Raw genomic sequence first — 143,733 nt, forward strand, 5'->3', positions numbered from 1 at the left:
GTTCAAACTAGGTTTTGGTAAAAGGGAAGCAAGCGTTGCATTCGTGCTCCCTGGCACCAGCTGGGTCCATCGAAAAGCGGTGTTCCGGTAACCTCTGAGTTTTATAGGTTTGGGGGAATCCAGTTGTAAAAGCGGAAGTGCAGCCTCGGCATCCATGGTCTCGTCCAATGAGAGCAGTGGTGCGTTTGGGGGCAGAAATTGAACACTGTAATGTGCGCTCCTTCAGATGGGGGGGGGGGGGGTTGGTCTTCTTCAAACTCGAAGCAGGATGAAACCTTTGCTTGCCAACGGGAAGGCCTGATTCTCTTTGTCTCAGACCACATATCGAAGGCACCTGGTCACATTCCAACACTTCCCATGAACCTCGGTGGTGTTTATGCACCCGTAACGGCCACCCTCTGATTCAAAACTGTTAGCTCCGTCAGCGCTGTTGCCGTTGTTTGCACTGTTAGCATCTTTAGCCGTGAGTCACCGGCTGGCATTCGCCATGTTGAGGCAATCGTAATGCTCCCAATCTCCTTACACCTTTAAAAGCATCAAGTACAGATACCCAGCCCTACTCAGAAGTAATGATTGAGAGGGATTACATTTGTATTGGCTTATACACTTTTTCAGGAAAATCCAGCATTGCATACATTTAAAATAAATAATTTTATTTGATCATATCTGAAAATGGTCACGTTTCTTTGCTCAACCCAACAAAAACAAGTAAATGGTCTTTCTTTTGGTGCATTTGGTGTAAGAAAAAAAAAAAGACAATCAGATTACCAAAAACATACAAGCTGTCTAATTTCACATAAAGTGCAGGTGATGTAGAAGCAAACATGTTAGCCCTATGAAACCATGTGGAACAGATTGTAATATCATATATATCCTGTGGAATAAAACTGAAAACATAAACCTCTATCAAGTGGTGTCAATGTTTATCAATGCATCCTCCCGCTGACCTGTGTGTCTCATGAGGTGGCGCGGGAGAAGAGCACACTGGCCCAGCAATAGTTACACCGTGATCGTGGAGTGATGGCAGCTTCATAGCTTCATTATTATTGGACAATTAAGTGTCATTTATCAATAATGATTCTCCTTTGACACCGAACTTATAGTGTCAGAATGTACTCTGCAGAAAACGTTTTGTAGATGCATTTTGGATGAACGGTCCCTGTCAGCACAATCTCTGGTGATTTTGAACTTGGGGATTTTTCATAGTGACACTCATGACCCTCCCCCAAACAGGTGTGTGTATGCAATCATAGAATATTGTATAACTGTACATTCAAGTGTGGAAATAACGGGTCCCACCCAGTGAGTGCTGCAGTTGTGGTGCTTTATTTGAAGCCGTGTCCGTGTGAACGATATTTTACAGGATCACATATCCACCACAGTCCACTACCTCTCTGACTGGCCTGTCCCCGACTCCACCCCCCTAACACAGAACTCAAACTCGGCTCAAGAACATCTCATCAGACACCAAACCAAAACCCACAGACGAGTTCAAAGGAAGTGCACACTGACGTTTAGAGAAGAACTCTGGATAGAAAGAAGCGGGCTCATTAAAAAAGGGTTGTTAAATGAAAGTGGAGACACGTCAGACCTGGAGGTGTGTCATTGTAAAAGGCTTCAGTGTGTGTGTGTGAGGCAGGGAGGCTGCAGAGCCCCTCCCTCCCTGTGTCAGTGCAATTCACCCCCCAACTAACAGTCTCTTATACACAAAATAGAGTTGCAAAGGCAGTTTGTTACATTTCACATTATCAGCTGTTATTCTTCATACTTCATACTTAATACAGTATGTACACTGGTTGATAGTATTGGTATGTAGCTCTATATACATACACGTCTATTCACAAACACACAGAACACCGGAGGATGTCTTCAGCAGTCGTATAGACAGAGGAACAGTGTTTTCTACATGAACACAGCCAAACTAACACTCCCTTGCATATGTTTTTATCTTGAGTGCATGTATGTGCTTTGCCAAACATCAGGTCATGTGACTAAACCAAGTGCACAGGTGTCTGACTATTCCCTTTACTGCAGTTTGTTAAAACTCAGAGGCCTACAAAAATCAACAAGTCGTCGCCTTCTCAGGATTTAAGAGAAGTTCCTTGAGAAATGTCATGTGATCAGGACTCGAGCAGCAAGCAGTCTTCGTTCTCACTGGCAGGCAGCATGAGCTGCTGCTCGTAGTACAGACTCTTAGCATAGTTGATTTCTTGAGAGATTTTGATGGCGAGGTTCTCACTCTTCACATGGACCTGTGGAGAGGATTGTTACACAGTGAGTAAGACTTGTTACTTCTGTAGGTTTGCTTAAAACAACCTGTACAACTGCAAACACCTCATTGGCACGAGTCATCACTTATGTCTGTGCGCATGTCATCTCTCTCTGTTTGACATTCAATGCTATGTCATGTGACTCAGGTCAGGTCTCCATGGTGGAGAAGAGGTCATGTGACTCAGGTCAGGTCTCCATGGTGAAGAAGAGGTCATGTGACTCAGGTCAGGTCTCCATGGTGGAGAAGAGGTCATGTGACTCAGGTCAGGTCTCCATGGTGGAGAAGAGGTCATGTGACTCAGGTCAGGTCTCCATGGTGGAGAGGAGGTCATGTGACTCAGGTCAGGTCTCCATGGTGGAGAAGATGTCATGTGACTCAGGTCAGGTCTCCATGGTGAAGAAGAGGTCATGTGACTCAGGTCAGGTCTCCATGGTGGAGAAGAGGTCATGTGACTCAGGTCAGGTCTCCATGGTGGAGAGGAGGTCATGTGACTCAGGTCAGGTCTCCATGGTGGAGAAGAGGTCATGTGACTCAGGTCAGGTCTCCATGGTGGAGAAGAGGTCATGTGACTCAGGTCAGGTCTCCATGGTGGAGAGGAGGTCATGTGACTCAGGTCAGGTCTCCATGGTGGAGAGGAGGTCATGTGACTCAGGTCAGGTCTCCATGGTGGAGAAGAGGTCATGTGACTCAGGTCAGGTCTCCATGGTGGAGAAGAGGTCATGTGACTCAGGTCTCCATGGTGGAGAAGAGGTCATGTGACTCAGGTCAGGTCTCCATGGTGGAAAAGCGGTCATGTGACTCAGGTCTCCATGGTGAAGAAGAGGTCATGTGACTCAGGTCAGGTCTCCATGGTGAAGAAGAGATCATGTGACTCAGGTCAGGTCTCCATGGTGAAGAGGAGGTCATGTGACTCAGGTCAGGTCTCCATGGTGAAGAAGAGATCATGTGACTCAGGTCAGGTCTCCATGGTGGAGAGGAGGTCATGTGACTCAGGTCAGGTCTCCATGGTGAAGAAGAGATCATGTGACTCAGGTCAGGTCTCCATGGTGGAGAAGAGGTCATGTGACTCAGGTCTCCATGGTGAAGAAGAGATCATGTGACTCAGGTCAGGTCTCCATGGTGAAGAAGAGATCATGTGACTCAGGTCAGGTCTCCATGGTGGAGAGGAGGTCAGGTCTCCATGGTGAAGAAGAGATCATGTGACTCAGGTCAGGTCTCCATGGTGGAGAGGAGGTCATGTGACTCAGGTCAGGTCTCCATGGTGGAGAGGAGGTCATGTGACTCAGGTCAGGTCTCCATAGTGGAGAAGAGGTCATGTGACTCAGGTCAGGTCTCCATGGTGAAGAAGAGATCATGTGACTCAGGTCAGGTCTCCATGGTGAAGACGAGATCATGTGACTCAGGTCAGGTCTCCATGGTGAAGACGAGATCATGTGACTCAGGTCAGGTCTCCATGGTGGAGAGGAGGTCATGTGACTCAGGTCAGGTCTCCATGGTGGAGAAGAGGTCATGTGACTCAGGTCAGGTCTCCATGGTGGAGAAGAGGTCATGTGACTCAGGTCTCCATGGTGAAGAAGAGGTCATGTGACTCAGGTCAGGTCTCCATAGTGAAGACGAGATCATGTGACTCAGGTCAGGTCTCCATGGTGGAGAGGAGGTCATGTGACTCAGGTCAGGTCTCCATGGTGGAGAGGAGGTCATGTGACTCAGGTCAGGTCTCCATGGTGGAGAAGAGGTCATGTGACTCAGGTCAGGTCTCCATGGTGGAGAGGAGGTCATGTGACTCAGGTCAGGTCACCATGGTGGAGAAGTCATGTGACTCAGGTCAGGTCTCCATGGTGGAGAAGAGGTCATGTGACTCAGGTCAGGTCTCCATGGTGGAGAGGAGGTCATGTGACTCAGGTCAGTCTAGCCACACCTGAAAGTTGCTTGCTTTTAGAATCATCTTCCTACCAGAGAGACAGTGTGTTGTTCTTATTATTATTATTCAGAGTAACAGTAGTTGTGTTTCCATTCAACTGTTTATATGCACATAAAAAAATAAACCTACGTGGAAATGGCAAAAAAAATAAATCATAAAGTAGTTTTTACACTTGGCTGAAATAGAAAAGTTGGTGTATTGATAAAAGCAAAACATGGAAAAGAAACATATTAAATGGCTAGCTGACATACATGAAGCATGCGACTTCAGTTCCACTCTCTTGAAATTTGGTTAGAATTTGAGATACATTTGGATGAAACTTGGTTTCTAGAGACACATCGCTGTTGAATTGAATTTCTCACTCTTTCAGCTTCATTGTAATGAGGTTGAGGCACAAATGAAAGCACAACTATATCCATGGAGAGATTTAATATGTGTGTGAGATTTGGTCGTACTATCCAGAGACCGTCAATGAAGGACAAGTCAGATGAGTGTCTCACCATGGGTTTCTGGTGGGAGGGGCCAGGCATGGCCACACCACTGCTCGTGCTCTCAGCCTTCTTGGTGAGCTGCACATATACCTTCCCATGATCCTTAGAGACCAGACAGTGGTAGAGGTCATCATACTTGACCTCCAGGAAGATGGCCTCGCGGTCCACATAGTCCCCCGGCCTCAGGAAGTAGACCACTTTGGAGGAGATGAGGACGCAGTAGCTGTCGATGGGCTCCACAGCGATGAAGCTGGAGGGAGACAGTGAAGAGTCAGTCTGATGGAACTGAAGGTAATCAGGGTATTAGACACACACTGTGTGTAAGAACGTAGAGAAGGAGTGAGACTCACAACTCAGAGTGGATGTTGTCAGTGAGGCGGAAGAGCTGCTCCTGACCGTCAGCCTGTGTGCTCGAGTGTCTCGGCAGCAGACCCTGAGGTCCTTTACAGCAGCGAGGCTTCCTGACCCGTTGCACACAGAGTCTGATCAACACAGAAACCACACAAACACTTTACCCGACAATCACAACTTTACCCGTTTTCCTCACAAGATTTGCTTCAGTATTTTTAAGGCATATAAAATTGTCATTATTTTACTTTTCAACTCTGCTCAGTAACATTTACGCTTCATGATATGTTACTACATGCTGCAGCAAATTCATCTCTCAACATTTGCTCCGTAGAGACCTAAAAACCTCTTTGACTCCGTAGAATACAGAAGGCGGAGTGACATAATACAGGTGATAGACTCAACCCACCTGTGGTTACTGAGACTAGCCATGTCCCGGACCGTCTGTGCTGTCTCCGAGGCAAAGTCCAGAGCCCCAGCCACCGGTTTGGTCACGGTGCCAACCAGACCTTTACCCAGGCCAGAGAAGAAGCCGCTGACTCCGCCCTCCGTCTTCACGCCCTCCACAGTGGAAGTGATGATGCTCGTCATGCCTCCGATGATACCTGGGGGTGGGGGAGGAGAACGACTGCGATCACTGAGGGGTTAAGCCGGAAAGAACTGGGGCAGCTTTAGAGCATCTGATTAATGGGTGAGTGCTGACACAGCTTGGACACAATGGGATAAGAGCCTTTCATGTATGATCCCATACAAACTGCAATTTCAATTTGTACTGATTGCTAACAGGACTGGTCTTCTTTTATATTTATATTGTTATATATATCTGGGCTAAGGAGCAATAACTTCATTTCATATTGTCCATTACAGAAGGCTCTAAAACCTTTTTCCCATGAATCACTGGGTCAGTCCAACCAATCGACAGATCCAATGAAACAATCAGGGATGCACACGAACAATCAGATCTAGAAGTCATATGGTCAATTTTTTGAGGGTCTCGGATTGTCAACAGACATCAAGGTTAACACTCCGACGGCCCGCCCACGGGCTGTCGGAGTGTTAAGTGTACACTTGTGTTATGTACACAACTGCTATGTATAGGTAGGTACTGATGCAACATATCTTTGGAAAGATAAGATTCTTGTGATTCGATTTATGCAAACCCTTTCAAGATACAATCACAACAGCAGGTACAATCAACATCTATGTCAGACGACCAACCAACAAACAATTACAAAATTGAGGCAACTCACTGATGAAGCTTCATAGAAATCTACCCATCGATAATATTCCAACAAAAACAGTCTTGTTACATTAGCAAAGGTCCAGACGGTCCAATCCAGTAAAATATTTAGTCCAAAACACATTATTACGTCCATAAATACCCACGGACTGCTGTTGCATCATTTCAAATTAGCCGGCAGATATGCCTAATTATTAATGTATTTTCCAACGTAACTCCAGTTCGCATGTAATCATTGCCGGCCTCTGGGTCTCAAAATGGCGGCTGCACTCTGACCTTTAGATTGACACCTCACTTGACCCAATAGGAGCTTCCATGTTCTGTCCACAGCCTACAATAGCCAACGAGAGTATGCGTTGAAGGAAAGTGCCTGCCCCTCTTCTTTCATGTAAAGGCCGAGCCATTTGCAACCGATCGTTGTGATGACTGATGTTTCGTATAGCCAATGAAATTTCGAAAATAACGATATACAGCTTCAGTGGGTAGATTTGGAGCCACAACCCGGAAGTAACTGCATTAACCGCGAGTCAGGTAAAATGCGTAAAATGCAAAGTGTGGTTTTTGAGAGTTTTGGAGACTTTAGGAAAGTGAATAATGGCGAAATAACTTAATTACTGTATATCGACATGAATAAGCTTTAGTTTGAATTATGAATACATATTTTTACACAGCCTAGGTATGGGACTATGGTTACCATGGGTCTCCAAATGGCCATTTTTGGAAAACGCCGAAACATGTGAAAAATATAAATTTTCTGTGGTATTGTTATCAAATTTGAACTTGGGTCTAGGTAAGGCTTCATGCTGTGGTCCCATTGTGTTTTCCTACTTCAGTATGTTCAAACTTCTGTTACTCAATGCCAGTAGCAGTTATAGTGATTCTGACTGTTGGGGAAAAAACTTCAGTGTTATCTTTCAAAAGAGACCAAAACCATGCATGTACTCCAAATGGTTCAAGAACAGCTTTTAATTTACTTTGGGTATGCCTTGGATAAGCATTTTAGGCTCATTTTACTGGAGTGGTATGGCACAGGAGCCCCCTTACACATGAACTGTGAGCAGGTTTGAACTTTCTGCTGTTTGCCATGCAATTATAACAAGGCACTAGTTCTATTTCATCCTCACTGACCGCCAGAGGCAGTGCTTAACACTGGATATCTTCTGTCTCGCGCATGTACAGGTCGAGTATTTATATCAACAAAGTCACCTGTGACCTCGGATGACCCCCGTTGTCTATAAGTTCCAGTGTCATCCTGAGATCAGTCCTTTTTCATCTTCTCGCTACGCAGGTTAACTACCATGGTAGTAGAAAATAAACAAGAATAAGAAATTCCTTTGTCTATGATCAAGACATGTTAGAGTTTGTCGCGGTAGCCTTGTGACCACCGGTCGGAGTTGCGGATCTTCGCCCTCCAAAGGCTGTGACAAGCTGTCACTCTTAGGAGGGAACGGCATGTTTCGCCGTGCGGACCATCGAGCCCCGCGCTCAGTCTGATAAGGGCCACCAAAATTGTGAAGACAGCAATCGGTGAGATCGATGAACATTGTTTTTCTATAAGCATTGTTCGTTTTCCACGGTTGGCAGAGAGCTTCCGCTCTAGCCAATCAAGTGGCGTGCTAACGGGAGCGTAGAGTTACGCTGTCGGGCCGTCCTTCACAGTTTACAGAGTGTTCCCGCTCAAGCTAACTTGGTGAGATACTAGTTGGACTAGATCGACGTTGACATTGTGTCCATTGATTCCTTATACCAGCGGTTCCCAAACTTTTTAGGCCACGCACCCCCTTCTACATCCAGACCGGGTTCACGCACCCCCAATCCCCCCCCCCCCCCCACACACACACACCTTTAAAAAAAAAAAAGCAACAGAGCCGCATAAAAATCGGACTAATAAACACAAAAACTATTCCTGCACCGTGCCTTTGAAAAGGTAACGGACGTACACCAGACGATTGGCCAGATTGGCCACATCTGTAGGCTCGTCTACTTGCAGAGAGTAAAACTCACTCTTCTTCACGCGACCGATTAATGTAGCCAGGATGTCTTCGGACAAAGCATCGATGCGCGCGACACAGTGTTGTTGGACGCGGGATCACGTCCAACTTGTTCGCTTCTCTCTCTCCAATCATACATTCCACCATCTCCTTAACATTTTTTTCCCTCTCCACCACCGCCTCTCCTTCTCCCTATTACGCAGTCAGAATACTACCACAACACGCCGCCTGTCTCCGGCAGAAATGCGCTCATACACACACGCACCTCCCCAGCAACGAGGCACATCACCCGGTCACAATACCTCCAGAATGTCCCCGGGTGAAATCCGGGACTTGGTTTTATGGTTCCGAGTGGCCGGCGCTCACCCGTTGGCGCCGGGACGCGAGGTCTCCAGCCGCCCCCGCCGCGAGGCACCCGATCGTCAGGTCTGTCAGCCCTCGGAACAGGCCGCGGGTCAATAACTCGTGGGTGGCGGGGCAGAGGCGAGGCAGATCACAGAAACATAAAGACTAGAGTACAGCAAAGATATGTTGATGAGAAACGGATTTGTAATATGTCAAACACAAACGTAATCAGGGAGAAAATACGTTTGTGGTCAAACGTAATTGAGAATGCATTTTAGTTTTGGGGGAACGTAATTTTTAGGAGACGGGACTGCACCGCCATTACATTTTTTCTCTCGCGCACCCCCTAGAGGCAGCTCGCGCACCCCCTTCGACCTCGGTTGAGTTAGGGAGCACGCAAACGCTCTCTTCGCCCGGACCCCCCGTCCAGGCCACAGACGATCCAGCTTTCCCCGCCAGCGCGACGCTGGCCACGAGGAAGCAACGGCCCTTCTCCCCTCCTCAAACCCTGACAGGTCACAAGCCATTTCGCTGGACGAAACAGCCGTGTTTCACGCTGAGTAAAGGCCCACTCCGCCCGCGATAACGAATCCGCTTCAGCGATCCGTTCTCCGCTTTTTGCTTCTTTTTCTTTTTGTGCACACTCCGGCAGGAAGACGTCTAATCCTCTCCTGACCGATGATTACCGGTAAGACGCACGGACCACGCCGTCAGCCGAAGTTAGATCACCCTCCCTGCAGCGAGGATAGATCATGTCTGCGTTTCGCTCCAGAGCGAGCTCACGCCACAACAACACAGCGCCGGCAAAGCCGCGTTGCAAGCAAGCTCCCCCTGCTCCCCCTTCCCGACGAGGAAACGGATCACTTTGCCACGAACACACTTCAACGTTGCAACGACGCATCGACAAGTAAGATTCTTGGCATCTGGGCGTAGCTTAGCTTAAATTAACTTGAGTTTAATTCAGGCCATTCATTTATATGTTGATATTCCCTTGTTTTTGTGTGTTTAAGTTACTGTCGCGTGATATTGAGATATTGCGCAATCATTACGGAGCAGAGAAGCTCCGCTGTATTAGTGTATTAACTGCTATGACTGTTTATTTGGGATTATTTTCATTCATTGTCTTCCACTCCGTGTGGGAGTTCTCTTTTCATTAACTCGACTCTGTGAGTGAGCTGAGGTGCGTGGCTTATCACGGCATATGTTACCGGCAGTTCAAAGACGACAGCGGTATACTTATGCGTGATAGAACCAGCAAACTCAGGCTCCCTACAACATCGCACGCCGAAGTGTGATGCACGTCGAGTTCTCGCTCCTTTTTCCCTTTCTTCCTCCTCTCACGTAACACGCACACACAGCTCCTATCTCTGCCCCTGGGGAAACCCCGTTCAAACGATCGCCTCACATCACGTGCTGCCCAGGCACACGTGATTACGTATAGCAGTCTCACCGCCATTTTGTCCGAGTCACTCGACTCCGCCATCTGGTGGTAGTTTAGCTGTAGTATCTTAAGGCCCCTCCCCTTTTGCCCGCGTCACTCGACGCCGCCATCTTTGTAGTCTTTAGCAATAGCTGTAAGACTCCTTCCTTTTCACCCACAGACCCACACACACACATACACACACACACACACACACACACACACACACACACACAGACATACCCCCTCATCCATTTTATTCATTCTTTAGTTTAGGCATATAAAATTGTATGATAACGTTTGTTGGTTGCAATATTAATTGATTTGATCATTTATTATTTTGATTTAATAAACTGTTATACTTTAAGGAGCAGTCGTCTGTGATTACTTGTGCATATGTATTTGATGAACCTGTATGTAGTAGCCTGTGCTCGAACTTAAAACCCTTCACTGTCACTGAATGTATAGTCATACGCAGACTATTGACATTATGAGTGACTACTAATTATGAGACTTAGTTATATCGTTTGGTTATTGGTCCCTGTTCGCAGGGTGGTGCCCCGTTGTTATTAATAATCCTTAATAATTGTTACATACATCAATAATTTTATTGATGTCAAGAATTCAGTTTCTTAAATGCTGATAACCCAAACACGCTCCTTTAGTTCCCAACAACAGTTAGCAGAGTTCCCTCGCTCAGGCTAACTGGTAAGACACCAAGAGTTACAGCAACTGTCCAAGTGAAGAGTGTCCTCGCTCCCCTCTCACTGTAAGGATTGTGTTCTTTTTTTGTGGCCGGTTTCCACAGTAGCAGAGTGCTCTCACTCAGGCTAACTGGTGGGACACCAATATCTGCAGCAACTATCCTAGTGAGGAACTATCCCAGTGAAGAGTGTACTCGCTCCCCTCTCACTGTAAGGACAGTTTTCTTGACCTGTTTCCACAGTAGCAGAGTGCTCTCGCTCAGGCTAACTGGCGGGACACCAATATCTGCAGCAAATATCCTAGTGAAGAGTGTCCTCACTCCCCTCTCACTGACTGTCCCCTGCCTGTTCTCACAACATTCAGCAGAGTGTTTCCGCTCAGACTGACCTAGCAGCCCGCATTAAGTAGTGGCAAGGGTTCCTCCAGAATCGCGGTCATGTTTAACTCTCCCGGCTGTAGGACCTGTATGGCTCCTCTTCAGCCTGAGGATGACCATGACCTCTGCTCCTCTTGCCTTGGCCTCGCGCATCTGAGGGAGGGCCTCTCGGAGAACCCATGCATGGACTGTGGCATCATGCCTTGAGCAGTAAGGGCTGCTAGGCTCGCCGAGGCAGAACACCTGATGGGTGTTGTCGACCTCCCCCTGTCAGGGCAGGTGAATCCAGCCCAACCTACCCATTCCAAATGCAGGACCACAGAAGCTGCAGGGGCTCCCTCCAAGAGGGTTAAGTCCAGCATGCTGTCTTCTAGAGTGGATCTGCTGACTGCCAAGCTAGCTCAAATGAAGTCGCTTCTCCTGACCTTCCACCCTAGTGGAGGGGGGGCTGAAGCATCAGATCCACCCGCGGCTGAGCTTGGCTCAGAAGAGGACGTTATCTCACTGGCAGCGTCAGCCAATCTCTTTACTGAGTACAGTGAAGAGCGGCCCTCCCATGCTTCTGGGCCTGGCTTCCGTTCCTCAGCTCAGGGTTCTTCGGAAGGGGCAGGTCTGTCATTCGCATGGAGTTCGATACACAGCAGCCGGAACCTCCGCCTGCGAGTGCCTTCTTCAGGCGCACTCCAGCCCCCAGCACCTTTTCTGTTCCTCCCTCCGAAGAATATCTGAGGGAGCTGCATGCATGCTGGAGAGACACCGGGATTCTGTCCCGTCTTACATCGGATGGATGAACCCTGGGGGCCATGCAGGACACGGCAAAATTTGGCTTTGCCCGTATGCCAGCCGTTGAGCAGACTATTGCATCCCTCATAGTTTCCCCTGAGGAGACCCTGAGGCCCGATGCCAGGTGCCCCAATGCAGAGTCACAGATAACCTGCTATACAGGGCTTATGACACAGCAGCGCGCACGGGCCATATTGGCAACTCTCTCTCCCACCTCATGCTTGCCCTCTCAGCTTCTCTGCAGGAGGCTACTTCCGACGCTTCCGCCACCAGCCTCAGTGATGCCTCACTGCAGGCGTTTGCGCTCATGTTGAGGGAACTTGGACGTCTGATGTCCAACCCTGGTCCAGACTTGCCGCCAGGTTTGGCTGGCGCAGTCACCCCTATCTGAGAAATGTAGGAGGACCCTCCATACTATCCCAGTGGAATCTGGTGAGCTGTTCGGGTCAGCTACTATACAGGCGCTTCAGCGGAGTGTTGAAGCTAGCCAGACCAGGCAGCAGTTCTCTGGTCTTTGCAGGAACATGCCCGCTCCCCACAGACCTAGGGATCCCACTTCGGCCCCTCGAAGCCGTTCTCAGCCCCCAGCTCACCCCAGTAGCCGCGACTGACCTTAGCGTCCTGCTGAGAGGCCAACCCGCTACCCATACAACCCTACTTACGTCCCCCCCACACAATCTCCGAACTTGGGGACTACCAGTCGCCCCCCCCAGAGCCTCAAGAGGCAGGGGGGCCAGGAGATGATGTCTCCGGGCCGGCCGGCAGTTATTTCTCCCAGCAGCACATCAGCTACTGGGCAGAGTATGCTTCGGACCCCTGGGTGGTGTCCACCCTAACCCAGGGGTACAAGCTTCAATTCCGACAGCGGCCCCCAGCCAGGTCAAAATGACCAGCATCATCGATTGCACGAGAGGGTGGACCCGCAGTCACAACCCGGGGGGTTTTACTTACTTTCTTGTAAAAAAGAAAGGCGATGGACTGTGCTCAGTCCTAGACCTGAGGGGACTCAACAAGTTCCTCAAGGTGTTACCATTTCACATGCTGAGCACAGCAGACGTCCTTCGGACTGTTTCCAGGGGAGAGTGGTTCACGTCTGTCGACCTGAAGGATGCCTATCTTCATGTTCCCATTGTGCCTCACCACAGGCAGTTTCTTCGCTTCACCTTTCAAGGCGGTCATTCCAGTTCAGGGTGCTCCCATTTGGACTCTCACTCTCCCCACGGGTGTTCACAAGGTGCGTGGCTGCAGCCCTTTCCCCCCCCGCAATCACAAGGCATGAAAATACTGCCGTACTTGTACGAGTCGCTGATCACCATCCCAGCTTCAGGCGGCACAGGACACTGCTCGCCTACTTGCTCACGTGGCCCGGTGGGGCCTCAGGGTGAACATGGAGAAGAGCTCCCTGAGCCCTTCTCAGAGGATACCCTTTATTGGTGTGGCTCTGGATACAGTCACTATGTATCCTCACTATCCTCAGCTGTCGTTCCCTTAGGTTTGCTGTCACTGCACCCCCTGCAGAGATGGCTGAACAGCCTTCACTTGGACGCCAATTGTGGCACAGACACAGGGCGATAGTAGTATCAGAACAGTACCTACTTGCTCTATCCCCATGGAGGGAGAGAGCATACCTTGCAAATGGTGTCCCCATGGGCTCGGTCCCATTCTGCCGGGAGGCGGTCACAACAGATGCCTGCCTCTCAGGATGGGCTGCAGTGTGGCAGAACAGGACTGTTCGGGGGCAGTGGTCTGCTCAAGACCGCACGGAGCATGTCAATGTTCTAGAGCTACGGGCCGTGCACCTAGCGCTCAGACATTTTCTGCCATACTTGAGCGGAAAACATGTGCTTGTCCGGTCGGACAACACCTCTGCTGTGTTTCACATAAACCATCAAGGGGGCACCAGATCGCCAGAGTTACTACGGGTGTCCCGTGTCTTTTTGACTTGGGCTGCCCCTCGCCTTACCAGCCTTTCGGGCAATGTACCTACCAGGAGAACGGAATCAGGTCACCTCCACCGGGGGAGTGGCAGCTTCATCCAGATGTAGTACAGAACATCTGGGGTCTCGTCGGCAGGGCAGAGGTGGATCTCTTGCCTCGGAGATGTCGACCCACTGGTGACGGAGAGGACCAGCCATCTGGGTGAGGATGCGCTGGCTCACACGTGGCCAGAAGGGCTTCTTTATGCCTTCCCACCGTTCCCTCTGATCTTGCCAACGCTTCTCAGAGTTCTTCAACAGTGCCACAGACTCTTGCTAGTGGCCTCCTTATGGCCAGCCAGGACTTGGTTCTCCCTACTGCACAGACTCTGCTGCAGGACACCCTGGCGCCTCCCCGACAGGCGGGACCTCCTGTTGCAACTAGGGGGTCGGATTTGGCATCCCGATCCCAGCCGCCTCCAACTATGGGTCTGGCCGCTGAAGGGCCCGACCGGCTGCTGACTGGCTGCATAGAACCAGTCAGAATAACTATCCTGAATGCCAGGGCACCATCTACCCGTCTGCAGTACGAAAACAGGTGGAGGCTGTTTTCCGACTGGTGTGCGGTTCGGAACAAGGACCCAGTGCAGTGCCCCATTCCTGTTGTACTTGACTTTCTGCAGTCCCTCCTAGAGAAGGGCTGGTCTCCCTCTACCCTGAGGGTATACGTGGCCGCTATTTCGTGGCACCATGCTAAGGTCGACAATGACACAGTAGGGAGCCACAGACTGGTGTCCCTCTTCCTAAGAGGGGCTCTGCGATTGCGCCCCCCGAACGCCCCTGCATGGGACCTACATTTGGTATTGGACACACTATGCTTGCCTCCTCCACTATGCTTGAACCTCTGGCACAGGCGGAGCAGAGATGGCTAGCGACCAAAACGTTTTTTCTCCTGCATGCCCTGTCGGTGAGTGAATCATGTCTGAGGTGGAACTCAGATGGCTCGGGTGCATTTGTGGCCTAATGCAGCGTTTCTCCAAAAGGTGCTGACACGCTCACATGTCAACCAGCCTATCCAGCTGGCAAAGTTTGACCCCCCATCGGAAGAGGAGAGGTCAAGGCTGCTGTGCCCAGTGCGGGCCCTCAGAGCTTATGTGGAAGCCACCGCGTGCATACGGCGGTCGGAGCAGCTCTTAATCAGTTATGGTGGGCCTAAGAAGGTCTTTGCCCTTTCAAAACAGCACCTGTTCCACTGGATAGTGGAGGCCATTGCCTATGCATACAAGGTGAGTGACCATGCTCTACCATCCGGAGTGAAGGGCCACTCTACCAGGAGTGTCTCCACATCATGGGCAGCCCTGAGAGGTGTGCCTGTGGAGGATATATGTGCTGCGGCCTCATGGGCATCACCGAGCACATTCGCCAGACACTATATAGTGAATGTTGCCACCCCTCACCCACTGGGGAGGGTTCTTTGGCCAAGTTCCTCTGCCAGAGCTATACGAGGTAGTTACTGCGATTCCTCGTGACTCTGTTGATATAAGCCATCCAGTGTTAAGCACTGCCTCTGGTGGTCAGTAAGGTTGAAATAGAACGAAAGTTACGCATGTAACTACGGTTCTATGAATCCTGGATTACCGCCAGAGTTCTTGGTCACTCGGAATCCCGTGAACTTGCGAGAAGATTCCGTAGGACTGATCTCAGGATGACACCGGAACTTAAACGATGGGGGTCATCCGAGGTCACAGGTGACTTTGTTGATATAAATACTCGACCTGCGCATGCACGAGGCACAAGATATCCAGTGTTAAGCACAACGATCCGGACAAAGAACTAATTTCTTAATATCGGGTGAGGAGTTGAAATTCCAAATTTAAAAGATTTAATTCTTAGGAGACGGAGTAAATCTATCAGAGGTCACTCCACAATTACGTTCAATAGTACGACAAAATTAAACACTAAAAACAAGGTGTTTAATAATATGGTCTTGTATGATAATTTGTCTTTTTCTACTTTTATGGGTTTTATTTGATTAAGGTCATGACAATTTAGAACAAAATATGTTCTGTTTATAACATCATTATGAGTCTTTGCTAACGAAGAAAGGAGTGATAATATGGTATAACGATTGCATTTGGATGAATATTGGGTTTATCTGAGAATCATATTGTTTTGCTCCTTGATACGGAAGATAGGAGTGGAAAAAAAAGAATTAACGCTTGAACTCAAATTAAATTGACTTTCGAGATGGGTTTGTTTTACGTCCTTGACCTCAGTAATACTGACGGATAACGATAGGATTTTCACTTGATTTTACCAGGAAAAAGAAATCTTAAGACTTACAGTGACGACTGTATTTGACATAAAATAAGTACTTATCACGCCTGAAAGAATGGGTGGAACAAACGACGCCTGAAAGACTGCGTGGAACAATGGGTAAAGACGAAGGTCCCTCGGGACCCATAGTGAACGTTATGAGACAGAAATATGGTGAAAGTTCTGTGGAACGGTAATCTATGTGGACAAAGGAGTTTGGATTTCCAAAAAAATGGCTCTTTCAGTAAGACGCAACTTACTAAACTTAGAGAAAACTTAAGAGAAAAACCTGAAATGTCTGCTTCAATGGGAAACGGAGAGTGAATGTTGGCAAAGAAAACAGAACATGAAACAAATGACGTGTGAAAGAAGAAGTGACTGATAAAAAGCAACATGATACTGATCCAAACAGGGGACAAAATCCCAATAACCCTTTTGTTTCTTCTCCCATGTATCAGAGTTTGACGGGAGCTGGGAGTCCTCTTCTCGACACATGCAGACCCCAATCTCCTTTGAATCTTCTGATGACTTCATATTGATTTGTGAACAAAAACTCTTCTCCTGATTATCCTAGAAATTTTCCACCAGTGTTCATTCAGACACCTACTAAATGTTTCTTTGGCCCACTAGCTGCACTGTAACAGTTGAAACCGAACACAGAAATAGAGCGAGGTTGTACCATGAGCCAGTCCGTGGATCCCTGCTACCAGGTGCTCTCCGCTGGTGGCTCCGTGGTATCTGATGTACTCTCGCTCGCTCTGGTGCCGGTTGTCCATGGTCTTCCCCAGGCCGTCTGATAGAGTCCCTGCAAACTGACACACAGAGAACAAGAAGATGTTCACACTACACGGCGTCTTCCACTTTTACAAGTCTCACATGCTTTACAGGTATATGCTCATGTGTATACTACACCTGTATAATATAATACAACAACACTACATTCAAGTAATACATTCCAAAAAAAAAGAGAAAAGGATGTTGTAAAATATATAGCACAGTAAATACAGAACAAATACAGAACAGAACAAAAGTATTCACACAGAAAAGCAGACTGTCATCTCGACTCAGCTATGCAGAGGAGTACCTTTGCAGCAGAGTTGGACACACCGTGGGTCACATTGCGTATGAGACCACCCACATTGCCGTACTTGATTAACTCAGACATGCCCTCAGTGACGTCGTTGACGAGGCCCATTGGGTTCCCCAAGAAGTCCACAGAGCCCAGGATCTGAGCTGCCTGGCTGATCAGCTCCTACAGACAGGAAACAGTCATGACCTAACAGGAGCCACACAGTGATCTGTCCATGTAGCAGCTAATAGGTGATGGAAATTATCTTTACTTTGCTGAAGTATAATGAAAGGTATGTAGACTTTTAATATGCACCCATCATTCCATATATTCCCACACGAGCCTGTGATTAGATGTACTGTATATGTTCGACTGATTGTAGCAAGAACAAATCTCTCTTATTGATTTTCTCACGAACAAACTTCGGACTCATTGTGGGTCAGACAGCTTCACTAAATATAAGTGAGCAAAATTAGTGCACATCTGGAAGTGTGTGGACATGTGTACATGTGGAAAAAGTATGAACAAGACCTATAGATATACACAGACCCAGATGACTGCATGTAAAGAAGTTTAAAATAAAAGATATGAGGACATAAATCTAGAATGTGCACAAGATAACAGAGGAAAAAAAGAGCAATAATGCCAATAGTGATAATTTGAGTCAATTTGATGACAAAAAAAAGAATATCAAGGAAGAAAAAACGCATTTATTTATAAAAGCTAAACAGTGTATGAGTGTAGAGGTAGATGCTGTTACTGTGTGGCCATTACTAGGGCTGTAACAATACGCGTATTCGCATTGAACCATTTGGTATGAGGCTTACGGTTCGGTACGCATTACAAACCGAACAATACGTTTCAATAAAACTATTGCGTTTGGAAAATGCAGAAGCTTAAATTGTGGGAAATATAATGTTCTCAACATGGCAAACCACAGACAACGTGCTGTCTGACACTCCCACCACGAAACAGACAACGTGCTGTCTGACACTCTACCACGTAACAGACAACATACACGTGTGTTCTGAGAGGCGCGCTACGCTAAACCAGCTTAGCAGGAAAACCGACAGCAGCACACAAACTCTCTCCGCAGCGTTTAGGTAGCCACGGCGATTGCTATATTTATAGCAGTGGATATGACACCCTACTCTGGAGTGGAAAACCAGGCTGTATGAACATGCTTAATGCTATTGAGCCCCGTGACACTACTCATTCACGAGCCCATTTATCCAGACCATAATTCTTGCTTTGTTGAAGAAAACAAAAGCCCAAACAGAGAATCAAATGTCCGAAGCTCCCGCTATTCCTCTGACAACAGACAGCCGGATATCACGGACTACACAAATCTACTTGACTGTGAGGACACATTACCTCACTGCTGAATGGAGATGAAGGCCATGTTCTTCAGACACAAAGCTACCTGACTGTGAGGACACATTACCTCACTGCTGAATGGAGATGAAGGCCATGTTCTTCAGACACAAAGCTACCTGACTGTGAGGACACATTACCTCACTGCTGAATGGAGATGAAGGCCATGTTCTTCAGACACAAAGCTACCTGACTGTGAGGACACATTACCTCACTGCTGAATGGAGATGAAGAGCCATGTTCTTCAGACACAAAGCTACCTGACTGTAAGGACACATTACCTCACTGCTGAATGGAGATGAAGAGCCATGTTCTTCAGACCTCCTTGAGAGTGTCACTCGTGAGGATTTGGCATTTCTGTTTTTTTGCCGTATTGAAAACATACCGAACCGTAGCACCACTGTATCGTATTGAACCGAACTGAGAATTTTGTGAACCGTTACACCCCTAACCATTACTCAGCAACAGTGAAGAGGAAGGACTGTCCACATTCAGCAGGTAAAGAGATGTTCGATGAGGATCCTTTCAATATTCCTCTGACACGTTCAAGCACAGTGGAAGATGTCTTTAATCCATAAAAATGGGTCATGAGCACAGGTGATTTCAGCACTATAAAGGCCTGTGTCCACATGGTGTCTTTTTCACATGGAGTACCCGCAGGGCTCTGGGAGCTCTTCATCCCAGCGTTTCATTGAAACAACAACATCTTGACAACTTATCACCATTCTAATCTCCATTGTATGATAGACTTTGCTTTTTATTATTTTTTTGGGCTACTATCTTTTTGGTTGACTTTGTTTTTTCACCATGAGCACCAACAGGAGGATGCTTGCTTCATACTTTGTATAGCTGAGCTTGTCATCGCACAACCGTAAGAGCAACGTGCACTAAAAGCAACACTCACCAGCAACATTTACTGTCTGCCCGGCCGATCTACTCCCACAAATGGGCGTTTCGGTCTTTGTCATGATAGAGTCTGTCTGAGATATAAAGTTCAGGATAGACAGACACGGCCAAAACAAGCATCTCCCCCATTTTTGACAGTAACGTCACTAGCACTTTCTGAAAAGTTCAGAGATTTTAAAGTCGAAGGGCTTAGAGTGGCCACACAAAAAAGGAGCAGCGCTCAGAAAAAGGACAGTAAGTGTAGCAGTTTTTCTCTTGGCTGCCGCATACATTCTCTCCTCATTGTGAACAATTGGTAAAAAAGACACTGCTACTCAGAAAAAGTCGCTATGTCGAAACAAATGCTACAACACGTAAAAAATTATTTGGAATGACTTGTGTAGAAGGAAGGATGCCAAACAGCTGCGGTGAATGTGCTTCGAGTCTTTAGAATCTCTGATAATGTAGAGAACTTTTCAGACGAGACTAACTTCCAAACCCTCTTACCTCTCTGAAGTGCTTGAGTATGTCGTTGATGATGATCTCCTGGGTTTCGTAGGGGTGCACTCTGGTGAATGGGTACATGTTGATGACCGCATCCTGGAAGCGAACCAGAGGAAAGCCCAGGGTGCCTTTCAGGGCCTACAGTGACAAGAAAACATCCACATGAGAAAACATTGGAAGGCAAGGCAGCTTTTTGTTTTTTTAATGTAGAAATCATCAATTATGATGTGTGATAATATGACAAAATAGAGAACATTTGGCAGCACACAAAAATACATATACCAAAACAGGCACGACTCCATTCCTACTAGGCTGACACATTTGGAAGTAACAGAGCAACATCATGCGGTAACAGGAAGTAACAGAGCGACATTATGCGGTGACAGGAAGTAACAGAGCGACATCATGCGCTGACAGGAAGTAACAGAGCGACATCATGCGTTGACAGGAAGTAACAGAGCGACATCATGCGCTGACAGGAAGTAACAGAGCGACATTATGCGCTGACAGGAAGTAACAGAGCGACATTATGCGCTGACAGGAAGTAACAGAGCGACATTATGCGCTGACAGGAAGTAACAGAGCGACATTATGCGCTGACAGGAAGTAACAGAGCGACATTATGCGCTGACATGAAGTAACAGAGCGACATTATGCGTTGACAGGAAGTAACAGAGCGACATTATGCGCTGACAGGAAGTAACAGAGCGACATTATGCGGTGACAGGAAGTAACAGAGCGACATTATGCGGTGACAGGAAGTAACAGAGCGACATCTTGCGGTGACAGGAAGTAACAGAGCGACATCTTGCGCTGACAGGAAGTAACAGAGCGACATTATGCGGTGACAGGAAGTAACAGAGCGACATCATGCGGTGACAGGAAGTAACAGAGCGACATCTTGCGGTGACAGGAAGTAACAGAGCGACATCTTGCGGTGACAGGAAGTAACAGAGCGACATCTTGCGGTGACAGGAAGTAACAGAGCGACATTATGCGGTGACAGGAAGTAACAGAGCGACATCTTGCGGTGACAGGAAGTAACAGAGCGACATCTTGCGCTGACAGGAAGTAACAGAGCGACATTATGCGGTGACAGGAAGTAACAGAGCGACATTATGCGGTGCCAGGAAGTAACAGAGCGACATCTTGCGGTGACAGGAAGTAACAGGCCCAATCCCAATGTCCTCCCTGAAGCCTCAAACCCTGAACCCTCAAGGACTTACTGATGTCACCTGGTAAGTGGGTGAGTGTGAGAGACTGTGAGGGCTTGAGATGGTGTAAATAGGAATGGGACAGCACTTTGCTGCAACATATCACGTTACCATGAAAACAACAACAAATATGATGTACAACTGTGGGTATTCATTGTATACTTTGTATACTTTGTACTCCCTGATTTGAACGTCTTCAGGCTCTTTCGTCACAAGATGAGGTAACTTCATATCATCTATTTACTAGTTTTTGTCAAAACGGCTTCAATGACAAAATCAAATATTTGATGAATAAAGAAATAAATATTCTCTGATTTTATGTTTATTTTTTGTTCCATTTTTAACCCTTAATGTTTCTGAGTAAATGTAATAGGCTGAACGGCTGAACACGCGTGAGCCGTCCTCTTTGATTACCTTTTTTTTTTTTACGTCTCCATGCGTCAACTGGTTACCCCGTGTTTAACGTCACATTGCAATGATTTGTGGGTCATTCCCTTTCCGTAAGTCAGCATACCATGCTGACTTACGGAAAGGGTTCATAAAGGGCTCAACATGTCTGCCAGAGAGCCTCAAACACTCAATGATTTGGCAGTGGGACATCCCTAAACCCTCACGGACTTCGCGGGAGCGTGCCTCAAAGTCTGTGAGTCCGAAAGGGGGGGACATTGGGAGTGGGCCACAGAGTGATATCATGTGGCAACAGGAATCAGTGACATCATGTGGCAACAGGAAGTAACAGAGTGACATCATGCGGCACAAGAAGTAACAGAGTGACATCATGTGGTGACATGTTTGCTTACCTTGAGATCAGGAGGCAGCTTGTGAGAGGTGAAGACACTCAGTTTGACCTGAGGAAGGCTGATCTTCAGGTTCTCAAAGTAGTAGCGTTTAGGAGGTCCTGCGTCCTCGTTGGGCCTCTCATAAATGTTTTCATCCAACTTCTCCAGCTCTGCATTAATTACAGTTTGTTGTATATGGAAGTGAAAACCACCTTCTTACTCACAGCATCACACAAATATGAACAATGACATTCAACTGATGACCCACCAGCTTCTGTCTGTCCGTAGCCAAAGAAGCTGAGCAGCTTGAGCAGCAGTTTCTCCTCTATGATGACCGTGAAGTGCCGGGCCGTCACCATGAGGTGCTGTGAACACATCATGGTTACATCATGAATCGCTTGATTTCAGGACCTCTGGCTCACTAGAAATGTCAAGTTTCAAGAAACCAGGAATTATCCGGTGAAGATCTGAAAGTTGTTCACCTTGAAGAGATCAGTGAGCATGAGGCTGCTAGGAACCTTGACCGAGTTGACCTGCAGGGCCGGGCCGCTGTCGCCACTGTCACTGGAGCTGGGAGTCACACACAGCATCACAGGCTGGGTGGTACCCAGCAGTTGGTTGTCCACCTGGTGACCAAAACACAAATGACCAAGTATTCACACAAAGCTCTTCACTAAAACACTGGATGGATGGTGTTGCTGTGTAAAAGAAGATGTGATGGTTATCGAGAATGGAGCTTTAATTAAACACCTTTTTGATCATGGTTTTTGCATTTCTGAATATTGTTTTGAAGCAGTGGATAAGAGGAGAAATCTACTAATGATAGATTAATCACTGTTTGTTATGGATTGTAGACTATTGCTCTATGAACTGGATCAAAGAGACAGAGTTTGTCACACAATGCATATATATTATGTCTTGTTTGTATCTGTGTATTGTGTCTTGTGCTTAGGAGCCTGTGTTTGTGTATTTGTTGTTTTTCCATTGTGGGAAATCTCCTAGTACAGTGGTTCTTAACCTTATTGGAGGTACTGAACCCTGCGAGCTTCATCAGTGCATTCACCGAACCCTTCGTCATTGGAAAAATAAAATATGATTTCTTCAAAACATAGGTATATATTTTATTAGTGCACAAAATGAACCATGCATCAGTTGCACACAAAATCACTGTGTGCAAAGAACAAAACCAACAAAACATGCGATCAGGTACGCAACTTTGTACGATGCTGTGAGGATCGGTTTGTCGACAAACAAAACATGAATTTCACACAAAAACATAACTCAGTGAATATTTATTGCAAATCAATGTGACTTTTGCTGTTGCCTTTCAGATACAAGTTCAGAAATGCACGGCTTCACCTTGGCAAGTGCCACTCTCATATCATTTTCGCAGCAAAGTCTGTTCCTTTGATTTCGTCGAGGCATTCATCGTTGACATCTGCTGTCGCAACACTAAACGTGAACGGCTGTCTCACCCATGCTGGATATGACTGTGTGGTGGGGAAGTATCCGTCGAGGGACTTTGCGAGCACATCTATGTGCATGGCAATCGCTTGCTTCAGCTCCCCAGGTACAGAAATGTCTCCAATTCCAGACACGTCTTCGATCTTACTTACGCAGTCGTCCAGCAGGGGAAAGTTTGCGAAGTTGTCATTCTCTGTTCGTCGTTTCCATAAAGGTAGCCTAAAAACAGTACCGTTCTGCCATCCACCATTGAACTAACCACTAGTTCTGCTTTATACTTCTTGTGTAAGTCCCTCAAACGTCGGACAATCAAACGCCCCCGTGTCTGGGTTCATAATATTTTCCGTAGTCGCACAACTGCGTCTGAATGACGGCCGCTTCCAGCGTCATTCGCGTAGCCCGGTGGAAATTCGTGTCATTCGCAATGTAATGTAGTTTACATGTAAACTACCTCGCAGTATGTGTCTGCAGAGGGGTTCGGCAGACACACACACATCAAGTGAGCCGCCACTTTAAAAATGAATGACGTCTATTCCTTAAGGTGCATTCACACCGAGCGCCCCGTTCGGTGTGAATGCTGCATAAGTTTTAGCTTTCTCCGTGCTTTTTGGGCTACCCAAGCCACCGTAGGGCTATCCAAGCCACCGTACCGTTATGCTGCGCTCGGTGTGAACGCACCTTAAGGAATAGACGTCATTCATTTTTAAAGTGGCGGCTCACTTGACCGCAGTGTGCGTCTGCCGAACCCCTGAGAGTGACTCATCGAACCCAGGTTAAGAACCACTGGTCTAGAGCGTTAATAGTGGGAGGTTTATGTTTGGTTGATATTTTTCCTTTTGTGCTGTTAGATGATGGTTGGTCAACATGCTGGAATATCTGGTTTGTTGGTGTGTCTGAATAATTCCGTACGGGATAGGTCATCTAAATGAAGGAAGCTTCTGCATCATACCAGCACAGTGGATATGGACTGCAGTAATGTAGCATCAGTGTCGATAACACTGTGTGTCATTTACAAACACTTTGATTCATTTGATCTGAATGATGAGTAGGACAGAGAAGGACATCGGTCAGCATTGTAAAGCAGCTGCTTTCACAAGTGATCAACACCAACTGTGTCCTGCTGATGAACTGAGAGGCTCTTTCTGACACTGTTCTTCAGTGGTCTGACCAAATATGGCATACTGTGTGGGGTCCCACAAAGACAATCAGTACTTATCATTTCACTGTCCTCGAATGACATCAACTGTAGGCTGCCTTTCACCATCTAAGACGGAGCTATTGGCAGAAATGGAATATAATGTAATTAAGTATATTTTCTTTAGTGTACAATCACCTGCATATAACAATTGTTGTGTTCCGCATTTGTTTTCATTACTAATTATCCCTAATTTGAACATCTTCATACAGGCTCCCTGTGCTTTAACCATGTATTAAACATTGTATTACCATCCACGTCTGGTCCCCATCACAGCAAAGTCAAGCAGAATTTAATCGAAGCCAAAATCTAAAATCTAAATCTCAAGAAGCTGGTGGGGCAGCGTGATAGTCACCATGGAGAATGGAGATCAAGACATGCTTTAGAGATGTGCTCCAGGAAATTGTGATCGGGACGGAGAACCTTTACAGTATTTGAGGTTCCGTTCTTCATTCCTTTTAAGAGCTATAAATACAGTCGATTTAAGACCATTTTACATTTTTTTTAGGCCTGAATTTCAAAGTAAAGGACCTGCTGAAACCCTGTATTATCATGAAATTATTACTGAGTGTTCCCACAGCTGTGGGGAGCTCACCTGGATGTTCTGAATGCTGAGCTCTAACACCTCGTTGACAGCAGTGCGAGTGAAGTGGACATCTATACCAGACAGCATAGTGAACACAAGCTCCTCAGGAACCTTGTTGACCAGAGACACACCCACCCCTTCCTCCAGGCTCACCAACACCTGTGGATGAAGACAGAGCAGATGTCAGAGGACACTTCTCTCATAGAGACAGTGGAGATTACTGTGGGACTGCTTCAGTACCTGGTACGAGCTACAGGTGTATTGTTGAACATTGGTATATGCTGAATGAATGAGTCATGTCATTTGCCAGACAGACATGAATGTCAGTGACGAGCTACGGTGCATGTAAAATAGTTGCTGGTACCTCCAGCTCCTGCTCAGGCTCTCTCTTATTTACATCCTCTTTGCATCTTTCCTGCTCAGTGGAGGATGAGCTCCGGATCATTCTCCTCTGGCTGAAGTCACTGATCTACAAACACATACAAGGCTGTGAGGTTCAGCATCACCATTAATGAAAAGCAGATAATATCAGATGTTATCTGACTTACAGCGTATGAAAACAAGCAGAGAAGAACTAAAGATAGAAAGTGCATTCAAACTTCGTAATATATAGAAGTATGTGTAAGCAATATGTACACATCTGCAGTAGTACTACTATAGTACCTAATGCTGGTAAATCCCAATATTTACTGAAATATTCAAAACCACAAATCAAACATGAAACGTCCGTAAGTTCATTATATTGTGTATTACTAAACTAAAGTTGTCAAGTGACTTGAGACGTAAGTAAGTTAGACTTGTATCTACAGAGGTGTTATTTTGTGTTGGTGGTGTTGCCATCATCTCTTATGAATGGTAATTGTTTCTATGTTGCTTATGCACGTAAACAAGGGCTGGGCCATAACTCTATTGGATCATTTGTCATCTTTCAATGGTATCATATCATGATGAAATCATATATCGAGATATTGTGATTCACAATGGCAGCTCAATTGAAACACGCACATACTAAGTTTTAATTAAATGAGAAAATACATTTTTATTTGTCAAGTTAACAAAACCATGTGGTTATTTCATATACCGTATATTAATTCATGGCATTACCATGAAATATGCTTTATCATGACATACATTGTTATTGAGAGACGACATGATCCATGTGGTGAAGAAGATTTTTAACTGAAACTTGATCATCTTTGAGTCCTAGTTCAGAAAGTGGGTTTGAAACACATCGTTTCATCTCAGGGATAAAAAGGTGCAAACATGGGAATACTGTAGAGCAGTGTGGGGGGTCTCCTTCATGTGTGATTCATCAACTTTAGCTGCTTTTTCTGTTACATCAAACGCTTCACAAAGTACATCACATGTACCTGCAACTTTCCGTTCACTCAAGACGTCAAATTCAACTAACTCTCATTGATTCACCAAAACAAAACACCTGCTGCTCAATGTCAATGCTACTACTGTTGAAAGATTATTAATCCAGTCATACAGCGTTTAACTGGCTTGTGTTTTCACCTGCAGGACACGTGTGGGTCCATCTGGCAGCACCTGGACCGACAGCACGCCAGAACCAGGTCTCATCTTCTGGTTAATGAACTGCTGCTCGGGGCCGGGCTCCTGCAGCCCCGAGTCCGGTCCCAGTACCACCTCTGCTCCATCATACAGACCTGTCGTCCCGCCCTTCACCTGACGAGCACAAGTCGTACATAATGAAACAAAACTGAAGAACATTCAATATGTGAGTGTCAACAGTACCAACATTCAGGACTCTGGAGTCCACAGCAGTGCATAGAGAAGAGGAGAGGTGCTCCTGTCAACATACATGAGCTTGGTGTACTCACCTGCACTACCAGCCGGGGCAGGCCACAGGTCAGCATGCCTGAGCTGAAATACCACGTCTGGGTGGTGCTGCGGCGTGAGTCCGGCCTCCTCAGCATCAACGGCTCAAAACTGGGAGAGACAGAGACACCTCTTACATTGAAATAGTCCATGATAGATGTCCACAACTGACTGTAGATGAGTCCTGAGAGAAGCATGTGTGTGTTGAGCTTAGACTCACCACAGCTGCACAAAGTACCAACCTGTTGTCACTGACAGCTGCTAGCCCGGCGATATCCAGCACTAGGGAGGAGTCCAGTGGGCGTGGCTGTGCCGACTTGCTCTGCGGTGGAGACGAGCCTTCGTGACACAGCATGCCGCTCCCAGTCATCCTCCACAGCTGGGAGCGCTTCCCCGGCTCCTGCACAATCATCAAAGGACAAGTTACACATCCATCAATGGGCTTTGTCTCAATGCTTTTTCCATCAATGCATGAATATTTTCACAATCATATACAGTGTCATATCATATGTTTCGACAATCAGTTCATCTTTGAGTCTATAAAATGTCAGACAATTGTAAAAACTTGTAGGATAATGACTATTTAAACAGTCCAGTTTTCATCACCTAAAAACTGTACCTTCTTTTTCAGGATGACCCGTTGAGTCTTGGTGTCCACATCCAGAACCAATTCAGCACATCTCACCAGACGCTGCTTCCCAACAGGTCTCTTCTCAACATTCCTGCATCAAGAACAAAATGCTGCTTCACTGTTGTATAGAAAACGTGATAACATATTATGATGTCATTATGAGTTAGTCATGCTGTTGGTCCATACGGTGAGAAGGTGTGTGTGGCTGCGATGTAGATGAAGTTCTCGTAGTAGAGCTTGTTGTATTCTCTGAAGAAGTTCATGTCAGACGTGACCTCTGAGGATCCGGCTCCCTTCACAGTCAGTGTGAGGTAGGGGGGCAGCGTGGGCTCATCACAGGCGTAGTCCAGCACTGAGCCTGCCTTCACCTCAGTGTGCAGCCGGATGTCAGCCACACCATGCTGCCAGAACTGGATGGGCACCTGAGGGAATTTAGACAATGGAATCTATTGACTGTATTTAGTCATTTATCTCTGATAGTGTGCACTGGTATGCCCATAACGATTCATTCATGGAGAGAGAGGTGGGAGTGGAAGTCCAGGAAGTGATGCAAGTAAGTAGAAACAGCTCATGCTGTTCACCTCAGAGATGTTGTCGATGCGGAAGGGTGGAGGCAACTGGTCAGCATCAGAGAAGGAGATCTGGTAGGTTGCTCCCTTCAGGGTGATCTCTGACCGCAGGAAGAAACAGTTCCCCAGTGTGTCCCTGTTTAAACCAAGATCCACTTCAACATGTCAGATACTTCAGTGAAAACGTGACCTCATTTGGTGGAATTTGTTTTAGGTACAGCATCGAAAATAAATGCCTAGTACGCAGTGTCAGCATCACAACATACAGGCAGAAATCAGATATTACACAATAAATAACAATCACAATATTCCTCGTGGACAATGAAGAGTGGCATGTGGCCAGGTTAACTATAAACATGTATGATCCAGACGGACATGTTGGGAAGTTCAAGGTATCAGGCGGCATTTCGCTTTGAAATGAGGGATACACTTCTACCTTCAATACCATCACGTCATAATAAAATAACTTTACTTCATTACCAACATAGTAAATGTTGATAAAATTAGCTTATATACAGCTTTAATCAGCAATTAGCTTATATACAGCTTAATCAGCAGCTAGTTTATATGCAGCTTTAAGTAGCAACTAGCTTATATACAGTTTAATTAATCACTAGCATATTTGTAGTTTTAATAACCATTAGCTTATGCAGCTCTATTAACCACTTATACAGTGCTCACAATACAGCAAGGCCAGAGAGAAGCAGGTGAAAGGTTACTTATTTAACTGCGTCACAAGGAACAGGCAGCCATCTTTCAGATAGATAAGACAGTGAGATTCAAGCGAGGGCCAACGCCCTAGCTGAGCCCGGCTTCTCCACACACTCTTTCTCTAGGACCTCTCGCATGCAACACCTCACTCACACTGATGGAAACCAACGCCTACTGGGAGGGGCCAAGGTGAATGGACATTCACGGCCTCCATCCAGGCGCCATAACGTACAAACGTGCCACGCCTGCATCTTTGACTTTGACCAATGTGTATCAAGGGGTGGACCCCCTATATTAAGTTTCACGCTGATGTGTTCAAGCGTGTCTCATGGTGAATCTCTGCGAAGTTCATCCATTAGCACCCAAGCTTGTTTGATGGCTGGGCTGAATAACTCTGTTGATAAATAAATCTATTGCTTTGATATTACTATACGCCTCTGAGAGCTTCTGTTTCATTCTTAAACCTGCTCTAAGTGTGAAAGATAGCTTTATTTTCACAACATAAAGCAACTGAAAGGAAATGTATGTATATATGTAGCTCACCTCATGTTGACGTGAAAGGACTTGGGCTTGTTGACCTCGAAGCCTCCAGACCAGGTGCAGTTGGGGGTGTCCATGAGGCGCACACACAGCAGCTGGTCGTAGTCGTTGCGGGGCCAGTGGAAGACGACGCTGGAGCCCGGCAGGGTGGAGATGTAACCCTCAGGGTTGGCCGTACCCTAGAACAAATGTATTGACTAATAACTAACAACTTCTGTCGAGAGAGAGTATGTGAGTGTGAGAGAGTGTGAGAGAGCGTGCGAGAGCGAGTGTGTGAGAGAGCGTGCGTGTGTGAGAGCGTGCGAGAGCGTGAGTGTGTGAGAGAGCGTGCGAGAGCGTGCGAGAGCGTGCGAGAGCGTGCGAGAGCATGAGTGTGAGAGAGCGTGCGAGAGCGTGAGTGTGCTCACCAGACGCTGCTTCCCAACAGGTCTCTTCTCAACATTCCTGCATCAAGAACAAAATGCTGCTTCACTGTTGTATAGAAAACGTGATAACATATTATGATGTCATTATGAGTTAGTCATGCTGATGAGTCATGAGTTAGTCTGGTTGGCGTGCGAGCGTGTGAGTGTGAGAGAGTGCGAGCGTGTGAGAGCGTGCGTGTGTGAGAGAGCGTGCGAGAGCGTGCGTGTGTGAGAGAGCGTGCGAGCGTGAGAGAGCGTGCGAGAGCGTGAGTGTGTGAGAGAGCGTGCGAGAGCGTGAGAGAGTGTGTGAGAGCGTGCAAGAGCGTGAGTGTGTGAGCGTGAGAGAGCGTGCGAGAGAGCGTGCGAGAGAGCGTGCGAGAGAGCGTGCGAGAGAGCGTGCGAGAGAGCGTGCGAGAGAGCGTGCGAGCGTGCGAGCGTGCGAGAGCGTGCGAGAGAGCGTGCGAGAGCGTGCGAGAGAGCGTGCGAGAGAGCGTGCGAGAGAGCGTGCGAGAGCGTGCGAGAGAGCGTGCGAGCGTGAGAGAGCGTGCGAGCGTGAGAGAGCGTGCGAGCGTGAGAGAGCGTGCGAGCGTGAGAGAGCGTGCGAGCGTGAGAGAGCGTGCGGGCGTGAGAGAGCGTGCGAGCGTGAGAGAGCGTGTGAGAGAGCGTGCGAGAGCGTGTGAGAGAGCGTGCGAGAGCGTGAGTGTGTGAGAGAGCGTGCGAGAGCGTGCGAGAGCGTGCGTGTGTGAGAGAGCGTGCGAGCGTGTGAGAGCGTGCGTGTGTGAGAGAGCGTGCGAGAGTGAGAGAGCGTGCGAGAGAGCGTGCGTGTGTGAGAGAGCGTGCGTGTGTGAGAGAGCGTGCGAGCGTGTGAGAGCGTGCGAGGGCGTGAGTGTGTGAGAGAGCATGCGAGAGCGAGTGTGTGAGAGAGCATGCGAGAGCGAGTGTGTGAGAGAGCATGCGAGAGCGTGAGTGTGTGAGAGAGCGTGTGAGAGCATGAGTGTGTGAGAGAGCGTGTGAGAGAGCGTGCGAGAGCGTGTGAGTGTGTGAGAGAGCGTGCGAGAGAGAGCGTGCGAGAGAGCGTGCGAGAGAGCGTGCGAGCGTGAGAGAGCGTGCGAGAGTGAGAGAGCGTGCGAGAGAGCGTGCGAGAGAGCGTGCGAGAGAGCGTGCGAGAGAGCGTGCGAGAGAGCGTGCGAGAGAGCGAGTGTGTGAGAGAGCGTGCGAGCGTGAGAGAGCATGCGAGAGAGCGTGCGAGAGAGCATGCGAGCGTGAGTGTGTGAGAGAGCGTGCGAGCGTGAGAGAGCGTGCGAGAGAGCGTGCGAGAGCGTGAGTGTGTGAGAGAGTGTGCGAGCGTGAGAGAGCGTGTGAGAGAGCGTGCGAGAGAGCATGAGTGTGTGAGAGAGCGTGCGAGTGTGTGAGAGAGCGTGCGAGCGTGTGAGAGAGCGTGCGAGCGTGTGTGTGTGAGAGAGCATGCGAGAGCGAGTGTGTGAGAGAGCGTGCGAGAGAGCGTGCGAGAGAGCGTGCGAGAGAGCGTGCGAGAGAGCGTGCGAGAGAGCGTGCGAGAGAGCGTGCGAGAGAGCGTGCGAGCGTGAGAGAGCGTGCGAGCGTGAGAGAGCGTGCGAGCGTGAGAGAGCGTGCGAGAGAGCGTGCCAGAGCGTGAGTGTGTGAGAGAGCGTGCAAGCGTGAGAGAGCGTGCGAGAGCGTGCGAGAGCGCGTGTGAGTGTGTGAGAGAGCGTGCCGAGAAAAGGCCCCCCACTGTTTGTGAGACCAGGTTTATAAGCTCGAACACAGCTAGAATCTCTCTCTTCGCCCTGGACCTCCGTCCTGGCCACATGAAGACACAGCAGCCTCTCCCCCCCAGCATCACGCTGGTGACGCAGGCCACGAGGAATGATGAGTCCCTGTTTGCAGGGTGGTGCCCCGTTGTTATTAATAATCATTAATAATTGTTACATACATTAATAATTCTATTGATGTCAAGAATTTAGTTTCTTAAATGCTGATAACCCAAATACGCTCCTTTAGTTCCCAACAGAGCGCGCGAGAGCGTGCGAGCGTGAGAGAGCGTGCGAGAGCGTGAGTGTGCGAGAGTGTGCGAGTGTGTGAGAGAGTGTGAGAGAGTGTGAGAGTGTGAGAGTATGTCAGAGTGAGAGTGTGTGAGGGAGTGTGAGAGTGTGAGAGTGTGAGAGTGTGTGAGAGAGTGAGAGAGTGTGTGTGTGAGAGTGTGTGAGAGTGTGAGAGTGTGTGAGTGTGAGAGTGTGAGAGTGAGAGTGTGTGAGAGAGTGTGAGAGTGAGAGTGTGTGAGGGAGTGTGTGAGAGTGAGTGTGTGTGAGAGAGTGTGTGTGAGAGTGTGAGAGTGAGAGTGTGTGACGGAGTGTGTGAGAGTGAGAGTGCGTGAGAGAGTGTGAGAGTGTGTGTGTGTGAGAGTGTGAGAGTGAGAGTGTGTGAGGGAGTGTGAGAGTGTGAGAGTGTGTGAGAGTGAGTGTGTGAGAGTGTGTGTGTGAGAGAGTATGAGTGTGTGTGAGAGTGTGTGAGTGTGTGTGAGAGTGTGAGTGTGTGTGAGAGTGTGAGTGTGTGTGAGAGTGTGAGAGTGTGTGAGAGTGTGAGAGTGTGAGAGTGTGTGAGAGTGTGAGAGTGTGTGAGAGTGTGTGAGAGAGTCTGAGAGTGTGAGAGTGAGAGTGTGTGAGGGAGTGTGAGTGTGAGAGTATGTGAGAGTGAGAGTGTGTGTGAGAGTGTGAGAGTGTGTGAGAGTGTGAGAGCGTGAGTGTGCGAGAGTGTGAGTGTGAGAGTGTGAGAGTGTGTGAGAGAGTGTGAGAGTGTGAGAGAGAGTGTGAGAGTGTGAGAGTGTGAGAGTATGTGAGAGTATGTGAGAGTGTTAGAGTGTGTGAGAGAGTGTGAGAGAGTGTGAGAGAGTGTGAGGGAGTGTGAGAGCGTGTGAGAGTGAGTGTGTGAGAGAGTGTGAGAGTGTGAGAGTGTGAGAGAGTGTGAGAGTGTGAGAGTGAGAGTGTGAGAGTGTGTGAGTGTTAGAGTGTGAGAGTGTGTGAGAGTGAGAGTGTGTGAGGGAGTGTGTGAGAGTGAGAGTGTGTGAGAGAGTGTGAGAGTGAGAGTGTGTGAGGGAGTGTGTGAGAGTGAGAGTGTGTGAGAGAGTGTGAGAGTGTGTGTGTGTGAGTGTGAGAGTGTGTGAGGGAGTGTGAGAGTGTGAGAGTGTGTGAGAGTGAGTGTGTGTGTGAGAGTATGAGCGTGTGAGAGAGAGTGAGAGTGTGTGTGAGAGTGTGTGAGAGTGTGTGAGAGTGTGTGAGAGTGTGTGAGTGTGTGAGAGTGTGTGAGTGTGTGAGAGTGTGTGTGTGTGAGAGTGTGTGTGTGTGTGAGAGTGTGTGTGTGTGTGAGAGTGTGAGAGTGAGAGTGTGTGTGAGAGTGAGTGTGAGAGTGTGAGAGTGTGAGAGTGTGTGAGAGTGTGAGAGTGTGTGAGAGTGTGAGAGTGTGTGAGAGAGTGTGAGAGAGTGTGAGAGAGTGTGAGAGTGTGTGTGTGTGTGTGTGAGAGTGTGTGAGGGAGTGTGAGAGTGTGAGTGTGTGAGTGTGAGAGTGACCCAATCTGAACCGAGGATGCTGCTATTACTGTCTACGGTCTGCGTCTCAACCACTGAGCTACCAGAACTCACAGTGAACGTCCATTTCAAGTTCAGTTCTCACCTTTCCTCTTGCAAACTCTCTCTGAGCGAAGGCCAGTTTGTGTGTAGAGCGGTTGTCCAGCAGGTAGCGCGGGGCAAAGGTCACGATGTGAGTGTCCCTGTAGCGTCCTTTTCCTTTCCGCACGCTGATGCCTGTGTCCATCAGATAGGGATCAACCAATGACTGACAAACATTCTACGGATAATGTATTAACAGAGACATTTTAGCTTGAATATCAACAGTTGGAGAATAAAAGTCAAGATATATTTGATACATGCGTCAGAGTGCCAGAAAAAGCTGGAGCAGTGTGACAGAGAGGAGGTGCTGCTTTGTGCACCTTCCATTCAACTGGAGTCCTGATGAAAGGCCATGAATACATTCAAATAGATTACTGCAGTTCAGTATTTCATTCCTCTTCTTATATGCCTTTGCAAAATAAATAAGTCATACTGCACTACTACCTCTGTTTGCACTGTTACCACCACTTGCACTATCACCTCAATTCCATCGCCATTGTTTATAGGTTTATGTTCACGTGTGTGTGTGTGTATATATATTAGGTGTGTAACGGTACGCGTATTCGTATTGAACCGTTCGGTAGGAGGCTCACAGGTCGGTGCGCATGACGAACCGAATACGTTTGAAAAAAAAAAATTTTTATATATATATATATATATATATATATATATATATATATATATATATATATATATATATATAAATAAAAGAAAGAAGGAAAGACGAAAGACGACAGAAGCAAGACCGAAAACCAACCGAGAAGGACGAATCCACAGTGAGAAGGACGATCCAACCAAGAGGGGAAATCCAAGTGAGAAGGAAGAAAGACGAGAAAAGACGAAAGAAGAAGACGGCCCTTCTATGAGCAAAGACTGAAAGACGAAGAACCACCTATCCTCCCTGCTCAACTTTAACAAGATCAAAGATCGCTGAACAGACGTCGTTTGCCGAGCAGGCAGGAGTGAGGAGGGTCTGGCCAGACCCTCGCCCCTGACAACTCCAAAAAATAACTTTTCACCGCACCCAAAGCCAGCTCCAACCTCTAACCATGAGTATAACCAAAGAATTGAAAGTAAGAAATCATGTGTAGTATTATTATTTTATGTGAGCTGAAGCTTTGTCCTTGCTAAATATATTTTGCAATAAATATCTAACCTGCATTTAAAGTAAAATTCTCAATTGCATTAATTTTGCTTACGTAGTAAATGTTCCTCATGATAGTAAAAAGTTAAATCTATGTATGTCTGACAACTGAGTTCTGAATGGTTATCCTAATATCCACTTAACAATCCCTTACGGCTTCATAAGTAATCCAAGCCGTTAAAACCAAACCTGGCAATTTACCAAGAGCACGGATCCAAAAGAGGAAGCTACCATAACTGACGTGACAGGGAGGTGCGCCCGGGGCTAGGGTGGCCCCTCAGCCGAGTGCGTGGTTACCAGAGGAAGCAGGGGAGACGTCAGGAGTAACGGTAGTTAGCAGAGCCAGGCGAGTTCCTCGAAAGAACACCAGCTTGCCAATATTTTAATGGAGAGCTGAGTAGCCCCGTATCGGGCCAAGGAAAACCCCCGGATCTAACAATAGCTGTTAAATGTTTGTACCTGTTCTACTTTTTTTTTGCTGCCCTTTCTTATTCTTTGTATAGATTTTTTTTTTGTTGTTGTTTATTGAAAAATTGTGTTTGTACATTGAGAGCGGAGTGGAAACCGGAGTCAAATTCCATGTATGCGTAAGCATACATGGCCAATAAAGCTGATTCTGATTCTGAAAATGAGACACTATGCACCCAATGATCAGGATCAGGGCCCATCCTGGGTATCGGATTATTATTCATTATTATTCACTAGTTCGGTTAGTGCTTTCCATTTGTACTGTTTGTGAGTGTACCAACTTGCCTATGTTGTATATGAGGCCAGGTCTGTTCCCGTGCTGGATAACCTTCACCGCCCTGACTCCACTCCCTCCGTCCAGGGAGAAGCCCTGGCACCAGCCTGGAACTCCGTCTGGGTGAATCCCTTTCCCGATCCGCATAGTACACCTGGGATCAAGACAGGCGGGGAAAAGATGGTATGTAAGGACGTGGAAGATGGGACTCAGGAGGTAGAGCGGTATCCTGTGCACATGTCAAAGTGACAGACACTAAACCACAGGCAGGCCGTTGCCTTCGGTGTGTGCATCATTTACGATAAAAACACCAGAAGGACGTCTGTTGGGTAGAACATTGCTCACTAGCTAAGACATTATGGATGCTCGGGAACAGAGTGGTTTGGTCTCTGATACACTTACATAGCAGGCTGCTCCTTGTCAGTGTAGCAGAATAGTAACGGACTGAGGCTTCGGGCCAACTCGTGCTCCTCAAACTGGCCTGCAGCATCGGCTTTTCCATTGTCCTGACGGAAGATTAACGGCAGACCTGCGGGAGAAAAGTGGCGTGAGGGAACGAAAACAGTTCTTAAAGCAAAGACTGGTTTGGGATTTGTTCTGTAAAATGTACAACTGAAGTTTATAACACCGATGAGAACATTACCAGTCTTGTTTATCAGCCAGTAGGGGGCAGAAATCAGAATCTTAAGGGCCCCCTGTGCTCGCAGGATGATTCGGATGGTGAGGCAGAGCAGCTGTTTGTTGGTGTCATACAGCCTCATGCGGACCACATAGTTCTGAGTGCCAGGTGGAATCAGCAGCTCTTTGCACACAGGGAAGCTCTCCAGCAGGACTCCTTGAGGACACACACCATGAACACCGGGAGTGAGAACAGGGAAAATGGCTAAACACTAGCCAGTGAAAGACTTTCGGCAAGTCCTGACCTAGCTCCATGTTCTGCGAAGTGTCTGCAACGTGAAGCACGGCCTCTTTTCCCGGCTTCAGGGCGCCTTTGATGGACGTTCCTTTGATGAAGTAGTTGAGGTCACAGGGCAGCAGGTTGGCCAGAACCATGGTGGGCAGCAGGTAGATGGTGTGGCCTGGCTGTCGATAGATCTGCTTGGCACTGCCAGAAATCGTCTTGGCAGGCTGCTGATCCGGGTAGTTCTCCTTTTTGATGACCACACAAAACCTGCGAGAGACAGAGAGATGAGGGGAACGGTCCCAGACCAAGAACTAAGTGCGGCTGACTGTATTTACCTGAAGTTGCTCTTGAGGCTGTCGTCAAAGTCTGCTGACTGACACTCCCTCTTGCTGCTGCTGATGTCGCCGGGCCGCTCCACGCTGGTCCAGTGGATGGGAACCTTACAGAAGAACAAGCCCAGGCCTTTGGGCCGAGACTGCAGCCTCCAGGACGTCAGGTGGAGTGGGACCGCCAAGGCCTGGCCTGGAAGGATGGGAGGCAACACCACTGGTTCTGTCAACACAGAGACAGTTAGCTTCATTAGAATGACACAAGTAATACGATAACAAAAATGAAACAAAGAAACCCGTCTTGACATGTACTTTGAATAGGTATTGGTGCTTAGTCAATGGAGCTAAAGTGGAGCAGTGTCTTACTGTCAGGAGCAGAGGGGCTATCCAGTCTGACCTCCATAGGAACATCCAGCCGGTTCTTCACCATGAGGGCGGAGCGGACAGTGATGACCTTCCTGGCACTGCCCTCCATCGTGATGGAGAAGACCACTCTAACTGGAGGCAGGGCCGAAAACTGAGGGGTCCAAGGGATTAGGCATGGGATGATATCAAAATTTCACATCATGATTATCCTGGCCAAAACAATTGCGCTTCACAAAAACCCCCTATAATGATCAAAATATGATTTAAACTCTTGAAATGGCAGTGAAACATTCTGGAATCACTTTACCTTCATCCTTTTAAGAAACAAATGGTTTTATTGCATTACAGTTCAGACACATTTTTTCTTACTGAAAAATAATCAAACAATCCTTAACAAGATAATCATAAATCATAAGGTCCACCTGCATGAATAAAGGATGAATAAATACACAAACATTGTGAGTCTCTTCTTTCTGACACGATAATCCCAGTATTTTAAAAATCAGGCTCTATATATGTCACGACTCATGTGACGACATTCACGATCATCCCAATAATAGGAATTCATCACAATCAACTTATTGTCAGCGTCTTTTTTTACTGCAATTGGTGATAACATCCTATATCGTCCCATCCCTACAAGGCACTCAGCTTCAACCTCTTACTGAGCATTTCTGCTGCTTCAAGGGCATTCACCAAGGCTTTTATTTGAATAATAATTATTATCATCATAATTAAAAACAGACCCTTTTTTCTAATGTCACAGTTTTATCAGCATGTGCCATCATACAGTACTTCAGTGTTTCAGGCTGCCTGTTTCCTGATCTGCTCCTGTTCCTTCATGTTCATCTGAAGTCTTGATACTTTCAGTGTGACCTACATTAACTCCATCAGTACCTCAGAGTCATGTCATACTGACCACTCTGCTGCTTGACTCTCATGACTGTTGTACTGAATTACTGCTGAGTAAATGTACTGTGCTAAGTTCATGCTAAACTATTATAAAATAATTTGTTCCATCTTCACTCATACTATCCCGGGCCTTTATTAGTTCATGCTCGACACAATTTGAAACCGGTCTTTATACTTTGATGTTCTTTATTTTTGCTTCATTAGCCAAGTTGTTCTTTATCTTGTTTCCTGGTGTATAATGAGTGTTACAGCTGCTACTGTGGCAGCCTATGCTTACTTAGCCTGCTCACTGATTTACAAACTAGACTCACATAAACATGCGGGTGGATGATGTTGGTTCTGCTAATAGGACTGCCAACCTGTGGAAGAGTAAAGGAGAAAAACAAAGGTTTCACATCAAACTCTGGGCCAATTCGTCACAAACATCAACATGAATGTTGCTCTGGAGGTTTGGACTTGTGCTCACAGTATTGGACGAGTTGTTTCTGTCCGGAGCTGCGTAACGGAAGAAAACGCCCACTTTGTCCACAGACACCGGCTTCACTTGCTCCCATCCACACACCCGCACCAGCAGCTGGTGCAGCTTCAGCTCATGAGTGTGTCTGCAGAGGAGCAGGGATGCACAGTCATTATCTACTGAATGCACAATTCACCATCACTCAATCATTATGCTAGACTGTGTTCACAAGCCAAAGCACCGACCAGTCATTTAACAACAGTGAGTGAACATTTACTGACGACCACGTCGCTGGTGTTTACATTGAACATGAACACCAGATTGTTGCAGTGGTTCTTTGGCCCTCTTGTGTCTATATGCAGTTCAAGTGTCATCACTCTAACAGGTAACATCAACATAAATATATACAGCTTCACAGGGACAGACATATGTATATGTTATTAATAACCTGGGGTTCATTTTAGCTATCAGTCCTATTGGCTTTGATAATAATTGTGTTTATTAGCTTTAGAGTTGCCATGTCCTACTTATACCATTAAGGTGTCCCTGCAATCAAGCTGATGTAGAACATTTTACAGTATAACAGAGAAGGAGAAACACAGAGAAGTAAGAGATAGGAGGGTGATAAGAATACCCTCCTATCTATTCATAACGACCATTCCAGTTTCAGACAGATGCTCACCACAATTACTGCCGAGTTCAATGGAATTAAACCAGTAAGAATGATTGCCAAACTCACCAACAGTTTCATAAACATGTTTATATTCATTGAACAAAATCCACAGGTGCTGTAAATGTGACTCAGATCTGTACCGGTGGCGGAGTTTCTCGCGGGCTTCGAACTCAAAAGGAATCTCCTCTCCAGGCAGCACCTCCCTCCACTGGCTGACATTGTGAGTGTCATCAGTACCTGGACCGTGGACCTCTGAGATGGAGTCTGCACTACTGCTGTGAGACAGTGCCACCCTGTGGGGAACATATGGAGACATTTATCTGAGGTGAGTTTCTCCTCTCAAGCTGAAAGTGTGTGCTGTGAAGCCTCTCACTCTGAAGTTAAACATTACTGTCACTCAGTGGTGGGCCGTATAGCTATTTTATAATTGAATCATTTTTCTTAAATACACTGCATGTATTATAATTTATATAAATATTTTTCCCATTATCTTATGTTCTCATTGCACAGCTCCTGTCTTCCTCAGTTGCTCTGCTTCCAGTGCAGCATGTTTTAAGTAGAGCTTTTATCCAATCAGATCTCACCTCTGTGTCTAACAGAGAACAGAGCCAGAGGCCTGCAGACTCACAAGTGCATCCATGTGCACTTTAAGTAAATGGAGACGATATTGTTGATTGTCATCGTGTTCAACCAATCAGATCTTTAGTTTGACATGTTGGGCGTATTCTTTGACGTGTCAGAGCTGCTAGCCGGCCTACAACTACGTCAGCATTAACACGCAGCTCAGCATTAACGTGCGCCATGATTGGTCAGTGGGCTAGCGTGACTTCATGCGTGATCCGCTGCAGTGTTGCTGGATTGGTTTGTTGCTCTGTTGTCATATGAATATATGTGACTGGTTCTTATGAGTTTCTTGTTGTCATTGTGTTAATTATATAGATTTGGACTATATGCGTTGTCCGTTAATTACGAAGCATAGCGTCATGCACGGAGTTATTGTTTGTTTAGCTAGTTTAGCCTCAGTGGGGGCCTCAGCTGTTATTTGTTGTGTTTTTTTTGTTCAGGGTTGAGAGGTCACATCCCGGTGTCTCCTACGTGAGCGCAGTCCACCGAAAACACATTTCCCACAATGTTGGCGCCATCATGAGGTTATTAGGAGGTGTTTCAGCTGCAGGACAGCACTGAAGGCCCAGGTATAAAATGCACGGCCCGCCACTGCTGTCACTTCTTCTACACATCTTCATACCATTGCTCACATACATTTTGTCCTCCAGTATCGTCATAGCAAATGTTCTACAAATAGAAACAGGTGGTGATGTCACATATTTACCTATAATTACTGTGACAATAAAAAAACACTAAAAGACTACAAAGAGACCACAACAGCTCCAAAGAGACACAAAGAGACTCACGACAACTAGGAAAAGAGGTAAAAAAACCCTGAAAAGAAACACAAAACAACCACAAGGACATGCAAAATGACTACAAAAGGGGCAAAACAACCACAGACAAAAATACTACAATACGAATAAGCAATTACACCGTGACACAAAAAACTACAAAGAGTGACCAGAAAAAGACCAGAAAGAGACACAAAACAACCAAAAAAAGAGACTTAACTATTAAGTCTGTGCGTCTTGCTGCTCTATAGGTAAGGTGTTGGGGCCTTTTGCATGTATGTGCCCATTCTTTCATAACCCGCTCACGGCCACCCTTACCTTGTGGGGGTTGTAGTCAGAGTGGCAAACCACATGGTACATCCTGTGTGGTTGCGCAGAGCGTATGGAACAAATGGCTGCCTCCTCTTGGACAGCTTGACATCGGCTGGAAGCACAAATGAAAACTGAATCAGTGAGAAGATGAGTATGCTTGGTCTTTATTATTAACTTTCGTAGTGTATGGTCATGCGCTTGCTTTCTTCTTGGGTTGTGAGACCTAAAAAGCAGATAGGGCACAGGTGCCTTGGAATTCTATCCTTTAAAGGGGACCTCAACTAATCAGCCTGTGAAAACAGCTGTATAGTATTCTCTGTGGCTCTGAGACAATAACGTGGAGATCAAACAGAAACCGAACACAAAGCCTTCTTTATGAACTTGGGGTGTGTTCCTCAACCATACCGAGTTGAATACTAAGAGTCACGATATCTCTGCTCCTGCTGCTTTCATTTTGACCATTATTCTTTAAATGCGCCCTCAACTTTATAGAGATCACTGGAGTACCCCTTTCAAATTCATGCTTGGCTTGGTCTAGTGCTCATTTTCCATGTTCTTCACATGGACAGAGTATATAGAGATCAATGGCAGTTTGTAAATCAGTAAACAGTAAATTGAACACTGCCTTATACAGCATTTTGCTCTTTACTTACCATCACAATGGATTACTACTGATTTTACAAAATGCCAGAAAATTCTTGTCCTTTTCAATACATAAGTCTGGAATCTTACTGAACAAATAAAAAAAAACACACAGATGTAAGCAGACTGCTGTCCTTTTTCACAATGGATTCATAACTACAGGCCATGCAGTGCCAAGCAGATGACAAACGAGTCATGCTGTTCAGGCAAAACACAAAGTAGAGAGAAACATCGTTCTTAAAGTTTCCATGACTTTTCCAAACCTGGAAAATGAAAAAATAAATTCCATGTTTTCCAGGTACCGTGGGAACCCTGCATACGCACTTAACAGCTTCTTCCACCAGGCGGTCAGGATGCTGAACTCTCTCCCTCCCTCTCTCCTCTCGCTCCCCCCCTGCCATCTCTGCCATCTCTCCCCTGACCTCTCTACCCTCCCCCTCACCCACCTTCCCCACTGCCTCAAATGGAACATACCAGGACATCTACTCCCCCTCACACCCTCCCCTCATCCAGCAACAGTCACTTTTTATTCTCTGCTGCTACTTGTTCATCCTTTATCTAGGCCCTTATGTTCTTAACTTTTTTTTTTTTCTATTTTATTCTATTATATGTTATATGTTCATGTCTATATTACACTGTGGGACTGCAAGAAACGGCATTTCAAAATTTCTGTATGCATAACACATGTGGAAACTTTGACAATAAAGTGAACTTTGAACTTGAACTTTGAACTAACACTTTTCTGATTTTTATTTGTAAATAATTTTGAAATCCATGTAATATTTCCCCCCCACTTCCAAATGGACTATTTTGTGTTGGTCCATTACATAAAATCCCAATGAAATTAATTTGAATCTGTGGTTACACCATGACAAAATGTAGAAAAGTCCAAGGGGGGTGAATACTTATGCAAGGCAATGTATATCTCTTCTAAATGGCTGGTTTACCTATTCAAGATAATATAAAATGATGTGTAAATGACAATAAAGATGATCAGAAATGAGCTCCTCTCATGATTTATAGAAAATGCCTGCTGTGAATTGGGTCACTAAGGTTTGTCATTGTTAATAAGAGGGTCCCCTGAAACAAGGTTTGGGAAATACTGCTCTAATGAGTATTTGTGGCAGCAGGACGGTGTGTGTGTGGAGTGAGTCAAAATAAACTATGAAGGATCATGTCAGCCAGTACAGTGTGGCTCTTTGATGTGTTTTACAAGTTTGTGGACTTTGTGGCTCTATTGGTCAGAAAAAGAAGATATATTTGATACACACACAATATTTATAAGTAGATACATTCACGTTTTCTCTGTACATGAGATTTGTTGACAAGAAGAAAAATATTGATTATCGCCAGACTTCCAGAATTAATTTAGTGTACTCTTACAGTTGCTAGATACACAAATAGTCACTTCATACTTTCTTCTGTGTGTATTTAACTGTGCATGCAGATTGTGTTGCCATGTTAGCATGTTTGTTCTGACTAGCACTGGCATTTTCAACGACGAAGACAACAGCAAATAAAGATGAAGAGGCTTTCAAAGCTTAAACACTTGGAACAGACACTTGGCTATTCTGGTATCTTTCTATTCATTTTTCATTCTTTCAAATAAATGACCATGTTATCTAGGATGCCTTAGCTGGCCATCCGTTAAATCAATTCCAAACATATTGTAAGTATTTCTGTGAACAAGTTCCTCACTACCCAGTGATTTCTTTGTGGTACTGTGTGTTGCTGGAACTCACTTATTCCAAAGCTGGGTGGGTCGACTGAGGAACCCATCCAGGGCAGGGGGGGTGAAGACTGGGGGGTGTGCTCCTCCTCCTTACAGTAATCAGCTATCCAGGCGCTCTTGGTGGTGTTGTATTGTTCTGCAAGGATCAGATAAGTGGAACTGAATAATCTGACAGGATGCTGTTCAGCCAGCTGTGCGGTGAAGAGAATGTCCAGAGGAGCACTATCCAGCCTTTACTCACCCAGCAGGACAGACGTGATGTTTACGTCCAGTCTCTGCTTGGCTCGGATCCCCATCTTGAAACGTGGAGGATGGAGACGGCCGGCGGCCTGCTGCTGCCAGGACAGAGAGCAGGGCCAGGGCTCGATGAAGGGCTCCCAGCCTGGCATGCACGCACAGACGCACACACACACACACACACACGTCACTATCCTAACCTAATGCATCATGGGGAATTCCCCAAGAAATCAGCCATCAGTGGACATAGTGATCATCACCCTGCAGCTTAAAACATTTCCATTTCTGTTGAACCACTGCAGTTTGCGTATTGGTCCAATCAATATGTTGATAATATCTCCTTTGCTCTGCACTTTGCTGTGGAAAATCATGATAAATGTCAGAATCCTATTAATTGGTTTTATCCCTAGTTTTAACACAGAGCCATTCAAACTGATGTCAAAACTCTATGCAAATGATACTCTGTTTTTAATGAACCTGAACATGAAATCAGTGTTCTAATGCCACCAGTTAATCAGTAAATCATACCAGACAGCTCTCTGTTGTAGTAGTCTCCTGACAGAGAAAAGCTGGCTTTTCCTTCCCGAGTGGAACCAATGCGCTGCAGCACATACAGCCCTGCAATAACAAACAGAGATACAAGATGCTGTACATGACTTTACTCCTGTCCGTTTCTCCAAACTCCATCTCCTGTAGTCACACACTGAGTATGGAGAAGTCCTCATCATATGTTTGATGGTTCAGCTGTATCTTGTGTCAATGAGCCTTACTGGAGAAGGTGAGCTCAGCCAGCGGTATGTCACAGTTAAGACAGTCGTCGATGAAACAGATGCACACGCTCTCAGCCTTCACCTCCACCCCTGACAGAGGAGCTGAGTGGCTGCTGCCGGAGTCAGTCCGGGATCTGACATGGCCCGCCATGTTCTCAGCGTTCTCCAGCAGCCACGTGGCAGCCTGGTCCAGCTGGCCTGGGGGACGAATTGTCTTTATATAGCCTTTCATTAAATAATGGTGACAAGACTACAAGGAGTTGGAACAGTGTTCCTCACCTTTACAGTGGATCAGGGCCCTTTTGCAGTCCTCTTTCCTGAAGCCAAGGTCTTGTAAACGGGTCAGCTGGCCCTCTGTGGTGACAAACGAAGAGATTTTCAGCAATAAGTAGTGGAATAACAGTATGCCATCACTGCAGATAAACGTTGTTTCAATGATAACAATTCAAGAGGTATTCTGGCTTCAAAATGTTGATGTATTTTGGCCACTGACGGTAATTGAGACAAAAGAAAACAGTTTTTGAAAAGCATTTCGATTCACCGTCATTATTAATTAAAAAATGACTATCTTTGACTAGCCTTGACGTACCTATGAGGGCCTCAGTCTTCTGCCTGAAGCCGTCTTTGGCTGTAGCGGGCTCGGTGCTGGGTGCAGTGCTGGTATCACAGTCAGAGGGCAGAGCAGAGCTGGAGGTAGGGATGGACTTAGCGATGGCCAAGAAGAGCTGAATGTCGTTGTAGGACAGACGGATGTCCAGAGTAGGAAACTGAATCTGTCAGAAAATCACATGCACTATTAAAAAGCGTCAATCCAACCGGTTTACATGTCAAAGTCACTTCACTACTAACGGTGAGCACTAGCCATCCTGTGACAACAGTTGTATCATCCTCTACAAAACAATCTTCTGTAGTTTTGCTTCGTCGAGTCTGCGAAAATGACTCGATTGGCGTGGCTGTCTCAGCAAGGACTTGGAGACGACTTGAGTCTTCATACAGGCAGAACGTTGGGCTCATGACCACTTTAAACATTTGTCAAACATTTGAAGGTAATAACAGATTTAACATGGTGAGAATGCTCATTCATATTGTTTGCTTTCTACAATCACTCCACTACCTCACAGTGGTTACATCTGTTAGCTGGACCTCCTGATCCTCTGGAGGGCTGGAGCCTCTCAGTGAGGTGTGAGGGGAACACATCTAAATGACTTATTAGTATGCGTTGAAATGATTAAGGAATGTTATACATTTAACAAAAGCCCATGTCCTCAGTGAGTGTCCTTGTGTGAACTTTCTGGGACAGCAGGCGTCTTCAGCAGCAGTTCAGTCTCTCAGGTATCAGCTGCTCCTCAGAAGAACACTTCGTTACGCAGAGGTGATTTAAACCATGACTTCCTGATTTGGATAAAAGTGACCTTTGTACTAGAACCAATTATTAAAGTGTCCAGATACGTTGACTACGCTGCATGAAGGCAGTTGGAGTATATTACCCCGTGTGACGTGTATTACCCTGTGTCGTGTATTACCCCGTGTGACAACGTATTACCCCGTGTGACGTATATATTACCCCGTGTGACGTGTATTACCCCGTGTGACGTGTATTACCCCGTGTGACGTATATATTACCCCGTGTGACACGTATTACCCGGTGTGACGTGTATTACCCCGTGTGACGTATATATTACCCCGTGTGTCGTGTATTACCCCGTGTGACACGTATTACCCCGTGTGACGTGTATTACCCTGTGTGACGTGTATTACCCCGTGTGACGTGTATATTACCCCGTGTGACGTATATATTACCCCGTGTGACGTATATATTACCCCGTGTGTCGTGTATTACCCCGTGTGACGTGTATTACCTTGTGTGACGTATATATTACCCCGTGTGACGTATATATTACCCCGTGTGACGTATATATTACCCCGTGTGACGTGTATTACCCCGTGTGTCGTGTATTACCCCGTGTGTCGTGTATTACCCCGTGTGACGTGTATTACCCCGTGTGTCGTGTATTACCCCGTGTGACGTGTATTACCCCGTGTGACGTATATATTACCCCGTGTGACGTGTATTACCCCGTGTGACGTATATATTACCCCGTGTGACGTATATATTACCCCGTGTGACGTATATATTACCCCGTGTGACGTGTATTACCCCGTGTGACGTGTATTACCCCGTGTGTCGTGTATTACCCCGTGTGACGTGTATTACCCCGTGTGACGTGTATTACCCCGTGTGACGTGTATTACCCCGTGTGACGTATATATTACCCCGTGTGACGTGTATTACCCCGTGTGACACGTATTACCCCGTGTGACGTGTATTACCCCGTGTGACGTATATATTACCCCGTGTGACGTGTATTACCCCGTGTGACACGTATTACCCCGTGTGACGTATATATTACCCCGTGTGACGTGTATTACCCCGTGTGTCGTGTATTACCCCGTGTGACGTGTATTACCCCGTGTGACGTGTATTACCCCGTGTGACGTATATATTACCCCGTGTGACGTGTATTACCCCGTGTGACACGTATTACCCCGTGTGACGTGTATTACCCCGTGTGACGTGTATTACCCCGTGTGACACGTATTACCCCGTGTGATGTATATATTACCCCGTGTGACGTATATATTACCCCGTGTGACGTGTATTACCCCGTGTGACGTGTATTACCCCGCGTGACGTATATATTACCCCGTGTGACGTGTATTACCCCGTGTGACGTGTATTACCCCGTGTGACGTATATATTACCCCGTGTGACGTGTATTACCCCGTGTGACGTGTATTACCCCGTGTGACGTATATATTACCCCGTGTGACGTATATATTACCCCGTGTGACGTGTATTACCCCGTGTGACACGTATTACCCCGTGTGACGTGTATTACCCCGTGTGACGTGTATTACCCCGTGTGACGTGTATTACCCCGTGTGACGTGTATTACCCCGTGTGACGTATATATTACCCCGTGTGACGTATATTACCCCGTGTGATGTATATATTACCCCGTGTGACGTGTATTACCCCGTGTGACGTGTATTACCCCGTGTGACGTGTATTACCCCGTGTGACGTGTATTACCCCGTGTGACGTGTATTACCCCGTGTGACGTATATATTACCCCGTGTGACGTGTATTACCGCGCGTGACGTATATATTACCCCGTGTGACGTGTATTACCGCGCGTGACGTATATATTACCCCGTGTGACGTGTATTACCCCGTGTGACACGTATTACCCCGTGTGACGTATATTACCCCGTGTGATGTATATATTACCCCGTGTGACGTGTATTACCCCGTGTGACGTATATATGACCCCGTGTGTCATGTATTACCCCGTGTGACACGTATTACCCCGTGTGACACGTATTACCCCGTGTGACACGTATTACCCCGTGTGACACGTATTACCCCGTGTGACACGTATTACCCCGTGTGACGTGTATTACCCCGTGTGACGTATTTATTACCCCGTGTGTCGTGTATTACCCCGTGTCACGTGTATTACCCCGTGTCACGTGTATTACCCCGTGTGACGTATATATTACCCCGTGTGACGTGTATTACCCCGTGTGACGTATATATTACCCCGTGTGACGTGTATTACCCTGTGTGACGTATATATTACCCCGTGTGACGTGTATTACCCCGTGTGACGTATATATTACCCCGTGTGACGTATATTACCCCGTGTGACGTATATATTACCCCGTGTGTCGTGTATTACCCCGTGTGTCGTGTATTACCCCGTGTGTCGTGTATTACCCCGTGTGACACGTATTACCCCGTGTGACACGTATTACCCCGTGTGACGTGTATTACCCCGTGTGACGTATATATTACCCCGTGTGTCGTGTATTACCCCGTGTGACGTGTATTACCCGATGTGACATATATATTACCCTGTGTGACGTGTATTACCCGATGTGACATATATATTACCCTGTGTGACGTGTATTACCCGATGTGACATATATATTACCCTGTGTGACGTGTATTACCCGATGTGACATATATATTACCCCGTGTGTCGTGTATTACCCCGTGTGTCGTGTATTACCCCGTGTGACACGTATATATTACCCCGTGTGACGTGTATTACCCCGTGTGACGTATATATTACCCCGTGTGACGTGTATTACCCGATGTGACATATATATTACCCCGTGTGACGTGTATTACCCGATGTGACATATATATTACCCCGTGTGTCGTGTATTACCCCGTGTGACACGTATTACCCCGTGTGACGTGTATTACCCGATGTGACATATATATTACCCTGTGTGACGTGTATTACCCGATGTGACATATATATTACCCCGTGTGTCGTATATTACCCCGTGTGACACGTATTACCCCGTGTGACGTGTATTACCCCGTGTGACGTATATATTACCCCGTGTGACGTGTATTACCTTGTGTGACGTATATATTACCCCGTGTGTCGTGTATTACCCGATGTGACATATATATTACCCCGTGTGTCGTGTATTACCCCGTGTGACGTGTATTACCCCGTGTGACGTATATATTACCCCGTGTGACGTGTATTACCCCGTGTGACGTATATATTACCCCGTGTGTCGTGTATTACCCGATGTGACATATATATTACCCCGTGTGTCGTGTATTACCCCGTGTGACACGTATTACCCCGTGTGACGTGTATTACCCGATGTGACATATATATTACCCTGTGTGACGTGTATTACCCGATGTGACATATATATTACCCCGTGTGTCGTATATTACCCCGTGTGACGTATATATTACCCCGTGTGACGTGTATTACCCCGTGTGACGTATATATTACCCCGTGTGTCGTGTATTACCCGATGTGACATATATATTACCCCGTGTGTCGTGTATTACCCCGTGTGACACGTATTACCCCGTGTGACGTGTATTACCCGATGTGACATATATATTACCCTGTGTGACGTGTATTACCCGATGTGACATATATATTACCCCGTGTGTCGTATATTACCCCGTGTGACACGTATTACCCCGTGTGACGTGTATTACCCCGTGTGACGTATATATTACCCCGTGTGACGTATATATTACCCCGTGTGACGTGTATTACCTTGTGTGACGTATATATTACCCCGTGTGACGTGTATTACCTTGTGTGACGTATATATTACCCCGTGTGACACGTATTACCCCGTGTGACGTGTATTACCCGATGTGACATATATATTACCCCGTGTGTCGTGTATTACCCCGTGTGACACGTATTACCCCGTGTGACGTGTATTACCCCGTGTGACGTATATATTACCCCGTGTGACGTGTATTACCTTGTGTGACGTATATATTACCCCGTGTGACGTGTATTACCTTGTGTGACGTATATATTACCCCGTGTGACGTATATTACCCCGTGTGACGTATATATTACCCCGTGTGTCGTGTATTACCCCGTGTGACGTGTATTACCCGATGTGACATATATATTACCCTGTGTGAAGTGTATTACCCTGTGTGACGTATATATTACCCCGTGTGACGTGTATTACCCCGTGTGACATATATATTACCCTGTGTGACGTGTATTACCCGATGTGACATATATATTACCCTGTGTGACGTGTATTACCCCGTGTGACGTATATATTACCCCGTGTGTCGTGTATTACCCCGTGTGTCGTGTATTACCCCGTGTGTCGTGTATTACCCCGTGTGACACGTATTACCCCGTGTGACGTGTATTACCCCGTGTGACGTATATATTACCCCGTGTGACGTGTATTACCCCGTGTGTCGTGTATTACCCCGTGTGACGTGTATTACCCGATGTGACATATATATTACCCCGTGTGATGCGTATTACCCCGTGTGACGTGTATTACCCGATGTGACATATATATTACCCCGTGTGATGCGTATTACCCCGTGTGACGTGTATTACCCGATGTGACATATATATTACCCTGTGTGACGTGTATTACCCGATGTGACATATATATTACCCTGTGTGACGTGTATTACCCCGTGTGACGTATATATTACCCCGTGTGACGTGTATTACCCCGTGTGACGTATATATTACCCCGTGTGACGTGTATTACCCGATGTGACATATATATTACCCTGTGTGACGTGTATTACCCCGTGTGACGTATATATTACCCCGTGTGTCGTGTATTACCCCGTGTGACACGTATTACCCCGTGTGACGTGTATTACCCCGTGTGACGTATATATTACCCCGTGTGACGTGTATTACCCCGTGTGTCGTGTATTACCCCGTGTGACGTATATATTACCCCGTGTGACGTGTATTACCCCGTGTGTCGTGTATTACCCCGTGTGACGTATATATTACCCCGTGTGACGTGTATTACCCCGTGTGTCGTGTATTACCCCGTGTGACGTATATATTACCCCGTGTGACGTGTATTACCCCGTGTGACAGGTATTACCCCGTGTGACGTATATATTACCCCGTGTGACGTGTATTACCCCGTGTGACGTATGTATTACCCCGTGTGACGTATATATTACCCCGTGTGACGTGTATTACCCGATGTGACATATATATTACCCCGTGTGACGTGTATTACCCGATGTGACATATATATTACCCCGTGTGACGTGTATTACCCGATGTGACATATATATTACCCTGTGTGACGTGTATATAAGATTTCAGAGACTTCCCAAAATGTTGCTGATGAGGCTTTCAGGGGGTCTATCGAGTCTCAATCAAGTGACGCAGTGTCATCCCTAAACACTGGACCCATTTCAAAAGTTATCTTCCCTGTTATTAAATATTAAAATATGGTCCAGGTTGAAAAGTACTGAAGCTACCCTTTAACTACTGTGCCTCCCTCATCTACATGTTGCATATCTTATTGTGGTTGAGGGTTATTTGCTGACCTCCAGCAGCGGTGGGATGTCCTCAACATTGAAGGCATCCAGTAGACCGGAGCTGCTTTGGTATGTGGGGCTCGCACACAGCTCCACCTGAATATTGACCGGGTCGATGATGGACAGCGCCGTCTCCTGCTCACTGCCCAGCCGACACGAGAACACCTGAGGCGGAGAAGATACCTCTTATCATAGCTAATAAAAGATGATCTGAATATTGGGTCAGTAGTATATGTATCACTAAGTACTGATCTTCACTGTATACTCTTTGGCCATCAAAGGTAGGAGGAGGAAGAGGAGAACATGCAGTTGTGGGCAGTACTGGTAGCAGTTTTAGCATAGCAATAGTAGTACAGTATTTGCAATAGCAAAAGTAACAATTAGTAGCAGTTCGTTGAGTTGAAATAATACGATTTGAAGTGTTAGTACAGGTAGTATAGTACAGCAATAACAGTAGCAGCCGGATCTCAGTGCATTCACATCTGTTAAACAAAGTACACATTTTGAGATTGTGATTGTGTGATGAACAGAACCCTGATAAATGGTAGCAGTGGTAAAGCTAGTTGTCTCAGTAATAATGTTTGAGCATGAAGCGGTGCTATGACAGTGGAGAGCTCACCTCTATTCCTGCGAGGCTGCCAGAGAAGGGTCTGTCCAGCAGACGGGGTTTGTAGGTGAGGACAGTGGTGCCTTTTAGAATGATGGCGTTGGTATCCAGACAAGACGAGTCTTCCACGACCACAAACTCTGTGCCTGCAGATACACACAGACCAGGAGCTCATAAGATGATAACAATACAACCTATTAGAAGTTACAAATCCAGGAGGGAGGGATTGCATTTTGTCAAGGTACAGCTTAATGACATTATCAAATTCAATAAAGCGCCTCAAATGAAAACACTGCACACACAGTTATATGACAAAACAAATGATTACAATGGAAGTGTGCTTGCTGACTGAAAGGAGACATATCAAGCTGACTTTCAGGTCCATACTTATATCTTGGGTTTGTACTAGAACATGTTTACATGCGTTAATGTTCAAAGAACACTTATTTTTCTCATACTGGCTCTCAGTATACCTAGGGTGAACATATTCACCTTGTGTCTGCAATGCTCAGTCTTAGAGCCCGTCTCTTTAAGCCCTCCTCCCAAAAACGCCCAGTGTGCTCCGATTGGTCACCGTTTCCTGTCTTTTCGCATCTGCACTGTCCAGTGTCACTGCAGCCGGGGACTCCTTGTGTGTCAAGTACACTTCTACTGGTGACATCACAAGCTGTACGGTCCCGACGGCCAGTTTAGAGACACCGTTTCTGAATTAGGGCTGTGTGCATTTCTCCCACAGTATTCATACAGAACAAGTCATGCACATCTCACTTTCTACAACATGGGACCTTTGACAGAGCTCACTGGATAGTCAGGTGCTTTGTGAAAGGTTCAGCAGCAGATACGGTGTCTGCTGATCGTAGCTCAGGTGTTACTGCTGGAAGTGGGTTGCATGAGAATGCTCGGTGGTGACCAGTGTTCCCATCATGGCATAGTAGGTGCTCCAATGTGGTTGCCGAGCTGTTCTGGTGTTGCCTGTGTGGTTGCTAGTGAGGGCTGTAATCGTAGTTCCACTGACGGTAGTGACAGCAGCATTAGCAGGAGCCACAGAGATCCAGCTTCAACAAGCTCTTTAACGACATGTGTTTATCATTCTAATGATGCTTCACTTCTAATAAATCAAATGTGATTTATTGCCAAGAGTTGGATTTAGAAGAGTTCATGGCCCCCGTGTGTGTAGTACCTTACTTATAGTATTTAAAACCAATCAAAGAGGTTCAGGGTATACTCCTATCTTCATCATTCTTCTCTCACCTGTGACGTTGATCTTGACCTCCAGGCAGCGGTCCTGGGTGATCGGCACCGTGGACCTCTTGGTGACCACACCGCTCTTGACTGTCTTTGGCATTACGGCACCGATGGTGCTGGTGGTGGCGGTGCCCGAGTCAGTGGTGGTGTTGCTGGGCCAACGCTGACGAGGCTCAGCACCGCCGGATGGCTTCTCCACCGGCACCCGCAGGAAGTCTCGCACCAGCTGAAGCCAGTCGAAGATGAGGAACACCCGTAGGTTGTTGAGGACCACCGTGAAGCAGGAGGAGTCACGTGTAGATCTGTCAGAAGGTGGAACACATCATGTGTGACCAAGTCTTTCCTATCCGACACTACTTCAATCTCAAGTTCTATTTGTGTTTGGACATGTTCCACTGTACCTATAATGCAGCTCCAGCTGCAGTGAGGCCCGGTTGGTGCCTGTTTTGGAGGGCTGGAGGATGCAGTCAAAGACATTGGGCCTTGCTCCATCAGCTCTACCCGGGCTCGGCTCGGCGCACCGGGTGTCGTACGCCAGCAGGGAGTGAGACACCAAGTTGATAGACTTGGATCCATTGGACAAACTCTCAAAGAGAAGCTTGGATTTCATGAAGTCAAACCTTTGCAGGAGAAATACAAACATAACATCAAAATGACAACGTTTTATCTTTGTTGTCAGTAAAAGGTCAACACAACACAGCAATGCAATCTACAACTGGCCCATCACAGGTTAGAGATGAACTAGCTATATGAAAATATACCACAACGTTGTTGAACATTACAATAACTGAATGAAAGTGTATGTTAGTCTGCCCACCATCTGACCACATTGTATTCAAAATGACTGAGCAGATGTTATTAAACTATCACAGCAGCAGTTAAATGGTGATGGTAAATGTTTTACATTAATATCAATAACTTAAACACTTTCAAAGCATTTCACCATTTAACATCTAAGTGGACAGGAAGAGCGGGGATCAAACTGCCAACCCTGCACTGAGTGGACAACTACCGCCTGAGTCACAGCCGTGTGTCACAGCCTTGTTGGCATCGTTAAATAATGTCTTGCGGCCTTAAATACACACACTGAACCTTTGGAAGCAGCACCACGCACTGCATGCCATGTGACGAGGAACAACCAGTCACAGCCAGCAGAAATCCTGCGAAATCCTGCGTACATGTTATTGGTCCACAGTACATATGGAGAAGTTGATGGTTTTAGTGCAGGGCTACCCGGAGAGTTCCCATCTGTCCCACGGACTATCATTTAAACACAAGTTATTATTCAGGGTGGCGGTGGATTAATGGATAGAGCGGGTTGTTATGGGCGATATGATCCGTATCATGATACAGGAGTTACTATTCAATATGTTGAAGCAAGGCAAAACCTTGCAATTTTTCAAAATTTCATTTTATGAAAATATAGTACAAAGAACACACTGTCTTCAATCAGAACAGTTGGATCTGCAGCCCCTGTAACATCCAACATCATAGCTCCACTGTTTATTCTGTCTGAGCAACCTTTTGTGTAAACTATTCATTAAAAACTCTATAAAGTAGATTGATATTTTCTTACAACCCTGTTATTGAAGAAGATAGAAAAGGCCCACCTTGCTAATGAGCGCTTATGTTCTGTGGGTGTGGGGCTGTCCAAGAGCTCCAGGCTGACACCCATCATGTCCACCAGGAATGACAAGCTGGTGTAGACATCTCCACCTAACACCGTCTGAGCAGAGACAAAACATCAGTCCATCAACTAGGACATGCAGAGGATTATTTGGAAAAATGACATGCAATTGACAAAAGGATGATTAAAAGAGACAGAGAAGAGACATCAGTGTTGCTCCAGAGATGTCGACGGACTGCAGTAAACTGTCCCGATGGTTGCTCTCTCACATAGGTGCTGGGGTCCTGCAGGTTGTAGGGTCTCAGGAAATCTTCAACAGGCTCTCCCAGGTTGTTCTCCAGCAGCCCTCTGATCAGCTGGTAGTGCTCCAGGTCCAGAGAGCAGTGTACTGAGGAAAGGCTTCCGTGGATGGACATGTCAGGTACTGCATGGCTCAGCTCCCTGACAACAATCATGAACACAAGCCTGAGTTTGGATTATGAGTATGGTCCTATACTGACACTGGGTACATTGATAACTACTGATTCTTTACAGAGAAAAGGGCTATGTATCAAAGTAAAGTAGGCCCGGTCTCTTTGTGAACTACTGCTCTCCATAGGTCATCCCAAACACTCAGAAACAAGAGGCATGAGGTACTGAAGCTCTGGGCCAAGCAGCGGATTTCTCAAGTCTCTCCACAGACATATTATGGTTGTTATGGGGGCAGGCAATCGTTAGGGGGAGATAGCAGGTCAACAGTTTATGCTCTATAGTAGTGCCATCATCTAAAGCTGGGAACCTGAATATTAATGTGAGAGTCAAGTTCTTCTTCTGAAATAAAAAATGTTTGGGTTAGGTGCCGAGTCAAATGTTGAAAGTTCAGAGAGTAGAAGGGCTGAGAACATTATGATGAATGCATATGATGGCCATTACCATGCTCTAGTATCTCTGATACGTTGGAGCAGTAATGTCTGGACAGAGACAGAACACAGTTCATTGAAGCACTGGATTCTTTAAATCTGACCAGCTCAGCACAGAAGCCAATCCTTAGGATCAGTTCAGGACATCTCTACATTCAAGAATATTTGATTGATTAATTGATGTATAAAACAGTTTGTATCATATTTAGTAAATAAAGAGAGTTACTTGTATGATTGGTTATCCACACAGGATAGGAAGTGAGCTGCTTCACACTGTTGGCTTTGGCCCACTGTTGTCCAGTAAGAGGCGTATAATAAAGTATATATATGTATGAAGTATGATGTTTCTATCAAGTATTTTCCTGAGACACACAGATACCCCGATGATGACAAAGAGCCGTACAGCCTCGCTGTTGTATTCCTCGGAATCAGACCAGAGGTCACAGTGAGCTTGACCGTTGGAGGACAGATGGACGAACAACCCGTGACCATGTGCAGAACCACAACAGTCAACATGATTTCACTATAAAGAGGCCATAACTTCTGCCACGACCAGGTACAAAGCAGGACTTACTTGTCCAGGTTGCGTTCCACTTTCAGCTTGAGACGGCAGCAGTCTTTCAGCAGGTTGTCTCCGGTGCGGCGCACAGAGTAGGAAGGAAAGATGAGGTCTGAGGACTCAGGAGGTTTACCACTGCTGTCCCTGGGCTGACAGGGCAGACGCTCTGCAGCAAAGATATCCATCTCCTGCAGGTCCAGAGCAATGCAGTCCAGCAGGCACACATGCTCTCCTGACAGGGAAACATCTATTATCAGACTCTCAGGAGTAGATACACTGTAGGCCTTTCTTCAGACTACGCAGCCATGCTAACCTAAGCTGTGAGGTTCATCCCCCTCAGTGGCCCTCCGTGTGTCTGGGACCTGTGGCCTGCCGAGGGTAAACCCTGTGGAGGAAGAGGAGCTGGAGGTGGATGGGGGGGTCCGAGGCTTCTCCTGCTCACTTCTCCGCTCTGCTGATTTCTGGACACGCTCCTTTTTCAAGACAAAGGACAAACATACAATTGCACATTAAGTCCTCACAATTCAGATGATTCTTTTTTTAAACTCAAAATACACACAACTAAATTTGCCATTGTTTGAATAAATACTAATGATTCCGTTTCTCTGCTTTGTTTTACGACTGGAAAGACGTTACCAATCTCTTCACATCACAGCATTTTCAACTCCTTAACGTGGAGCACTGTACCAGCACTGATGGCATGGGAGGGCTGGGGCATGTATGTGTGCCCATGTGTGTAAGATGAAGGTAAGAGAACACGCGTGTCTGTTAATGCTCCTACCGTTGCTAAAGGTGATAGCTCACTAAATGCTCCTTTAGACAATAAGACCTCAGTGACATTGAGCAATTATCTCCTGAACCGTTCAACACAGCAGTGGCTTCATCTTTTCCACGGCTGGTCGTGTGACTTCAATAGGAAGTCCGCCTTTGTCCAAAGGACTTACTTGACCGATTTGTTTGTATGTTGAACATTCTCAATGACAGCAAAGTAAATATTCCAAAACACGAATATTCTAAGATCAAACTGTATCAAAACAAATAAACCAACTTCTGCAAGTAAGTTGTCTGATCAATATGCATCGTACATGACTGAAGACAGGGACAGTGCATCATGGGAGCTGCCTGTTGATGTGTGTGTAGTCTTAGGCTCTACTTGTACTGTCCGCTTTGCTTTCTTGTTAGGATTGTGGGTCTTTGTATATGATGTAGATTGTGAGAAATCTAAATAAAACCTCGTCAAAAATCACACAACACAAACACATCCAAGGAACTTGGACAGTTGGTGTATTCCTAATAAACAATATGTGCAACACACACTGCAGAAAGCTCAGTCCATCACATAACCCAGTGATTCTCAACTGGTGGGTCGCGACCCAAAAGTGGGTCGTGGACCCGTTTTCAGTGGGTCGCGGGCCTTTGCCTGACAAAAAAAAACAAAAAATAAAAATAAAAAGTTGTGATTTTATTTTGAAGGGCATTTTTTTTATGCAGCGGAATTATTCCAGCATGTACGGCACTTGTTCAGTGGTGCAGGAAAAACACAGACCAATGCGTTGTGAATCACATCACGTGATGAAGCTCAGCCAATCAAATATGAGTGTTGGGGTCTGACCATATGGCTTCAACATGTGGCGTGAACAAAGAGAATCAGGCCTTCCCTTTTGCAAGCAAAGGTTTCATCCTGATTGTGGTTTGATGAGAGCAAACCTCCTCTGGAGGAATTTCACATTAGGGTGTGAATTTCCCCCCCCCCCAAAGCTATGGTTCCTGAAGTCACCTGAATGCACCGCTGCAATCTCATTGGCCGAGAGCCAAGACAGCACTAGGACCCCTGTGGTTCAACCACTGTCCTACAAAACTGCCTGTAGCTCACACCTCATTGCTTTTTCCACCAATCCCTCCGGGGTAGAAGGAGGCATGCAAACGCTCTCTTCCCTCTGGACTTCGTCCTGGAACAAAAGATGCATCGGACTCGTCTCTCCCCCCCCCAGCACCACGCTGACGACGGAAGGCCCATGAGGACCACAGGCCTCATCAAATCCTCCGGCAGGAAGACAAGGACGAACCCCCTTCCTCAGCCGATGATTACCGGGAGGTACGAACGACGTACCCCACCGACGTTAACCCACAGGCCTCCCCTCTGCAGCGAGGAGCCCACATCCGCGCCAGCTCCAACGCCGCGCCGATGCCCAGCCGAGCCTGCATCCGCGCCAGCTCCAACGCCGCGCCGATGCCCGCCGAGCCTGCGTCCACTCCAGAGCGAGCCACGCTACCGGGTGCGACCGACTCCTGAGGACCGAGCTACTCACAGTCTGCGCCCGCTCCGAGAGCCGCGCTCCCGAGTCAACACTCGAGGACTGATCGATTCCCATCACGGGAACGAGCCCCATCGAACGAAGCTTCTCACAGTAAGGTTCATTGCATCTGGGCTTAGCTTAGTATAGTTTAGCATAGCTTAGCATAGCTTATTCATTTATGTGTTATTACTCCCGCATCCTATTGTGTTAAATCACTGTCTTGTTACACCGCGCCATCGCGCAATCAACGCGGACCACGGACCCCCGCTATATTGTGTATTGCCTGCTGTAACTGCCTGCATTTAGATCCGTCACTGCTAGTGAATGGGAGTTTGTGTATTATCACTGAAAGACTGAACCAATGGTGGCCAGACCTTCGTCTCGCCGACCGAGTTTCGGGGTGATAGGAAACAATGCTCTCATCTCACCGCAGTGATGAAGATCTGTTTTATTTGGGATTTATTTTCATTTGTTTTATCACACTCCGTGTGATATTCTCTCCTCATTAAATCAGCTCTGTGAGTGAAATGTGGAATCTCTGCTATCGTACATAACTACCGGCAGTTCTACCGACAGCGGCACTTTGTGTACGATACGGCCAGCGCTCTCCATTCTCACTACAACGTGGACAGCACACAGAGTTTGATCCATGACCCCCCTCCTCTCTCTCGCTCTCTTCGCTCCCTCTCTCTCACTAACCTGCACACACATAGTCAGCAGCCCTTGGGTAACCCCGTGCCCTCGAGTGTCTCACACACACATATAGCTTTGAGCTAATCTAGCTACGTGCTGAACAGCCACCACATGTAGACGCCGGGTCCCCTGTTGGCTAACTGCCATTTTGGGTCGCACGCATGAGAGACGTCACCACGTCCTAACTACGTCACACGTCGCTGAGCTGTTCCCTCGTTCCCCCCCCCTTTTGCTCACACACACACACACATCCATTTAATTCATTTGAATAATTCTATTGATGTCAAGAATTCAGTTTCTTAAATGCTGATAACCCAAACACGCTCCTCTTAGATCCCAACATGAGTATTCTGACAAGTTTCCTGACTTGAGTGAGATGTACACACACTGTGACACACGGGGAGAGACGAGGATACAGAGAGCAGAGCAGGACTATTTATTGAGGTGTGAGTCGTGAAAGTCAAATCATAGGACGATCTCCAAAAGAGAGAAATGTCCAGAGAGACCAGAGTCATTCGACTCTGACTGGACAGACGGTGAATTCTTCAAACACTAATTTCTCTTTTTGGAAGATGATAAAAATATAATATTGTGGATTTTTCACTTCACCCTGAATGGACTGAGTTTAAAGCTGCAGCGTAATTCAGTGAAAATATTTTTTCTAAATTGAATTTCATTACGTAATTTATTTTTTAATCCAGCTGTTATTTTACTTGAAATGAGAAGAACATGTATTTCTAATCCATCCAGTTAAATTTGAAAAATGAGAATAATATTTGTTAAAATATACTTGATGTGTGCTTTCTTTATTTGATTTGACAGTTGTTTACTACACAGAGACGTTACTACGACTAGACCTAGGAAACACACACACACACACACACACACACACACACACACACACACACACACACACACACACACACACACACACACACACACACACACACACACACACACACACACACACACACACACACACACACACACACACACACACACACACACGGTCGTGGGTCCCGGCTTGTCATTAAGGGGTGATGGTGGGTCCCGCAGCCAGACCAGTTGAGAACCACTGACATAACCAACCGCAAACATGCAAACTGCAAACCAGAGGCCTGTTTCACCAAGCAGGTTCAACATCTCTACACTATCTGGCTTAACTAACCCGAACAACCATGATCCCACCAAGCTGCTCATCAACTCAGTAAGTCCACCAGCTCCTCTCAGTCTGCTTGTGAGCAGCATCTGACCAATCACAACCGTGGACACATTTTACAAATAAAGAGAAAACTATGATATCAGAGGAAGACGTAAAAGATAAAGACATAGTTCAGGAAGGAATCCCTGAGTGTGAATGTGTTTGAATCAATAGCTTCATAATATCACTGCTTCATATAGAACACCATAGATCTGAGTATGATCACATGGGTCTGTTCTCTAACTTCATGTGTTGCTTGGATGTAGTCTTATTCTTTCAGCCGTTAGGCCGCTGGTGTGAAACAGACATGGTAACAATTCAATATAAAAACATAATTCATGGTAAGAAGGTTTCCTTCCACAACTTATAATAACCCACAGCAAACACTGAAGTAACCGCAGCAGAGTAACGCTGCATCCAGTCTGTGACTGTAAGACAGGACTCCAACACGTCACACTGCAACACACGGCTCACACATCATGACCATATGATATGAATATATGATGAGAGAATATATATGTTACAGAGGAAAGAATACGGCTAGAATATTGTCACACGCCATCAGAATACATCTGCAACACATGAAGTTAATATATCACACACATGAAATTACAGTCAGATCTGTGGTGCTCTAGATGAAGCATTGATATTATGAATCTGTTCATTTACACATTCACACAGTCAGTGATTTACTGACAGCTGTCCTTTCTGCATTTGTCTGTTTAAACTGTTGCTGTCGGTCTGAATTATGACTTAAACGTCTTCGTACTTGTGTAATATTATGTAAGAATCCAGGTACCGAGCTGTGATTGGTCAGTAGGCGGAGCCTTTATACGAGTTGATCTCTAATCTCACACATAACCTGCTCCGGAGCAGGTTAGTTGTTTAGCGTAAGTAACCGTGGTGATTACCTCGGTAAGAAGTGAACTCTGTCGTGGAACTGAACAGCTGGATAAGCTCTGATCCTGCTTGGCAGTACAGGCCTCAGGGCTGGACGATGTTTACAGCCAAAGCAATGTCACACCAAATCAGCAGAGGTTGTGAAATACAGGAGCATTATGAATGTCAACACAAACCTAATGCTCTCACATCTCAACACTGCTGCCAAGTGCAGTTAAGTGTTTTCATTGACATGTACTGTCGTGTGTTATTGGATAGTTTCTGCTCCTGTGAAACTTGGTGAAGGACAAAAATTGAAAAGTAAAACAATTATATTGTGACAACTCTTCTTCACTCCAAAGCAAAAGCATGATAGTGTACCTTGAAATGGGATGGATCCTTGTATGAATTAGCATGCAGTATAAAATTCTTCACAAAGAAACACAAGATGCTGATGAAAGACCAAAACAACATTTATGTTGTGTTCTCCTTCCAAAACCACTTATCTCCCAAACAGATCCTTCACACCTCAGCAGTTAGCTTCATGTGACTGTTGACACGCCTGGCTTCTTCAAAGGTGGCCTAACATGTAGACGTGGTCAGAGGCTTACACCCAACTAACTTATTCACAGTAAGATGGGTCATGACCAGGATTTCAAGATACACTCGAAATACATTGAATCATGAGAAACATTTTGACATGATCATGATTTTGGAAAAGAACAAGTTAAGTCTGACAGGACTTATGCAGTAGTCGTATAAAATATCAATACAATAAGGAAATGTCAAAACGGTACCAACTGGTACACTCATCACTCAGATATGCTTTAAGACTTCTCTGGCCATTTGTGTTTGATATGGTTTCTCCACAGAAGAAGCCAATAACCTTAGAAGCACATCTCCTCCATCTGCATTGAAAAGACCTGCATTTATGAATGTGCAAATGTTTTACTTTTCAGAAGTTGTAACAAGTAATGTAACAACCCACTCGTCATCAAATACCGCTGCTCTGTATCACTCAGACGCTCAATGCTCTCTCAGTCAACATGCAGTGTGGTGTGACAAAGTGACGGGATTTGATGACCGCAGGCTTTGTTTCAATATAAAAGTGCATTACTAATCAAGGTACCGTCATCCAAGATGAACAAATCAATCTTTCAACTGTGTCTCCATTAGTTAGGCCAGGTTTGAAGAAGAGGGCTGAACCTCGGTCTCCTCCTCTGATGCTCAGTAAGATATAAGATCATTCATGTCGGACTGTTTCTTTCAAACATGACATTTAACAAGTGAGTGGTTACACAACACCAAGGACCATTAGAGTTGTTGACAAGGTTTACTTATTGAAGCACTTTGCAGTAAACCATCAGGTATTCATTGTTCATTTCAGATCTACATAACAAGGTCAACTAGAAAATGCATTTCCTGCTGAAAATGCGTGGGAATGCTGAAAGCTGAAATGAATCTCAAAAACATTGCTGAAAATAGATATCCAATTTTAAAAAAATTGCAAAACGCTGAATAATTCAAAAAGTTGAAAGATTACAAATATGAAGTTATGTCACCCCTCTCCTGAAAGAGCTGAACATTTTGATATTCGAACGGTTTCTGTAGCTTAAAAGAATTCCAGCAGTAGTGCTATTTGTTGTAGTAGTAGTAGAAGTATTATTCGCAGTATAAGTATGAGTAGCATTTGAATAAGTACTAGTTGTAGCAGTAGTGATATTTGCAGTAGCAGTAGTAGTAGTAGAAGTTGTCGTCGAAGTATTTGTAATTAGAAGAAGTAGTATAAGTAGTAGTATCAGCAGTCGTACTAATAGCTGTAGTAGTATTAGTACTGGTTATTAGTACTGGTAGTAGCAGGAATAGCAGTATTAGCAGTTGTGGTATCAGTAATAATAGTAGTGGTAGTGGTAGTAATAGCAGTAGTGGTAGTAATAATATTTATGGTAGCAGTAATAGCAGTAGCAGTAGTAGTAATAGTAGCAACAGCAAAGGTTGTAGTAGTAGTGGTAATACTAGAAATATTAGCAGTAGTAGTAGTTGTCGCAGTATTAGTAAGAGCATTCATTATTTCAACAAAAAAGCCTAATTTTGAGCGAAACGTTTAAATACAGTTAATCCATGAGGCTTTTATTTTGAAAGGGTGGGACTGGGTGGGGGAGGGAGGGGGAGAGGAGACATAATCATCATGTTTGACACATAAACAGAGGTTATTAGAGGGTAGAGGAGGGGGGAAAGACCTCTAAAGATCCCTAAGACCTGAATGACTGTATGAGAGACACACAGAGAGAGAGGGAGAGGAGTGTATGTGCTCGTGTGTCTGTGAGTCTGTGAGTTTATCAACATCACTAATTGGCTCAATCGCAAACACCTGTGTGCCTGAAGCCATTTCATGGAGATAAAACAGGGAAACACCTCTCAAACAAATCATCAAAACTCCCATAACCGTAGCTCCTATTGCTCCGATATTAATAATTGAGGGGAAGAATGAGTTGAAGAACAGATCCTGTAAAAATTGTGTCTGTAGTGTAAAAAATGTGGCTTAACTGGCGATCTAGAAATGGGGTACCGTGTTCTGTGGAAGATGTTTTTGAAGCAAAATTTAACATTGGTCTCTATGGAGCAGAAAGTTGGTTTTCCTCTCAATTAACGGCTTCCGTGTCAAATGTTGAAATCTGTGGGATTCCACAGTAATTTTTCTACGACAAGGACAATATTAGCTACTTCTACATCCAGAAATTATGCATGAAGAGTGAAGATTGTGGACACAGTGGCAAAATACAAATGTTTTTTTCACAAGAATCTCAAGCTGCTCTTCACTCTAGTGGTGACATCACGCACTCTAAGCTGCGCAATACACACCCATTATAAAGTCAGAAAAGGGCTGAAAAATCATAAACGTTAAATTGCTGCAGTTCAAAAAGTTTAAAAGATATCAAAAAGCTGAATCATGTTGGCAATAGTTGAGGGTTTTCTCAACATTTGAAAGTTGAAATGGTGTCTGTCGCTGAAAGTATGAGGAAGTTGAAGGATTTGAAAGTTGAAGAAGTTTTTCAAGTTTTTGAAGGATTTGAAAATCTTCTCCATAGAAACCCATTCAAAAAAAAGTTGCAAAAAGCTTAATAATTCAAAAAGTTTAAAGGTTAGAAATAGAAAAAGTCATAGCAGACATGAGCTGAAGGAGCTGAACATGTTGATAGTTGAACGGTTTCTGTAGCTTAAAAAATGAAGAAGAAGAAGCGTTGCAACGAAACGGGGGACGGAAGAAATAGTGGAATAACAAGTGGAATTGTTGGAATGCTTAACAGCATTCCAACAATAAAGAAACAGGATAACAATTGTTGGAATGCTTAACAGCATTCCAACAATTATTTATAATAAATGAGAAGATGATGAGAAATCATCATCCGATTGGTTTTCAAATAGGAAGCCCAGTATGTGGTATGTTGGCAGCATCAAAAGCTGGCGTGAATGTTTTAAGTTGGGTCACACCATTCAATGCATACATGAATTGAGAGTTAGAGAAAGGACAGCCAGGGCATAGTGTATGGATGGATGAACGGCAGCGGGACTCACCAGAGAAGGGAAAAAGGCATGTGCGATGGTGAGTTTCTCTACCTTGTCTCGGAGGGAAAAAGTCCCATGAGCCCCAGCTGGCAGGAAGCAGTTCTGCACCCTTAGCTGACCGAGGTTGGCCACAATGACCCTTGGCGAGCACGAGCTCTCTGGAATGACTATGACCGGGGCTCCGGCCTCAATATCCAGCAGAACCCTGGAAGCCCGCTGAGGATGATCACGCACCTGCAGAGAGAGACAGAAGACAGAGAGGACAGGTTTTGGAGGAAGAGAGGAAAGGGACAAGAGAGGGAGAAAATTCAATTTAGAGAATAAGTTGAGCAGGAAACAGCAGAAAAATATTATTCTGACATCAAAATATTGCTGAATAATAAATACAACCATTCAAAAGTTTGGAATCGACTATTTCAACAGATATAAAGGGTATAACTCGGACCAAATCATTATTTACATTGTTTTGGCAAGGAGAGTACTTTTGAATCCAGAACAGCGTCAGTGACCCTCGATCATTATTGATCCTCAACGGTGCAGCTGGGCTCTAGATTGAGTCTGTCTGTACTCTACTCGGCAGTTAGACTGAAGAGGCTGAAACTGTGATTTGTTCAGCTGATATTCCAATCGTGCTAACTCTACAATAACCTTCTATTTCTATTGTGAAGTAAATATTAAAGCTGGTTCCAGCTGCATTATTCTGAAACAGGAAGCTGTTCCTAGTTCAGTCTGCTTCCAGTTTGTTTTACCAAAGACTGCTGATTTCTTCTCTTTGTATTCACCCGTTGCTCAGAGGATCTTTGTCTCTTTCTGCCTTTCAATTGTCGGTCTAGTTGAACCATTGTACAGCGTTTTGTTCTCCGTTCTATTGAACAACATGCCATCTGTTAGTAAAGCTAGCTAAACGCATGAAAGACCATTCAAGCAGACATCTGACTGGAACCAATCAAGCTTTGTAGAAACTGGAATGGTAGTGTATGTGACCTGCATGCATGCTATCTGAATCAAGCTCCATCAAACTACAATCAAATGATGTTGGTGCAAACTGGAGCACTCACAGCCTGGCCCTCCATTGCAGCCCTCTGCCGGCCCAGGACATCCTGTAGCTGGGTGAAATGTTGGATGAAGGCCACCACCTCAGCCTGGAAGCGCTGCGTGTGGACGTACTGCACCGAGGCCATCTGCAAAGACACCTTGATGTCACACTCCCGCTCCAGGTAAGGATCAGGCTGGCCGTACCTCAATGGACCAGGAAACAAAGGTGAGTCAAAGAAAGACAGATTTTTCAATGGCATGCAGAATAATTCTGTTCTGTGATGTATACTTATGGATGTTGAAAATAAGAGCCTCCCCTCCTCGTGTGGTGAAGCGCTCTCTGTAGAGATTACCATGTGGGGTAAGGTCGCTCAGGGACAGACTTCCTAAACTGCCTTGTAAAGCCAGGTCACCATCTATATCACAAGATATCATTTAGTAACATTAAACACAGTGGCGGCTGGTCAATAGAGGGCCATGGGGCATGGCCCCACCATGAGCCACACAAAAAAAATAATAATAATCATAAATTATATAAATTGTCAATATTTGTGTTTTTGAACTATGGAATGTACCCAGTAATGTGTGTAAAGTATGATATCTGCGCAAAATATATGCTTTTCCTGCTCGTGCTCTCCCCCTGTGTGCTCTCTGCCCGTGCTCTCCGCCTGTGTGCACGACACTCTGAGAACGCGCAGCTCGGGGGGCCTAATCGTTTTGGCCCAAAAGAGGCGGGTCTATGAAGCAGTTTAGCCAATTGCTGATTCAAGATATAAATGAGTGACATACAATTTAGCCAATCAGCGCCCTCAAATAGATTCAGCGTGGGGCCAGAACGATCAGGCCCCCCTGGCTGCGCGTTCTCGTCAGGAGAAGTCTCGACACGCGAGCGCCAGCGCGAGCACTCCTCCTCCAAGACCCGTTTGAGAGGAGAACTTTGGTGGAGATTCTGCAGCCAAAGAGCTGATATCAGATCAGCCTGACCTCACAATCAGACAGCAGACTCGCGGGAAAGGGAAGCAGTACATGCAAAGCTTCTGTACTAGCTGCACACCAGACAGGTTTGGCTAGCTGGATGACGTCATGCTAATCATTTATTTAGCTTTTTAAAACAACGGGGACGGATCCAGCATGGACAGTTACGGGAGTGAGGAATGAGGAGGTAAGGAAACATGAGAACACCAGGGTAGGGCGTGAGGGATGAGGAGGTAAGGAAACATGAGAACACCAGGACACACATGAGAACTCTGTCAAGCTACATATTAGACAAAGTGAACATCTTTTATTCTACATAGCTGTCCTCAGTCTCATCTGCTTAACTTGGTCATGGAGGCATCAACATGTAATAGAGATGTTAAATTAACAGTGAAAACTCATCATAGCTTAATTTAACATCAGTATTCATAATTACACTTCATGTTTACTTCTCCTGATCTTTACCTCCTATAACAAGGTCCATAGGGGCATCTCAATAAATAAACATGTTATATTATATTATATAAGTGTTATTTACTGCTTTTTTTGTGTTGGAATACATGTTAAATATTTAACTGCCAAGTAATAATGCGTGTTTGATACTTACATTTTTTTTGCATTAAATCATACTGGGATGTTTGCTGAAATTGATAGGATGGCCCTACCTAGAACATGTTCCACCAGCCGCCACTGATTAAACATCTAATTATGTTTACGAGTCAACCAATTTACACAGAAGACAATGACGTTGTGTGGAGGGCTGTTTTTTTATTGAAGAAAGGTAAAAATACGCACCCAACATTTCCAGATGAGCAGATAGTTTGGACACACTCGCTCTGGCAAGCTCGTTGAGTTTCTTGTTTAGTACAAGAGACAAAGAATGGACCTAAAATACAAACATGGACAGGTTTAATCATCAAACATTTACTTCAGAGCTGACATTGGAAGTCACACCGAGAAAAGCAGAGAGAGACTAGAAATAACAATGAAACACTTCCAGAGGAATAAGTTAGTATTCACCACACTGGATGATGTATAACCATCCAATAATCCGTCACCATAGAGAATGTCTCCACAGTCATATATACTATAACTATCTAGTAATAGTTTACAGATCTATCTAAACGTTTTGAGATACTTCACTCAAAACTGTGAAGCTGCTGTGTTGCTGGAGGAAACGTCAGTGGATCACCAAAGCGCCATCATTAATATGCTCTGGTGTCTCAGCGAGTGCAGGGCTTAGCCTCTTAGCATCTATTGCACGGATAGTCATTTCGGTCCAGTGACCTACCTTTAGGTCCACTTTAGTGTTGACGGCCTCTGTGGTCTCCTCCTCACTGAGGTCTGGCTCGTACAGAGGATGTCCGGGCTCAGCAGGAGGTGACATAGGGGGCACTTTCACTGCATGATTATTGGCCGTGGAGCCAATACCAAAGAAGTCGAGGATAACCACCCAGGTCTGCAGTGTGATCAAAACGTCCAGGCAGTTAAAGTCAACGTCCACGCTTCGGCCCACTCTGCCATAGCGTGTTTTGAACTCTGGGTGGTTCTGGTCCACCAGCAGCACATTGATATGAACTAAAGAGTCATCAAAGTCTGGGGGTGGCTGGGGGGACGGTGTACGGTGGGTAGGAGAGGGAGGTGGAGTGCTGGGACACTCCGGGTCCCTCTTGGATTTGCGACTGCTAGCTGGAGGGGTGCTGGGATGCCTCTGGTAGAGCTGGAAGACGTTGTGGGCCTCTTCCATGTGAGCAGGCAGGGAGCGGGGCATGTCTGGGAACAGGACATTGGATGCTGATGGACAGCTTTGGGAAAGGTACTCCTTTGGACTGAAGGTGGAGGGCTTGGGTGCTCCGCGAGACACCATCAAATGTTTGTACTTAGACTCAGGGTTCTGTTCCAGGAGGTCCTCCATTAGCAGCGAGCGCAGAGCCAGCTGGACTGCCAGTAGATGGGGGTGGTCTTTGGTAAAGTCTCCCTCCAGATCTTGGAAGCACAGGCTGACCAAGCCCTGGGAGCCCTGAGTCAGATCTGCACTGAGCTGGACCTGCAGTTCTGCCACGTGTAATGTGACCTTTAGCTGGGTGAATGAGGTGTGAAGAGCGGGTTGGTGAGACTGTAGCGGCAAAGGGGAGGAGAGCGACAAGTGGGAAAAGCTGAGATAGGGGGGGTCCCTTGCAAAAAGCCCTCCCTGGGGGTCAGGAAAACGGTGTGGTCTGGTGGAGGAAGGAGTTGGTGGAGGGGGTGTGGGCGGTTGGCTGGGTGTGACACGTTGCTCCTCAATCAAGGACAAATTGTCCAGTGTCTGAAGGACTTGTTCATACACAGGCTTGCACAGGAACACCTTGAACCAGAGCGTCAAATATTGATACAATTAATAACCAGTCAGTAACCCCAAATCAAAAACTTCATTGAACAGATGTTTTCACATATTCTGGCTGATTAGACCTCTGTTCACTAGAGGGGGTGGTGGAGCTATGGATGGTCACCAAACTCCATACTCTAATAAAGGTGTGATGCCCTAATAAGAGCTGATGATATGTGGTCTAATGAGCTAAACCCATTATTATTACCACCAGTGAGAGTTTACCATGGATGTGCAGCCTTGAAAAGCTTTGATCAAAGATTCTGTTCTAAGTCGAGTGTGAAGATGGCTGCTACATCTAAAGTTACTTTAAGTTGCAATGTAATCTACTATACTGTACTTTAAATGATCACATATTGTCTGGGGTTTTTATAGATTTCAACTACAGAAGGAACCAGGCCTTTGTCTAAAACAGGTTTATATTAGAGACGGGTCGTTAGTCCTAATTCAGGAGGAACCTTTTGATTTGCTGTTTATGCAGAGTCCACACGACCTGCTTATGTGTTGTCTTGATTAATTCAGGACAAGGTTCATGTCCATAGCATTATTCTACAGCAGAAGTCATGTTCTACTCGCAATCTGTTGCTCTGAATTGCTCTTTTTACCAAAGTGAAAACAATCACTTTCTAAATAATTCCAGTTGTTCTACTTGTCGTTTTTTTCATTCAGTGCAAAGTTAAAATAAATGAAACTCAACACTTCCCGCATAGATCACATTAAGAACGTTGCAGGAGCTTAATGGAAATAATCTCTTTCCTGAAGGCCTTTGTTAAAAGAATTGACAATAACCGTTGTAGTTTAACAATAATGGAAATAATGGTACAGTGGGAAATAAAGAGTGAATACGAACAGCATATCTGTTAAAAAGAATAAGAGAGCAGCAGAGTGGTGATTACAGGATAACATGACTCTGTTGTACTGATTGATCAGTGCTGTGGTTTACTGAAGAGCCATTGTAATAAAGCTAACTCCCTCCTTTTCACAAGGCCTTTACTTGGAACTGATGTTTCTTCGTTAAAGTTGGAAACTATATAAATACTGCTAGTATTTGAGACTTGTATATTATTTATATATTATATATATATTATATATATTATATTATTTATATTATATATGTATATTATAGAATTTACAGTATTGATACGATGTATACCTGAACAGGGTTGACAAATTTGCCCTCAATTCTCAGTAACCCTGTGCTCTTGCAGGGCTCTTCTGCGGTGAGGAAGGAGAACTGTGTGTCTTCATCAACGGGAACTTTCTCCAGGGTGAACTGTATAGTGGTGTCTTTCAATATATGGAAAGCTGATGAAGAAAGTGGATTATGTGAGCATGTATCACAAGCTGCAAATAAAACGTATGCTTGCATTATTTGCATTACCAAGCACATTTGAACAGATTTGTAACATTCTCACCTTTTCCACGGCTGAGGGATTCAAAGAAGTCATGACGTGTGAACTGAGGTTCATCCTGATTGATGCTTCCATTGCGGGATGGTGACATGCCGCCAGCCTTATCCCCTCTGAGTGCCCTCTTCAAGACCAAATGACTCATGTTGACTGAATACAGTCGAATATCCCTCACCAACACCTGCAACCTCTCTCCTTCGGAGTCTTGCCCAGTAACAAAATTCTGGATTGTTATGCTGCCCAGGTGACCAACCAAGAGCTCAGGGTGTCCAGGTTTACGTGGAATGGACACAACTGGTGATTCAATGCTGATATTAAGGGTCAGCTTCACCAAGAATGTGTCTAAGGCGGATTCAGTTTCTTCCATTGGAAGATCCTCCTCCTCCTCAAATGGATAAGGCCAGCTCTGACTCTGAGTTCGAGTTCTACGCGAGGGAGTCTCAAAGAGAGAAACCCTACCACTGTACTCTGCTGTCTTGGTGGCTAGAACTGTTGACACTTTTGTGGCAGCACTTTTCAGCATGGAGCGGAAATTGTCTTCTACCTCATTAGCAGACAGACTCAGCTCCTTCAGGAACTTGGCTGAGTGGTTATAGTGCAAGGATGCCATTTGAAGTTGCAAGGAACACTCTCCTTGGGATTTCTCCATAAGGCGAAAATCTAAAGCTTCTGAGGGAGAACCTCCTGTGTCAGCAAGGAATGTTATGCCGCCGAGAGTTGAGGAACTGTCAGCACTACCAATGCTGACCACAAACTGGCTTCTGCCTCCTTCCTGGGTCAGGTCAACCAACTGCATGGACCCGAGTGAACCATTGATGTCCAACCGACTGCCCATGGACACATTGACCTTGGTGCCAGTGATGCTGGCAGTGGCAATCTTCAACCCTTTCTTCTCAGCACCCAGGACAGTGCCAGTGGACACGGTCCGAAGGAGAAGCAGGTTCAGACGGTGGATCTCCACGGTCAGCTCTTTGTTCTGGTCATAGGTGGCCTGATATGTACCCTCCCCTTCCTCACTGCAAGGCTGTGTTGTGTGTTGTTGCGCTGACGATGTCCAGGTGCTTTCCTCTTTGGGAAAAGACTTCTGGAGGAACTTGAGCAGCTCTACCATGGTTTCAGGGTTGAGAATGATGTCCAAGTTATTGACCTGCATGCTTGTCACTTGAAGGGAGCTGTCCAGGTTCATGGAGGGGCAGTCTGAGCTCACAAACTGGTATTCAAGCTTAATGAGGGCCTCTTGGTCTTTAAGAAAAGAACTGAAGGGTGAGATTCTATCCATGGGCATACCAGAGGACAACTCCGTATGATGGCCCTGATGCTCAGGGGACCTGCCATCAGCAGACACAGGGGACGAAGGCTGGCTCTCTCGGAGGCTGCCCGTGGGTATGTCAAAGCTGAGATTCTTATGAGAAGCCACAAGGAGATCGAAGTCTGAGCCATAGGTCTGTAAGGTGTCCACCAGCAGAAGACCGTGGACAGTCAGAGAGACTTCCGCATCATAAGGGCGCTTGACAAAATGAGCATTTGTGCCAAATACCTTGAGAACAGATATGTAGCGGCCGTCGCTTTCTACACCAAGCTGCATGTAGTTAATGTTGAATTCAGCTAATAGTAGACGGGATTCCACCAGGACTTCACGTGTGTGCTGCTCTAAAGTCATCACGCTCTGGGTCAGGTTCTTGGCTGAGCCTTGCAGCTTCCAGGAGCTGTCCTCCCTCTGAAAAATCTTGTCATGACGGAGGGTAAGGGGGTCAGGTGACCTTATATGTGGGCTTCTCTCTTGGCTTATGTCCCCTTCACTCACAGATGGACTGCTAAGCCTAGCCAGACAACTCCTAAGTGCAGTCATCTTCTCAAGGTTGATATGGACCTTGAGGTCTGGTAGAGTCCCTGACAGCACAGCCCCAGGGAGCTGGGGGTCTGATGTGTAGCGAAGTCTCTGCTCAAGCTGCAGCAGCACATTAAACTTCTCTACCACGTGAGTCGGCCCTACCTCACTCTCTTGAAGATGTTTCCAGTTGTCCTTACAGCGACCAACCATTATCTGGAGATCCTTAAATGACAAGGAGTATTTTTCGTAAAGCTTTCTGCTGTAGGCCTGTGTACTTTCAGGGGATCTGAGGCTGGGAAGGTCAGGGCTTTTGAGCTCTTCTTTTAAAGGCATGTCTAGTTCAGGTGGTGGAGACTCTGGCGGGGTGGCAAGAGGTGTCTGGTACTCATCATCACTCATGTCTTCCCTCTCACGTTGAGTAGCCTCTGAGCTGGCCTTAGTGTCATCTTCAAAGAAAGGGAAGAACAGGTATGACCTGAGTTACAAACCTCTATAAGCAAACGAATGAAGATATTTGGGTCCTTCATTTTGATCTTTTATTTGGTAAAATGGTTGTCTGTTTTACCTTGAGAGTTTGTGAGAAGAATCCTGCCTAAATCAACAACAACTAGCATTGGGTCCTCTGACTGGAAGTCATCAGGGAAAATCACCTGGGGTGCACAGATGTCCAATTTCATGGTCCAACGCTTACTGTTTTCCTACAAAGCAAACACATCAGTGGCATGTAGAAACGATTCAACTGCCAATTATCTCATGTCACATCCAGTGAATCACTCTTACGATAAACTCTCCCACGAGTAGCTGATCAATGGTTTGTCGGATCTCTGCCTTGGTCTGCATCTTCAGCTTATTGTACTGCCTCCTGGCAGCCTCTGCCACTCTCAGCTCCAGCTCTGACTGATATCCAAAACCTAATGGTTCAAATACAGAAATCTGCTGGTATTCAAATGTATCAGAGGTAAATGAGAAATGATACTACTATTACTTGGTTTGAATGAACTCATAATGTCCATACAATTGTGCTGAGTAATGTATTTACATTACAAAAATCTAGGTGTAGTTATGGATTCAGACCTCAACCTGAACAGCCACATCAAGACAATTACAAAATCAGCCTACTATCAGCTGAAGAATATATCAAGGATTAGAGGACTTCTGTCTCAACAGGTAAAACTTGTGCATGCATTTATCTTCAGCAGACTGCACTACTGTAACAGTGTGTTTACAGGTCTCTGTAAAAAGTCTGTCAGAAAGCTGCAGCTGATTCAGAACGCTGCAGCTCGAGTCCTCACTAAGACCAGGAGGGTGGATCACATCACTCCAGTTCTGAGGTCTTTGCACTGGCTTCCTGTCCAACAAAGAATTGACTTTAAAATCCTGCTGTTGGTTTACAAAGCACTGAATGGTTTAGGGCCAACATACATCTCTGATCTGCTGCTACCTTATGAACCATCCCGACCCCTCAGGTCGTCTGGGACCGGTCTACTTTCTGTTCCCAGAGTCAGAACTAAACATGGAGAAGCAGCGTTCAGTTTTTCTGCTCCACATATCTGGAACAAAGTCCCAGAAAGCTGCAGGTCTGCTGAGACCCTCAGCTCCTTTAAATCAAGATTGAAGACTTTGTTTGCTGCTGCCTTTAATTGAACCACATTCAATTAATATATTAATCAAGTTCCTGCATTTCACTACTGCATTTTATTTCTTACACTGTTTCTTTAATTGTTTTTAAATCTCCTTTTCTGTTGCCTTATGTTTTGATGCTTTTAATGGTTTTATGTGAAGCACTTTGAATTACCTTGTTGTTGAAATGTGCTATACAAATAAACTTGCCTTGCCTTGCAAAATGTATGTATGCACTCCAAAAAGGGGCAGTGCGGGTCAGTACTTACCCGAGGTATGAACTCTTCCTTTATAGAAGAACTCAGTCACTTTCTTGATTGCTTGTGGGTTGTAGATGATGTTCAATGGACTAGTGTTCACTTCCAGTCTCCTCTCAAACTTACACCTCACAGGGTTACGCTCATAAATCATCTCAAACACTGGTGATGGTGAGCACTCTGCATTGCATCCTGGCAACACAAAAACAAAACAAACTGGTATGTATTCATTGAAAGCTGGTATGGTGCATTAATGCTCACACTGCCACCAGACTTGGATTATTCCCACATCCACACTGTAAGAGATGTTGTAGCTTATAAACAAAAATAAGAGTCAAAAGCCCTGTAAGTGCCCCTAGAGGCTGGATATGGCATTATACCACACAGACTGAACATTTTGGATGGACTCGATGATTTAACCATCAGTCTCCAATTTAAAACACATGTAAGCCTTTTTTTTGCTATGTCATTACACACAGACCAAGACAGAATAACAGCATAGCAAGCTGCCTGTCTGCATGTCATTCACATACCTCGAGAACCGCTCATCCATTCTACTCCACACTTAGTGGGCTGTTGGGGACCCACGGTAGTGCTTTGTCCAATTCAGTGCAATTTGGACACGCGACATGTTCAATATTAATAACCTTTAACTAAAGTTGATCAAACTGATGTTTCTGACCAACCTTCTGACCTGGGCATGTTTTTCAGGGCAGATTTAGTGATCTGAAGGACCCAGGCAAAGGCCCTGGGAATGTTGGTATTAGCAGTGGTAGAAGTACCCAAAAATGTTTCTTAGGTAAAACTATTAACAGTAAAACTATTAATACAGTACACAGTCAAATGTAAAAGTCCAGCATTCAAATGATTTCAAGTGACAAGTGAAAGAACGTTATAGTCAGCACATTGCTGTAAAATGTACTTAATGTCTGTTCAGGGTGGAGTTTTCTATTCCAATATCATGCTGGATTTGTGTATAATAATGCGTAATGTTTTTAACTGTGCATATTTTGTGAGCAATGTAACCAGAGTTTAGCTACTCAGTAGGGGTGACTGGGCAGAGGCCAAGTTACACTACAGTAAGGTGTAGTGATGAAAAAGCAGAACAAATTATGTATTTATAATGTAATATACCGATCAGACAAATCTGTAACCACAAGCACTGAAAGAAAGAGTTTTGAGCAAACTGGCATTTTATTACAAACACCACCAGCGAGGCAGAAGAAAAAGTCGGACGAGCTGTGGATTTCACCTTCAAATTCAAAACCAGTGCTGCCAGAAGCAACGTCATGAAGTTAAGCCTCAACTATTACTATTCATTAGTAACTATTATTAGAGACATGATGTGAAGAAGGTGTATTTAAGGATATGCAGAGGTATCCTCATCTGAACAGCATTCAGTCCCTCTCTCTCAGATCTCACCAGCCAACTGGGAGATCTGCATTTATTTACTGCAATAAAACTCTCAACTCGAAAAAGCAAAAGCTCGTTCTTTGTGAATTTGTCTTTGTAGTGCCACATATTATTAAAAAGGAAAAGAGAAATCTTACCAGAAGAACTGCTGGACTGGCCGGATGGCTGGTTCATGGCAACAACAACTTTGTCCTACATCAAGTGACAGATGTTGAAAATACAAGAAGCATGCTACAACACACATAGCATGTTTTTTCAGACCTTTTCAAACTTTTCTCTACATTATGAGCTCTCTGCCCAGCCGGTCTATCACTGCTTACCGTTTTGGGAGACACCAGGACAGGGAAGATGGTGCCCTGAGTAGTCAAGTCTCTCAGGAACAAACCACCCAGCTTAACAGACAGCAGGGAGGACTCAGAGCGCGGGAGGGACTCCAAAATCACCTTCACCCCTGTGGAAGCATGGTCACAGTCAATGAGAGGCAGCAGGGCACATGCTCTGAGTCTATGGGACAACAACACTGTTAACTCAGAGGACTACGCATCCACAGAAGTAGAGTCATTTTGTGTCTCGACCAACAGAGGGGGGTTACAACTCGCATACAACCCTCTAGCCCTTCATTTTTCACCTGTACAATCTCTTGGATTGTAATTAACGATTAATCAATTCACCTGTTCGTTATCTTTACAATGATTTGATTCATGTTTTGTTCTCAATAAACTGTCAGAAAATAGTGAAAATTGCCCATCAAGGGTCCGAGATGTCTTGTTTTGTCCAATTAAGAGTCAAAACAGGAAGACATTCAGTTAAATATACAAAACAGAAAAAGCAGCTTAAACCAGACAATGGTTAACATTTCTCTTGACAATAGATCAATCAATTATCAAAATAGAACATTGACAATTAGGTTGGCAAGTATGATGACGTATACTGTATGTATATTAAGATGATCATCAACCGGTCAACCATCAGATGTCCCAAGGTTGTTGTGGGCGATTCAAGAAGCTTAACTACTAAGTTACATGGAGTTGGATTTACAGGATTTTGGCATCATTTTTTGATAAAAAAACCCTTGATTTGTATAATATTAAATGAAAAAGAATGTATGATAGTGATCCATACGGTTATACAAAATGACGGTACAGCAACATTTCATCCATATCACCCACCCCGAACCAATGGGGCAGTGGTGGCCTAAAGCTTCCTAAATCTCGGTGTGGAGTGTGAAAAGCGAAAAGCGGCGCTTGCCTCTCCCTCACTACCAACACTGAGTTTCCCTTGAGCGAAGCCTTAACCTGCTCCGTGGTCAGACGGTCTGTATTGGGCAGCTTCCAGGTGTGACTGGAACTGTGTGAATGTGATCGCTACGTTCTCTCAGATAAACTCCCCCGAGTGAATGAAGGGGAGAGAACTTTATTGGCATTCAAAATGTCTGACTCCACTGATATGGATCAAACAGGCATATTGATGCAATCTCAACCCAGAGAACCCGTAACATGTGTCCATCTGTTCAAACAGTGCGTCTGTGTACCTGAGAACTCCAACTGGATGACCCCGCTCTCGTGCAGCGCGTCCCCCCTCCTGTCCTGGTGGGAGAGTGTGACTCCGCCCTTCTCCAGTAAGAACTCCAGCCGGGCAAACAGGTGATCTCGCCTGGTGAATGTGTTCAGAGTGTGAGAGTCCTCCAACGGGTCAAACAGGTCTTCTGTCTCTGCTGGAGAAGCATTATATCATCAGGGTCTGCAGCCAGAAGGCACAGAATAAGATTTCAACCAACACTACAGAATACCAGATGTAAATGTCATTTATTATACCGGAGGCTGGACTTATGCCACAAACTATATGATGTGACAGAATATGTAATGCTAATTAAATGACATTTAAAAAAGCCCTTCTCTGACCGGAGTGAGTCTCTCACCTAAAATGTCCCAGGAGGATGGGCTTGGCAGCAGCTCTTCAGGCCTGTCTGGGTCCTGGGAGTCTCCATACCAGCCCCCCCAGCCCGGGAACCAAGACTGCAGGTACTGGATCATTCCTGAGCTCCCACTCTTGGGGATGGATGTGGTGGCTAAACAGGGCTGAGGGTCACTGCTGGGCTCTCGCACATTCTGAGAAAAAGGAATGAACACAGGCTGAAACTGTAACGAAGACACCTTCAGGAGGATCAGTGAATGTTTGATGGATGATTGAGAGTGGTCATCTTTGTGTCATTAGTTGAACGCTAAGTTAACAAGAGTTTAATGTAAGGCAGAAGGGAATCATCTCAACTCACCTCTGCCATCTCTTCCTGCTTTCCAAACCAGTCGTGGACAATTTCTCTGAGACACTGCAGTTCCTCTATGGTCTGCTCCTCTTCCACTCGCTCCAGCTCACTCTAGGTGATGAAGAGAAGCGCAGACATCAGTGCACTGAAGTGTGTTTGAAAGTACATCATCTCTGTGATTGGTTAGCTGTTCAGAGGTGAGAAAGGAGCCAGGGTTTGAACTTCTTCACACAACTAAGAACACCTAACTGTTTCCGTTATCTCGGCATCTAACCACTTCCACGGTTTGTTCAACAACTCGAAACATTTTAGATTTCTGACATGGTCTGAAAAAACACTTATTTTCTAGTATAACCCAGCACTTAGGTCGGCAACTAATTACTATTATCATTCCTGCAGAATGCGCTGATTTTTTCCATAATTGAATCATTTAAATACATGAATCACATCTGGTCTATATTACATTTCCAAAAATGCACTTCATTTTTTCAATCAACTGATCCTTTCAGCTCTAGAGTTTCTTAGAGACACTGCTTAGTGTGTCTTTCTGCAGATGTGTTTGAGTCAGACGTGAGCACACAGTATTGAGGCTATTTGCTTCCACTTGTCATGTTGCTGCTTAAAGGAGCCCTGTGTTGGGATCTAAAGGAGCGTGTTTGGGTTATCAGCATTTAAGAAACTGAATTCTTGACATCAATAGAATTATTAATGTATGTAACAATTATTAATGATTATTAATAAAAACGGGGCACCACCCTGCGAACAGGGACCAATAACCAAACGATAAAACTAAGTCTCATAATTAGTAGTCACTCATAATGTCGATAGTCTGCGTATGACTATACATTCAGTGACAGTGAAGGTTTTAAGTTCGAGCACAGGCTACTACATACAGTCTTATCAAATACATATGCACAAGTAATCACAGACGACTGCTCCTGAAAGTATAACAGAGTTTATTGAATCAAAATAATAAATGATCAAATCAATTAATATTGCAACCAACAAACGTTATCATACAATTTTATATGCCTAAACTAAAGAATGAATAAAATGGATGAGGGTGTATGTCTGTGTGTGTATGTGTATGTGTGTGGGTGAACAGGAAGGAGAGTCTTACAGCTACCGCTAAAACTACAAAGATGGCGGCGTCGAGTGACGCTGGCCAAAAGGGGAGGGGCCTTAAGAACTACAGCTAAAAACTACAAAGATGGCGGAGTCGAGTGACTCGGACAAAATGGCAGTTAGGCTGCTGTATGTAATCACGTGTGCCTGGGCAGCACGTGTGTTGTGAGGCGATCGTTTCAACGGGGTTTTCCCCGGGGCAGAGATAAGAAAGAGAGAGCAAAGGTGGGGCTCATGAATCAAGCTTCTGCGTGCGGTCCGCGTTGTAGTGATAATGGGGGTCGCTGGCGTATCGTACACAACGTGCCGTTGTCGGTAGAACTGCCAGCAGTTATGTACGATAGCCGAGATTCCACACTTCACTCACAGAGCTGATTTAATGAGCAGAGAATACTACACAAAGTGTAGTAAAACAAATGAAAAGAAATCAAATCAATCCCAAGCAAACAGTCACAGTTAATACACGAATACAGCGGAGCTTCTCTCGTCCGCGAGGAGTTGCGCCATATCTCAATATCACGCGACAGTAACTTAAACACACAAAAACACGGGAATATCAACATATAAATGAATGACCTGAATTAAACTTATGTTAATTTAAGCTAAGCTATGCCCAAATGCCAAGAATCTTACTTGTCGATGCTTCGTTGCAACGTGGAAGTGTTCGTGGCAAATTTGTCCTTTTTCTTCGGCAGAAAGGGGGGGGGGGTAGGCTGCTTGCAGCGCGGCTTTGCAGCGGGCGCTGTGCCGTCGTGGCGTGAGCTCGCTCTGGAGCGAAACGCAGACGATCCTCGCTGCAGGGAGGACAGTTTAACTTCGGTTGAGACGACGTGGTCTGTGCGTCTTACCGGTAATCATCGGTCAGGAGAGGAGCGAGGCTTCGTCGGGCTCCTCTGTGCCGGTTTGTGCACGGAAAGAAAAAGGAGCAAAAAGCACTGAATGGATCGCTGAAGCAGATTCGTTATCGCGGGCTGTTTCGTCCAGGACGAAATGGCTTGTCAGGGTTTGAGTAGGGGAGAAGGGCCGTTGCTTCCTCGTGGTCTCCGTCGTGCTGGAGGGGGGAGGAGAGGCCGATGTATCTTCATGCGTCCAGGACGAAGGTCCGGGTGAAGAGCGGTTGCGTGCTCCCTAACTCAACCGAGGTCGATTGGAAAAGCGTGGAAATGTGATCTGCAGGCACTTTTGTTGGACAGTGGTTGAACCACAGGGGTCCTGGGGTCTCTTGGCCTTCGGCCAATGATATTGCAGCGGTGCATTCAGGTGACTTCAGGAACCATAGTTTTTTGGGGGGAGGGGAAATTCACACCCGAGTGTGAAATTCCTTTGCTCTTCTCAAGCTACAAATCAGGATGAAACATTTGCTTGAAACAGTGAAGGCCTGATTCTCTTTGTCCACAGCACATATTGAAGCCTGATGAAGGTCAGAGCCCAACATCCCCCCTTTGTTCTGATGAGCGAGGTGTTGGCTTCGGTCTTTAGAGCAAACCAAGGGCTGGCATGTGCATCCATGTGGTGGGGAAACCTGAAGAGGTGAGACAGTCCAAGTGTTCCTGAGACCAAAAGCAGTGGTTAAAACAGGCAGTGTTCATTGTCCATAGAGTTCAAGGTTCATAGTGGTCAAGTTCATGGTGTTCAAATTCAGAGTTCATTGGCATCTGGGCGGATGACTAAGGTGGCATCTGGGCAGATGACTTTAACTACTTCTACCTACATCTACTATCATACACAATTCAAATCATAGGTGAGCAAAACATTATTCCCAAATAATTCAATCGCTATTATGATGTTGTGATAATCTAGCATTGTGGCACAGTGTCAAAGAAAGTAACAACCCAAAAAAAAAAAAACACAAAAGAGAGAGAAGGAAAGAATAGAAAGACAAGAAGCAGGTGAGGGGCAAACAGTGGTTACTGGTTCAACTCCTAGACAGGACTGGAGTCCGTCGGCGGAGCAGTCGTAGGTTGGCTACGTGGTGTTATGAATAGGAGGGAATCCAGTTAGTCTGTCGCTTCTGGATCTATTGGTACATAATATGTGCGTCTATCTCTCTCTAATCGGTAGATTTAGAGCGAGTCCTGTGTCTAAGTTTTAGAATCTATCGATATTGGAGTTGCGTTGCCAAGACTATAGGCCAGAGGTACCTGTGAGGGTTGCATAACAGTAGTGGTAGCAGATTTACGGATTTCGTTAGCATGGCTAGTGTGACTAGCTAGGCTGGTCTCTCGCTGCTCCAGCTGTTGACAGCTGAGCCTTCTCGGATGAGGTCCTGGGTTAAATCTGACTGCTACGGCAGAGGTTATGTCTTCTCTGGTTACTTCTGGTAGAGTCTATAAAGCATGCAAAGGGTTCTCTATGAGCGTGGAGCATCAGTTTACAGTCACAATGGTTTTTCAGGTCATGCAACTGTTCTGGTTGAAGTTGGATGTGTTAGCGGTTAGTGCATGTCTACAGGGTGAGTTGGAGCATGCAGTTAAACGTCAGTAGTCAATAGTAAGCTGCCATTCTGCCGGTTGGTTTCGGCACTGGCGAGATTAGAGTGTACTTCCTGTGAAGTGCATCTCTCTAAGTTTCTGTTGTCAGAGATCCCACCCCCCTCGCGCTGTTCAAGTGGCGAGGGCGGATATCCCCACGTTACCGTCAGCACTCTGGGAAACGTCGCGAACAGTTTCACTCTGGAGTGTGTCATGGCGGGCTGGTGATATCTCCCTCCCCCCACCCTCCTAATTAGAGATGGAGACAGGTCCGGCGCACAGGTCAAGTTCAGTTACCTACGGCACTGGCGACTTGACAGGCCCGGGAGATGACTCGGCTGAAAGAAGGCGGTGGCTTCGTGGAACAAGCTGGAGGTGGATCATGCTGACAGAGCAGGAGACGAAGGCTTAGTTGACGAAAGATCTTACGAGCTAGGGTGCTCGAAAGGGCCTCTAAGGTTGTGGCACCCTAGAGGTGTATGCGAAAAGGTGGGGGAACACATGAGCCGGAGTCGGGTAGAGCAAGAGTGTTATGACCCCCCAGTAGGACTGAAGAATATGTATAGATTTATACATAACGGGCATTGCCTTTGCGAACAAGGTCGCCCAAGAAGGTTGAAGAACGAGGTGCGAAATGGGAGTGGTCGTTTCCGGAAGTGTGCTGAGTTCTCTTCCCCCCCCCCTACCACGTCGACTTGGCAGCAGGGGGAAAGGTCACTCGGCTTAGTCAGGTGGGCTGCGAGTCAGCGTTACCTGATGGGTTGCCCTTGAGGGCGTCTTTCACCCCCCTGGTTCCGTTGGTCTTTCGACCGCCAGGGTCGTTTGTTCCTCGGGGGTGACCAGGGCTCGCTAGGCCAAGTCCTCTCGTCGTCTTCCGACGCTAGGTCGGAGTCGCTCGACTGTTGGATGCCTAAGACTATGGCGGTGTCTTCGTACCGATTTGTCGGCCGTCCGCGTGTCTCCCATGCAAGTTGCGCGTATTTCCTAATCTCTGGCATGGTGAGGTTACTCGTTCTGCAGTGCATAGTAACATCGTATCTCACGTTGTCGTGGAGATTGTGCAAGAATAGCGACTTGAAGGCATGGTCTTCTTCTAGACCTGGGGCGTTACGTCCTTGGAAGTACGCAGATCTCAAGCGCCTGAAGTAGTCTCTCGGAGACTCTAGCCTTTCCTGGGAAATGGCAAAGGCGCAGAGGGTGGCAGAAGCTGGGTCGGTGTACAGGGAGTACTCCTCCCTAAGGGCGTGACAAAGGGATGAATAGCGGTCGCGGATGCTCGGCTGGAGCGTTTCAATGAAAGCGTGGACGCTTCGCGCAGTGGTTTTCCACACTAGCTTTAGCTTTTCGCGTGATAGGTCGAGGAGGCAGCGATCGATCTCCCTTAGGTAGTCATCGATGCTCGAGTCGTGATTATCGGGATCGAAGCGCTCTACGTCTTTTACCAGAGGCTCAATCTGTCGAGTACGCAGGCCTCCAAGGTTGATGGGGCCTGGGCCGTCCGAGTCGTCTGAGTCTCCATACTCGCGATGGTGGTAACGACTGTCATCCTCCCTCCCTGAGGGGGATGGGGTCAGTTCTTTCCGCGCGCGTGAACTGCGTGGAGGATTGCGTTCGCCTGAGGTGGGTTTGAAGCCACCTGGGCCGTCTAGGACCTGGTGTTGGTCCTCTCTCCTCCTGGTTGGGGAAAGCGTTTTCAAGAAATGCAAGGTGGTTCGGGTCTCGGGGAATGAGGGAGCCGAGACCAAGAAATGACTGGGCTGAAAGGCTCGGTAGGGGGTAGCAGTACCTACCGGGGTTGCTGGAACACCTTGAAGCGCTTTCAGTTTGTCATCACTCTCTGATGCTTTAGAGAGTTCTAGGTTGACCTCTCTGAGGTCACTGCGCAGGCTACTATTTTCTGACTGTAGGGCTCTACAGTCACGTGACAACTCCTGAACCTCTGTTCGGAGTGTCCAAATCTCGCGTTGCTGCTCGTCGCTCTGTGCCCGGGTTCGGGCAGCTTGCAGCTGCATTTTCTGATGGTAGATGAGCAGTATTTCGCCGATTACGTTCTGAATCAGGCGCTCTCTGTTACCTGCTGGGTTATTTACATAAGCCACCAGCTGCTCTAATTGCTCGTCGCATAGGACAGCAGTGTATTTTGCAAAGTACTCTCTTTCCTTTGCTGTGAGTCCGAGGACCTCAGCCACCGCATCTCGTAATGCGGTGTCTTCTGGAGCTACAGCTCCAGGAATGGGGGATTTCTCGTCGCTCATTCTCTCTAATGAGTGCGACTCCCAGTGGTTGTTAATTCCCTAGTGTTAGAACGGAAACTGTTAGTGTTTACGGTTCTCAGTGAAATGTCTAGTTCTGTAACTTAGGATTTCTACTGTTAGATGTTAATTACTGTTAGTGTTACGGTTCATGCAGGCGCACAGTGAAATGTCTAGCTCTGTGACTTACGTTTCTACTGTTGCTGCTCTGAGGTATCACTACTGCTTTGCAGCCAGAGGTGCGAAAATGCTAATGTTGTTTAGCACTTTGGGCCTGTGACAGCTGTGTGTAACTTCTTTGGAGGGATTTAAGGAAACAAGCAAGGTATTACAAATAAACGATCAAATCTACTACACAGCTGGCTGTTAGTTTTAAGAAATGAAACAAATAATTAAACCTGGAAACGAAATAAAATTTCGAGAAGGGAATTAAAGATTAAGATTAAAAATCAAAATTTAAAATCAAAAATTTAATTACAATAAGACAAGATTTTGAAGATCAAAGCCTACCTATTTTGGGAAATAAGTTTCAGGAATTTGGATCATTCAAAAGAAGAAAAAAAATAATTTTTCGAAAAAAATATTTTTTGGAAAATTAATTATTCAAAATTAATTATGGATTAATGTGCATATATACTGTAACAAAACTGGAATAACGTAGCCTCACACGGGGCACCATTATGTTGGGATCTAAAGGAGCGTGTTTGGGTTATCAGCATTTAAGAAACTGAATTCTTGACATCAATAGAATTATTGATGTATGTAACAATTATTAATGATTATTAATAAAAACGGGGCACCACCCTGCGAACAGGGACCAATAACCAAACGATAAAACTAAGTCTCATAATTAGTAGTCACTCATAATGTCAATAGTCTGCGTATGACTATACATTCAGTGACAGTGAAGGTTTTAAGTTCGAGCACAGGCTACTACATATAGTCTTATCAAATACATATGCACAAGTAATCACAGACGACTGCTCCTGAAAGTATAACAGAGTTTATTAAATCAAAATAATAAATGATCAGATCAATTAATATTGCAACCAACAAACGTTATCATACAATTTTATATGCCTAAACTAAAGAATGAATAAAATGGATGAGAGTGTATGTCTGTGTGTGCGTGTGTGTGTGTGGGTCTGTGGGTGAAAAGGAGGGGGAGTCTTACAGCTTCAGCTAGAGACTACAAAGATGGCGGCGTCGAGTGACGCTGGCCAAAAGGGGCGGGGCCTTAAGAACTACAGCTAAAAACTACAAAGATGGCGGAGTCGAGTGACTCGGACAAAATGGCAGTTAGGCTGCTGTATGTAATCACGTGTGCCTGGGCAGCACGTGATGTGAGGCGATCGTTTCAACGGGGTTTCTCAAGTGTAGAGCTAGGAGCTGTGTGTGTTACGTGAGAGGAGGAAAGAGAAAAAGGTGGGGGCTCATGAATCAAACTTCTGCGTGCGGTCCGCGTTGTAGTGATAATGGGGGTCGCTGGCGTATCGTACACAACGTGCCGTTGTCGGTAGAACTGCCAGCAGTTATGTACGATAGCCGAGATTCCACACTTCACTCACAGAGCTGATTTAATGAGCAGAGAATACTACACGAAGTGTAGTAAAACAAATGAAAAGAAATCAAATAAATCCCAAGCAAACAGTCATAGTTAATACACCAATACAGCGGAGCTTCTCTCGTCCGCGAGGAGTTGCGCCATATCTCAATATCACGCGACAGTAACTTAAACACACAAAAACACGGGAATATCAACATATAAATGAATGACCTGAATTAAACTTACGTTAATTTAAGCTAAGCTATGCCCAAATGCCAAGAATCTTACTTGTCGATGCTTCGTTGCAACGTGGAAGTGTTCGTGGCAAATTTGTCCTTTTTCTTCGGCAGAAAGGGGGGGGGGTAGGCTGCTTGCAGCGCGGCTTTGCAGCGGGCGCTGTGCCGTCGTGGCGTGAGCTCGCTCTGGAGCGAAACGCAGACGATCCTCGCTGCAGGGAGGACAGTTTAACTTCGGTTGAGACGACGTGGTCTGTGCGTCTTACCGGTAATCATCGGTCAGGAGAGGAGCGAGGCTTCGTCGGGCTCCTCTGTGCCGGTTTGTGCACGGAAAGAAAAAGGAGCAAAAAGCACTGAATGGATCGCTGAAGCAGATTCGTTATCGCGGGCTGTTTCGTCCAGGACGAAATGGCTTGTCAGGGTTTGAGTAGGGGAGCAGGGCCGTTGCTTCCTCGTGGCCTCCGCCGTGCTGGAGGGGGGAGGAGAGGCCGATGTGTCTTCATGCGTCCAGGACGAAGGTCCGGGTGAAGAGCGGTTGCGTGCTCCCTAACTCAACCGAGGTCGATTGGAAAAAGCAATGAGGTGTGAAACTGCAGACAGTTTTGTAGAACAGGGGTTGAACCACAGGGGTCCTGGGTTCTCTTGGCCTTCGGCCAATGAGATTGCAGCGGTGCATTCAGGTGACTTCAGGAACCATAGTTTTTTTGGGGGGGGGGGGGGGGGGGAATTCACACCCTAGTGTGAAATCCCTTTGCTCTTATCAACTACAAATCAGGATGAACCCTTTGCTCGACAAAGTGGAGGCCTGATTCTCTTTGTCCACAGCACATATTTAAGCCATATGGCCAGAGCCCAACACCTGCGAAACCTTTGGCCACCAGTGGTGCTGTGGAGCAATGTGTTGAAGCTTTGCTAGAGGACATGCTATTCTACACATCAACAGTCAGTGGTAACACACCAAGAAATATAGCAAGGGGGTATGTACTAGATACAAAGCACAGGACTCACTCATTAAAACACAGCAGTACTGTTTAAATGTCAGTCGAATAGATGGTGCAAAGGCATCCTCTTAGAGATCAGATGGACGCGGACATTTGAATTCCTTAAATAAAGTAAATGATCACACCTTTTAATAGGGAACCACTGCATTCAGCAATACTCTTCCATCACATGTACAGATCACGTATCAGTGCATTCTGTGCATCGCTCAGTCTGAGCCAAAGGGCTGCATGCTTTCAGCTGAGCTTCTATTACTGCAGTCAATATATGTGATGTGTTTTATGATATCAGTCAACCAGCAAGTAGTAACCTAAAATAAGTGTTAACAGTTTATAACTTCCTAACACATCCTGCTCGTTTGTGCTAGCTCGCTGTGACCATGTGGGATGTAGCTTGATGTAGCATGCTAGCTTTTAATATCTCTTTCATCTCATCCATTTTTAAAGTAAAACCTTTCTTTTATAAATTAGTTTTCCACTATGAACACCAAGTTAGCACACAAATCACATTGTCTGCTAGAATTTCACATGTTCTGTGCATGCACACAGTCTTACTCTTCAGAGGGTTGATCAACCTGCGCAGCTATTTATCTCTACTAGCTTTGCCCCTCATCTCAACTGAGCAATGCCACCACCAGCCAATAGTAATGGAAGTTAAACTCAAATGGTTATTAGAAGGGTTTACATGTGCGGTCAGGGGAGGTGTCATCATGAAAAAACAAATGATGATAAAATAAAATAAATATTAATATTTCTCTACTGATCTGTGCTATAAATGTAATTTCTGTATGATTCCAATCATTTCTAGAATCAAAATCGCTGAATTTGCGCATGTCCTGTTCAAAGGAGCTGTGCCTCACCTCTGATTGTGCAATCCCTCACTAACTGGGTTGAGCGCGTGTCTTTTGCTTTCTCATTGTTTGTCACCACTGTAATATTTGAAGACAGTTTTATTATATGTCCTTTCTTTCCATAGAATAGGTCATGTATTTCACGTATGTGTAGAACCTATTTCGTCTTGCTGATCTGACATTAAACCGCAGCGAAGAAGAGAAGGGGAGGCAAACAGTAGCTCTGCCTGAAGGGGGCGCGAGAGCCACGGCTCGGGTATATGCGTGTCCTGGCGTTCTTCTTCTTCTACACTTCTCTTCTTCCTATATTTTGCTCTGCTAAAGATACGCGCCAAGTCTATTTTTGACAGACCCGTGCTGAAGAGGTCAAGCTGCACAGAACAGATCGACCCAGACAGGAAGTCAGACACTGAAAAGGGATAGCGCATCCGCTCATTTCTTAAAATAAAACACTATGTGCAGCCGGATCGCGGCGCACACGCTTCCAGTGCAATCAAATATGTACCATACCTATGTATGTGTAAAGAATGCTGATATGAAATATGAAAAACAACCAGTAGTGAATGTGCTAGCTGCCAATTGAATGGTGATTTAAGCTGCTGTATTGGGTTCATATATTTGGAAATCTGACTCTGAAAGAGTCGATGCCTCACCGCACGTCACTGGTATTTATGTCTGTTGCTATCTGCGTATAACATGGTAAATACTGCCTGAGCACATTTTATTGATTTCCATTTCATTCCTGTTAATTCCTTCGGGAATTTTGAATACCCCTCAAATTTTGCAACCCTAATTGGGTTTATCCATGATTAAAAAAGCTTCAATGAAGTGTACAACTCCAGGTGGAAAAGCTTTGTGTACATCCTCTTTAGATTTGTGACATTGTTAAATCAGATCGTTTTGAGTTGTGTAGGTAAAACAAATGGATGTGAGGGACAGAATAACAACATTTGGTAGTTTTTGTAGTTCAGCCTCATATTTTGGTTGTATTTAAGGATATGAGTTGATAGATGAGTACAGTGTAGTACCTCTTCCTGAGGACTCAGTGGGACTCCCTTTAGCCTTCTGAAGTAGAGGCTGGTGTAGGTCTGGGCATCTCGTGCGCGCTGCAGGGCAAAGCCCCAGCTGCCTCGCCGCCGCTGCTCCCTGATCTCACTCAGGTTGGCCTGGATGGCAAACATCCACCACTGCCGGCAGCTGCAAGCAAAAACAATGTGACGCAGGCTCAGATCTGATTGAAGGATCACATGACCCACTATAAAATAAGAGTGAACTTACCTCCCAGAAATTGGCACTTTTGGTCTCCACTTCCGGTAAAGCATCTCTCTCTCCCGACGGTCCAGCTCTTTAAGGAAAGCCATGATCTGCTGGTATTGGACCTACGAGAGAACAAACACACACACTTAGTCACTGCTCTGTCAGCATGGTCAGTAGAATGCAGATCTCCATCTCCACTCACAAACAAAGACTTGAATCTCACTCAGTTGTCCCTCCCGCCTCCTTACAGTCAAGATGGCAGTGTAGAAAACTAAAAACAAGATGTATTCTTCTTGTATCGTTCTCCTAAGATACGCTTATCTCTGATACTGTTTGCGTTCACTGATTATTATATCAGTGACATCTCATATATATATATATATATATATATATATATATATATATATATATATACACACATATATATATACATATATATACATATATATATATACATATATATATATACATATATATATACATATATATATACATATATATATACATATATATATATATATATATATATATACATATATATATATATATATACATATATATATATATATATATATATATATATATAGAGCTAGCATTTTTAATGTAGGTAGATCATTTTGACTTGGCCATTTTAAAAGTAGCTCACAAGCCGAAAAAGTGTGGGCACCCCTGATCTAACGTAATATCACTGGCTTTGTAGTTGGTCCGATTATACAGAAACTCATCCAGAAAAGTAATTCAACAATCAAAATTGAGTGTTTCATCATCAGTGTATACTTTTAGTTTTGTTTTAGACCCGCATGTGAATACAGACTCCAAACACCAGTGCATCTGAGAATCAATACAACTTGACTAAATAATAAAGAAAACACATTACTACGGTGCTTAGCTGACTTTGGAAAATGGAAAAGTCACACCAGGGGCCTACAGGTAAATGATTTTAAGTATCAAAATATGAATCGTTTATTAATTCAACTGTTTCTATTGACATAGGTTTATGTTTGGAGATGGAAAATGTAAAGAACAAGTAAAAAGATCATTGGCCTTCTAGCCTGTTATAACACTCAGAGATATAACCTGTTGATTCAACTTCCATTGTTGACCACGAAGGGTGTCGGGTGTTCTTACAGACCTGTGACAGGCGTAAGCACATGGGCTCCAGTTGAACTTGGCCTTCAATACGTGGGGTGTGTCGGGATCTCAGAGGCTCCTTGGAGGTGTTTCTCCTGAGCAGCACGGAGGCACACACTGGTTCAAAGATGTACTGATGCTCCCGGCTCTGCATGCACTGGGTCATCGCATCCTGTGCAGTAACAAAACAATCAGGCCACTCAGATGGAACTTTACCTCTTGTACTGGATCATTCAAGAGGCTGTGTAACTGGCAGGTCAGACCGGTCTTACAGTACCAATCATTCATCATTGAAAATCACCAGCTATGGTTAGGCATTAAATGATTAAATACACCTGGAAGCACAAGTCACTTCTAACCCCAGTACAAACAACAAATCCCTGTCAATCAATGCTGCAGACCTGCAAACTTATGAGGGGTGAAAAAGGAACCCTGTCAGCAGGGGGGGGGGGGATTTTATTTTAAATATGAGCTTTAACATATAGCATTCTGGTGTACTCTGAGAAGACAATTAAGTGATAAGACATTTACTTTAAAACTAATTTATTATTCAGTTATTAATCACTATTTCCAGCTCTACTATTGTTATTAACCTTTATTTAGACCAAATCCATTGAGACCGAGGTCTCACTTTCAAACGTTTTGGTCAAATTTAAAAAAAGATAGCATGAGTAGTGAGAACCATTGCCTGTACAAATAAAGTGATTCGTTTTCATTGATAATATTAATATTAACTTCCACTGTTACTGTAAAGCTGTTAGAATTGTGGCCTATCTTCTATTTGCAATTAATATGCATTCAATCCAGTTAAATTATTTAAATGAAAATGATAATCTACTCTGGTCTGGAAGCTGTACTCATGTCTGTTTAGACCTCCACCTCTATCCAGGCCCAGCTCCACCTCTATCCAGGCCCAGCTCCACCTCTATCCAGGCCCAGCTCCACTCACATCTCAGCCCTGCGTCAAGCTGCGCTACAGTCTCCTCTCCCTGAAGCTCTTTGAACTCATCATCTCATCAGTATGGTAGGGGTGTAATGATACGCGTATTCGTATTGAACCGTTCGGTACGAGGCTCACGGTTCGGTACGCATGACGAACCGAATACGTTTGACGAAAAGAAAAAAAGAAAACATTTTAAAACCTTGATTTAAGCAGGTAGTCCCATTGAAATAAAAAATTCTCTTTTGCAAGATGTAAGTAACAATACTACATAACATTAAGGAGCAGTTTCTGTTTTGTATGCTTATGTGTTGCTAAGAAGACACTCCAGAAGATGAGTCACTCAGTTATAGTTCCATCATTGTTCAAAGTCAAAGAATAACTTTATGATGTTAGTTGTAATGAATAAATATATTTTAAAATCAAGTACATTTCTCTGCATTTATAGTTTTCTACTGTACCGAAACTTACCGAACTGTGGCTCCACTGTATCGTACCCAACCCAACCGTGGATTTTGTGAACCGTTACACCCCTAGTATCTGGGCCTCATCATCGTAGTCATGAAAGTTATTCTGACCACGAAATCATCCTCATTCTACTTTGAGTTAAAAAACAACCTGCAACCAGATGTGCCGGGTTTAAATGTTCCAGTTTAACGTTAACGAGTGACCGCGTGAACTGAACCGGAACACGGGGGGATGCATGTTTCAACATGTTACGTTTTTTCCTCCTAAATCACGATTACGACGAACGTTAACAGTCGACAAAGTTCCGCATGCAGTGGACGTTAACTTAACCCAGCAAGTCTGAACAGTAACGGAACATAACGTAACTCAAACTTTAACGGAGGGAAAGACGCTGTAGACATCTGAACGCTGATTGCCCAAGACTCGAACGTCACATCAAAGATGTTATATTGCGAAGAAAACACTCACTCCAATCTGAGAAACACTCGCTGGCTGGCCAGTTGACCCCCCCTCCCCGGAAAAAAAACTCTACGGATCTACATGAATCACGCGGATGATATATTTTGATTCAAAACGGCGAATTTCGCCGAAAAGCGACAAGTTTGCAGGTATGATGCTATGCGCGTTAGTAAGATCGAATACTCGGGCTCCAGGGAGCAGACATGTTGAAGTCCATCGAGTCTCTGACCTGGATCTGATTTGCGGGCAGCTTTCCCAGAAGTTCACATTGTGTATCCCAGTAGACGCTGAAGTCTTCTATCTCCAGCTGCTTTTGTCGGAGGAGCTTCTGGACCTGCAAATAAAAAGAGAATCCCTGTTCATCTCAAATACAGACCTGTGGTCAACTACGACATTACAATACTTACGACATATGGCTCTCATAAATAAAGCCAAGAGTGCTCCGATGATCAGGACTCCTGATCCTGGGAGCAGTATAGACGACACAGGCTCTATTTGAAGCCGGTTTATCGTGTAGCGTTATTTATTCATCAAACTATTCTTAACAACCTTTTATATGAAGTGATTCTATTAAGAGATCTTATCATGAATTAACAACTGTTTATTTATCAGCAGGCAACATGTGCAACATTTTCCAATCTCTCTTAGAGGCACAGCTGTGCGTAGAGAAATTGTCACCTGGATCGACCTTTATAGAGAGCAGCAAGGAAACTACTTAGAGCACCTGTATCATCAATATAAGATACTACGTCATTACTACTAGAAAGCCTTCTTCGGTGAATGTAATGTATTACTGGCTTCACTAAAGCTTTGGGTCCTCTTGTCCACTAAAAGCCGACAGAAATAAGGAATGACGTGTGAGCTTAAGTCCCTTTGAGTGAACACTTACCGTCTCTTTGGAGGGGTTCTGAGCAGAAACGTTCTTGATGCAAACCCCAAAGGAAAAGGGCTTCTCTGGGTTGGAGAAGTCATCTTCAAATCTAAGATGCACGTCTTGGATCTTCAGCTGCACATAAGCAGAAGAAGATCAAAGTTCAGTCTCTAACTCAACAAACGTGCAATACCAAATGATTATTGGGAAGGTATTTACTTATTCAGGCATCATGCTGTTTGAATGGGTTGAATCTTGTCTATGTTATGTATCATTGTTTTGTATCATAAACAGTTGCCAGTATGTTTTCACAGCCAGGCACCCATATGAACATTGACTCAGGGTTTCCTTGCTGGAATGGTTCCTCATGTTCATACTGGTCATTAACAGATTCAAAGATTAGCGCTTGATTCCTCTACAATCTATTCCAACGCTCAACAATCTGAAAGTGGATGTCTTCCCAAGTTACAATGTTTTTAGTGCACATTTTGGAAGATAGACACTCACTTGATTAGACCAAGTCAGACTGCTAAAGCCTCATATTTTGTCCCCCATTACTTACATTGAGATCCCTTTAGGAAGAGATCTTTGAATTGCCAGTACGAAAAGAAAGAACAATTACAGCAAGCAAACCCTGTTTCAATGTCTGCATGGGCACCTGACTGTTTGAGAACAGGCTTGGAATAAATGGATGCTAGAGGTGTGGAAATGTTTCCATTTTAAGAAGCTGGTTATGTTTGAGAAAAGAGATCATGAACGATTCTGCATCGATGCAGTGACCAAACTTAATCAGGTTTCTTAACTTAATTGACGAAAACGTAGCCATGGGCAGTAATATAGAAAATTGAGGAAACAATAGATTGAGAATTGTTGACAGGTTACGAGTCCTGAGCCCAGTGAAGACTCACAGCTCTAAGGGATACATGTGTTGTTTGTGATACAGTCCCAGCCCTAGTCTCATGTTGGATGGCTTACCTCAATGTTCTCCACAATCCTAGTGACCGCTGAGGCAGTGGCAGAGTACCAGTAAGACTCTCCCCTCTGTTCACACTCACTCTGGAGGAGACACACACACACAATCATGTACATATATATATGTACATATATATATGTATATACATATGTACATATATATATATATGTACATATGTATATATATATATGTACATATGTACATATATATATATATATATATATATATATATATATATGTACATATATATATATATATGTACATATATATATATGTACATATATATACATATATATACATATACATATACATATACATATATATATATATATATATATATACATATACATATACATATATATATACATATACATATACATATACATATATATATACATATATATATATATACATATACATATATATATATATATATTAAGAAATTAAGAAATGGGAGACTACCTGTCTGAAAAATGTTGAAGCCCGAAAGCATTTAAACTGCACTGCTGAAAACCCTTCTAGTTGAAATGTCTAACTATGGTGTCTGTAGCTGAAAGTATGAGGAAGAAGAAGGCTTTGAAAGTTGAAGAAGTATAACAGGATTTGAAGATTTTCTCCACAGAGATCCCATTCAAAAGAAAAATTGCAAAAAGCTTAATTCAAAAAGTTTAAAGATTACAAATATGAAGTCAAAGCACCCCTCTCCTGAAAGAGCTGAACACTTTGATATTTGAACGGTTTCTGTGGCTTAAGAAATGATATTTGTAGTAGAGTAGTTGTAGTAGAAGTATTATTAGCAGTAGAAGTTGTTATGGGAAAATATGTCAGTCTACTGTTTTAGGGTTAAGGAATGTGAGTTTTAGAAGAGCAGGCACTAAACCTTGTGTTTTCTAAAGGATTCTCGTAAATTTCGGATCCAGGGGTCTTGTTATCTGTTACCTTGTTATCTGTTTGTTCCTGTGTATTGTTTCTGTCTTCAAAGACGGCGACACACAGAGGTCTTGATTACAGTATTTCTTTGATGAGCTTTAGCGGAAGGGCATGACCCTTTTTAGGTATTTATTCCGTCTCTGCATACTGTGACTTAACTCTTTGACCAGGTCACAGTGACATCAAAGGAAGCATCTGATGTCTCCATGAATATTGTGGGACAAACTGATAACAAAGGGATTCGTAAACCGGCCATAAAGCGCCTTCAGGGTATCGTAAAGACAGGACACTGTGCTTCAAAGGAAAACATCTGCCTTGACATATTTTATTATCTTCTGTCTTCTTCTGTTTATTCTTGTTTGCGAACCAAGATAACAGCATGCTGGCTGGGTATAAATGTCCATGCATCTGACTGTGTTATTCAGAGCACCTCTTGCAGATGACGGTGATGTGTCTGTGAGACTGTGTTCTCTTTGCTTGCAAGCAAATAAATTGACTATTACAACTTTGATCGTTCATCCAGACTCTGTTTCATTTGACATTGATTTGTTAACACTTTAACACTCTTCTCCCGACTATTCATAGAAATATTCCACAACAAAGTATTAATAATTAGAAGAAGTAGTGTTATCAATAGTCGTAGTTACAGCTGTAGTAATGGTCGTAGTATTTAATATAACAGTAGTAGTAGTAGAAGAAGTAGTAGTAGTGGTGTTCGGCTCTGGCCATATGGCTTAAACATGTGCTGTGGACAAAGAGAATCAGGCCTTCACTTTGTCGAGCACAGGTCTCATCCTGACCTGTAGTTTTGATGAGAGCCAGCTCCTCTGGGCGGAATGTCACACTAGGGTGTGAATTCCCCCCCCCCCCCCAAATAACCATGGTAACCGCGGTCACCTGAATGCACCGCTGCAATCTCATTGGCCGAAGGCCAAGAGACCCCAGGACCCCTGTGGTTCAACCACTGTCCAACAAAAGTGCCTGCAGATCACACCTCCTTGCTTTTTCCCCTTCGACCTCGGTTGAGTTAGGGAGCACGCAAACGCTCTCTTCGCTCGGACACCCCCGTCCAGGCCACGAGGAAGCCCCTCAAACCCTCACCAAACCCTGTCAGGTCACGAGCCATTTCGCTGGACGAAACAGCCCGCGATAACGAATCTGCATCAGCGATCCGTGCTCCGCTTTTGTTTCTTTTTCTTTTGGTGCACACAAACCGGCACAGAGGAGCCGACGAAGCCTCGCTCCTCTCCTGACCGATGATTACCGGGAGACCTACGGACCACGTCGTCTCAGCCAAAGTTAAACTGTCCTCCCTGCAGCGAGTACAGATCGGACCTGCGTTTGCTCCAGAGCCACGCCACGACGGACCGAAACAGCGCCAGCTCAAACGCCGCGCTGAGAAGCAGCCCCCCCCCCCCCCCTTCCTCTCGAAGAAAAAGGACAGCTTTGCCACGAACACTTCCACGTTGCAACGAAGCATCTACAAGTAAGGTTCTTGGCATTTGGGCATAGCTTAGCTTAAATTAACTTAAGTTTAATTCAGGCCATTCATTTATATGTTGATATTCCCGTGTTTTTAAGTTACTGTCGCGTGATATCGAGATATTGCGCAATCATTACGGACCAGAGAAGTTCCGTTGTATTGGTGTATTAACTATGACTGTTTGCTTGGGATTTATTTGATTTCTTTTCATTTGTTTTACTACACTTCGTGTAGTATTCTCTGCTCATTAAATCAGCTCTGTGAGTGAAGTGTGGAATCTCGGCTATCATACATAACTGCTGGCAGTTCTACCGACAACGGCACGTTGTGTACGATACGCCAGCGACCCCCATTATCACTACAACGCGGACCGCACGCAGAAGCTTGATTCATGACCCCCACCTTTGCTCTCTCTTTCTTCTCTCTGCCCCGGGAGAAACCCCGTTCAAACGAGCGCCTCACATCACGTGCTGCCCAGGCACACGTGATTACATACAGCAGCCTAACTGCCATTTTGTCCGAGTCACTCGACTCCGCCATCTTTGTAGTTTTTAGCTGTAGTTCTTAAGGCCCCTCCCCTTTTGGCCAGCGTCACTCGACGCCGCCATCTTTGTAGTCTCTAGCTGAAGCTGTAAGACTCCCCCTCCTTTTCACCCACAGACCCACACACACACAGACATACACTCTCATCCATTTAATTCATTCTTTAGTTTAGGCATATAAAATTGTATGATAACGTTTGTTGGTTGCAATAGTAATTGATCTGATCATTTATTATTTTGATTTAATAAACTCTGTTATACTTTAAGGAGCAGTCGTCTGTGATTACTTGTGCATATGTATTTGATAAGACTGTATGTAGTAGCCTGTGCTCGAACTTAAAACCTTCACTGTCACTGAATGTATAGTCATACGCAGACTATTGACATTATGAGTGACTACTAATTATGAGACTTAGTTTTATCGTTTGGTTATTGGTCCCTGTTCGCAGGGTGGTGCCCCGTTTTTATTAATAATCATTAATAATTGTTACATACATCAATAATTCTATTGATGTCAAGAATTCAGTTTCTTAAATGCTGATAACCCAAACACGCTCCTTTAGATCCCAACAGTGGTAATGGCAGTATTTGAAGTAGCAGTACGAGTAGCAGTCGTACTAATAGCTGTAGTATTATTAGTACTGGTAGTACCATGAATAGCAGTAGCAGCAGCAGTAATACTAGAAATATTAGCAGCAGTAGTAGTAGTTGTCGCAGTATTAGTAAGAGCATTAATTATAAAAAAAAAGCCAAATTCTGAGCTTAAAGTTTAAATACAGTTAATCTATGGAGCTTTTATTTTGAAAGGGTGGGGCTGGGTGGGGAGAGAGGAAGAGAGGAGACAAAATCTGAATGTATGAAACACACAAACAGAGGTTGTTCAATGACGGGCTTCAACACAAGCATTTCAGTTAGAATTCACTCTATGGGAATTCACTCTTTTATTTTGAAATGTGTGTGTGTGTGTGTGTGGGGGGTGAGTCCTCTAAAAGTCTCCAAGACCTTAATGACTGTATGAGAGAGAGACAGACAGAAAGATAGAGAGAGGAGAGAGAATGAGTGTGAGAGAGCCAGAGACAGAGGAGAGAGAGACAGAGACAGAGACAGAGGAGACAGAGACAGACAGAGACAGAGGAGAGAGAGACAGAGACAGAGAGCGCGCCTAATAGCGTTCCAACAATTAGTTCAAGAAGGCCAAGCTACAGAATTAGATCCATTATTTGACTTAGGTAAGGCCATCAGTAAATAGGAAAATAGGGATTCTTTTTTTATGACAATTGTGAGATGTAAACCCGTTCTGCTGCTACCAGAACACTCTACGGTAATAGCAATACCTCTTTGTCTTTCCTTTAAAAGTCTTCGTGAAAACACCACAAACAATAGTTCAGGAACATAAATTGTGTTGGTGTAAAGTGACATACAGCACAAACAATATGTTGCAAGTGTTCAGCTACTCTGGAGGCTGTAATGCTCATTAGAACCAGAACACTTGATTGCTGGATGGATCTACTTCGTACCATTAGTGCAGGGGTGTCAAACTCATCTTCACTCCGGGCCACATCAGCATCACGGTCGCCCTCAAAGGGCCGGTTGTAACTGTAAGACTGTATAACTAACTTCTCCTAACATATTGTTAAATAACTCTCTCTGCATTTGATTATTGTTTATTCAAGTGTAAACATATTGTACATGCAGTTATATAAATGAGAAATGATATTTAAACACATTTCTGTGATTATAACATAAATCATTTTAATTGAGGGTTCAGAAACCCACATGACTCTATCAAAGATCAAACTGTTAAATAAAATAACAAAGACAAATATCAAACACAAGTTATTACATTAACTTTGTTCAAAGCTGTTTGTGTCACCTCTCTGCATCACTAATGTTCCTCCCTGTTGTCGTCCTGTGCATGCAGCTACATCCAAGAGCTGCTCACTGAGAGTCAGGTCTGATGAACATGATAGATGATGTATCCGTGTTGTCTGTGCTTTCATCAACAGTTCATTAGAAACACAAGTACCTGCTCGTCTCTTAGCTGCTGTGTTGTTAGATTGCTGCTAGTTCATCAACTCGGTCTGCGATGGTGTTTCTTCACAAACTGACATTTGTAAAAGTCTGTATCTGGTCGGAGCTCTGCTCACATACCTTCAGCATGCACTGGGCTGTAGCTGTGTGAATATATTCTGCTGTGATTGCAGTCTGCCTTTTAATTCTTGGACAGTTTGATGTTTTTCTTGGAGGCTAAATTTAGCTCCGTGTTTGGTGTCAAAATGCCGACGTGAATTGTATCCTTCATCACCGACACGCCTCATAACACAGAAGACAGACACGTTTCTCTCCTTGAAGCACAAACATGTATTCTCTTTCACATCTTTCATTACATTTTCTTCCCTCTGCGTCAATTTTTCTCTTCGTGGACATTTTGGGATTATTTGTGGATCTTTTTCAATCGTTGGAAAACCTCTTTTCGGGCTGTTGCCTCTCCTGTCCACCTGTTGTGATAGTTTTAATGTCGGTACACAGACAACATGCTATCTCATCATTTCAACTTTATATCTCATCATTTCGACCATGGGGATACTTTTATTATCAAGTCTAACTTTTAATTATTTTTCCAAAAAAAAAAGAATATTTTTTGTTTTGTTTTTGCTGGCGGATTCGCGGGCCACATAAAATGACGTGGCGGGCCGGATTCGGCCTGTGGGACTTGAGTTTGACACGTGTGCATTAGTGGGACAAACAACAGCACATTCTACGATCCACAGTGTTTATCCACCTACTTTGAATTTGTCTTCGAGAGTCTTGAGGAGGCGTGCTTTGCGCTCCCGCTCCTCCTCTCTCTCCTTCTCTCCGTCATATTCCTGCTGCTGGGCGGGGCCGATGATCAGGTTGAGCTGGGACATGGAGATGACCCATGGGTCACTGTGAGGCCGGTAGAAAGGGATCTGGAGAGTAATCTTTCCAATGAAGCCTGGAGGGAGACAACATGATGCATGGATCACACTACAGGAAACAGTCTGTGGGCCATTTCTGAGAAAACAAGATGAAAACCAGGTCTTTCTGATCCACATAAGATGGTTTTTGGGATCATCTCTTCCAACCGTGTGCTGGCAGTGTTGTCTTGACATTTCAACAGCTAAATAAGTTGTTTGAAATGAGCCTGTTCAACCATGCCCCAATCTTTAACAGACAGCCTGCTTTAAAAGTGGAGGCATGGGGGAACATGAGGGTCAGATGAGTCTGAACACTGTCCTCTTCCTGTCCAGCCTCCACAGTCCACATAACAAGCAGCAGCAAGTGCTTTTGGAACTTCTTTTGGCCTGGGTTTAGCTCCATAGGTGGGCCTACCTTTGAAGTCCCCCCCCCCACTCTGTTTGCGTGTCCGTGTGGAGGTGCGTTACATTAAGTGTAATATATGACCAAACCAATTAGTGGGTTGAGGAAGTTGAGTCTACATCCATGCTGACGTTAACAACTTTAAGGTTACATTCTATTTAGGACAAGATATTTCCTTGTCATTTGATCGTTTAGTGTTGTATATAAATATACAACATATGTTTATTTTACTGATATCAGCAGTTGTAACCCCATAACATATATCATCAACTGAGCAATACTGACTGAAAAATCACAGTGATTTGGACCAAAGAATTACACATTTAATATTTGAAATGTTTACTTTGTCACACTCACACATAACATACACCATACAACTGTTAACACTGATATTGAACTGTAAGTGTATCTGTAGTGTTACTGTAGTGAACTGTGAAAGAAAACTGATTCAATAAACTCAAAAAAGCCAGCAGCTGGTGTTCAAAGTGCACCAACATGTGATTGTCATTTGTGAGGCATGTATGCAGTAAGATGGCTATTTGCACTGTACCCATATGAGTTTCTTGAATCAGTTTTCTTTTCTTCATTCATTTGGAGATTTGGCATTTGACGCGTCCATCGCGACAGCGCAGATTGGCGCCGCGCCAGCCTCATGGCGTCTGTGCACAGACTGTATGTAATCTAGACGCGCGGCAAATGTTCGACGTGTTTGGTGTGAACGCAGCATTACACACATGGGTCATTTTTGACCCATGTGTGTAAAGTTGATGTAAAAATACAAAAACTATTTTAGTTCATAAATTAAGAAGGGAAAAATTAAAATAAGGATTTGTGGGAATCAAAAACAAGATATTTAATGAATATTTTGAATATTAATTGATGAAATACATTGATTTCCAAAAATATAGCAAAGAAACCCTCAGCCGTGCATGAAATAACATTGTAGGTCAATACGGGTCATTTTGGACCCATGTTGTGTCTTAGAAGGGTAGTGATACAAACATGTGTTTTATTCAAAAAGTACGAAAGGACAAATGAAAATAAGAATTTGTGATGATCAAAAACTAGTTAATTGAGGAATTCCTGAAATTCTGAATGATGAAATAAATTTATTGCAAAGATATTTAAAATTAAAACTCTGTCGGGTCACTTTTGACCCATGTTGTGTATCAAAGGGTTTTAAGACACTTTGTTGCGATTAATCTGTCAAAATATGTTCTTCTCCAACATACTGTGCTTTACTCACCAAACATTTTGTCCATCTTCTATTTTCAAGCACAATGTACACAGGACATGTGTGAACTGTGCAAAGAAGTTCAAATGAACAAGCTGGTGGGTCGAGATCGACTATACCAACAACATCAAACATAGTAGCTGACTGACACAGTGGGGCGAGTTACAACAGTGACCTGTGTGTGATGTCTATTTGACTATTGACATCATGGCCCCTATTAAAGACACGGGGCTCAACGTTCAGGGCTCAACATCAGTCAGAAGTCATTCTCTGTGTGTGTGTGTTATCAGAGCTTCTCTGTGCTATATTGACACAGCTGGCTTTTAGTGCATGTCAGTAATGTTGCACGGTGTATCGATACTAAAAAGGTACCACGGTACCCGTACATTAAAAACGTCGTTACTATTTTTAGTGTCGATACTTCATTAAAATAGCGCGATCAGAGCGCACTCACTGCTCCACTCTCTGTCATGCTGCCTGCAGGCATTGACTGCAAGGGGGCGGGGCTACTCAGCGCTCACACACCAGCAGGCAGCGCTCACTCACAGCGAGTGATCACAGGAGAGACATGCATCAAGGTCCGTGTACGTTTTGATAGTCTGTTTTACCGTTCAGTCGAAAAAACGACAACACGGAAATACCATGGTATTCTCGTTTTTCGTTTCAAACCAAAAACGGAAATAGGGGTCCGTGTACGGCCCCCACTGACCTTCAGAGACCCGTCTGCGAAACGTGTATCAAAGCCACACAGACCAAGGGAGGCAACACCTCTAACATGGCAAAGCACCTTTCAGACAGACACCCCCAACCTTTCAAAATAAATGTGATTATAAACATGAACACCCCCAAGCTCACCCATAGACAGCTAACACGAGTAGCCTTAGCCTAGTTTGAGGACAAGCCTATATGATCATGAGGTCACAATGCACACAAACGTGTACTAAATGAAACACAATTGATGCAAAATGGCTCCATGCTGGTGGAGCCTGAGGGTGGATCTTGAGCATAATAATTATTACATGAATTAAGATCAAATATGAAGTGAAAATATCAAACTCACTATGCAGTAGGGGTGTCACGGATCACAAACCTCACGGTTCGGTTCGGATCCCGGTTCAGGAGTCACAGTTCGGATCATTTTTCGGCTCAACAAAGAAAAGGGGAGGAGACAAATATAACTTTGCTTTCCATTAATTAAAGAACTTCAAGAACACTTAAAGCAAAGAACTTTGGGCTGTAGTCTTACATGAAAACTAAAATATTGAAGATGTCCAATTTGAAACAAAATGAAATAAATAAATAAAAATAATACATTCAAGAATTCTGTTAAGTTTAAGTGCAACATGAGGTATGTTGATATCCTCGTCCTTTGATCAATACTGAAAGAAAGAAACAGCCAGTGAGCTAGCTTCCACTGTTTACACTGAACTGAACTGCTCAGCAACAACTTGGGTCTATGTTTACTTCCTGTCAGGTTATGCCATTCAAATACACAATAATGTTACATTACTGTGACATTATTTTCAAAAAGATGAGAATATCTCCATTCTCTGGGGAGAGGGTCGACCTTTCTGTGGTGACTGGAATATTATTGGGCCTGTCTAGCTTCACTCTGATACTTCTGTCAGCACCTGAACCAGGTGTGTGTGTCTGTGTGACTCTCACAGAGGGGGCGTGTCTACAGCACCTGCCCCAGGTGTGTGTGTGTGACGCTCAGAGAGGGGGCGTGTCTACAGCGCCGGACTAAGAATCACTCCGCCGTGGTGAAAGCAGTCTCTGCAGTCTTTTCCTTCTCATAGAGGTCTGGAACAGCTTCACACTGAGTGGGTGCATGAGTGGATTTCGTAGCGTGGCTCAAGTATTTTAACCAGATTTAGAAATCCTTTGTTTTCTACACCGGAGTGTCCCCCGTCGCTGACATGCCGATGTTTTGCCGTTGTCGTGTGTCTCTCTTTAAATAACGCCTACATACCGTAGCGCTTTGTCCACCACCCTCATCCGTCATAGGGAAGACAAAATGTTCCCAAACTTGCGACTGAAATGACTTCACCGTTAAATGCTTCTACGCTGCTCCGTTCACGTGAACACACTACTGCTTTCTATCTGTTCACTGACACTCTGCATTGATATTCGGGGACTTGTTACTTGAAAAGGAACAGCAGCAGTAGAGCTTTACACACCATGATGATTACACTGTAAAAATAAAAAAAATAAAAAATACTCTTGATCCGCGGTTCACGAGTGATCCGAACCGTGACGGCTGATCCGAACCGTGAGGGCTGATCCGTGACACCACTACTATGCAGTCAATGAAGCATTGTTTATCCACCCATTCCCACAGACAGTCAGACAGATGGCAGCAGAGTCAGCAGCAACACAGAGACAGAGTTCCCTTCAGCTGTGTTTGAAAGCCAGCGGAAATATGAGAGAGGCTCAAAAGATGCGAAGAGGTTCAACATTAATATTAATGCCATTTGTTAAGTGTTCAAAAAGCTGGGCAGGAACAAGCAAAAAGGGAACCATACAGATGTTTTATTTATTACTATGATAGATAAATATACCAGTATCGTATTTGTGGTATTGTATCGAATTCTGGTATCGTATCGTAAGTATCGAGTATCATGATACTTATGGCAGGTATCGTATCGAAGTCATAATTTTGGTATCGTGACAACCCTACATGTTAGTGCATGTGAGTGTGCCCCTCTGCACTGCATGTGCAGCACTCAACAGAGATGAGAAGGAAACATGTTGGCTCCCTCCTTAGCCACCTTCATCATCAGCTCCTGTTGAATTCTTATTACCACTTGCCCAATCTGTCAAGTTACTAGCCCCACATGGCATTTTACTTTCCCCTGGCAATCCCTATTGCTGAGTCCTGATTAGATATCATGTTATTTCAGATTAGTAAAGCTTCAGTTCATCACTAAAATCCATCAACTTCCAAACAACACCTTAACTCCTGCACAGTACTGTGAGGGAAGCACATGGACCAATCACAGAGAGTTGATGAGAGCAGTTCAGACACAGCCATACAGGAAATGTGCAGCCTTTGCCTTTAAGAGAAGTCCCCACTTTGGTTATAGTTTATAGGTTAGTTGTGTTAAAACTTTGTGAGGTCATCAGTCAGCGTGTCTCACCTGCTTTAACTTCAAATGGCAGGTCAAACTCTCGGAGGGCATCTTTCCTCAGAGGGAGGTTCTCCAGCTCCACTGCACCTAAGGACCGACAGGAAACAGACAAACACATCTTTGCCAAGTTTGGACTGACTCGCTTTCCCAACAGCTGTTGATCATTTCAATTAAACCCATTACAATTGTTTATAACAGTGAGCGAATGATTGTTCCAACGTTCTACTGGTTTTAAATGATTTAAAAGAGCTTCTTAAATAACAGACACTTAGTGGCCAGTTTATTAGGTACACCTGGCGTCAATGAATCCTCCCGTCATCAGGATTATAATGTTGAGGAAACTGTTTTAGAGAGGCTTTGATTCCACTGTATGGTCATGTTGGTGGTGCTGTTGAACTGTACTCTGATGTTCAGAGAGGTGCTATTCAGCCTTCCCTTATTGATAGAAATGGGCTAGATGAAATAATATAGTTCAGCAGAAATCCTTTTCACTTTGATTGATTACTCAACCAAATTGTTGTCTATGCAAACAGATTTTTGTACAGAAGAGGAAGAAGGAAAATGTTATGGGTAAAACCAGTGACCAGAAAGATGGATGCGTGCGTTTACCTTTCAGCAGGGCGATGGAGAGCTGGTCTGTGTTCAGGTTGCTGACATATTTTCCCAAGTATGTGTTAAGCACCCAGGCAACAAGGCCCTCCAACATCCTGGTGGCTCAGGGCTGACGAGAGCTACTCCAAGGTGTGGGAGGAAATTCTGACGACCGTCTGGTTTGAAGCCCTCACAGGGGAGGTGTTCAATGTCTGACAAACGCAGGACAAGTCTCATTCATCTGTAGAGATATAGTAGTTTTATAATCTCATCAATGGCAGTATTACAGTTAGTTACAGGATGAACTAAAGGAGTGACGGTGTCTAATCAAAGCAGATGGCTTACCAGTGACTGCTCTCTCTTATCCGGCGTTGGCAGAGTGACAGTAACTTAAACTTCAGTAAAGTTAGCATCAAAGCAGCATCGTAACATACAAACAGCAGTGTCGCTAACTCACCGTCTAAGACGACAGTTGGCCGATAGCTCTTCATCCACCCAGCTCTCCTGAGTCCATGCCAGCCAGACGCCGTTGTCAACAGGTGACCATGTCCTGTGAAACCCTCTGAGGACAGGACTTTACGGGGACAGTTAGCGTTAGTTACATCAACTTCACCCCGAGGACTGCCAAGCAGCGGTCCCACATTCACGAACATTAACAATGACAACGGATGTATTAAGAAGCACCATTAGCACACAACACACAACTCAGCGGTGTTGTGGTGACGGACAGGGCAAGGTTGTGATCTTACTTAGCTAACGTTAGCCACTTAGCTCAAACTAGCTTGCGAAGGTTGAGTAACGTTACTCGCAACCAAAAAGAGACAGCTGGCGGTATAAAGGACTCAAGAACGAAACCAACCTCGTGCGTTTTCATTGAAAACAGACTCAATCCTTCAAGAAGTGATGGGTAATTGTTGTATTTCGAGACTTCAGAGCTGTGTGTCGCTGCATTGTAAATAGACACACTTCCTAATAGCACTGAACGTCCGACACATACTTCCTGTCATGTGACCAAAACAAACAGTTATTCTCATGTGGCGTTGAATCAAACCGGGAAAAATAGGCATTTTTGTTTTAAACTGCCAATTTTACCGTTATATGCTTAACTTTTAACACAGACTGTATTCTCTGGTTTAATTAACTGAGCTAACGTCAGATGAAAACATTGCAATGTAATGCAATTCCCCAAGTAAAGGTTATTTATAAAACATTAACTAGGATTTCGTAGATTTTTGAGATATTGATCCGACGACAACGTTTGTTTCTAGCTGGTAGTGGTGAGCATATATCCCTGACGTCTTTAGCATTAGTTGGAACAGTAGTTTCCACTGGGAAGTTATCTGAATGATCTAACGTTAAATGTGGTCCACGGCCAGACAAGAACATAAGACTGAGACCGCAAACCCCACATGTTGTCGTTTCCTCCGCAGGGGGGCGCTGTTGTACCGAGACCCGCTGGAACGAGAATTCAGCAGCTTACAGCATCTGTCAAATGTAAAAATAACCAACGTTCAAAATACTTAGAAGTTCAATTTTGACTTTTTTTCAGATGGCCTATCTATCTCTGGGATTTCTGCCTCCACTCCATTACAATTGGGGTGATTATCAATATGACCCCAATACAAGGTGCAGTTATATAAAATAATTGGGTAGATGAGGATGTCTGGATACTTGTGTCTGAAAGGTTTCTCTGCAGGTTCAACAGGCCATAAGATGAGAAATTATCTTAAATAAGAAATAACCTTTTGGTATTTCCCCTGTTTGCTGAGCAGCAGTATTTAGGACGCCTGGGGTAGAGTGTACCGATGGCAGTGGCGGCTGGTCAATAGAGGGCACCGCCCCCCGTTTAGCCACAAAACAAATATATAATAGTGCTGGGAAACGATTACAATTTTTAATCGCGATTAATCACATGATTTTTTTGCAATAAGAATGAATTCAAAAGTAGTGTATTGTGCACTTTTATTTTAAAAGTACTGCTGTAGGAACAAAAGGTCAATAACATTTGGTTTGCAAACACTTTAAACACATCAGGTTCTTTTTAACAGCAGTATTCCCTTTACACAGTAGCAGTTATAATGCAGTTATAATGATTCTGATAATAGATATTCAGCCGGTGTTCACAACTTTATCTTCATGTGTGTAAGAGATGCAATCTGAAATATACACCTTGAGAACTGCAAACCTATCTACGTCATGTTTTTTTCCTTTTTTTATGTTTGTTAAATTATCATTAGCGATAACTAAATGGTATGCTTATTATACATATTACAAACAAAATAACTTTAAAAACTCTAAAAAAAATAATTTAAATTAATCATTTATTTGTTGCTTTTTTTGGTCAGACACATATGCAACGATGACTACTGCAGTGATGGGCCGTCAGGGCCTGCAAAGACTTCTCTGCTGGCCTAAACAGAATCACAAAGTTATAGCTACTTTATAATTTCATATTTTTTCTTAAATACACTATGTTGGGGTCTGGCGCCACCTCCTGGCTGGCTGAGTCCCTCACATGTGTCTCCTCTCTTAACAAGCCTGACCTGGGATCTGATCCGTTTGTCTACCCAAGATGACCACACCTCCAGCTCCGGCCAAAAGCTGATGCTGACCCTTCATTGGCCAAGAACGTGCCCCCCGCTGTTTTTGCCGACCCGTTTATAAGCGCTAACACAGCGAGAATCGCTCTCTTCCCTCTGGACCTCGTCCGGTCTCCAAGAAGACTCACGAGGACCGACGGCCTCATCCACCCTCATCTCAGCGCGCACGTGCCATTTCACTGGTCAAAACAGACTGTGTTCTATTCTGAGTTTAAGGCCCCTTTCCCGCTAGAACGAATCACTTCCGCGATCCGTTCTCCGCCTTTCGTGTGCACACCACCGGCAGAAGGACGACTAAACCTCTCTTCTTCACCGATCATTACCGGGGGGTACGAACCGACAACGTGCCTCAGCCGACGTTGAACCACAGGCCCCCTCTCTGCAGCAAGGGGATCGAATCCGCACCAGCTCAAAAGCCGTGCCGAAAAGCAGCCCCCACTCCTCGAGGAAGGAACAATTCCTCCACGGACACTCTCTCCTCTGCAAAGAAGCTTCTCACAGTAAGAGTTCACGGTGTCTGGGCGTAGCTTAGCTTAATTTAGCCTTAGTTTAATCTAGGTTATTCATTTATGTGTTGGTATTCCCGTATTTTGTTGTGTTAAGTCACTGTCGCGTTATATTGAGGTATTGCGCAATCATCGCGGACCACAGGGCCCGTCGTATTGTGTACTTCCTGCTATGACTGTTTTGTTTGGGGATTATTTTATTGAATTTTGTTCTTACTCTATTTCCTTAAATCAGCTCTGTGAGTGAAGTGTGGAATCGCGGCTATCGTATAAGCGCCGTCAGTTCACAACCGACAGCGGCAGACTTGTGCAGGATACGATCAGCGGCTCTCATTCTCACTACAACGCGGACCGCACACAGAAACTTTGATCTCCCTCTCTATCCCTTTTTATTTCTCTCTTTCCCTTAACTTACACACACATAGAGTCTTGGCTGATTTTGGGTGAACCTCTCGCCCCTGTTGTCCCAACACATGTGCTGCGCCGCCACACGTGATCACACCCAGCTATCCGCTCCGCCATTTTGTCTATGTCACTCGAGTCCGCCATCTTGGTTTGTAGTCCTTAGCTGTAGTTCTTAAGGCCCCTCCCTTTTCATCACTGATTGGATAGGTTACACCCTCCCTCGTTTCACACACACAGAGTTACACACACACACACGTACTTGCATACATACATCCTCACCTATATCCATATATCCTTCCCCATTTTATTCATTTGACTAGGTAGTAGACATATAATTGTGTGATAGCGTTTGGTGGTTGCAATATTAATTGATTTGATCATTTACTATTTTGATTTAATAAACTCTGTTGTACTTTAAAGAGCAGTCGTCTGTGATTACTTGTGCATATGTGTGTAAGATAACTGGATGTAGTAGCTTGTGCCTGAACTTAAACCTTCACTTGCACTCTGAATGTGTAGTCATACTCAGACTATTGACATTAGGAGTGGCCACTAATTATGAGACTTCGTTTTATCGTTTGGTTATTAGTCCCTGTTCACAGCGTGGTGCCCCGTTGTTATTAATAATCATTAATAATTGTTACTTACATTAATAATTCTGTTGATGTAAAGAATTCAGTTTCTTAAATGCTGATAACCCAAACACGCTCCTCTACATTCCCAACATATTGGTGCCCCGTGTGAGGCTACGTTATTCCAGTGTTATTCCAGTATATATGCACATTAATCCATAATTATTTTTGAATAATTAATTTTCCAAAAAATATATTTTTTTCGAATTTATTTTGTTTTGTTTTTCTGAATGATCCAAATTCCTGAAACTTATTTTCCAAAACAGGTAGACCTTGACATTCAAAATCTTTCCTTATTGTAATTACATTTTTGATTTTAAATTTTGATTTTTAATCTTAATTTTAATTTAATTTTTAATTCCCCAAAATTTTTATTTCGTTTCTTTTCCAGGTTTAATTATTCGTTTCATTTCTTAAACTAACAGTCAGCTGTGTAGTAGATTTGATTGTTTATTTGTAATACCAATACTTTGTTTTCTTAAATCCCTCAAAGAAGTTATACACAGCTGTCATAGGCCAAAAGCGCTAAAACCACGTTAGCATTTTGTACCTTTTCTTGCCAAGCAGTAGTGATACCTCAGAGTAGTACAGTAGAAATTTGTAAGTCACATAACTAGACATTTCACTGTGCGCCTGCATTAACCGTAAACGGTAACAGTCCTTGCTAACAGTAGGGAATCGATAACCGGCCTTAGGTCCCTCCGGGACAATTTAATTGGAGAGAAGGATAAAAATGGCCCTTTTTGGCCTCGACCTAACGTGCAGAAGGAGTGCCGCTAAAAATCGGGAGGGGGCCTAGTCCCGCAGGGCAGGGTGGCAGGTGTCAGGTGGGCGTACGGTGTTCCCTTGGGACCTCCGGTCAGCGAGTTATGATTTTCCAAAGTTTTTGACCAGTTTGGCCGTATGGCCCTTTATGTTTTGCGACCACCAGAGGGCGCCAGTCCAAAACCGGATTGGGAACAAAACTGCCATTCGGGTCGGGCCGTTTGGCCTACAAAGGGCCATTACGGGAAATGTCCCCGGAATGGCAGAATACGCCCCATGTCACCGGGGACACTAAGGGCCATTTGGGGGGCCGAATGGGTCAAATCTGCCATTTTGGGGGCCGAATCGGACGGAAAGGGCCATTTGGGGGGCCGAATCGGACGAAAAGGGCCATTTGATGGCCACCTCCGAGGACTTCAGGATTGACATTTTAAACTGCCATATCTCTTCAACCCTTCAATATCTCGCCCTCAAACGTAGATATCTTGGATCAGCGTTACATTGTACCGGACCAATATTTCTGGGACAAAAGTTGCCATTCGGGCAGTATGGTGTTGGGTGACATAAAAATGCCATTCGGGTCAATATGTGCCATTGGCATCTTCACCATACATGGTGCAATTTGATCTAAATGTGCTACAGCCACCAAATTTGGTACACAGGGTCTGTGGCTTCATATGAACACACACACCAAGTTTGGTGGGGCTAGCCCCTCAAATTGTGAAATTTTGGTATCTCAGGCAAAGTGAGGCAATGTCATTGAATTTGCCCAAAAATCAAAGTCATCCGATTTGGTTGAAACTTTGCACACCTATTTGGCTGTTCCCAGGTATGTCCCCTCATAAGTTTCAACCTCCTAGCCCAGAGCCTACTCTAGATATTGTTTGGGAGGTCTGGGAACAGAAGGGCCGATCGGGTTGGGATTTTTGGACTAAACGAGGCCCCAGTCAAGTGTAGGTGAAATGTCCCTTTCTGAGTCATAAGGATAAGCTCCCAAATGTCACTAATTGTGGGACATGCGGCCTACATGAGAGCCCCATCAAATGTAGTCGGAACGGCCCTTTTACAAAGACAAATACTATTATAACTGGAAAAGTGTCATTCCAACTACATTTGATGGGGCTCTCGTTTCTGCCAAAAATCCCAACCCGAATGGCACTAATCGTCCCGGGGTTTCCCAAAGCCTGTAGGGACACTTTATGCCATTCGGGTTTGGATTTGTGGGACTAGTGGCCTACATGAGAGCCCCATCATATGTAGTCGGAACGGCCCTTTTTCTTCACCATATATGGTGCAATTTGATCTAAATGTGCTACAGCCACCAAATTTGGTACATACAGTCTGTGGCTTCATATGAACACACACACCAAGTTTGGTGGGGCTAGCCCCACAAATTGTGAAATTTTAGTATCTCAGGCAAAGTGAGGCAATGTCATTGAATTTGCCCAAAAATCAAAGTTGTAACAATAAATCATGTAAATAATATACGCTATACTTGTATGCTTATATTGCGGAGTTGTGAGGTCACATGTAAGTAGGTCAAATACTCCGAGCAGGGCATTCCGGCGCCTGCTCGCACGATAGAAACAGATACTGTGGCCCTGAAAAGAAACACTTGCTTAAACCACCAGATTAGGGCGGAAACCGCCATCTTAGAGTAGGAGAAGAGCTCTCTTATCTATTTACACAGAGACTTCTGAAATAGCTTGGAATTGCACCCTTTCGGCACCTCGAGTGTTAACAACATGCACACACACTGATGATGCAGAGGAGGCGGTCCCGGACGTGAGCCAGTGTGGGCGGAAATGCCTAGCGCTCCAACCAGGCCGCTGTTCAGCTAAACACAGCTCCGCCTGCAACTTTGCTTTAACCAATAGGCTTCCAGAAGGGAGACCCTATACACCGCATGCGCACTCTGTCTAAGCGCCTTTTTAGCTTTTCATTCGCTCCTACAGAGTGAACTTTTCTAGGTCCGTGCACGTATAACTGCTGGACATAATAGTTCTGTTACAAATAAATGTTATTGCTTGAATTGAGCTAAACGCCTCGATCTCAGTCTGTTCACCCGAGTTTCTCCACGACAAGTCATCAGATTTGGTTGAAACTTTGCAGACCTGTTTGGCTGTTCCCAGGTATGTTCCTAGCCCAGAGCCTACTCTCGATATTGTTTGGGAGGTCTGGGAACAGAAGGGCTGATCGGGTTGGGATTTTTGGACTAAACGAGACCCCAGTCAAGTGTAGGTGAAATGTCCCTTTCTGAGTCATAAGGACTCTTTTCTCAAAGTTTTTATACTTTAAAAAGGAGTAGGGTTTTAAATCCTTTTGTGCTTCAAAGAGGGGCTCGTCACCATTACACACCTATAATCTGGGCCTCGCAGCTGCAAGTTAAGGTCCCCAAAAACAGCCACAAAGGGCTAAATTGGGCTTAATTGGGGCCTTATTCACTTATTTTTTGGCATATGCAAGAATGGCCATCATTTCTCAAATATGGGTCCTAGAACCCCCAGATTGTGCACACACATTGTGGACTAGGTTTACAATAAGATCACCTGAAAAAAATCCCTCTAGATTATCTCGTACTGATTTTTGCCTGTATCAAACTGAGACTTCAGCATGGGGTACACGTCCCTAAATTGTACACCCTGTCATACTCTTGATGAGATCAGACCGATTTTTACTTCTGAAGATGTCAAAGCCCTGTTTTTTTAATATGTTGTAGACAGGCCCCAATGAGGCACATTCAAGTTGGATGGGACTCCCTAGCACTTAGCATGCCTGTGCGGGAAGAGGGGCAGGTGGCCTACATTTGAATGGGGTCATTTTGAAGGATAAAATGAATGGAAAGTGATTACCCAAATGGCCCATCCTTCAACTAGTCATAACTTCTCACAACATGGTTGAATTTGATGGGAGATTGCATGACAACATTCCACTTGATGAGGTGAATGGGAAAATGGTGCAATAGAACCTGCAGACCCTCTGGAAAGCTATCTTCTGTTAGCAACGTGCTAATGCTATAAAACCAATCACTCCCAGTAGAGTGTTCAATTTTGTCCAAGAATTGTCAATTATATGTCAAAAATGTCATTTATTCGTGTTTTTAGGGGCCAGAAAAATCTCCTGCCGACTGACCTTTATTCTAAATCCGAAAAGGCCCATTTTCCAAAAAGGGACATTCCGACTATGTCAGGATCCAGGATCCCTGTCTGACCTGTACGGTGCTACCTCTGTTTCCCCTGATCTCCTCTCCTCATGTGTTCTGTCATTCCCCCGTTTGTTATTGTGTGCCATGTGCTCTCTGTTTGTCCTCTGCCTCCAGACGCCTCCCATGGCCACACCCTTGAGTGTGCACAGCTGAGGACACTCCAGCCGATCACCTCCTGCTGCCTGACACACCAGACTCAGGGCCCACTAATGAGTCCCCTGTCACTACATAAGCTCTGGTCCTGCAGTCTGGGGTTGTCAGGTAGTACCGTCTTTCACCCGCGTCAACCCCGTGGCATCCTCTGCCCTCCTTGTGTTTACGGATTACACTCTGCCGCTCTGCCCTCCTTGTGTGACACGGACTACTCTCGCCGTCAAGCTGCCAGCCCTCCGGTGTCGAGCCACGGGACTCACACCGTCGATCTGCCACTCGGGTGTCGGACCACGGGCTCCACACCTTCACACAGTCTCAATAAAACCTGTTAATAGTAACTTCTGTCTCCTGTGGTCTTGCGTTTGGGTCCTACCTGTGAACTCCCACATAACAGACTACATTTGAATGGAAAGTATTGAATGTCATAACTTCTCAGAAAAGGGTTGGAACTGTGTTGTAATTGAACGAGACACTCCCCTTGATGACTTGAATGAGCACATGGAGCAGCAAATCTGCAGAACCTCTGGAAAGCTATCTCCTGTTGGCGGCATGCTAATGACTTGAATCCAATTGAACCTTGAAGAGGGTCCTCTTGTGTCCATCATATGTCATTTATGGAATGATAAACCAGTTACAAGTGTTTTTATTGCACCCAACAGAAACAGCAACATGTACACATCATTAACAGTCTTTTAATTCATTAAAAATACTTTAAAGCAAGATAGAGGAATACATTCTCTTTGTAAATTAAGAGAGGGTCGTGTAGGTTAAATGATCCAAATCTAGAGGTCGTAGGTCCAAGTTAAGGTGCCCAAAAACAGGATCAGGGGCCGAAATTGGTGCAATTGGTGCAATGTGTAAAAATTGACCATAATTCGGGTAAAGGAGGTTGAAACTGCCTGCATTTTGCACCACACACTCCCGCCGATGACTCGAGTCAGCATGCCGAAGGAGAAGTCTGTAGCCCTTTGGGAAGTGTTTTTGTTTTTTTCAGGAACATTCCGACATGTTTGTGGCATCATATGGTGATACGTGATCCGTTTCCATGTTTTCCAAGGCTTTGGACCCGAAAGGCAGAAAACGCCCCATTTCCATGTTTGGGAGCTTGACCGGTCCATTCCCCTTCCATTTCCATGGTTTCCACCCGAAAGGCACAAATTGCCCCATTTGAGCCATGCCCCGCCCATTTCCATGTTTGGGAGCTTGACCGGTCCATTCCCCATCCATTTCCATGGTTTCCACCCGAAAGGCACAAATTGCCAGATTCTATGGCACCGCTGGTGGCCTCATCTAGACTTTGGCCATCAGAAGCTCCAATTCTTCCTCATCCTCGACACATAACTGGTTTCCCTGGACTTGTGTCTGGCTCATCGTTGAAGCAATAAACCCCTGTAGAAGTCCACGGATGCAAGGGAACCCACATCCACAAACGACTTGGAGGCCTACGACGACAACACACAGAGTAATTACGAGTCGGTATCTCTTTTGGATCTTCTGTTAGCATGTGGGCGTGGAGAAATTAGTTCCCTATAAGTTGCATCATTGACAGGCAAGATATAGAATGGCAATATAAGTTGCACCAACGTACATCTACCTGTCCAATCTTTAGGCAGGATTGGACATATGGTTCTTCCTCCACACCACCACCATAATCAGCTCTGGGTGTTGTCTGTCTTAACACACTGTTATATAGATAGTCACTAGCATTGTGACTGTTGCTACAATTTGCTTCAATAATACTACCTACATTGGGCCCCTTAGCTGTATCTGAGACTATACAATCAAATGGACCCTCTGAAATCTTGAACAGAGGTGGGGTATTATATTCTACAGGTGGGTAATCCCAGTGTAGCCCCTGACAAGTGTGATGAAGGGGCAAAGTGTCATCAGTAAACAGAGTTAAAATACAACTAAATTCAGGGCTAAGGGGGGAAGGAACTGGTGTTGCTAGGGGTCTAGGTCCTGAACACACAATACAATCTGTACTTCTCTGACTTGAAGCTGTATATTGTACCCACTGGAGCCATAAATTCCCATCCGCCATCCCAGTTTCCACCCCCGGTACCTCATTCTCTGCGTCAGTCGTATGTTGAACCTGATCATCCATGATCTTTTTGGCAGGCTTAACAATAATCCTAATGAGCCCTTGTGGGGCAGGACTATCAGTAGTTGCCTTACCCTGTACTACGTAAAGTCCTCCGTCAGTCAATTTTGGGTCTGTTAAGGTAAGTCTTAAAGGATTACACCTACCCACCCCCTTTCTACACATGTGATAAGAAGATGGGGCATTTAACATCTTTAGTCGGTCTTTAAGGCCTGGGTTGGGGTCTTTTCCTAAACCCTCGACGCCTGTGTTCCTCGTTGCCCATCCCCAGTCTTCACAATCACAGTCATAATATGATAACAGCTTACCATACTTATCTGTGGCGGGCCCACACTGGTCAGTTATGATGCACAAGGTTTTGGTCATCCAACCGTAGGTGTGTTCATACTTGGGACAGGAAACTACTTCACAGAAGTTGAACTGGACCGTTGATGTTGTACCTTCTTTGAACGTAAGAGTGAGAGTTATATTTTCATAGGTGAGTGTCGTCAGAGAAGCCTCTCTACGTGGTCGGAGATCGGTTTGACAAGTTACTGAGGCAAAATTTCGAATCTTGATGGAGTCATGCATATGTTCTGGTTCCTGTCTGTGTTTAATTCCCCATACTAAGAGGGGAACTGCTGAAATCAGGAAGAAAATAATTACAGACTTCCATAACCCACTGAACCTAGAGTCTCCTAATGGAAGGCCTCGCTTAAACTGTGGGGGAAACGTCATTCTCAGTACTGTCTAACCCCTCTTTTGAGGTGTCTTTAGCTTCAGATTTTGCCTGTTTGATGTTCAACCCTGTCTCTGCGAGTGTCTTACTAGTTACCTTCGCTGCTGCACAGTGAGTGAGGTGGTGCCAAGTAGCTCCCGGTTTACCTTTTACCTTTACTGCATGTGAGGTTGCCAATACTACTGTTGGGATCTAAAGGAGCGTGTTTGGGTTATCAGCATTTAAGAAACTGAATTCTTGACATCAATAGAATTATTGATGTATGTAACAATTATTAATGATTATTAATAACAACGGGGCACCACCCTGCAAACAGGGACCAATAACCAAACGATAAAACTAAGTCTCATAATTAGTAGTCACTCATAATGTCAATAGTCTGCGTATGACTATACATTCAGTGACAGTGAAGGTTTTTAAGTTCGAGCACAGGCCACTACATACAGGTTTATCAAATACATATGCACAAGTAATCACAGACGACTGCTCCTTAAAGTATAACAGAGTTTATTAAATCAAAATAATAAATGATCAAATCAATTAATATTGCAACCAAAAAACGTTATCATACAATTTTATATGCTTAAACTAAAGAATGAATAAAATGGATGAGGGTGTATGTCTGTGTGTGTATGTGTGTGTGTGGGTCTGTGGGTGAAAAGGAAGGAGAGTCTTACAGCTACCGCTAAAGACTACAAAGACGGCGGCATCGAGTGACACGGGCCAAAAGGGGAGGGGCCTTAAGATACTCCAGCTAAAAACTACAAAGATGGCAGAGTCGAGTGACGCGGGCCAAAATGGCGGTGAGACTGCTGTATGTAATCACGTGTGTCTGGGCACACATGTGTTGTGAGGCGATCGTTTGAACGGGGTTTCCCCAGGGGCAGAGATAAGAAAGAGAGCAAAGGTGGGGGTCATGAATCAAACTTCTGCGTGCGGTCCGCGTTGGAGTGAGAATGGGGATCGCTGGCCGTATCGTACACAACGTGCCGTTGTCGGTAGAACTGCCAGCAGTTATGTACGATAGCCGAGATTCCACACTTCACTCACAGAGCTGATTTAATGAGAGAATACCACACGAAGTGTAATAAAACAAATGAAAATAAATCAAAATAAATCCCAAGCAAACAGTCATAGTTAATACACAAATACAGCGGAGCTTCTCTGCTCCGTAATGATTGCGCAATACCTCCGTATCACGTGACAGTAACCTAAACACACAAAAACACGGGAATATCAACGTATAAATGAATGCCCTCAATTAAACTTAAATTAATTTAAGCTAAGCTACGCCCAGATACCAAGAATCTTACTTGTCGATGCTTCGTTGCAACGTTGAAGTGTTCGTGGCAAAGTGGTCCTTTTTCCTCGTCAGGAAGGGGGGGGGCAGGCTGCTTGCAGCGCGGGCGTGCAGCGGGCGCTGTGCCGTCGTGGCGTGAGCTCGCTCTGGAGCGAAACGCAGACGTGATCTATCCTCGCTTCAGGGAGGACAGTTTAACTTCGGCTGAGACGACATGGTCCGTACGTCTCCCGGTAATCATCGGTCAGGAGAGGATTAGACGTCTTCCTGCCGGAGTGTGCACAAAAATAAAAAGAAGCAAAAAGCAGAGAACGGATCGCGGTTGCGGATTCGTCTCGCGGGCTGAGTGGGCCTTTACTCAGCGTGGAACACTGTCGTTTCGTCCAGCGAAATGGCTTGTCAGGGTTTGATGAGGATTTGAGGGGCCGTTGCTTCCTCGTGGCCTCCGTCGTGCTGGAGGGGGGAGGAGAGGCCGATGTGTCTTCATGTGTCCAGGACGAAGGTCCGGGCGAAGAGAGCGTTGTGTGTGCTCCCTGTTCGACGGAGGTCGAAGGGAAAAAGCAAGGAGGTGTGATCTGCAGGCACTTTTGTTGGACAATGGTTGAACCACAGGGGTCCTGGGGTCTCTTGGCCCTCGGCCAATGAGATTGCAGCGGTGCATTCAGGTGACCATGGGTTTTTTTGGGGGGGGGAATTTACACCCTAGTGTGAAATTCCTTTGCTTGAATCAAACTACAAATCAGTATGAAACCTTTGCTTGAAAAAGTGAAGGCCTGATTCTCTTTGTTCACAGCACATGTTTAAGCCATATGGTCAGACCCCAACATCCCCCCTTTGGTCTGAAGAGCGAGGTGTTTGCTTCGGTCTTTAGAGCAAACCAAGGGCTGGCACGTGCATCCATGTGGTGGGGAAACCTGAAGAGGTGAGACAGTCCAAGTGTTCCTGAGACGAAAAGCAGTGGTTAAAACAGGCAGTGTTCATTGTTCATAGAGTTCAAGGTTCATAGTGGTCAAGTTCATGGTGTTCAAGTTCAGAGTTCATTGGCATCTGGGCAGATGACTAAGGTGGCATCTGGGCAGATGACTTTAACTACTTCTACCTACATCTACTATCAAATTCAAATCATAGGTGAGAAAAACATTATTCCCAAATAATTCAATCGCTATTATGATGTTGTGATAATCTAGCATTGTGGCACAGTGTCAAAGAAAGTAACAACCGAAATAAAACAAAACAAAACACAAAAGAGAGAGAAGGAAAGAATAGAAAGACAAGAAGCAGGTGCGGGGCAAACAGTGGTTACTGGTTCAACTCCTAGACAGGACTGGAGTCCGTCGGCGGAGCAGTCGTAGGTTGGCTACGTGGTGTTATGAATAGAAGGGAATCCAGTTTAGTCTGTCGCTTCTGGATCTATTGGTACATGATATGTGCGTCTATCTCGTTCTAATCGGTAGATTTAGAGCGAGTCCTGTGTCTAAGTTTTAGAATCTATCGATATTGGAGTTGCGTTGCCAAGACTATAGGCCAGAGGTACCTGTGAGGATTGCATAACAGTAGTGGTAGCAGATTTACAGATTTCGTTAGCACGGCTAATGTGACTAGCTAGGCTGGTCTTCCGACATCCGATTTGTCGGCCGTCCGCGTGTCTTCCATGCAAGTTGCGCGTACTTCCTAATCTCTGGCATGGTGAGGTTACTCGTTCTGCAGTGCATAGTAACAGCGTATCTCACATTGTCGTGGAGATTGTGCAAGAATAGCGACTTGAAGGCATGGTCTTCTAGACCTGGGGCGTTATGTCCTTGGAAGTACACAGATCTCAAGCACCTGAAGTAGTCTCTCGGAGACTCTAGCCTTTCCTGGGAAATGGCAAAGGCGCCGAGGGTGGCAGAAGCTGGGTTGGTGTACAGGGAGTACTCCTCCCTAAGGGCGTGACAAAGGGATGAATAGCGGTCGCGGATGCTCGGTTGGAGCGTTTTGTCAAGAAGAGTTGACCCCTCAGAGCTGCCTCTGTAAACATGTGAGCACATTCAAGGGAGAGTCAGGATATAAGAGCACAAAGCATATACTCAGAATAAAGTGTAATCAAAAGATAAAATGTATGAATTATATAACGAAATGTTTAATCAAATGTAACAAATGTGTAAAGGCATAGAGTGATTTAAAATGTAATAAGTGTTTAACAAATGTTCTGTGTAACCAGGAGCTGAGATAGAAATGAATAGTCAGAATGACTTGCGATAAAAGTACTAGTCAGAATGACTTTGCAGAAATCAGAGGCAGATGTTATGGGTGGAGTTAGGAGGAGACTGTTGCAAGAGATGAGTCATAGAGGCAGGAAGCCTGGAACTTGTCCGGACTTGTTCAAGAACCCAACGCCCTCTCCAGAGGGAGGGGGGATGAGATCATGTATTGAACAAGGTGGGCTGATTAAGCCCGAATGAGATATAAAAGGAGACATTTGCAGGCAGCACACTGGGATTTCAACACGGGTGCCGTCCAAGAGCACCGAGGGAAGATACGGACGATCGTAACTGATGTATTGAGGACTTCGTCTCTGTTCACGGAAAGAAGACCGCTGTTCGTGAACAATAAGATTTAAAGACGGAGGTTTTCCTCTCCCCACTGCTCGACTCTTAACATCTGGACAACGGAGAAGACGCAGCAGCCCGAGAAAGACTTTGTACTGAGTTTTGAGGACTGTTGAACGGACTCCGCTGCAGAGCAGGAGGACGGAGGGTCTGGCCAGACCTTCGCTCCTAACAACTCCAAAAGAACCTTTTCATCGCACCATTGAACATCCAGCTCCAACCGAGCCGTCTCGGCAACTAAAACTAATGAGTATAATCAGAGAAGAAAATTAACGTAACGAATCAAGTGTAGTGACATTTTATGTGAGCTGTAGCTTTAACCCTTGCAAACTAACCAAATATAACCTGCAATAAAAATCTAATCTGCATTTAAAGTAAATTTCTCAAGTGCATTCATTTGCTCAAGTAGTAAAAAGTTCCTCGTGGCAGTAAAAAGTTAAAGCCATTGTATGTCTAACAACTGAGTTCTGAAAGGTTATCCTAGAGACCGAATCCACTTAACAACCCCTTACGGTTTTAGAAAGAATTAATCCTAGCCGTTAAAACCTAACCTGGCATTTACCAAGAGCACGGATCCATAAGAGGGAAGCTGCCATAACCGACGCGACTGGTGGGAGCGCCCGGGGCCAGGACTGGTCTCTCGGCCGAGTGCGCTCTGACCGGAGGAAGCAGGGTAGACGTTGGGAGTAACGGCAGTTAGCGGAGCCAGGCGAGTTCCCTCGCCAGAACACCAGCTCGACAATCTTTTAATAGAGAGCTGAGTCAGTAAGTAGCCCCGTATCGGGCCAGAAGTACCCCAGGATCTAACAGTTTCCATGAAAGCGTGGATGCTTCGCTCTGTGGTTTTCCACACTAGCTTTAGCTTTTCGCGCAATGAGGGGTGCGATAGGTCGAGGAGGCAGCGATCGATCTCCCTTAGGTAGTCATCGATGCTCGAGTCGTGATTATCGGGATTGAAGCGCTCTACGTCTCTCGCCAGAGACTCAATCTGTCGAGTACGCAGGCCTCCAAGGTTGATGGGGCCTGAGTCGTCCGAGTCGTCTGAGTCTCCATACTCGCGATGGTGGTAACGACTATCATCCTCCCTCCCTGAGGGGGATGGGGTCAGTTCTTGTCGCGCGCGTGAACTGCGTGGAGGATTGCGTTCGCCTGAGGTGGTTTTGAAGCCACCTGGGCCGCCTAGGACCTGGTATTGGTCCTCTCTCCTCCTAGTTGGGGATATCACTTTCAAGAAATGCAAGGTGGTTCGGGTCTCGGGGAATGAGGGAGCCGAGACCAAGAAATGACTGGGCTGAGGGGCTCGATAGGGGGTAGCAGTACCTACCGGGGTTGCTGGAACACCTTGAAGCGCTTTCAGTTTGTCATCACTCTCTGATGCTTTAGAGAGTTCTAGGTTGACCTCTCTGAGGTCACTGTGCAGGCTACTATTTTCTGACTGTAGGGCTCTACAGTCACGTGACAACTCCTGAACCTCTGTTCGGAGTGTCCAGATCTCGCGTTGCTGCTCGTCGCTCTGTGCCCGGGTTCGGGCAGCTTGCAGCTGCATTTTCTGATGGTAGATGAGCAGTATTTCGCCGATTACGTTCTGAATCAGGCACTCTCTGTTACCTGCTGGGTTATTTACATAAGCCACCAGCTGCTCTAATTGCTCGCATCTCGTAATGCGGTGTCTTCTGGAGCTACAGCTCCAGGAATGGGGGATTTCTCGTCGCTCATTCTCTCTAATGCCGTGTTCACACCGGTCGCGTTGATTTTTTGACGCACTGCAAAAAAGCGTCCAACGCACTGCACAATCGCGTCCAACGCGCCGCCGGTCGTGTTCACACCAAACGCCGCAAAATCTCGTAGCCGGAGAGGGGGCGTGGTTTATCGTCCTGGAAGCCGTTCATATGGCCGCCATTTATTTCCGCTGTCAACCGTGAAAGGAATAAGGACGTGTTTGTACGTGTTTTGTACGTGTTGTGGAAGTCCCTCAAACATTGGAATGCCAAACGCCGTCATGTCTGGTTCATAATATTGTTCAGAGGAGCTCCGTGGATTGTATCGAGCTGTATTCACTGTGTCTAGCAAGCCACCGGTCGCTGTTTACTACAGCTGTAGGAACACAAAATAAACTGATTTGGCTGTGATTCAACGGCAATAAACCGACAAAAAGGGACTCCGAAATAACTACATAATGATGCCGATTTGTACTTGTCTTCTCCGACAAAAAGGGACTCCGAAATAACGACGTAATGATGCCGATTTGTAGGTTACTGGTCTTCTCAATGTAGCTCTGATGGATCGGTGCTAGGCTATGCTAACATCGTAGCAGCTCCACCAGCACTCAATAACGTCACGTAGACGTAAATACGGCAGCGTCTATTCATTGTTTGTACCGTATGGTTTACACACACACATGTATACACATAGTTTGGTCCGGTCTCTATTGATATGAGGTATCGTAGAGCTCTGGGTGAACACAGACGGCTACAGGATTTATTTCCTGATTCAACAACGGCAGGAAGCCAGTGATGACAGGGGGAGCAACTCAACGCTGATAGGCTATCGCGCCACAGCGTCACGCGATTATGTCGCTGAAGTTGAAAAATTTCAACTCGCGCGTTGGCGATTTTGCGGCGTCCAACGCGTCCACCGCGTCCACCGCACTGCAATAACTCGTCCAATGCGCGGCGCCATCGCAAAATCGCAGCGCGCCAGTCTCATCGCGTCTGTGCATAGACTTTGTATGTAATCTCGACGCGCGTCAAAAAATCAACACGACCGGTGTGAACGCAGCATAATGAGCACGACTCCCAGTAGTTGTTAATTCCCTAGTGTTAGAACGGAAACTGTTAGTGTTTACGGTTCTCAGTGAAATGTCTAGTTCTGTAATTTAGGATTTCTACTGTAAGATGTTAATTACTGTCAGTGTTACGGTTCATGCAGGCGCACAGTGAAATGTCTAGCTCTGTGACTTACGTTTCTACTGTTGCTCTGAGGTATCACTACTGCTTTGCAGCCAGAGGTGCGAAATGCTAATGTGGTTTAGCACTTTGGGCCTGTGACAGCTGTGTGTAACTTCTTTGAGGGATTTAAGAAAACAAGCAAGGTATTACAAATAAACGATCAAATCTACTACACAGCTGGCTGTTAGTTTAAGAAATGAAACGAATAATTAAACCTGGAAAGGAAACGAAATAAAATTTCGAGAAGTGAATTAAAGATTAAGATTAAAAATCAAAATTTAAAATCAAAAATTGAATTACAATAAGAAAATATTTTGAATATCAAAGCCTACCTATTTTGGGAAATAAGTTTCAGGAATTTGGATCATTCAAAAGAAGAAAAAAAAAAATTTTTTCGAAAAAAAATATTTTTAAGAAACTGAATTCTTGACATCAATAGAATTATTGATGTATGTAACAATTATTAATGATTATTAATAACAACAGGGCACCACCCTGCGAACAGGGACCAATAACCAAACGATATAACTACGTCTCATAATTAGTAGTCACTCATAATGTCAATAGTCTGCGTATGACTATACATTCAGTGACAGTGAAGGTTTTTAAGTTCGAGCACAGGCTACTACATACAGGTTCATCAAATACATATGCACAAGTAATCACAGACGACTGCTCCTTAAAGTATAACAGAGTTTATTAAATCAAAATAAGAAATGATCAAATCAATTAATATTGCAACCAACAAACGTTATCATACAATTTTATATGCTTAAACTAAAGAATGAATAAAATGGATGAGGGTGTATGTCTGTGTGTGTATGTGTGTGTGTGGGTCTGTGGGTGAAAAGGAAGGAGAGTCTTACAGCTACCGCTAAAGACTACAAAGATGGTGGTGTCGAGTGACACGGGCCAAAAGGGGAGGGGCCTTAAGATACTACAGCTAAAAACTGTATGGGACCATGGGTTTTTGGGGGGGGGGGGGGGGGGGAATTTACACCCTAGTGTGAAATTCCTTTGCTTGAATCAAACTACAAATCAGGATGAAACCTTTGCTTGAAAAAGTGAAGGCCTGATTCTCTTTGTTCACAGCACATGTTTAAGCCATATGGTCAGACCCCAACACTACCTCCCATGGACCGGTCCACCTTGGCTCACTCCACTTGCGCTTGTGGACTTTTATCCACACCAGACTGCCTGGTGACACGACAGGAGGCGGCTTCCTTTCGTCTGCTGCTGCTTCTGCGTTTGTCACCTGAGAAAACAAAACTCGGCTCATGTTAGTTAGAGCTCTTGTGTATTCCTCAATTTGTAGAGTGAGCAAGTCTAGGCTAGGAACATGACTGCTGGTCCGTGGTGGGCCAGACATAGGTCTTCCTGTGAGTAGCTCATGTGGTGTTAAGTGTGTGCTATTGTGTTCTGTATTTCTCATGGACATTAATGCCAAAGGCAAGGCATCTGGCCATTTGATAGATGTGGTGTGACAGATTTTAGCAATTTTCCTTTTTAAAGTTTGATTAGCTCTCTCCACTATTCCCTGAGATACTGGATGATAAACTGATCCAAACCTATCTTGGATTCCTAGACACTTTTCTAACGCTGCTAAATGTACATTAGCAAAATGAGAGCCATTGTCTGAATGTATAACTCTCAGGAGACCATATCTCGGAACAAGTTCATTCCTGAGCCACTTTACCACTGTTGCACCATCTTCATTTCGGCAGGGTATTGCTTCAACCCATCGGGAAAACCGATCTACCATTACCAACATGTATCGCAACCCTCTCACTCTGTTGTCTGCACCCATGTCTCTATAATCAATACAAATTTCCTGGAAAGGAGCTTGTGGTACAGGATAGCTCCCCATTGGGTACTTATACACTGGTTTGTTATTATACCCATTACAAGTTGCACAGTTTGTTACAAAGTTTTCTACCATCTCTTTAGAATATGGATGCCACCAATGTTTCTCCAACGCTGTACATGTTCGTTTTTTCGACTCGTGAGATGGACCATGTGCTTCAATCATTAGTAAGTGTACCAGCTCGGCAGGAGCTACCATTTGTCCATCATGGGACCTCCACAATCCTTCCCTGCAGGTTGCTCCATGAGCTAACCACTGGGAATGCTCATAAGCACCAGCTTTTTTCTGCAACAAAACAAGGTCACCTTCATCCGGGGCTAGCTGTGGTTCGTTTACACTTATTACCAACATTTGTGTTTCATTCCCAATGTACCCTCCAGCTCTCTTAGCTGCAAGGTCAGCTGCATCGTTACCCCTTGCTTCTTGATCGTCCTCCCTCGAGTGACCCTTGCACTTTATCACAGAAATTAGTGTTGGCAGAATTACAGCATCCAATAGATTCTTTAGCGCCTCATGGTGCTTGACTGGGGCTCCTGAACTTGTCAAAAACCCTCTTCTCAGCCATTGCGGTCCATCCAAATGTACTGCACCATGAGCGTATGCCGAATCAGTGTAAATGTTTACTCTTCTGTCCTTGGCCAAAGTAAGGGCTTGAGTTAGCCCTATCACTTCTGCCAGTTGCCAGGAGAGGAAGCGTTCTGCCAGATTCATGATGCCATTGAGGTGTATGCCTCCAGTCAAGCGGGGGGCGTACAATGCTGAAGTTGGGTTTTCCAACGAGCAAAGAAAAGACTGCCAGTTGCGCATATTTCCTAATCTCCGGCATGGTGAGGTTACTTGTTCTGCAATGCATAGTAACATCGTACCTCACACCGTCGTGGAGGTTGTGCAGGAATAAGGACTTGAAGGCGTGGTCCTCTTCTAGACCAGGGGCGTTACGTCCCTGGAAGTACGCGGACCTCAAACGCCTGAAGTAATCTCTCGGGGCCTCTAACCTTCCCTGAGAGATGGCAAAGGCGCCGAGTGTGGCAGAAGCTGGGTCGGGGTACAGGGAGTACTCCTCCCTGAGAGCCTGACAGAGGCTCGAGTAGCGGTCGCGGATACCTGGCTGGAGCGTTTCCATGAAAACATGGACGCTTTGAGCCGTGATCTTCCAGATTAGTTTTAGTTTTTCGCGCGATGAGGGGCGCGATATGTCAAGGAGGCAGCGGTCGATCTCCCGTAGATAGTCGTCGATGCTCGACTCTCTGCCACCGGGGTCAAAACGCTCTACATCTTTGGCAAGAGACTCAATCTGCCGGGTACGCAGGTCCTCCGCGCCGATGGGACCTGGGCCATCCGAGTCGACTGAGTCTGGATTCACTGCGAGGGTGATAAGGGCGACTATCCTCCCTCCGCGAGGGGGAGGGGGAGCGGGCTCGTCGCACCCTTGAACTGTGTGGAGGGTATTGGTCTCCCCCCTGGTGGTTGGGGAGACCGTTCGATCGAAACGCAGGGTGGTTCGACTCTCGCGGAATGAGACACCAGAGTCCAAGGGGTGTCAGGACTGAGGGGCACTGTAGCTATCCAAAATGGCAGGGTGAGTGCCTAGGTTGGGTGTCGCAGTACTTACCTGGGTTACTGGTGTCTGTTCCTGCCTATTATTATATTATTTTTAAGCAGTAAAAGTATTTTTAAGCAGTTTCAATCTGTCGTTACTCTCTATGGTCGCATTGAAAATGAGAAAATGAGACCCTGCGTGTGGATCTACCTGAGATCCACACGCAGGGTCTCATTTTCTGACTGAAGCGATCGACAGTCGGTTCCTAACTGCCTAACCTCAGTCTGGATCTCACCCATTGCGCGGCGCAGCGTGTCACACTCCTCGCGGTGTGCGACAGCTTGCAGCTGCATTTTCTGATGGTAGGTGAGGAAGATTGATCCAATCACATCTTGAATCCGTGGTGGCTTCCCTACCGGGTTGTTTACATACGCCACTAACTCCTCTAATTGCTCCTTACACACGTCGGTGTTGTATCTGCCAAAGTACTCTCTCTCAGCTTGCGTGAGGTTGAGGACACCGGCCACTGCAACTCGTAATGTGGCGTCTTCGGGAGCTACAGCTCCAGAAGTGGGGGTTTTCTCGTCGTTCATTCTCTTTTTTAATGAGCGCGACTCCCAGTGGCAAGGGAATTTGGGCTTTATGGCTAAATTTAACAAGGGGGTTACTGGGCCACCGGCACTTTGTCTGGACGGTGTAAGAAATTTGAGCAAAGAACTGTGTTCAGTAGATATAATAAAAGTGTTTAAGAATTCATAATTAAGAATTCATGAGTCATAATCATAAGTGTTTTGGAAATGCATAGTAAGATAAGCATAAAGTGTTTTAGGATTAGTAGCTAATAAGACATGAAGCTTCTGCCAAAGTTGCAGAAGTTTAACTTTTATACTGAAGGATTATCATTGAAGGGATTAAGCAATAACTGACAGTCTTTGAATGTGTTAGGAACTCAGGGAAAGAGAGACTTGAAGACAGGCGTTTACAGAAGTGCACAGGGAAGTTAGCTAATAGATATTGGGAAAGATGGAAGGGGAGGAGTTGCGAATGGATATGAGGGCGGGAGATAGAAAGAGTTTTTCTCTGCCCGTTAGTTAGGATCCAGGACAGACGTGTTTCCTGGGATCAGGGAGTTTTTTCCAAAGTGGGTTAATAGTGTAATATTTCATGAGATTAATGTACACCATGCTAAAACTGTAATTGCATCAGCAGTATTAAAATCCTTTTTGACGGTAAACCAGTTTCGGTAACGTTTTTAGCACCGTGTGACTGTAAAGCTAACAGTCCACCTGTGCTGGCCTGCTCCACTTTCATCGTGAGGAGATTTTCCCTCCACAAATTTGGCGACATCGCGGCAGGACAATCCTCTCGGGACGCCATCGGTGTGTGTGCCCTCCACGTGCGGATTGGAGGTAAGCAGGTGACACACCTGATCAGTGTGGTCCCTTAACTCCATCCCCCGTTCTTTGTCGGTGCAGTTCTTCTAGTAAGACTTGGCGCCGTATTGGACACAGTCCACCAAGTTCTGTGGTCCCAAGGTAGCGCTGAGCATTACCCCCTCACCACCGAACCCGAACACATGGTATCGGGACAAACTATTCCCCAGGCGTGTCAAGTCCCCAGTGAAACTGGCATGACAGTGCCCGCCCGCACAGTTTCTATACGCCTCGTCATCCTTAAGGGACAGACACTGCCTAGCGAACAGGCGTTCTTCCAGCCCCTGCCCCGCTTTTGGGAACTGAACTTGACAGTCTGTGATACGCCCCTGCTTGAGGTGAACAATCGTTCAGCCTACGTACTGGTTCAGAATTTGACATACTCACCGATCCAGGTGACAGGAGGGCAACCGTTGGGGATACTGGTTGACCAGTCCTTTCACGACTTTGAACTTACAGTCCCTGTCATAGGGGAGCTGCCTCCATCCCTAGCTAGAGAGGGTGAACTGAATGGTCTTCTTTCCACCTTTCCGACCAAAATGATCATGATCTCCTGCCATGAAATGCTACAGAGCGAAGCAATCCACGACACTTCCCTGAGTGCTGGCGGCGATATGATAGTGTACACCCTCACTAGTCCACCAGGAGATTCGATCTCAAAGGCCACGGGTGCAGATCCACCGACAAACGAACCGTACCCTGGCTTTGAGGCAGAGATGGAGCAACAGCTCGCGAAGTCGGACGCTCTGATAACAGAAACTCAGAGAGACGTACTTCACCACTTGTTCCACGAGTTTCAGGAGATCTTTTCAAAGGACTCTCACGACTGTGGAGTCACCGACCTCCACACGGTTCGCATTCCTACCGACCCACAGGCCCAACCAACCTTTGTATGTCAGTACAGAATCCCGTTGGCCGCCTATGACTCGATTCAAGAGATCCTTGACAAACTGCTGGAAAAGCAGATCATCAGGGAGTGCAACTCAACTTACAACTCGCCCATCTGGCCAGTGCTGAAACCAACTGGCAAATGGCATCTTACCATCGACTACCGCCCACTGAACAAGCAGGTTCCCCTCTCCCGTTGGCCAATGATCCACTTGGATCAAGAACTGGCAAAGGTAAAAGAGGCCTGTTTCTTTTCAACAGTGGACATAGCCAATGGGTTCTGGACCATGAGAGTCGACCCAGTTGACCAATACAAGCTTGCGTTCTCCTTTGGCAATCGCCAGTACACTTGGAACCGCTGCCCGTTCGGGTACTCCAACTCACCCTCAGAGTTCAACATCTTCCTCCACAAAGCGATGGCCGACGCCGCCGCTCGTGGAAACCTCATATACGTGGACGACATCCTCATGAGGAGTCGGACCTTTGAGGAACACCTGGCTGAGATCCGCCATGTTCTCGGGCAGCTTGCTGCTGCAGTAGCTAAACTGGCTATCACCAAAGGCCAGTGGTGCCGTACTAAGGTCAAGTACGTGGGGCTCAAATTGGGGGCAGACGGCATTGAACCTCTGGCAGAGAGGATACAAGCCATCCGAAACATCAAAGCTCCGACAAGCGTGTCGGAACTCAGGAGCTTCCTGGGTGTCTGTAACTATTCACGGCTTTTTCATGGAGGACTACGCAGAAATAGCCAGACCCCTCACGGAGCTTCTGCGCAAATATAGCCCTTTCGAATGGGGGGGACCCCAAGAGCAATCCTTCTGCCAAATGAAGAAGAAGCTCTGCTCCGCCCCCTGCCTGGCCTACCCAGACAAAGACAAAGAGTTCCATCTTGAGGCCAGCTTCTCTTCCCAGTGCCTTAGCGCTGCTTTGGCACAGAAATACGATACCGACCAGCGGGTCGTTGCCTACGCCAGCCGACCTTTGAGCACCGTCGAGATTAAGTTCTCCGACTGCGAAAAAGCCCTTCTTGCCACCGTCTGGGCTGTGGAACATTTCCGTAGCTACATCGGAGGTCAGAAAGTCATACTTCAGACTTGCCACCAACCGGTCGTATTCTTGAACAGCCAGCGACTAAGAGAGGGTCGAGTCTCTAACAGTCGCATCGCATCCTGGATGATGGCGTTGCAAGGCTACGATGTTGAGATAAAGTATGCCCAGAACCACAAGATGGCTCTGGGCCAGGGTCTTGCCCAGTGTCAACACTGCGACTGTGAAGAACAGCCAAGCTCACAATCTTTAATCATCACAACTTCCATCCAACCATCATTACTATGATGAGAACATCTGCCAAGGCCTCCCGAAGGTCTATGTGGACGGCTGCTCATTCCACCACGAGAGCCAAATCCGCGCTGGCGTCGGTATCGCGTGGGTGGACTTCGAAACAAACGAGCCACCCTGCTACCAACTCGGGTCAAAGTCGAGTCAATATGCAGAGATTGCAGCAGCACTCATCGCACTCCAGCAGGCCACTAGGCAAGCGGTTGTACAGCTGGTGATCTGCTCAGACTCTAACTATGCTCACCACAGTTTCATCTCTCACTTCCCTATGTGGAAGGCAAACGGCATGAAAAATGCTCGAAACAAAGAGGTCAAACATTCAGAGCTCTTCCTCACATGCAATCAGCTCATGACAACCCAGGGGATGACAATTTACTGGAAAAAGGTCAAGGGTCATTCCCAAACCTCTGGCCCTGATAGGGATGGGAACGATGAGGCGGACCGCCTCGCCAAATTGGGGGCTGAACAAGGCACGCCCTGGGAGTTCCAGGAAAGCTGGCTCCCGAGCCCCCAAACGTACGCAGTGAATGCTATCACTCGGCGGCAAACCAAAGTGAAAGAAGAGAATCCGCAATCCTGCCTACAGACCTTGCACCTGGGACGCAAACCAGGTGACGCAGACTTGGTCACGATGCAGGAACGAGACCCGGCTATTCAAAGCATTCGAAACCAGATACTGAACCTTCCGTCACAACAGGTGGCACCGCCACCGTTAGACTCACGAGAGCTGAAAGACCTTTGGTCTGTCCAGTCACACCTGAAGGTGGACCAGGGTTTGTTGGTCTACTCCTACAAGGGTCAAGGCCTGTCCCGTTGGGTCGTCCCAACTGACCATAGGGGGTGATGTTGACCCATGCTCATGACTCCTTAACAGGAGGACACCGGGGCTACAAGGCAACTCTCAACACCCTCAAGCAAGTCGCTTATTGGCCGTCCATGATGCGGGACACTAAGTCCTACGTACGGGGATGTCTGGTCTGTTGCCAGTTTCAGCCATCCCGCCCCATCGGTCGGGCCCCACTCCAAGCAAGGGAGGTCACATTCCCATGGTCCAACCTCCAAATCGACTGGGTCGGTCCAGTCCCTAAGTCCTCACGAGGTAACAAATACCTCCCCCTGGTACTGATGGCCCTTAGGTCCACACCGCTCCACGGGGGTCACACCCTTTGAAATGATGACAGGAAGGGAGATGACTCTGCCACTTCACCTCCTGTATCACCCCAAGGACATCAGCGTCGCGACAGCCTACACCATACATCAGTACGTCTCAGACTTGCGTGAGCACCTCCGAGATACGTTTGCGTGGGCCCAAGAGAACTTGGAAGGCAGCGCAAAAGGCTCCAAGGCCTACTACGATAGGAAGGCATCGCACCACGAATACTAGGTGGGCGACAAGGTCTTCTAATTTAGATTCACCAGACCAGTGGGAATCCTACCTAGCTGGTCAGACCCCTTTGAAATCGTAGGGAAACTCACCGGTAGCATATCGGATCCGGGTCCCTAAGACCAAACAGCCACCGGCATACAAATGGGTCCATGCGAACCAAATCAAACCCCACAAACCAGGTTCACTCCAAGGACAGGCCACGGCCATCTCCCCCCAGTAGAGATAGGAAATGAACTGCATGCCCCAACTCACCCTGTTGGCATGATAGATAGATAGATAGATAGATAGATAGATAGACTTTATTTCAGACTCTGGGTCCATACAGGCAGATACATAAAAAAACAGACACAAACAATAAAAGTACATAGGTCTAGCAATGCCTTACAAAGAGACAGCTGTACCAATGTCGCCACAGCTGGGACTGGTAGCGTGTGGTGCTAAACCTTCTGTTGGTTAAAACAAGTATGATCCCATTTACAGAGTCATTCAGTCGACAGATGAATTTGTACATGAGATTTCTTAAAACTGTTTGGAAAGTGTTGACTCGTGCAGCCACAAACATTTCACTGCCACTACTCCATCTCGGTCTCTTTAAAAGTATTCTCATGGCGTCATTGTACGCTACTTGAAGTCTCTTTAGACTCTTTTTTTTGTAGTTTGACCACAAGTGTGCAGTGTAGAGTGGAGTACAATATGCTCTGAACAGAGACATCTTCACTCCATCTGTACACAGACCAAACTTGCGTGAGAGACTGTTTGCTTGTGCATACATCATACGACATTGCCTGGAAATGTCGTTATCATCAGACATGTGTTCTGTTAAAAAATGACCAAGATATTTTACTTCACTACAGACACCAAGATTATTGTCAGACAATTTGAAGTCAGGGAAGTTTAGACATTTGTCCTCTTTAGTTCTACAGATGAGGATAGCACTCTTACTGGCGTTGTATTTGATGTCATGTTCCACACCGTACACAATACATATAGTGAGGAGCTGCTGAAGACCAGCGCTAGAAGGACTAAAGATCACCAGATCATCTGCATACATGATGTGATTAACCAGAGTATTACCCATCATGCACCAGTATTACAGGCTTTCAGTTGCTTGGACAGATCATCAATATACAGATTAAACAGAATTGGGGACAAAATTCCCCCTTGTCTGACACCATTGCTAACCCCTAATGGGGCTGACACACTTTTACCCCATTTTACTTGCATACTCTGGTGCGCATACCAGTAAGCCAGAATTCTCACTATGTATGTGGGGACACCTCTTTGGCTCAGTTTAAAAAATAATTTACTACGATTAACACGATCAAAAGCTTTGGAGGCATCAATAAAACACATAAGAATTGATGAGTTTTGACCTCTGTATTTGTTTACAATTTCCTTTAAGGCATATATACACAAGTCAGTGCCATGTTTGGCTTTGAAGCCGAACTGGTTATCTGTGGAGGTGATGAAGTCCTGTATTCTGTCCAGCAGAATTCTTTCTAGGACTTTTGACAGGACGCTGGCCAAAGCAATGGGCCTGTAATTCTCTAGGCTACATACTTTACCAGCTTTGTTTTTAATGACTGGCACTAAGAGAACAGACAGCATTGAGTCTGGTAACAAGCCGTGAGTCATGAAGCCAGTAAAACAAATAGCGAGGAGAGGCGCTAACCTCGGACTAGCATATTTAAGGTGTTCAGCAGTAATATGGTCTAAGCCACTTGCTTTGCCTTCAGACAGTTTATTGATAGCTTGGTGCACCTCATATGATGTAATTACCATTCACTCATTACTCTCAAAACTGTCCACGCTGTACAAATCACTTTTGATGCAGTTAAATAAGGTGCTATAATGCTGTCGCCATAACTCAGCAATGTTGTCTGTTCCTGAAATTCCATCTATAGTGCATGGTAAAGATGTTTTACAGTTAAGAGCTCTCACTTCTTTCCAAAAATCAACTACGTTGTTGCTTAGCAGCTTCTTGGCCATGGAGTCAGCCCTCATGGCTTGATCATTATTGCAAATGAAGCGAATGGCATACTTATATCTTGCATTGGTGAGCTTCTTATACTCAAGCTCTGGCCCTTGTCTGGGTCTACCAGCTAGAGCCCATGATTTGAAGGCTTCACAGGCTTCAGCACGATACTCAGCTACATACTCGTTCCAGCCAGGTTTGATGTTATGGGTCTTATTATGATGCTTGTTGTAGGGCTTGCTGTCTTTATACAGAGCACTTACTATATCATTGTACATGAAGCAGAGATCTCTCCTATGCACCACATCCTTACAGTTAACGTCAGTACACATAGCTGCATCTCTAGGTAGATGAATATGACTGAAGGACTGGTCTGTACGAGCAGAATACACTAAGACGTCCTCTTCAGTGAGAGTTGACCAGTCAAGTTTTTCTGTGTTGACACTATTTCCATTTCTAGATAGCGCCAGTAGATGTTCAACATTTATCGACATAGCAAAAGGTATATGATCAGTTGTTGCTGCTCCATAAAGAATGCCCATACATCCCAATGAAGCATGAGCATCAGCTGTACGAATACAATGGTCCAGCCATGATGTAGTGTGCCAGGCCTCACTAATGTATGTATAGCTATCTGTAGGCAAAAGCACTTTGCTTGATAATATAAAATAATTCTCTTTACAAAACTGAGCCATGTGCTTGGCAAATACTGAGCTTGTGTCTGAGATATCTGCATTCATATCCCCAATAACATAAATACTAGAAGAAGTATTATCTTGAATGAAGGAATTGATGAAGGCAAGCCTATTTAGATATTCATCCTCATTGTGATTGCACTCATAGGGTGTATAAACATTTAGGATAATGAATTCCTTATCATCATAAGTAAACTGTATTGCAACACACCAGTCAACACCAAGCCTGACCACATTTATCAAAGAGTCAAGCTTCTTATTCCAGAGAATAGCCACACCCCCTGGAATCCTTCCTCTGACTATTCCCATGCCAAAGTCAGTTGTAGACTCCCCAGCACCATGAAAGTTATCATTAAAAGAGTTGAGTTTTTCCAAGTCTTGCTTCGGTAAGAATGTCTCTTGTAAACATAGTATGTCACAATTCTCCAAAAGGTTGTCAACAACCATGCGGCGAGCTTTATCCCCAACGCTCTGGCCCACCCTGTCGGCATGCACTAACCTATAACATAGAACACATTATCCCCACAATAATCTGATTCTGGTGTGTTCACAGATGGGGCTCCCTTGGATCCTTGTCATACTCTTCGGTCTACAAGTCACCCGAGCGCTAGAAATGGTGGAACCAGGCCCATCGACTGGGATCGTCCTACAAGGGACACCCGGACTCCTAATTACCCGCTGCGGCCTCTACACCCAGAGGGTCTATGTACGACTATACCCCTGGGACGTGTACCGTAAGCACATCCGCCTACCTCCATGGCTGACTGAAGGAAGGTTGAGCGGAGTCCAAGCCCACGACACAGTCGACAGGGCCAAGCAGACGACCGCTCACATTCTCGACCAATTACACAAGTTCTTGGTCACTGAGGAGGATCTTAGCGGTAATAACCGACCTAAGAGATTCCTCGGCGGTCTGCTCGTCGCGGCATCGGCCATTGGGTCTCTTTTCTCCATCGGCCTCTCGGCCACCAACGCAATTAGCCTGAGCGTGCTCCAAAGACATATGGGCGAACTTGACAATGAAATGCCAGAGATCCAACAGCGAATCCAACTCCAACAAGAACAGTTACAGGGCCTAGGTAAAACCTTCGTCACTGTAAACTTACATTCTGCTCTCATCAATAATACCTTGCATGCCTTAGCCACTCTCTCCGAAGTAGTCAAAGAAGACATAACCTATGTACGAGTAGTACGAGATTTAATGCAGGATCTCATCAGAGAAATAAGTTCATCGGTCAATAGCTTGACCAGAGGAAAAATTCCAGCCTATCTGGTCCCTTTGGACCTCGTTGACAAAATCCTTAAATCTGCGACCACTACTGTTGTGCAACCATCACAGGTACATCTGGCTTATAGTCTTGGCAGCGCCATCCCGATATCGGTAGATCCAAAGAATCTAGAAATAGGATTCATTCTGAATCTACCAATCATAGAGAGACAAAATGTATATCGAATGAAGTCAGTGTTGAATGTCGGATTCTGGACAGGTGATACACATGTACACCTTGCAACACCGCCAATCCTTGCTTACCATGACAACGATCTCTCCCTCTACCTCATCCCCAACCTAGGTATGTGCACAAAAACTAAAGACATCCACTGGGTCTGCCCGAGCAACCCTTTTGTTAGGGACGTAACAGGCTACCTCTGCGGCTTGAGAGCCGAGTCCCCTGAACAGAGATGCCGAGGTAGTCTGTCCATCAAGGATGAAGGTACGGAGACGAGAGTAGAACGAGCAGGTAACAGATGGCTGGTTAGCACCCCCGCCACCGAAGTCCTCATATCCTACGATCGCCACGACACAGCCACTAAGCTAACTTTACCAAACCAGACATTCATTTTGACAGTTCCACAAGGAGCCACCATGCACATCAATGACATCGTTCTCCATTACCTCAACCCAGACACACATAACGTAGATATTGAGATTATGGACGCCTTCAAGGGTCACAACCTCACCATTGATGATAACATTCAACAACAGCTCCTAACAGAAGGGACGAAATTGGTCCAGTTCAGCCTCAAACCCACTGGACTCACTACCACATTGTTTAATCATTTGGGCAGGTTCACCCCCTATCAGGCAAACAACCTCAGCATGATAGCCCTGGGACTCCTTCTTAGTGGCTGGATAATTACAGCAATCGTCACACATATTATGTACAAATACATCCAGCAGCTACAGAACAGACTGGATTCCCTCCTATACGGAGCCCCACGTGTTAGCCAACCTGCGACCGCTCCGCTGACGGTCTCCAGTCCTGTCTAGGAGTAGAACCAGTAACCACTGTATCCCTCCTCTGCTTCCCTTCTTTCTATCTCTTTTTCTCCTTTGTGTTTATTTTGTTTTATTTGGGTTGTTACTTTCTTTGACACTATACCACAATGCTAGAATGATCACAACATCATATTAGCGATTGAATTATTTGGGAATAATGTTTACTCACCTATGATTTGAATTGTGTATGATAGTAGATGTAGGTAAATGTAGTTAAAGTCATCTGCCCAGATGCCACCTTAGTTAACAACCAGACACCAATGAACTCTGGACTCTGAATATTGAACACTGCCTGTTAACCACTGCTTTTGGTCCGAGGAATACTTGGACTGTCTAACCTTTTCAGGTTCTCAGGAATACATGGACAGTTTTCCCCCACCACATGGATGCATGTGCCAGCCCTTGGTTTGCTCTGAAGACCGTGGCCAGCACCCCGCTCTTCCGACCAAAGGGGGGATGTTGGGGTCTGGCGCCACCTCCTGGCTGGCTGAGTCCCTCACATGTGTCTCCTCTCTTAACAAGCCTGACCTGGGATCTGATCCGTTTGTCTACCCAAGATGACCACACCTCCAGCTCCGGCCGACCCGTTTATAAGCGCTAACACAGCGAGAATCGCTCTCTTCCATCTGGACCTCGTCCGGTCTCCAAGAAGACTCACGAGGACCGACGGCCTCATCCACCCTCATCTCAGCGCGCACGTGTCATTTCGCTGGTCGAAACAGACTGTGTTCTATTCTGAGTTTAATTCTCTCTTTCCCTTAATTTACACACACATAGAGCCTCGGCTGATTTTGGGTGAACCTCTCGCCCCTGTTGTCCCAACACACGTGCTGCGCCGCCACACGTGATCACACCCAGCTATCCGCTCCGCCATTTTGTATAGGTCACTTGAGTCCGCCATCTTGGTTTGTAGTCCTTAGCTGTAGTTCTTAAGGCCCCTCCCTTTTCATCACTGATTGAATAGGTTACACCCCCCCTCGTTTCACACACATAGAGTTACACACACACACACATACTTGCATACATACATCCTCACCTACATACATATATATCCTTTCCCATTTTATTCATTTGACTAGGTAGTAGACATATAATTGTGTGATAGCGTTTGTTGGTTGCAATATTAATTGATTTGATCATTGACTATTTTGATTTAATAAACTCTGTTATACTTTAAAGAGCAGTCGTCTGTGATTACTTCTCTGTGGGTGATTTTGTGTCTGTCAAAGTACAAGGAACATTCATATCTATTGTGTGTGTATCGATCATCAGTTGCCCCATATTTCCCCTCAGAATATGTGGTCGGCGTGAGCGCGAGTCTGTGATTCTCACGGGAATGTTCATGGGTCGTGGAGTGGAAGTTACGGTAGAGGCTGGGGAGAGAGTAAAGCAGCGGTTCCCAAACTTGCCACGCACCCCCTTTTACATCCCGACCAGGTTCACGCACCAATCCCCCCCCCCCACACACACATTGAAAAATAAAAAGCAACAGAGCCTAAAAATCGGACCAATGAGAGAACAGTTTGCTCGCGCGTGGCGTTTGTTTCCAAGATAAAAAAGACAAAAAAGACAAAAAAACTTCCTGCGCCGTGCCTTCGAAAAGGTAATGGACGTACACCAGACGATTGGCCAGATTAACCACATCTGTAGACTCGTCTACTTTCACTCTTCTTCACACGAACGACTAATGTAGCCAGGATGTCTTTGGACAAAGCATCGATGCGGCGTGACACAGTGTTGTTGGACACCGGGATCACGTCGAACTTTTTTGCTTCTCTCTCTCCAATCATACATTTCACCATCTCTTTGGCAGCTGGCAAACACACGTCTTGGGCGATTGTGTGCGGTAGCCCCTTTCTTGCTATTCTGTGACCAGATATAAAGCCCGTAGTGCGTTTTGTAGACCCAACACGTGAATGAGACTGCAGTTGTTTTGGGCTGTTTTGTAACTCCTCCAATTTTGATATAAAGAATGTAAGGGGCCTTTGACTTGCACTGGCATGTTTGGTGTTCAGGTGACGATCAACGTAAATAATAGGGCTTCAGACAGCTGTTAGCCAGAACCTCACTGCACCGACTGTCTCGTTATGTTACGTTCCCCCAAAACTAAAATGCATTCTCAATTACGTTTGACTAAAAACGTATTTTCTCCCTGATTACGTTTGTGTTTGACTTATTACATTGACGTATTACAAATACGTTTCTAATCAACATTTTAACACTTTAACCTTTTTTTCCCTCTCCACCACCGCCTCTCCTTCTCCCTATTACGAGGTCAGAATACTACCACAACATGCCGCCTGTCTCCGGCAGAAACGCGCTCATCCAGGCCGAGCAACGAGGAACATTACGCGGCTACAATACCTCCACAAAGGCCCGCGTGTAAAATCCGGGAGTATTTGTAATACGTCAAACACAAACGTAATCAGGGAGAAAATACGTTTTTAGTCAAACGTAATTGAGAATGCATTTTAGTTTTGGGGGAATGTAATTTTTAGGAGACAGGACGCACACCCCCTAGAGGCAGCTCGCGCACCCCACTTTGGGAATCCCTGGAAAGGAATGACGTCTAACACTATGCTACGACCTGGCTCCTGGTAGAAATGCTCCCCACTCTCTCCCACTGCTATGTGTTACAGGCAGGTTGGCTCACTGGCTGTAGTTAGACAGTCAGAGCCTGGGGCTGCAGGGACCACAGTAGAGACAAACAAGAGGCGGTAAGTAGGTCAAGGCCCGCTTCTGGATTCACACTGATGTGTCTCTTCACCAACCCAGAAAATTGTGAGAGCTGAGGCCAGAAAGACTGGAAGACCCGACAGTGTCCTCACTGTAAGTAAAGTACAATAAGGGCTGGATTATATAAAAGAAGAGATAACAGAAAGCTTTAGGAAAATGTGACTCTTAAAATAAAGTTCATTCAGGTGTGAAGTGATTCAATCAAGAAAGCCACGATATCCATATTCTTCTTATCTTCTAAAAAGACAAGTCAGTGAGCATGGACTTCAGGTGTGGTTATTAAACCTCTTGTTTCAGCTCTATCCTCTCTGTTAACATCATTGTTGAACAGTGAACTAATATGTTAGGATTCTGATCATTTTGAGCTCTTAGCTTTATTTCATCTTCATTTAGATGTGAGTGGGTACGTTTGCTAAACAGACTTGTGCTTTGTCTCGTAGTGTCGCTTCATATCACCGCTTTTAATAATCATCATGGTCTCTGAACATGTGAGACCTACTGGTTGTAAACTGCCCGTTGGAAGAATGAACATATAAGAGTCTATCCATTCTTGGTTAAAGACTCTGGTCTCTGTGTTTATTTCTCTTTCTGGAGAACACCATGTGAAATGACTTCTCTGACTGTTGGGTCTCTCTCCAGTGTGTGTAGTCATATTTAGCATCTTATTGCAATTGTTCATCTGGTATAAATATTACCTGTAGGCAGAACAATAGCAGAGAGAAAAATAAAAACAAAATGTTCAAACGGCAAACTACAGGTCCTGAATGAGGAGGTGTAGTGGCGTTAATGTGATGCACAGAAACCCTGTGTGGTATTTCATTTCCCAGTCTGTCTGTTTTAAATACTCACCTTCAGACTGTAATAGAAGACATCATGATTAAAGCGTAGGACAAAAGAAACAACATCATTCACTGAAGCCATGATCAGTGGAAGGTCTGGGTGTGACCCCTCTTATGAATGTTCCTACTTACCCCCAGTTTGCACTGATATTTGTGAAATGGACTGTTTTTACAATGAGGCAAATTTACCTCATGTAAATATGTGCAAACAACACAGGAGCACTGACACGCTGTTGACTTGGCGCTGCAGTTCAGGGTGCACTTATTTAAATGAATCATTTATTTTTTGCTTTTTTTGGTCAGACACATATGCAACGCTGATTACCGTAATATGTGTGGTATTTGTTATAAATGTACGTGATAAGAAGTTGTACATGGAGGGACTTAGAGTACAGCCACACTACTCCGATCCCCTACCCTAACCCTAAACCTAACCCTATTGTTGAATTAATCTGCATCCACACGGCAACCTTCGAAAACGGATATCACGTGACCATTAACGTACACTGGGTATGCGCGTGACGGTGTAAACAGGAAGTAGACTGGTTGCTTAGTTAAAAAAAATATACGACAGAGTAAAAAAGTGGTCTTTAAAATAAGGAAAGGTTGTGTTTGATACTTAAGATCTTCTCTAAAATCTTCCTCTATGAACTCAAACAGACATAGTTCGTGGAAAGTTTTAGAAGTTTTATTTTTCAGACGGATACGTCATGACTGCTAAGAACCAATCAAGTAGCGAACGCGGGTGTGGGTGTCATCGTTTCTGAATGTATCCGTTTTCGACCGCTCACACGAAGAGGCAGCCCCGGAGTTTTCAAAGTTATCCGTCTTCAGGAGCGTTTTCAAAGTCCTCCGTTTTCGGTGCTCGAAAACTCTGCGTAGTGTGGACGCTCAGTGTAAACGTAGCAAAACATGTGCGTTTCCAAATGGAAACGGAGTAATGTGAACATGGCCTTAGGACCCAGGGGAGTGTAGGTGAAGCATGAACCTGTAGTCTGTAGCGTGGCAGTAACCTGGATGAGGAAGTTATGCTCATGAAGAGTTGCAGTTAAGAGCAGTTTGTTCTCTCGTGCTTATATGTTCATTTAATATCACGACAATATGTATTTTGATATTGTCCCATTTGATCCTGTAACGAGACGATCGCACGTGTGTGTGTGTGTGTGTGTGTGTGTGAGACAGGAGGGACTGACGGTGAGGGGCCGACGGGGACCGATTAACTTGTCCAGCACTAACATATATATATATATTAGGGGTGTAACGATACGCGTATTCGTATTGAACCGTTCGGTACGAGGCTCACGGTTCGGTACGCATGACCAACCGAATAATACGTTTGAATTTAAAAAATATATATATATATATATATTTTTTTCCTTTTTTAAAAAAAAAACCTTGATTTAACCAGGTAGTCCCATTGAGATTAAAAATCTCTTTTGCAAGATGTAAGCAACAATACTACATAACATTAAGGAGCAGTTTTTGTGTTTTATGCTTATGTGTTGCTAAGAAGACACCCCAGAAGATGAGTCACTCAGGTATAGTTCCATCATTGTTCAAAGTCAAAGAATAACTTCATGATGTTAGTTGTAATGAATAAATATATTTTAAAATCAAGTACATTTCTCTGGCATTTATAGTTTTCTACTGTACCGAAAGGTACCGAACCGTGGCTCCACTGTATCGTACCGAACCCAACCGTGGATTTTGTGAACCGTTACACCCCTAATAAATATATATATACAAACATCGTTCACATGTTTTTTAAGTATACATCTATTGATGTCGGGAGGTTTAACATTGGACATACAGAATATGTGATATTCTGCAAAGTTATAGACAACGGTCGTTTTTTATCCACCTACAACCCTCAGTTGAGCATTTGATATTGATGTATTATGAGCAGTGTTTTGCTGTCAACATCTACTGTGTATAGGTCCCATATCTATCGCCATGCTATGTATAGCAGCAGACCCTGCACATATCTTCCAAAGGTTGCCAATATCAGTGCTGTAGGAAGATCCTGGCTGGATGAACTGATGTCCTTTTAACTCTCATATATATATGTGTCTTTTAAATAATGTGTCTGTATTTGTGCTTTTTTGTGTTGTCAGAGAACAAGAGAGAGCAACATCCTCAGATCTGGGAGGGACTCTGTGTTTTGCTAAAAGATGCTCGAGCAGGTTAACAGATGCTCATGCAGTTTTATCAGACAGAAGAAAATGCACTTACAGCATTCACATTTCAAAGCAACGTATCTTTATTCGCTCTTTTCAGTTATCACACCTTTGTTTCACACACTGAAGAGTCCTGATCATCTGCAGTAATCAGAACACATAAAGCCCTTTCAAATTGGAGATTACAAATCTAGTTGGCACCCAAGTAACTGCACTCTATCACTGGGAGTCTTTACAGGCTGACAGAGCCTCGAATGTCGACCACTCAAAACCCACAAAATAGACCAGGACTGCTCTGTTGTTGAGGTTCATGGTCCCATATTCTTCAAGACAGTTGAAGTGGGCAACAATGTCCCATGTATTGTTCGTCAGACATATTCTGAGGGGAAATATGGGGCAACTGATGATCGATACATACACAATAGATATGAATGTTCCTTGTCATTAGATTGAAACATTCAATTTCATAAATAGAGATACTTCCATATACTGCTAAAAGGTTACATAAATGAGCTGATCATATCTGAAACCGGGCTGCACGGTGGTGTCGTGGCTAGCACTGTCCCCTCACAGCTAGAGGTGCCCGATCCCGGGCAGTGGAGTTTGCATGTTCTCTCACAGTCCAAAGACATGCACTTTACCGTAGGTGTGAATATGTGTCTGTCTCTACATGTGCCCTGCTTGTCCAGGCTGTACCCTGCCTTCGCCCAATGTCAGCTGGGATCGGCTCCAGCGCCCTGCGACCCTGAATAGGATAATGGAATGGAATATCTGAAACCATATGGAATATCACCCTTAGTGCCATGAACACCATAAAAATATACAGTGGAAAAATATGGATATACCGTAGTGTATATGTGCCATAAACCCATAACGTTTTGATGATACCTCCAACCTTTTTATCAATTCTCTATCAATAAACCTGTGAGAGGAAATTACTTGAATGTATGACAGCCTTAATGACAGCCATGGACCTGATCAAGAGCACGATTTCTAATTTAAAGATTGTTGTGGATGGGAATTTAAATTCAATCCTTGGAGATATTTGAAGCCAACAGACAGTAGAGTAGCTATTGTTCATCTTAAGGCACTTCTGGCTTCAGCTTTTGGTGGTGGCTCCTTTGCTACAACCCATGCGTGTTATGCTATCTCTATTTGGCATTCCTTTATTAAATAGGCAGCTACAATATAATTCAACTTGTGTATGAAGCATAATATCATCTATATGGTGCTAATTCAGGTCTGCCCTGTTCTATGTGTCTACAGTATCTAGTGGCCTGCATGTTGCGCACAACACTGGACCAAATGTCCTTTGACAGGAAGCAAAGCAATAATTGTGATGGAAAAGTTTACATTTTGTACATAAAAAGTACATAAAAAGTACATTTGCTCAAGTACTGCAGTACAATTTCAAGGTACTTGTACAGGTTACACTTTAGAATTACCATCATGAATCAATGTTAAATTGATAGTCGATTAAACGTCAGTTAATAGTTATTTTACCGTTAACAAACAATGAAATGGTAATTATTGAAGTTGACTGATTATTAGTAAGGTTAGTCAGATTTGAATACCATCATCCTCACAAGGCTTCCACCAGTCTCTGTCTCTGGGTCTTGGACTTCCTTCTGGATAAAACAAAGTTTGTCAATATTAGCAATAGATTTTCAAACTCTTCAACCATCACCACTTCATATACCAGTGATTGCATTTCACACACAAATGAATAGGTTTGCTGATGATACAGATCTTTGGGGAATGAGTTCCTGTAATGATGACAGCTTACGGGAACAACGTCTCCTGTGTGATTGACTGGTGCAGCAATAACAATCTGCCACTGAATATCAACAAAACTAAAGAATTTGAGTTGGACTCCCCTAAAAAATCAGGCAGAGCTCGTACCGCTGGTCATCAACAACCAGGTAGTAGAGAGAGTGGATCATTTCAAATTCCTCAGGACTACAAGCTCCTCCTCCCTGACATGGGAAGACATCTTT

At 45.1% G+C, this 143,733-nt stretch overlaps 1 protein-coding gene across 2 annotated transcripts; it reads right to left on the bottom strand.

Moving 5' to 3' along the window:
- Positions 1-632: 632 nt before the first annotated feature.
- Positions 633-104,777, bottom strand: vps13d (vacuolar protein sorting 13 homolog D; the record flags this gene model as incomplete). 2 transcript variants are annotated; one of them, XM_079273493.1, is made up of 68 exons in its annotated part: positions 633-2,252; positions 4,694-4,934; positions 5,035-5,166; positions 5,442-5,637; positions 16,804-16,936; positions 17,209-17,376; positions 19,960-20,094; positions 21,971-22,119; positions 22,218-22,314; positions 22,432-22,575; positions 25,204-25,353; positions 25,559-25,663; positions 26,713-26,883; positions 27,039-27,147; positions 27,279-27,436; positions 27,656-27,758; positions 27,854-28,089; positions 28,249-28,372; positions 29,491-29,666; positions 33,576-33,706; positions 35,469-35,611; positions 35,860-35,986; positions 36,101-36,292; positions 36,381-36,628; positions 36,697-36,913; positions 37,057-37,207; positions 38,280-38,327; positions 38,435-38,570; positions 39,239-39,391; positions 40,817-40,922; positions 43,195-43,320; positions 43,426-43,566; positions 43,950-44,039; positions 44,192-44,389; positions 44,471-44,545; positions 44,781-44,964; positions 51,099-51,254; positions 51,709-51,842; positions 52,948-53,243; positions 53,343-53,561; positions 54,552-54,667; positions 54,838-55,009; positions 56,042-56,258; positions 56,340-56,499; positions 64,715-64,897; positions 65,722-65,902; positions 65,988-66,114; positions 67,469-67,559; positions 67,965-69,017; positions 70,192-70,343; positions 70,454-72,724; positions 72,844-72,976; positions 73,059-73,189; positions 74,168-74,347; positions 75,706-75,760; positions 75,889-76,019; positions 77,100-77,282; positions 77,487-77,676; positions 77,841-77,942; positions 88,339-88,507; positions 88,589-88,689; positions 89,700-89,870; positions 91,795-91,899; positions 92,455-92,571; positions 93,412-93,492; positions 99,151-99,341; positions 104,081-104,158; positions 104,681-104,777. In XM_079273493.1, 68 exons carry the CDS (start codon positions 104,775-104,777, stop codon positions 2,121-2,123), a joined length of 13,068 nt encoding a protein of 4,355 aa, XP_079129619.1. In that variant the 3' UTR covers positions 633-2,120. The 2 variants fall into 2 exon arrangements, with proteins under 2 accessions (XP_079129619.1, XP_079129618.1); XM_079273492.1 differs by lacking the exons at positions 74,168-74,347; positions 75,706-75,760; positions 75,889-76,019; ... (10 more) ...; positions 104,081-104,158; positions 104,681-104,777 and having other exon boundaries at positions 72,929-72,976; positions 73,059-73,151.
- Positions 104,778-143,733: the final 38,956 nt, after the last annotated feature.

Source organism: Melanostigma gelatinosum (assembly GCF_949748355.1).
Source record: "Melanostigma gelatinosum genome assembly, chromosome: 8".
In the NCBI taxonomy this organism is placed as follows: domain Eukaryota; kingdom Metazoa; phylum Chordata; class Actinopteri; order Perciformes; family Zoarcidae; genus Melanostigma; species Melanostigma gelatinosum.